The sequence below is a fragment of the Melospiza georgiana genome, chromosome 17 (assembly GCF_028018845.1).
Source record: "Melospiza georgiana isolate bMelGeo1 chromosome 17, bMelGeo1.pri, whole genome shotgun sequence".
Classification (NCBI taxonomy): Eukaryota; Metazoa; Chordata; class Aves; order Passeriformes; family Passerellidae; genus Melospiza; species Melospiza georgiana.
In genome coordinates this window covers 14668094-14795376 of record NC_080446.1, presented here as the reverse complement: position 1 = coordinate 14795376, position 127283 = coordinate 14668094, and the positions used below count along the sequence as shown (strand labels likewise).

The following is a 127283-nucleotide window of genomic DNA, read 5'->3' as shown; positions in this document are numbered from 1 at the left end:
AGTGTTCTCCAGTCACTCCATGTGCTGCTTCCCATCTCAGTGTGGGCACCCACCCAGACAGGGAGGAGCTGCAGGTGCAGAGTCCTGTGAGGGTGCTGCTGCCTGGGCAGAGAGGGGAGAAGGGAGAGAACTCCCCAGCTTTGGGTTTGGGGAGGAGCTGTGCAGCCCTGGTGTGGGATCTCAGCACCTCAGAATGAGGGTGCAGAGCGACCAAGACCACCCTTGGGGGGCTCGGGAGTCCTGGAATGTTGCCAGAAGTGTCTGGTGGCTGGACTTTGATCCTACACAGGAGATGACACCTGTATGAGGACTGGGAGGATTTCACTGGGGTGAATGGTGAAGGGATAAGTTAGTTAGAGTATAATACACAGGGTTTAGGATTTCTGTACAGGGGGGTCTAGAGAAGTAAGATGGAGGAATTGGGGCGTGTCCTGTCCTTCTTCTTCTTCTTCTTGGCCTCCATCTTCTGTGGTGATGGTGGCACTTTGGGATTGGTCTTTACTAGAAGTGCACCGGTTAATAAGAATAGAAGGTATTGGGGAAAAATCATAAATATTGTACACGTAACTTCGGGTATAAAGATAAGTGACCGCCCCGGAGGCTCTCAGTGTGCTCATGGCTGGCTTGCTGTGCAGACCTCTGTTGGGCTGAAAGAAAATCTTTTAGATAAACAATTAATAAACACCTAGACCAAGAAAAGATCAGAAGTCTCTCCTCGTCCTTTGAAGCGCCGGGCTGTCCAAGGCCACCCTGGGCCTTTCCAGGCCACCTAAACAGCCGAGAAACCCGCACCCTGGGGCTGTGTCCCACCAGGGTGATGCACCCAGCGAGCCCCGGGGACCCGGGTGGCTTAGAGAGAGGGTGGTGCCATCCAGCCAGATCCCCGTGGGCCATCTCTGAGCTCCTGAAAGGGGGGATGAATTCCCAGGGTGGGTCAGGGCTGCAGGACCCTGTTGTGTGTGTTGTTCTTTGTGTGTGTTGGTCTTTGCTGCTGCAGTGCAGGGGCCCTGTGCTGTCCCTGGCATTTCACCTCTGCAGCAGCTCTGGTGCTTTGCCCAAGGCGCCCAACCTGAAGACTAGAACAAAAACACTGAAGTGATGGTTCATAAACCTCAAGGTGGGATATATGAACGTTTGTTTTCCTGTTGGCTTCATCTTCAGTAACTTCAGCTGGTGCCACCCACCCAAGCTCCTCACCACCATACTTCAGGGAAGGTGTGATGGGTTCAGAGAGAACCCTTCAGAGGTTCTCTCCCAAATTTACCCTAAACCAGGATAGAAGGTTAAGGCAGGTCCCACGGTGATCTCTGAAGAATCACAAACGTGAGTGATAAGCAGTTGAGTATCTGCCTCTGCAGTCCCAAATTGCAGGGCCCGGCACAGGAAGGGCGTTCTGGGCTGGTGTGGAGCCTGATGCTTTCTTTCCTACTGGGGAGGGATTCATACTCCCAACTGTTTTGGGAGGTTGGAAATCTCACCTAAGGGTTTGGATTGGAGGTGGGTCTCCATCAGCCAGGTTTTGGAGCAGGTGGTGTTTGGCAGATGGGGCCTGTGCAGGTGCACGGGGGGGAACAACCTTCCTCTCTGAGCCCAGGAACTCAGAGGCAGCTCCAGTGGCCTCCAGGTCCTCAGGGCAGGAGGGCCCAGCCAGAAGCAGCTCCTTGGTTTCTGTGAAAGGTTCCCCATGCCCCTCAGGTGCTCCATTCCATGGGAGTGGAGTGACCTGGCACCACCAGGTGATTGCTGCAAGAACAGGAATAATAAATCCTGGGATGAGGCAGGAGTGGCCGCAGTGTGAAGCAGCCCTGGCTGTACCCTCTGCCCCAGCCAGAAAAGAGATTTAACTTCTAATTTGTTAATGAAGGGGAGCTGCTCTGCGGGGCACACATCAGCTGGCAGCACCCCATGTCAAGCAGAGGAGCTGGGGGCAGGTTTGCCTTGGGAGTGTAGAGGAGATGTCTCCTCCCTAGTACCCTCTGTTTTCATCAGCTGTTCCTATAAACTTCCTGAGGAAGCACAAGTATGGCACACCAACACCCAAGATGCCTGTTCTCACTGTAGCACAGCTGGTTTTCACCATAAATGAAGCCAAGTTGCAGTACAGATAATTTTCCGGGGTGAAATGTAATTTAGTTACTGCTTTAAACTGAGAAAACGTTTGGCTGCTTGCAGTGAACAAATGTCTGTCAGGTGAGTGGCTGAAGGTGGAACTGGGGTGAGCTGTGGCTGCAGTGATGAGTGCAGGGTGTGCCCAGTGCTGCTGCCCTGCACATGTTGGTGTCCCCAGTGTCCCTGGCCCAGCCTGTGCTGCTGGCACGTCCCTGGTGTCACTGGGACGTGCCATGGGCTGCCAGCTGCCCCACACTGACCGTGCACCCCCGGGCAGAGGTGTGGGCCAGGCCATCCCCATGGCGACACCCCAGCATCAGGGAGGAAGGCAGCGTGTTGCTGTGGCAACCAGGAGCATCCCAGGGGCTCAGCCCTGGCTTCAGCCTTTTCATGCTGCTCTGGGGATCCCCCTTATGCCCTCTGGGCAGCACCCAGGGCACAGCAGCAGCCATGGGAGTTGGGTGGAGACTCACCTGGGTGTAGTGAGGTTTAGATCTGTTCTCTCCGTCCTCCAAGAGCCATGAGATTTTCTTCTTTATTATATGTAATTCTGTAGATTATAATTAACATTAATAAACAATAGATTGATTCTATTTCTGCTCTACCAACAGCACCCACCCTACACACAGGGCCCAGCTGGGCCTGGCACCCCAGCAGAGTGTGACACTCGTGGTGACACTGCAGCTCTGGGCTCACACCAGGGATCCTTACAAAGGTGTCGCTGGAAAGGCAGAGATGGGCCAGTCTACCCATTGCTGGCTGTCTCCAGAGCTGGTCCTGCTGGGACAGGAAGATCCATGGCCATTGACATCCTCACCTTTGCCACCCTGGGATGGAAAAGGGTGGAAAAGACTTCTCTGGCAGAGCCCAGGCACAGCAGGGATGTCCCAGGAGGGATGGAGGTGTGGGGCCAGCATGGGGGGCTGGTGGTCAGTGCCCCAGTGCTCCTGGGCTCCCTCCCGTTGTGCCTCAGCCCTGTCCCCAGCTGGGTTTGAATTCCCCCGCACAGGCCACCCTTGCCATGTGCCCACAGCCCACATCCCTGGGGAAGGGGAATTCTCACCAGGAGCCTGTGTCTGCCAGAATGTGCCCTTCTGCCATGCCAGGGTCCCACAGCCTCCCCCAACCACCCTGCAGACTCCGGTGAGCCCTGGGGGGTCCCTGCCCAGCCCTCCCATCCAGTCCACAGGGAGGGGGCTCTGCTGGGACCCTCCTGCCCAGGCCCTGGGGTGCTGCTGGCACAAGCTGAGGGCAGAGAGAGCCAGGGGGGACAGGGCAGACCCTCCATGGTGCCCCATCCTGACAGAGGCATCCCCAAGCCAGCACTGGGCTCTGTGTTCCTCCAGGCAGGGCTGAGGGCCCAGTTCCCTCATGCTCCCGCAGCAGCCCCTAACAAAGCCCATTTGATGACATTATTAAATGATTCAGTGCATTTTCTGTCTCTTAAAGTACTTAATATACGTGCCTGTGTGATTCATTATTATTATTATTATTATCTAATAAAAGATTATCTGACTCACTTTAATGTTTCTTCCAATTACAAATTGAAATTGTTCCCACTCTGACCTTGCAGCTGCTGGATTTTCTAAAATTAGCCATAATGATGCATTTTACTAAGATAATTAATTAGCTAAACTGAGAAAATTGAGTAATAGAACTGTTTCACATGCTGCTAATTATCTTTTATTATGTCATCTTTACATGCAAATAAAGAAATATTGTGATTATTTTAAATACTGTTTTCATTAGCTAATTCACTCATTAGTGCAGTGACGGCTCTGTCTTCTCCAGCAGAAGGAGCCTGTAGGGACTTGCTGCTGATCGACTGCAGGACTCTGCCTTTCAGGTTGAGAAAACAGAGTTATGGTCCAAATTAGGTTTATTTTGTCCATTTATTTTAATAGCAGCTATCAGAGGCAAGTGGGAGGGGGTTGGGGATGGCCAGGAGCACCAAGGACTCCTGCTGAAGGCTGTGGGGCTCTGGTGGGGGATAGTGTGATGTAGGGCTGCTGCTCCCCAGACTCCTCTTCCCCGGGGCTCTTCTTGTTGGGGATGTGTCCTGTGATCCCAAGCTCTGCTCCAGCCTTCCAGGGCATGTGGATGCTCCTGGCACCTTGTGGGAGTCCGGGAGCGGTTGCGTGGGCCCCGTTTGTGGTGCTGTGCAGAAACTCTTCCTGTCAGACTCTGGCCACAGGGGCTCTGGGACAGCAGCTCTGGTGCAGAGGGAGCCCTGGAACCTCCCCCTGTTCCACCAGAGCTGTCCTGCTCCGAGAGCCAGGGCAGCAGGGAGGGCGTTGAGTGTCCCCATTGCTCCCCGAGGGCTGCAGGCTGGGCTGCTCTGTGTGCTGGCCACAGGCAGGAGCTGCTGCGTTTGGGGAGCCCAGGCCACATTCATGTGCCTGTCAAGAGTTCCTGGAGCTTCTTCCCAACTTCCCACTGGCTCCTGGGCAGTGGATGTTGGGAATTTGGTGTTCAGAGCTTGGCTCTGGCACTCAGGTCACTTCCCTGGTAGTGGCACAGTGGGCAGGGGATGGATTTTTCTCCCTCCAGCCTTTTGCTCATAGATACCACCTGTATTTATTCCAGTGGGGAATTTGGGGTGTAAGAAGGGACCACTCTCCAGGCAGCTGGCTTTTCATGGCCCTGTAATACCCCAGAGGTGCAAACAGGGATGACGACCGGCCATAGGGACTCTTCTGGCACACTGGTGTGGATGAGATTCCTACTGGAGATGGAGTGAAGGCGGCGTTGTGTCACAGTTGCAGCTAGCCTGGAGCTGCCAAAGAAATTTGGTCATATCAGACCTCCAAACTCAACCAGCCTAGAAGTAAAACAAATCCTCAGCTGAGACAGGGACAGGTTGGATTCAAACCCAAGCAGGGACCTCAGCCGATCACATTCAATCGTGAACGTGGAGCTATCAAAGGAGCTGGGTGGAGACAAGATTCCAACCCGTCACTTGTCTTAGCCAGGGAAATCCAAATCCCCTATATAAAGAGGGTCTGAGCGATAAAACACTGTTTTTACATGGATCAGCAAACGTGGATCTCCGAGTCTGTGTCGTCCCTGTCTCCGAGCTCCGTGTAGCAGCCCCGGCAGTCACCGGGCAGAGGGGCCCCAGCAGAGCGGGCCCCGCTCCTCCCCGGCCGAGCAGCGGCGGAGCCCCGGCCCCGGCCCTGCCCGCGGGCACCGAGGGACGGACGGCGAGCGCGGAGCCCGCGCAGCGGGACAGCCCGGGGCAGGGGCTCGGCACATTCGGGGTCCCGGGGCCGGGGCTCGGCACATTCGGGGCTCGGCACATTCGGGGCCCGGGGGCAGCGGGACGGAGCGGGGCTGGGGTGCGGCGGGATCCGCTCAGCGGGCACGGCTGCCGGGCCCAGCGCGGGCACCGCCTGGAGCCTCCGGGGCCGGAGCAGCGGCGTGAGCCCGGGCAGAGGGGCAGCCCAGCCCGACACGGCTGCCTGCCCGGAGCACAGGAACCACGGAGCCCAGCGAGCCCCCTCCTCGCAGCAGAGCTACTCCAAAACCTCGAGGCCCAAGATTTGTCTCCTTGAGGGCGCTCCTGCAGTGGCACAGGCTCCATCCTGGGAGATGTGCAGCCCACTCCAAACTGCATCGGTGACCTTGCTTTGGGCAAGATCTGGAGTTAGGCACCTCCTGAGCCTCAAAGGACCTCATCACCCCATAATCCTGAGGCCCTGAGGCCCCCTGAAGCGCCATTGAAGCCTGGCACCTGCCCTGGAGGCCCAGCAGCTGTTGGAGACAGCGCCGGTCTGTGATCAGTTTGACAGCGGGAGAAGCCGCTGGTGACAACATTGCCCCTGACAGCTGCTCAGTCCCTTGTCCAGCATTTCTGGGGACAGATGTACCCAAGGAAGAGGGAGATGTTGGCAGACCCAGCACCAGCCGTGTCCTGGGAAGCCCCACAGTGTGTATCCAGCAAGTGCCAAGCCCAATGGGCACGAGGCACTGCAGCCCCTACTGCCCCCACCACAGCTCCAGCCTTGGCTCCCACCCACCGCTCCCTTTGTTTCCATGCACAGCCTGAAAACTGTCCTGTTGGAACCTCCCCTGGGCTTTGGGAACCTCTTTCTGGGCAGAGCTCCCAGAGTTCCACCCTCTGCCTCCTGCAGCTGGCAGAGACCCACGCTGGCTGTCTGCATCCTGCGGCACTGCCTGGGGCAGCCAAAACAGCATCTCTAGAGCCTGTTCACCATGGACATGTTTAAGAAACCCCTGACAATTCCATACCAAGGAAAGCTCCTCATTTTTGATGGCAGCAGCTGGGAATGGAGTAGGATGGTGCTGGGATGAGCACTGGGCACTCCTCCAGCTTTGTAGAAGCTTGTACAGTGGAGTCCATGCATTGTTATGCCTCAGACCACTGATGACCAGCAATTGGAACAGGACATGCCTGGAAAGGAGGGCCCTGCAGAGGCTGGGAAGAAGCTTGGAGCCAATTTTCCTGTTCAGGTCCATGGTGACCACACAGCATAGCACAAGTGCAGAAGTGCAGTCAAGGAGTGGCCAGGATGAACAGAGGGGCAGCGATACCACCAAAGATCCCCAAGAAGCCCTGGACTCTTTTCAGAAACTCTCCCACAGAAAGCTGCGTGTGCCTCATCCTATTGCATCAGGCATAAAGAATCCCCTCCCTGGAGAAGGATATAGGCATTCCCATGCCAGCCTGGATGTATATAACCTGACTTTTTGTTTCACAGTCTCCACTCCCAATGGATCTGTGATCATTACTCTGACCACAGACATTGGAATTGCAGTGATCCAGTCTCCTCACTGGATCCACAGGTGGTGATATTTGTCCTCTCCACCATCTGTCTACTCTTGTCCTTTTCTTTCTTTTGCTCATGTATTTTCTTCATGTTATATTTTATACTTTTATAGGAAAACCAGAACCAGCCATCTACTGCCTTTCTTCTACAATTAATTTTTTTTTAAAAAATCTGCCTCTTATATACACTGGTCATCCGGTGTTATTTCACTCAAATTCACTCCAAGGCATTTATTAACAAGAATTTACCCTGCCTTAAAGATGGGTCATAACAAGCTCCTGGCCTGTCCTAGACCCAGCATTTCCTCACAGGGGCTGAGCGTGTCCAAACAGGGTCAGCCCAGTCCCACAGACCCTCACACCCCTCCAGCTTAACCAGGACCCCCTGATGGCTGCATTGCCCTTATGGAAATGGACCCTGCCTGGTCCCCTGCAAGGGGAACCTCCCTGGGTCAAAAAGAAAGAGGAATAAGGAGGAATAATGACAAGGGAAGTTAAAAAAAAAAAACAAAAAAACCAAAAAAAACAAACCGAAACAAAACAAAAAACCCAGAAAACCCAACCAAACAAAAAACAACAACAAAACAAAAATCCAAAACAAACAAACAAAAACCCACAAAAAAACCCCAAAAACAAACCAAAAAACCAAACAAACAAACAAAAACACGCACAAAACCACAGGGGAAAGCTGGGAGGGGGAAATCAAGGATGTGGAGCAGTTTTCTTTTCAAATCACAGTTTGAAAGTGGCTGTCAGGAACACAGGGCTGCAGGTCCCAGACAGCACAGGATGGGTTTCAGCCTTTGGCTTCATGCTTCAAAAGGGACAGGGAGGACACAGCCCAGCCCTTCACAGCCCTGTTCAGCCCTACCCATGGACATAAAGATGGAAACACAGAATCACAGACTCATTTTGGTAGGAAGGGACATTTCAAGGTTATTTGGTACAGGCCCCGTGCCCTGGGCAGGGACACCTTCCACTGTCCCAGGCTGCTCCAAGCCCCATCCATCCTGGTCTTGGACACTTCCAGAGATCCAGGGACAGACACAGCTTCTCTGGGCACCATGTGCCAGGGCCTCACCACCCCACAAGGAAGTTCTTCTCAGTATCCCATCTAACCCTGCCCTCTGGCAGTGGGAAGCCATTCCTCCTTGTCCTGGCATTCCAGGCCCTTGTCCCAAGTTCTTCTCCAGCTCTTTTGGACACCTTTAGGCACTGGAAGGGGCTCTGAGGTCTCCCCAGAGCCTCCTCTTCTGCAGATGGACATCCCCAGCACTCCCAGTCTGGCTCCAGAGCAGAGGGACTTCAGCCCTTGGAGCAACTTTGTGTTCTTATCTGGACTGTCCTGATCTGAAGGACAGGTGTCTGTCAAGGAAGGCGGGAACCTCCCTTGCAATGGAGAATATGACCCCCTTCCGTCTGAATTCTTATAACTTTGAAATGACAGGGCTTTCAGGCAGAGATACCAGAAGAGGAATAGCAGTTCCTTGCTAGCGTGTGTGTGTATAACGTGGCAAACCAACCCCAAGGCGGCAGCACCGACGAGCAGACGCAGAGCCCCAGGGCCGGCCTTGTCCCGGCTGCAGGCCCCTTCCCCTGCGGTGCAGTTCCGGGCACAGCCAGCAGGGGCGCTGCTGGCTCCCGGCCGGGCAGGGCGGGGCGATGATTCCCCCGGGGCTGCAGGGGGCGCTGTGGCGCGAGCTCGGCCGCCTCTGCGCACGGCAATGGCGGCCAGGCTGGCGGAAGGGATGCACAAGGGGCTGCCTTGGGAACCCTCAGGGACGGCCGGGCCCGCTGCACCTCCGGCTGGAGAAATGGACTGCAGCAGGAACCTTGGCAGCAGCTGGAACGGCAGAGATGGGCACACCCAGGGTGACAAATAAAATGTAGGAGAAAATTCCGCAGCCTTACAGGAGCCACGGGGGTTGGGCAGACACACTGTTAGACTGTGGTGAAAAAGCCCAAGGCAGTGGCAGGAGGCAGCAGCAAAAAGCAGCAGAGCTGGGCAGTGGCAGCCGAGTTTCTGCAAGCACCTGGCACACACAGTCGGGGAGACACTCCTTCCAGGAAGGGGGAAGGATTTGGAGTACAGGTTTTTCCCCTGAGGCACTCGAGTAGATGGTGAGAGTCCTTTCCAGTCAGATTGGGAGTTAATGAGGTCCCAGTTCACCAGCTGCTCTTACAAGCGAAGGTTCGCCCACGGTACGGAAGAAGCAGTGACGGGCTGGACTCTGCGATGGCAGCGAATTCTCCCCGTGGTAGCAGCTGCCCAACTGTTCCCTTTGGATCCCAAGAACGAGAGAGAGCGAGTGAGGAGCTAAGCCCAGCCCCTCACCCCCAGCCAAAAATGTCGCAGTATCTCTGCCCTTCCCAAGAGAAAAGTCCCCGGCAAAGCCCCCTTCCCCCATCTTGGCCACTTCTTTAGTCTCTCTTTAGTAACTGGTTATTATCATCTCTTAGGCAACACATGGGAGAAAATTCCCTGCGAGAAAGGAAAACTCCTAACTTCCAACAGGACTCACTCCAGCAGCTCCGTGTGCTCCCTGTGTTGGGGGCTCCAAAGCTGGAGGCAGCTCTGCACGTGGGGTCCCTTGAGTGGGGCAGAGAGGGAGAACCCCCCCCAGCCCCAACCTGCTGCCTATGCTGCTGGGAAAGAAGCCCAGAACATGGCTGGTTTTCTGTGAGGTCAGCATATTCTGCCAGGACCTGTTTTCCCTTAAAAATACCAGAGTTCTTCCGCCTTAAATCTCACATCCACCACAAGTGTGACTGGTGCTGCTGTTCCTGATAATTCTAAAATAATTCCACGCTGGGTTACCCTAGGGATGAGTTTAGTTATTTGGTCCAGAGCCATCATGCACATCCATCGTATGCAGGTTTCTTGCGAGGCTGGGGACACTGGGGACATGGGGACCACCCAGGATGGCTGTTTGCCACCCACAGACCTGTCTTCATTCTGCAGGAATTTGTTGCAGCAAAACTCTGCCGAGCTGTTTCTTGGTGCCAGCATAAACCCAGTACTGAAGCAGCTCCCTTTTCCTGGGAGAATAATACCCCAGTGAGGAGAAATTCACATCAGGCCAGATGTGCTATCACTCTGAAAATAAATTTCTTTATAATTTTGTCTAATTAAGTATTAATTCCCCCCCTAAGCAGTTGTTGGCCATTGGGATACAAAGCAACATTTATGGCTGATGACTGACTGCCATGAAAGGGGAGCAAGAGCAGAGCCAGCAGGTGGGGATGGGGAGGGGGCTGTTGGGGGGTGGCTGATGCCAGGCTGCCCTGGCCACTGTGGGTGTCCCAAGGGGCTGCTCTTTGCTTGCTGAGGTGCCCCAGGGCACCGACTGCCATGGCCATGAGAGCCCCAGAGGGTCACCTGGGATTAGGGGGACAGGGGATGTGGGCGCCTTTGGCAAGTGGTGGGGCAGGGTGACAGCTGGGGACAATGCCAAGAGTCACCTCCCTCACAGTGCTGCATGGTGTTCTCCTGCATGGGCCACAACCCTGGGCTCAGGCTGGGGTCATCCTTCACATCTCTCAGCCTGAAAGGGTCCTGGAGGCTTCCCAAAGCACACTCACACTTCAAGACCTCCCTCCCATTCCACTGAAGTTTGTTCTTGCTGCAACTTGCTGGAAATGGCTGCTCCTCATGCCCCTATTCCTTCCCACCTGCCTGACCGGTCCTGTGGGAAACTCACATTTTTGCCCAAAAAATATGTGCCTGAAGTTTTTCTTATTGGCTTCTGTCTCTCTTTTTTCTTCCTCCCCCACAACTTAACCTGCTTTGGGCCTAAATGAATCTTGTCCTCCTCCTGGCACAAGGGACAGAGCAGGATCAGCAAGGGACAAATGAGGAGGAACAGGGCCCTTCCTCCATGCCAGCACTGGGCTCAGTAATGAACTGACACCCTGGTGGTTCTTGGCTTTGGGCTGTTCTATTGTCAGTGTTTCAGGAACAGCAGCAGCAGCCCTTGATGTGGTGGATACAAAATTTAGTGACACCTGGATGCTTCCTGACTCAGTTTCCCCATCAGTGACACACAGCTGATGCCCCAGGGTCACATCACACCTGCCAGGGCTGCACAGTGCCAGGAAGCCCTGGGGTGCTGCTCCAGGGACTGTCTGTTGTGGGACTCACCCCTCTGCCCACACAGGGGACTGGAAATAGTTCAGTAACATTAATTCCCGTGAAATAATTGTGCTGGTTCAGCAGGGTTTGTAACAAAATTGTAAGGAATGGATTTTTTTTAGTTCCCTAAGTATTGCTGTAATATATCCAAAGGTAGGAAATTATTTCTTTGCGTCAAGGAAAATAAAACAGGGTTTTGCTTTCAGAAAGGAAACTTCCCTATCCCACAGTATTCAGGTCCAGCACAGACCTTAAAAAATTCCTTTGTTTCCTTCTCTGTTCATCTTCAGTGGAGACCCTTGCTTGGAGCATGGCAGGATGACTCACGGGATGCTGGAATCTGCCAGCCCCAGCCTGGGCTTTGCTTGTCCCAGTGTCTGCCACTTGTCCCTTATCCGCTCACTGCAGAGCAGAGAACCTTGTTCTGCCTCTGCTCCTGCAGCCCTGGGTGCTCCTGGTCCTCTGTGGTCAAGCCACCCACTCCTCCCATCTCCCTCCTCCCACCCCTACTAGCTCACATCCCCTGGGAAAAAAAGAACTCCCTGGAAAGCTGTGGAAACAGCCTGGCTGGGGTGATGCTCAGGGGAACTGTGTTCTTCTCCTGGAGGGCCAGTGTGTCCCAAAAGCTTTGTGCTTCTCCTCAAGGTGCTGGTCAAAGAGGGGGCATTGGCAGCCAGGGGCCCCTGTGGTGGGAAGATGCTGCTTTTGCCTGGGGGTCTGGCAGGGCCAGTGGCAAATTTTGTGCCCAGCCCTGACCCTTGCCCTGGGCTGCTGCAGATGAGCAGCTCCCGAAACCTGCCCCACTCACCCCTGCCAGGCCAGGGAAGTCCAGTGCCCACAGGAAAGCTGGGAATACTGGGCAGCCCAACAAGCATATCTCTTCCTGCTGCCAGCCTGGCAGCTGGGCTTGGCTCTGGCCAGATCCAGGCAGCAGCTGTATGGATGCAGCAGGAAGACAGGAGGATCCTCACATTGGGCTGATGGCTGTTTAATGAGCTCATTTTCCCTAGCACTATTGATTTCCCTGGGCTCTGCTGTGAGTTGGTTTGCCTCCAGGAAACAAGGACTTGGCACCTCTGAGCAAGGCTGTGCCTTAAATCCACGGCATGCACTGGAGTGGTGTGGGCTGGGAGCATCCTGCTGGTTGAGGCTGCTCCAGGCAGTGCTGAGTGGGCTTGTTTTTCCATCCAGTATTGATGACAAAGCACAAAGCTCCAGGAGAGGGTTCACACCCTTGGGAAGTATGCCTAGAACTTGGATTTACACCAGATACTGACAATGTCCAAGCAGAGCCTTGTAGCTGGAATATCTCAAACATGGCTTTTCCTGCCTCAGGTGCTCTGCTGCTGAACTTACATCCCCATGGACACATGGACCCCTTTCTTCAGAGACCATGATGGACTCTGCAGCTGGCACAGAGGGGTCTGGGAGTCCCGTCCCTCCCACCAGCCCCTTGCCTTGATGCCTGCAGTGCAGACCATTCCCAGCCAGTGGCACCCCTGCCCAAAGCTGCCTCCAGCAGCTCTGGGGCTGCTGCAGGGAGATGGATGCTGTTCAGAGCCCAGCTTGGCTACTCACTGCTCCCCCTTGCCCTGTTTCTTCCCTGGCCATCCTCACTTATCTCCTGGCACCTGGGTGGAAGGGGAAGGGGTGCCAGCCTGGCCAGCCTCATCACCACTGGCTGCCCTAGCACACGGAGAAGTGTGAAGATGCACACCTGCAGATGCATCCCACCTGTGAGGGACGTGACATGCCCAGCACAGCCCTTGGGCACAGAGGAGAACAAGGGTCAGCCTTCTGCATGCCCACCCTGTCGGGGCCCTGCAGAGGGATAAACAAAAGGAGCTGGAAGTCTAAATGTGCAATCATGATTATTATTTAATTGGCATAACAAAGGCTTGGTGGGCTCAGGCTCATGACTGGAATATTAATATAGAAGAATGAAGCTTGCTCTGGAAAGACAGGCAGGGGATTAAGGGGAAATGTATTGTTTTGTATAGGAAGGCTTGATACATGTGGCTTGCAATCCAATGGGAACGTGGATGCCATCCTGCCAAGCTGAGGGGCTTTCCATGAGCAATTGCCAGGCTCACCCAAAACCCACGACATCAGGATGGTGGAGAATGTCCCTACCAAAGCAGCTGGTGCAGTACCAGGACAGCAGGGACAGATTGCCCAGAGAACAAGGCTTTAAAACTGATTTTTTTCTTTGAGAAAAGGTCAGTAGAAGAGAAAGGCTATAGCTTTGCTGATAACCTTAGGCTGTGGATTGTGGGGGAAAAACAGCGGGATGGATGCCACCCAGACATGAAAGAACTCCTTGCCTTGCAGAGGGGAAAGGGCTAGAGCTTGGGACTGGGAACAGGAACCTCTGGGGTATGGGAGCAGGATACTCGGGACTTGTTCAGGTATGGTTCAAATAGTTCCACATATGGACAGCTCAGAGCTGTGAGTCCAGGGCCAGGGTCTAGCCACCCTCATGGGGAAAACCTTGTCCTTAGAGCAATTTCCCTGATCCTGCCCGTCCCTGCACCTCAGGCATCTCCACCCCCACCCTCCCCCCATACTGGCCATGTGTGCTGTTCACAGCTCACCAGCCCAGCTGAAGAGAAGCTGTGGGACACCACAGCAACAGCCACAGCAAAGGCCACGGCAGGATGGGGAACATCCTGTGCTCTTTCCAAACTCCAGAGCAACTGGGAAGCAGGCAGGCAGCTTTGGGAGTAAATGCATCCACTCAGATTGCAAGATCAAGAAGGCCAAAAGGAAAAGAGAAAGGATTCAGCAGGCAAGGCAGTGAGAGCACATGGAGAGGAAGGGGACAGGCAAAGCCAGGGCTGATGCCCTGGGGTGGAAAGGAGAATGATGTATACTGTGATGCCAAGAGCATTCACAGTCTCAGTGCTTCAGCCTGAACCAGCCAGGGTATGCAGTCAGCACCAGTGAGAGGCAACAATCCTGCCAGGAACAGGGCTGGGGAGCCTGGAGAGACAGAGCAGAGCAGGCAGGCCAGGTCTGGCAGCCCTATGTGGATAGAGGCACAGCAGACAGCAGGAAAGCTGGGTGCAGGAGGGCAAAATTGGGCAGCTGGGACAGCAGAAGCATGTGTGACTTTTTAAAAAGAGAAGAAACCTGAGTGCTCAGAGCTGCTTTGGACCTCTGGGAAACACAAGGATAAGCAGCAAAGCAGCCTGGAACCGTGCAGGCCGGCACACTGGGGAGCAATTGCTAACTCCAGCTTCTCAGGGGAAATTGTGGCAAACCTGGTCTGGTTCTCTCCTCTGACAGAAAACACAAAACGCAGTGTACATGCTTGATGTTCAAAAGACTTTGACACAGGTCCATACAAACATCTCAGCAGCAAGCAGCAGATCATAACCAGCCTAACCCTGGTGTGAAATGAGTGCTGGTCCCAGCTCAGACTCCAGGCTGTGGCTGTCTGCAAGTGAGATCATGAGATACACAACTGCGGGCACAGTAGGAAGATAGGAAGTGTGGAGATTATGTTGGAAGGCAGATTCCTAATCCCAAATTCTCCCTACACACCATCTCACTGAGAAATTAGATAAACAGGCTTAGGGAGCAGGACATGATGGAGCACAGCCCCATACCAGCAGCATCCCAGCACAGCCAGCACATTCTATAAAAAAAGAAATTATCCACTTGCAAGAAGCAGTTTCTGGGGGAGGGACTGACATGCTAATTAATTACTGCAGAGCAGGGGGCTAACAGCAAAAAAAGGGACAAGCACAATACTGGGATGTGTGACTGTGAAAGGGCTGCAGGGCTGCTGGAAGCAGTGGCTGGAGAAGACAGCTATGTGTGGACATTGCCCTTTGGGCTGCTTGGAGAGGATCCAGATAAGGATGTCAGAGACCTGGAAAACATGACTGCAAGAAAACATGGCAAATGTGGGCTTGTTTAATTGGTAGGAGGGAGTGAAGGGGCCTGCAGCAGCAGTCTGCTGGAATGTAAATTATTCCTGCAACAAGGAATCTGCCCATGCCAGATAACACAAATAGAATCAGGCTTAGATTATGACAGGGAAAATCAAGATAGGCAGTGGGAATAATCTTCCCAGTCATAAGAAGGAGGGGCTGGAGACTCCATTGCTGAGGTTTCTGAGAAAGCCAGGTCCCCAACAGCATGGTATTACCTGGTATTAGCATTAGCTGGTCCCAAAGGCTCCCTTGTTTCCAGGATTTAACCATTTCTGGGTACAAGCATATGGAAAACGCTTACAGCAGGGGCCTGGCTGTCTTTATGGCCTGCGAAGAAGCAAAGGTAGAACTGGACAAGAGACCTAAATGGTTAAAATCAGTTTGTATGGGCCATGGGAGCAGCATTGTCACCATACCACAGAGCCACAGAGGTTGGTGCTGGGGATATCAAACCAGCTTCCCCTGGGAACGGACAGATAGAAAAGTCATAGGAATGAAATGCTGGGGTAAAACAAAGCAGATGAAGCTCACGTGGGCAGCAAACCTCCTGCCATACTGGGTGCTCAATGGGAACCTGGGGAAAGAGGAGCCTGGTGAGGAAACCTGTCTGGAAACAAAATCCATTGGGGACAGTAAGAGGAAAATGTGCCAGGTGAGAAACAGTGTTTATAGAGACAAGGGCTGTGTAATTTGAATTTGTGAAATAATTTCTGTTGTCTCAGTCCAGGGGGAGTGATGGCTGATGGCTCTGCTTTAGTTGCACACACTGGATGAGCAGAGCTCACGCAGATGGATGATGGTGATGGATGCTCAGGGACCTGGCTAATGAAAAGCAGCATGTTAAGCACCCTTCACTCTCACTAACTGGAGGAGTGCTCAGAAGCACCTCTGAGCTGGCAGCTCCAAAATAATAATGGCCACAAAACTCAAACAAAAAGTTAAGTCCGGGGGATGTCACTGAGAAACTGCTGGTGGTGGATCTTCTTCCACCCAGGTAAAGCTGCTGTGCACAAGATGCCCCTGGGATTAGGTCAGACCAGATGAAGATGATAGCTTTTGCCACCACAGCTGACCTTGGTATCTCCATGTGGGGTCCACAGGGCTGGTACAGCACAGGGCAGGAGGATGCAAAACACCACAGCTGCCTGCCCAGCCCTCTTCCTCAGTCCAGGACTGCAGCTGCGGAAGAGAAGCAGTAGCACATTAGGTATAAATTCTTCATAGATTTAAAGTTTTATGTGTAATTTTTGCTCCATACTTGCCTGCAGGATAAGGTGGGCTGTGATACTGTGTTCTGGGGACAGCCCTGTGGGGAAGGAGGCTCACAAGTCCTCTCTGTGTGAGCCATCACAATCTTAAACCCATGCTGTGAGCAGAACGCAGTGGTTGACAGAGCCCAGGTTTACAGCACCGACAAAGCACAGAGCTCACACAGGGACAGGGTGAGTGACAGCTCTGTGCACAGCACCCCACCTTCCCTGACATCAATTATCTGCAGCAGCAAAGCCCAGGAGACCACTTCATAATCCCAAATAATCCCACAGGAAAATTTACAACCACCATCAGATAATTTATCTGATAGAAGCTCTTGAGGACAAGGAAATTTCCTCAAATAACCACATCCACAGGAACCTCTGTCCTTGAATGAGGAGTTTCCAGCCTACCTTGCCAACTCCCTAGACCAAGGCCAAGGGAACACCGGGGTCTCCTGGAGGTTGACTGCTTCTGCCACAGCTGGGCAGAGGGAACACAGGCAGGATAACCCCTCAGGCAACAAGCAAAACCAGGGCCAAGAGGCATCTAGGCTGGAGCACCTCCAGTCCTCTGCACAGTTTGGTCACCCCTTCAGCTGCCCATTGAGCAGTTCCTTGCTGTTGGCTCCACTGAAGGGCACCTGACACACAAAGTTTTCACAAGGATTGGGCCATGACAGCTCTGGAGCTGGGAAGTCCTGTGGTGCCCCAAATGTGTCCAAGCATCTCACCTGGGTTTGGAGTACTCTTCAGATCTCACACTGGACCTCAGTTTTCCATAATTCCACACCAGTCTGGAACATGTTGAATTCTGTCTTGATGACATGGTTAATTACTCATGGCTGCTCACGGGCTTCACAGCAGCTTTAAAATCTGATCCCTCCCCTCCAGCTGCCTGCAGGCTCTGTGTTTCACTGGGGCATAGGTGTGCTCCAACAGCAGAGAAGGGAAGAAGTGCTGCAGCATCAGAGGAACTCCCTCTCCTTCCTGCTGTGTTGGATCTGGCTGGAACCGTGGCTGAAGCTGATGGAAAAGGGCTGCAAGGGCAGCTCCATCCTCTAGTTTGCATCACCACAGGCATTTGGCTGTTGAGCTTTGCTTCTTACCTGCTGTGCAGTGTGGCAGGGGCTGAGCTGGCACCCAGCCGGACCTGGTGGCTGCACCTACGTGTCCCCCTTGACCAGGCAGCTTGGGGGTCACTGCCCACTATCAAGTGCTCCCAAGCAAATCCTCCCAAAAGCCCTTTGCAAATATAACTGATGCTTTCGCTGCTGGTGTGACTACAGCCTCCATCTCCATTTCCTGGCTCCCATCTCTGAAATGGCCCTGCATCCTCCACTGTGACAACAGCCAAGGGGCTTGTGCACAGGGAGGGCAACCAGCACAAGCAGCAGGGGTGCATCTGCTCTTGGGATGCAGCAGTATGAGCAACAAGGGCTGGTAAATCTTTGTGAAGCCTGTCTGCAGAGCCATGGCCAAGCCTTGCTGGGTGCTGGGTCACAAGTTGTTCTCCCTGTGTCTGGCACTGGGCCATGGGCCCATGGATGCCCAGCTTTAGAAAATATCCCCTTCAAGGATGTGAAATGGTTGATACAGGGAGGGATGGGTTTAGCATTTTCCAAAGGAATTGACCTTCGCTTCAAGCAGAGCAAATCTTTCCCAAATCAAATGATTTTTGTGATATTCTTGAATCACCTTAATGGGGGTTTGAACAGAGAGCCAGATACATTAGGTTTTGCTCTAAAGGACATGATTTTATGTGACTGATAATTACTCCTCATCCCTCCCTTTGAACCCCAGGCCAGAGACCATGAGTATCTCCAGACCCTGAAGTGGTTCTGCACTATGTCTGTTCCCAGACACAGGACTCCTGTACTGGGCTGTGTGCACAAACCCCCTGGCCCACATGGAGGCAGTTGATGAACAGAGGCCAACAGCCCAACAGCCCTGTCACACACAAACTCCAGTCTGAAGTGACAGATTGGAACTTTCTGATTGTGCCTGGGCTGTGTATGGGGAGAGTGTGCTTGAGGGTGCTTGAGCTGACCTGACTGCCAGGTGCAGCGTGCTGGGGCTGGCTGTGATGTTGTGCTATGGCCAGGACATGGTCTGTTCATGCTGATGACTCCAGCACAGTAACTCCAGTGGTTTTGCCATGTTTTTATCAGCATAAACAATCTCTATTGAAATCTGCATCTAGAGAAGAAGCATACAGTAAAAGCAGCACTGTGTGATGTGCTGGTGTACATCTTAACATATCTCATTTATGGTCCATTCAGAAACTATCTTGTGTGTCCACTGTAAATTCTGCAGGCAGCTTCTAGAAAAATATACCCTTCTGCCTTGCTTTACAAATGGATCATCAAAGATGGATGGGAGAAGTAGAGCTCCTGGTCCTTAGTTACTTCTGACCTTCATTGGAAAACCAGGACGGATGTCAGAGAGAGCACCTTGGTGGCAATGAGAGTCAAGATTCCCTTCCAGCCTGGACCTGGTGCTGTGTGGCCATTCATTGGCATGGGAAGATGCCCAGTAGAAAGGGGCTGAGGGATCCTTATGCTGGGACAAATGGCCAGCCTGGCAAACTATTCTTCATGTAAAAGCTCCAGAGCTCCAACAAAGCTACTGGCTTGTAGGAGACCACGGGTAATCATTGGATACTCACCAGCCTCCCCAGAACTGGGTAAGTGAAGGATGCTCTGAAATGTGCTAACATATGGAAGGCCCCAACAAGCCAGGGGTTGCTACATCAGCAGCTGAGACTAATTTACTGAGCTGGAAAAACCCTGCACCCCTCTACCACAAGGTGCCTATGGCTAGCAGCAGTTAGCTGCTTCTTTCATTGTCTCTTCAGCCAGCTTCCAAAACCTGTCCTGATCCCAAGTGAGAGGTGCTGCCACTACAGAGAAACCTTTATCTCCCTGGGTTTGTGTCACAGGGTGGGAGATCAGTCAGAGGGGGACACCACCCATTCTGCCTGCCCTTGTAGAAACTCAGTCTGCCCTGGCAGAGATGCAGGCATCTCCGGAGCATCCCTCTCTGTAAGGGAATGAGACTAGCCTGGAAACGCTTGGCATTTCTTCAGCCTCGAGGGACTCTGTCCTTTCTGCTGCCAAAGCTGTCCCTGCAGCTGCCAGGGCCTGTCCCTGTGATGGCACACCCAGCACTGTGCTTGTGGATGCCTGAGGGCTGCCCAGGCCTGTGAGTGCCAGCTGGGCACATGCACCTGCCTGGCCAGAATGCTGCAGCGCCGAGGTTTCCTGGGCAATGCACACTGCTGCTGCATCTCAGGCAGGGATTGGGTCTCTGGGGCTCGTGGCCAGGACCTGCAGCGCCTTTGGCACTGTCTGCAGGCACAGAGCTGTGCTGCCCCTCAGCCCAGCGCTCCTGGGGGGAGAATGCGCCTTCTACTGCAAAATCTGAGCTTGAAAACATCAGTGACATTGGTGAGTGGCACGTGACATTTGAGGTCCCCTGCCCCTGGTGGCAGCTCATCTCTTGCTGCTCCTCACAGAGCTGCACACAGGGGCTGCAAGAGCAGAGTCACTGCACCAGTGACACAGAGAATGTGACACAGGCCACAACCACCCACCCGGGATGGCTGAGGCTGGCAGTAACCACCTCGGTTTGCAGTTTGCTTTTCCTGACTCCAGGTAACATTGGTTTCAAGAGAAGTACATAACAATAATGAGTTTCTCTTTCAGGCTGGGGGACACCTGTAAATCAGGGCCACAGTGGATGCTTTGTGCATATAGTGGGCAGTGGTGTCCACACAGCACACTGCATGTAGGGATGCAGGTAAGGATGCAGGTAAGAATGCAGGTAAGGATGCAGGTAAGGATGCAGGTAGGGATGCAGGTAGGGATGCAGGTAGGGATGCAGGTAGTGATGCAGGTAAGGATGCATGCTGGTGCAGAACTGGCTGAGCTCCCTGGAAGGAGGCAGGTTCCATCTGAGCAGTGAGGTATGGAAGTATCCTGAGCCCAGAGGAGTTTTCCCAGGGAAGACTACCACAGTCCCTATTTGTAAATTATAAACTGTATTACTACTACTACAACTACTATTATTATTATTATTATTATTATTACTTCAAATCAGAAGAGAGTTATCCCAAAGACTGTCTGCAATGATGGGTGCTGGCAGCAATGCTGTGTTCCAGGTAATGCCTGGCCCCAGCTCTGCTCAGCTGCACTCACAGAGGCTACAACCTGAGCCCAGGGGGATTTGGAAACAGTGAAACTCAGGATTTAATCTTGTTTTCCAGAAAGGCTGAGGGACGGTCTAGTGCTGGCATCAAAGGATGCTGAAGTCACTCAAAACCAAAGCTCTGCTGGCCTTGTGAGGGGATTAGGTGGGAAAGGCCACAGATTGGGCACATTCCGTAGTCCTGTGTGGGGGTTGCAAGCACAATGAATTACTGACTCTGGAAGAGTTCTCTAAATCACCTTGTGTAAAACACAGCCATCCCACTCTGTAAATAATAAACAGACATGGCCTGGATTAAGACTGAACTGGCAGATGAGTTTCTGTTATAAAATCATACATATTTTTCTTTTTTTGGTCCAGTATTGGAACCCACAAAATTGAGAAGCCAAGAGAGACATCAGTGGTGGACAACCAAGGTGGGGACAGGGGGCCCTTGAATACAGCTGGAGGAGCTGGGCTGCTTTTTCCTGGTGAAGAGGTAGCAGGACCTGAGCCAACAGCAGTCTACAAGTACTACAAAGCAATTTCAAAGATGATGGACTCAAAACCTTCTTGGCGGTGCCTGGTGACACATCAAGGAGCAGTAACAACGAAGTCCTGAAAGGTGAAGGTGGAATATTGGGATGGTGTAGCCTTGACAGAGACCACTGGATGGGTGGGGGGATGTCTGGCCATGAAGGTGCTGTGGCTCAGGCAGGCAGAGCCATGGCTGATCTCATCTTGCGCTGACCATCAATGCAGTGCTTGGAAGGGATCTCTGGAACCCCTTGCATAACCTCCTGTGGTCCCATTCCATCAAAACTTTTGCAATTCTGTAACAGTGTCTTTCCAAATTACATTTATCATATGAATCTGGCAAGGGAATTTGTTTGTGCCTTGCTTTATTGGTCCCTGACCTCCACCCAGCCCATTTTACCTGTACAGCAATGAGCCAAACCTTTTGAGAGAAACTGAGCAAAAAGTGATTGATCAGCAAATAAGGTGTTTTGGTTCCCTGGTCATGAAGTACTAATTCATTCCACGTTAACATGCATTCTTCTCTCTGAGGCTGAAGTGCTGCTCTGGAGGTAGAGCAAAGATACAGCACAGGATGATGTTGATTTGCCAAAGGTTGCCTGGTGCAGGATGAACACATCAAGGATAGGCAAGGCTGGTGGCTAGAGAAGGAGCAGGCAGCACTAGGGAAAGGGGAAGGCACTGGAGAGGAATATTTCACATGTGCTGGCCCTCTATAAGCAGAAAGAATTTGAACATGTGAGATCTCAGGAGTGTCCACCAGTGCCATCCATGGGCAAGGAGCCAGACTGAGGGAGGAGAAAGGATGGAGGGTGGAGATGTGGGTTGAAGCAAGCAACGATGAAGGGGAATGCTATGGAGAAGGAAGACCTGCTTCACCAGGAAGAGCACAGTATACTGGCCTGTGTGGGGGACTTGGAGGAGCCCAGGAATGGGGTGGGTGTAGCTTTGTGATGGAGCCACGTCCTTTGGCTGTGTTTAATCTGCAAGTGTGCAGTGACAGGTGCATGCAGAGGACACCAGCACTGCCCAGTGGTGTTACCCAGTGGATCTCCACGACCAGTGGAAGAGCTCTACAGCTCTGGGGAGAGCATCTGGGGAAAGCCAGGAAGCATAAAGAGCACATGCCAGCTAGACAGCACCAGACATCAGTGCCAGCTGGGGCTGAACAGTCCAGGGCTTCAGCACAGGGCTGTGCGAGCTTCCCAAGGGGCCTGGCGAGAAGTATGGCTGCATGAGGACTCCCCCGTACTGCGCTCATCAGAGTCTCAGCAGAGCTAATTATCTTCAGCAGTGTTTCTTTGGTGCCACAGCACCTCTGCATCAGCAGGGAGGATGGAGCCAGCCCTGCTCCTCTTCCCCAGCTGTCCCACCTTCCCATACAGAACGGCAGGCACGGCAGCGCGGGCGCCACAACGAGAGTGCTGCCGGTCCAGCTGCAGGTGCTGAGGTGAAGGAGGGGCTGTGCCTACTGCACACAACAATGTGTGACCAGGAACGGGCATCCCAAGGAGTCTGGTTGTGAGGAATTCCAATGGGAAACCCACCTCGGCGGCCTTGGCTCACCATTAACTGGTGCAGGACCCAAACCTTGCCAGTTGCTCCATGCCAAGCTTCTCCCTGGACAAGTGGGTCACCCGGCCCAAGTCCTGAGCCTGCTCCCAGCCCATGTCTCGGAGCCCCCTCTGGGGAGCGCCATTCCCTCCTTCGGGCCCTGCGGCCTCCGAGGCCGCTCCCGCGCTATTCTTCCACGCGGGGCCGCCCGCGGGCGCCTTCGCACCTCGAGGATTTGGGCGGGCCGGGGCGGCAGCGCCGGGAGGGAGCGCGTTGCGGGGACGGGGCAGCGGCAGCGGCACAGCAGGGCCGGGCCGGGCGGGGCGGGGCGGGGCGGGGCGGGGCGGTCGCCGTGGGGCACGGGCGGGTCCCGGGGCGGGGCGCGGGTCCCGTTCACATCCGGGCAACGCTCGGCGGACGTGGAGCACGCGGGCGGGGCGGCGGCGCGTGGGGGCGGCGGCGCGGCCAATCAGCGCCGCGCTCTCATCGGTGCAAACAGGAGCACAATGGAGCGAGCGGCGGGCGCGCTGCAGCCAAGCTTGGCGCGAGCGCCGCGCGGCTGACGGGCCGGCCGGCCAATAGGCGGCGGCGCGCAGCTCTGGGCAGCCAATGGGCTCGCTGCGGGGGCGGGCCCGAGCGAGGTTAGGGTGTCCTTGCTGGGCGCTGGGCTAAACTTCACCAAATAAAAGCTGTTTGTGTTGGGGCGGCTGCGGAGCCATTTTGGGTAAGTTCTGTCCCGAACTTTGGGTTCGCCCGCCTGGCGGGGCCGGCGCGGCGGTGGGGCTGCGCCAGGGCGGCGCTATGAATGAACGCGGCGGCGGTGGCGCGGGCCGCGGAGCGGGCGGGGGCCGGGGCGGCCGCCGGCCCTGTCATGGCTCCGGCCGCGGGGAGGGGCGGCGGTGCCCCCGGGTCCCTCCGCGCCGCCCTCCCCCGCCCCCCGGGCCGCGGCAGCGCGGGGGGGCCGCGGCCCGTCTCGCCGGCCTTGCCGTTCGCCCCCGACCGGGCCTCGCCGGCTCTGGGCCGGCAGCGCTGGGCCGGGCGCCCCCGGCAGCGGCGGCGGGTCCCGGGGAGTGCGGGGCCGGGGGCGGAGGCGGGGCGGGCTCCCCATGGTGCTGAGCCGAGGCTCCTCCCGGCCAGGGAGGGGGAAGCGGCCCCCCCCGGGTGCGGGGTATTGGAGCCCGCCCGCAGGGCGCAGTTCCCCTTTGGCATCTCGGCTGCGGTGCTCGGGAATATCAATAATTAAGTCTTTAAACTTGGCGGTCGGAGGGAAGCGGGTCCCTTTGCGCGCTGGAGGCCCCGGGGTGCGGGCTGCCCGCTGCCGGGTCCCGCCGGGCCGGGGCGCGGGGGGGATGCGGTGGAAGGGCCGCTCCCGCCGCGCCTGGCCACGGACTCGTCCCTGTCAGCGCGGTTCCGTCCCGCTGCGCGCGGAGCAGACGCGGATCGGTTGTGACATCGCAGCCATGTCACAACAGAGGCATCGCAGTCACAGGAGAGCCGCGTCTCGCCGCAGTCATCGCACCCGCTGCGGGTCGGTGGCCGCGCCGTGGGGCTCCCCTGTGCTCACCAGTGGCGTTCACTGGTGGTGGAGGTGGATTTTAGCCTTGGTCGATGAGGTTTGTAGGATGAAGGCTGTGAGAGACACGCACGCAAATACGGGAGGAGGAAGCAAAATCGTCAGCTCGGGTTACTGCTGCGAGCGCGCACCCGCCCGAGAGTGAGTCTCTCCCTGATTGTCAGCTTGCCTGCTGACAACTGCACTGAACTCGCAGTGAAGTCGGGGACCGCGGGTCCAGGCCGGCTGCCTCAGCACATGCAGAGCTGGTTCTGCCGGGTCTGCTGCTGATATGGTAGAGTATTTTGGTAATTTTGCTATGAAAAATGCTTGCTTTGTTTCCTCAGGGAGTCTAGATGCTTCTAGCCAAAAGCCCAGTCTTTTTTCTTGTTTACGTCTTGCTCAGGAAATGCAGCAAATATTGATGGTGCTGGAGAATGAGGGGAGACGGATGGAGATGGTTGGCTGTGCTTGTGTAGTGTCCGATGGGACTGGGGAGAAGCCTCCCGCACCCCTCTGCTGGCACTGGCCTCCCTGGCGTGGGGCTCCTGGGGGGCAGAAAGATGCTGTTAGCTTGTTAGATGTTTATCCCTGACCCCTTCATTTGCAGAGTATCTTTTTAAGTGCTGTGGGGTCAGTTGGATTAGAGTGTTGCCAGAGGAGAGGAAGCACTGAGTTCTCAGAGGGTGTTTTCTGTGTTGTGAAGTGTTGCTGGTGGGCCCTGTTCAGGTGATGGCATGGGAAGAGGTACTGTCTTGCCTCTCCTTGTCTCTTGTTTACCTCCTTCATGCAGGAACTCTGCTGTGCTCCTTTGCAGAGAAATTGTAGTTTTGGTCAAACTGTTGAAGGATGAAGCAATAAGAGCAATCTTCCTGGAGTAAGTAGGTTGTTTCTCTCCCAAGGCTTTTGGCCTTGAGCTGGGTTGGTTTTGGTTTAGGGCTGTTCCTGGGCTCCTTTCCTGAAATTTGCTTCCTCTTCTACTACAAAGTAGAAATTTGTTTTGGGGAATGCTAATTCAGCCTGTGTCTCTGAATTGGTACAGCTGCCTGCTCTTGCAGGTCCTTCAGGGGTGCTGGACGTGCTGCTGCACTGCCTTCACTGCAGAGATGTGACAGCATTGGGTGAAGCTCATTGAATGTTGCCCCTCAAGCGCTTCAGGCTGAAAAACACAGTAACTAGGAGAGCTGGATCCTGTCAAAATGTATGTGTGTGCCTTGTGCAGCAGAGTTAAAGTACATGTTTTTATTCTTCAAACAAAAGCTGAAGTCAAGGAGAGGACTTTGAGAATGAGTGATCTTGGTTTGTTTGCACTTTGATGAAGTCAGAAGCCCACCCCGCAGGCATGGCTGTTTGTTCCTGCCTGTTCCTTTATTCTCATTCTTCCCAGCAGAAGCACAGGCTGCCCTGTCCCTGAGGAGGCAGTTGCAGCCCCTTGCAGTATGGGTACCCCGTGTGAATCTGACACTAAGGCAGCTCTGGCAGTCTTTATCCATGCTGCAGCTGTGAATAATGCACATCTCTAGGGGAAGGTGCTATCAGGGGCCTTGTTACTTTGTTCTGAATGCTGCTGTCTAGTTTAGTAGTATATGCCTTTTTAATGGATTGAGTTTACCTCTTCCTCTGTTGTCCTCCATGGTGGCCTTAGGGTACCATGCTGCTTGTCTTTGAGCAGCTGGCCCTAGATGTTCCAATGTTAGTCCCAGGGGTCAGTGCTGTGGGTCTTTTTGGGGTCTGTTGATTTCTAGTGGCTTGGTGGATGAGGCTCTCAGAAGAGTGTCTAGTTTTCCTGTCTGCTTTTTATTGCATTTCTTCATCTGGAAGTAAATCTCTGCTCCCTCTCTCCACCCCAAAAGTGTAATCACAATAATTTTTAAGATCTGGTCTTCCTTGAGTGATCTTTAATATTTTATCAAGAGTTTCTCCAAACACAAACTTCTACATGTGGATAATGTAAAGAGTTTCACTGTAGTGGTTTGTGTTGTTTCAAGAGGGCTTTGTACAAGCACGTGAACTTGTTTTTGTGAGCTGGGCGACTTTGTGAGACTTGTTTTTTGAGAGGCTGCCAGAGCAGGCCTTTGTGTTTTGCTGTGGTGTCCTGCCCTGTCTGGGCTTTGCACAGATAAGAGCTGATATCATTCTCATCAGTGTGCAGGAGAAGCTTACCCTCACTAAGGGGGAAGAGCTGATCAGCCTTGTGCTGAGAGCAGTGCTTGGTGCAGGAATGCAGACTCCTGTGTTGGGTCTGGAAAGCAGGCATGCGTGGGGAGCCTGCTCTGAGGCTGTCTTAAAGAGACAATATCAAGCTCAGTGGTTGGATGTCTCACTGGGCCTTGGGGCACTTAAAAAGGATTTTTTCATTTCTCCTGCAAGTAGCAGTGAATGCATTTCTCCTTGCTCATCCCCACTTTCCTGCTTGGGACAGTGGAGTCAGCCTCTGGTGTTGGTGGTCCTCCCTGGTGTGTGAAAGCAGAGGCAGAGTGGTTTTTGGAGGCCAACAAGCGCTGTCAAGGGGAGAGAAGATGGTCAGGATGAAGGGGCCTGTATGCAGTGGGGCAGCAATGTTTACTGTGGCAGAGTGTTAGTGACATGCAAGGTTTGTGTGGTGGGTTCTCAGCACCCTAAAACCCATGAAAACAGAATTACCCTTGACTGTGGGAGAGATGTCAGTGCCTGTGTTGCCAAGCGTGGTGGTGGGACCAAAATCCTCTAAGGAAGCGATGTGCCCTGTGCAGCACCTGCTGTGAGTGCCACACTGTGCAGTGCCTGCCCCAGCCTCCAGTGATCATCTGGCACCAGCCCCTGGGGAAATAACAGAGCTGGGCAAAGCTGACCAATCTGGCAGCAAAAAGGGAAAAATGTGGTTCTCTGTGTGTCAGCTTGTGGCACAAGGAGACTCTGATTTTGTTCGTAATATCTCGAGCTGGTGTAATATGTTTTCCATGTGATAGGACAATGCCTTCAACTTTCCCTTATATGGGAAAATCTGGGATGCAGCCTAGCAATCCACCAATATGTGGCTAATAATTTTTAGCATTGTTATGTTGGATGTGTCCAGTCAGCCTAAGAATTAGAGTATACCTGAGACCCTCTGGCTGGGCTTTAATATTTAAGACCAGTCCCTGGCAGATATCTGGGGAAGGGTTATGACTATGCTCTAGGGAACGCCTGAGTACAACTGGCTGTTTTGGAAGTCAGCTAAAAGCTGGGAGAGTTTATGCCTGAGTGTAGAACTCCTGCTCTGTGCTGCCCTTGGGCCCAGTGCTTAGAGAAGTGCTGGGTTGTGTTAGCATCAGGTGGGGCTCACACATGGAGCTTTTGGCACATCCTTTGTGTGAGGACCTTCTCTCTGTGGAGGAAATGCTGCCTTGAGGTGAAGGGGTGCATGCTGTTTCTGTACTGCAGCCTGTTGTCTCCAAGGCGTTCTCAGCCTGTAGTGAGTGTAAATCCTTCTTTAACAGGAGCAAAACACTCTTTCAGGCAAGAAAAGAAAATGAGAAGCATGGGAACCAAGTCCCAGTCCCTCTTAGCTTTTCATGTGGGCGCTGGAAATGTGCAGAGGCGTGTTGGGTATGGCTCAGGGAGTGCGGGTGTTACTGTGAGGGTGAGATGTGGCTTGGCCGTGGGGTGCCCATCATATTTTCCAGCCCTGGTTTCCCCTTGAGGGATGCTGCTTCATGATTATGAATGTCTGCCCTCTGAGGTACAGCATGCCTTCTGCAGGGTCACCTTTTCCAAAATTCTATGTTGGTTGTTTTGGGATAGTTTGTTTTACTGTGGTGTTTGGGAATTTTTTGGTTTGTGTTTTTCCTGGTAAGATTAAGTTTAGATCTCTTCTGAAGCTTCAGGCTTTGTCTGGTTCTCTCTGCCATTTGGCTCAATTCTGAAGAGAATTCTGGGTTGAAATGCAGGTAATTCATTGTTTCCTTTTGGGGTGACTGTGCTGAAAGCAGGGAAGAGTTATGCTTGGCAGTGTCAATTTTCAGAGTATTTTCTAAATGTTTGTATAAAAGTGTGGGATCTGTGGAGCCCTGCTTTACATTAGAGTAGGAGACTCTATCAGGGGTCAGTCTGGTGTTACTCTAGGCCTCTGAGCTGGCTGCATGTCCTGTTATAATGTGCCTGCTGTTGCAGGGGAGGGACAGGTAGGCCGTGGATGGGCAAGGCTATTTCATTCACTATCTGGTGTTGTCCTAAATTACTTGTTTGAATTACAGCCTGAGAGTTCTGGCGCAGGAAAATACGTGGGGAGGGCAATAGGCATGTGTGGGAGACCCCAGCCAAAAGCCTGGTGAGGAAGGCTGGGGGAAAGCTGTGTCCCTGTGGCTGTCAGTGGACCTGTGTGAGGAACCTATTGCCTTTAGTGTGAAAACTCCCTGGGATGTAAGATCCTCACCTCTTCCCCCAGGAGATACCTCATTGGCATTTCTTTGAAGGCAGAAGCAGGACTTTACCTAATTGAGGAGCTGCTACAGAGTGGTTGCAACTAACAACTCCAATAGAAAGGGAGTTGTGCTCCCTCTCTATTGCACTGGAAATAGGTATTTGTTTTGTGGACATAGTTTCATTTTGCACTTCAACTTACAATGTATGGCTGCCTTGGAAAGTGAATTCCAGCACTTAGAATTAGCTACAGGCAGGAACGAGGGTGCTGCAAAGTTGCAGGGGGTTCCACTTCTTTGATATATAGGTAAGTGAAATATTGGTTCTTTAAGAAACATTAATGCCTTGTTATATATGTGCATTGAGGCAGAATTAAAATTAGTCCTAGATACAAGAATAAACATTAGTGCTTTGCTATAGATGTGCTGTGAAAGCTGCTATTTTTATGTGAGCCACTGCCTTGAGTTCTCTAGGTCTTATGCACAGAGCACTTTTAACCCTCAGTCTTTCATCTGCTTTGGTTGAACTTAGAATATACTTTAGATAAAGTGAAGTTTAAGTGTTCGATGTCTGTTAATTGAGGATCCAACAAGAGCCATTTTTGATGACTTAATCAAATGCCTGGTGCATCCTTGCTGTGCACTGTGCTTGCTTAGCCTCGGAAAGAGTGCAGTGGGGTGTGCGAATGGTTCTGTGCTTGTTGCCTTGGGGCAGGCGCAGCCCGGTTGCAGTGATGTTTCTCAGTCCCTGCAGGGTGCCCCTCGCGGAGCCCCGAGCCGTTCCCGGCATGCACTCTGGCGCATGCATGGAGCGGGTTTCTCTCCGCAGCAGCAGCAGCCGAGGCTGTGTGTGCTCTGTTTGTCTGCAGCCATGGTGGGGGCAGGCCGGCTGAAGCAAGGCTTGTGCTTTCTGTCGAGGTGCTGAGGTTTGTGATTGCACATTTGTGGGCCGGTCACAGTGACTTCTCCACCTCCTTGCGCTGGAGGGTGAGAGTTTCTATCAGAGAATAAAATTGTTGGTTTGGAGTTAGGCCGGTCCCACACTGTGCTTTGAGAGAGAACCAGAGTCCTGAATCCCAAAGGCAAAGGAAGGAGTGTATCACTGTGGGCACAGGCTTCTTGAGGCTTTGGTAGTTGTAATTTCAATTCAGGTGAATTGAGGTGCGACTCTGCAGGCTGTAGCACCTATGTGTTTGAATAGGTACAGCTTTGCCCACATCTGACAGGGCATGCTGTGTGTGGAAATGTGGTTATCTGCAGATACTGCTTTCCAGTTTCTAGACAGCTCTCCATTGGCTGCTCTGCTGAGTGGAGCAGGGCATTAGGGCTGAGGACAATATTCTTAAACCCTTTCCTGGATCCAACTCTATTTCCTGCTCTTTCTGTTCCCCTTAGCTGGAAGGAGGAACAGACATAGAGCAGAAATGGGTTTCTGGACCCTGTTGCATGATTGTTCCTCCAGAGATGCCTGCTGAAGAAAGGGTTCAGAATATGAGTGGTTTTTCCAAGTACAGAGGGAGAGAAGATGTGGAAACCATTTTGGTTTGGACTTGGGACCAGTATGTGCAGTAAGAGTAGGCTAGGACATGGCCTGTGGGAACGGTGTTCTCCTGCTCTGTCCAGCGTTTGCTAACCTGGCTTCTGTGTTGCTGCATGTCAGAGGAGACTGATGTCTACAGACCTGCCAGGCAAACAGGGACAAGAGTTTCCTGGTAGCTTGATGCAGCTGATGCCATGTGCTTGCCTGCTTTCTGGCTGACCCTGTGACAGTGGTGCTGGTTGGCCAGGAGTGTCCAGGGCATCTTCTGTATCTGTGCCCTGAATGAATGCAGCTTGAGTCCAGGAGAGATCCACAGCAGCTCTGCCTATGTGCTGTTGGAAGAAGCTCGGTGTGCCCTGGGTTCCAGTTCTGTTTGGAAAAAGGGAGTCTGCAAAGATGGGACTTTGCACTCAGTGTTGGTGACAGTGGCGAGGCATCCTCTGGCAGGAAACTCTCCTGCCCATGTGTTCCCTACTCGTGCAGCTGTGGCTCTCCAGCCTGGCAAGGTTGATGGTCTTTTCACTGTTCCCTGAGCTGGTCTCTGACTGAAGGGCTTTATGAGCTGAGGCAAGAAGGGGCTACCTCTCCACATGTGCTTTTAGTAGTGTTTCACTTGCAGTGTGTCTGGGCAGGCCTCTGTGTGCTCACCATTTAAAAGGGCTAGTCAAGTGTATTAAAGCATTGTCTATAGCTGAGGAGCTGGCATCACTGAATCCCAAGCATTTGCACAAGAGGAATTGAAGAATTTCTCTTTGGCACTACTCTCAGCCTCCCATACTTCAGTCTTTCTTGGGATGGTGTAAAAGACAAATGCAAGGAAACAGATGATTGAGATGAATGTCTCATTACAGATGGCATCAGAACTCTGGAGACTATTCTCTCAAAGTACCTTCTTAGGCCTGGACAACAGCAGATTTTGTCTTTTGCTATTTTGGAATGAGGTTTGCTAGATTTTGTTAGGATGTGCAGGCAGAACAGATGCCATGAGCTGTGGGACCTCCCTACAGCATACAAAAACTCTGACTGTGGTTATTTAGGATGCTGTCTTTCTGGGTGCTGAGGAACAGCTTGGCTCCCCCAGTACCTGGCCTCGCTGCAGGCAGGGGTCTGCCAGCCAGCCTTTCTGCCCTGCCCTGGCGTGGGTGGCCTGGGTTTGCAACGCTGGCAGGACAGGTGCAGCCTGTGTGGGTGCAGGAGCTCTTCTCCAACAGGGCAGCATCAGTCAAGCAGCCTCTGTAAGTGGTGATGGAGCTGTCCTGTGCTTGGGGAATGAGCAGTGTAGCAAAACGTTCTTCTGCTCCAGGGGATCCCTTCTATGTCCCCAGCCTTCGCTGTGTGTGAGAGCACAGACCAAGCTGAGCTTCCTTTATCACCTGTTTTTTGAGATCCCTAGGACCAGGATAAAGTGCTGCCTGGTCCAAAGAAGAGCTGCTCACTTTTCACACACTAAGATGTACCTTGGGGTCGGCCTTCAAGGCCTGTGCTCATAAGCTGTGGTCTGAGATGTGGCCATGGTAGGCAAAGCAAGGCTGGCCTTGAGCTCCCTTCAGGCACTGCACACCCCTTGCCACTCTGCCACCTGTCCACAGACGAGGCATTTGGCAAAGCAGAGGTGTCCATCCTGTTGTGAGGGCCTGGAAATGTTTGAAATGCTAACTCTTTTCCTGTGGCCCAGCTGCTGGTACTTGGCCATGCTTCATTCAGTTCCTTGGATGTTTTTCCTTGGGCACATTCCTGTGGGCTACTCATTAGATGCAGCAGGAGGTTGGCAGGAGGGCACCAACTTTTTCTTTCACCTTTTTTCTCTACCATGGTTATAGCAGAAGAACAATGGGGAATAACTTAGTCAGCAGATAACAGGAACGAGCAGGGATGTGGGGTAAGAGTTATCCACTGTGGAGGTCTGTGGCAGGGAGCTTCAATTGGAGCAGACTTTCCTGAAGTCTGACAGAAATTCCTCAAGAAATTATTTTCAGCATTGACTGGACTCTGCAGTGGGATCTCCATCACTATGGAGCTGTGGCCAGTGTTGCTGTGCCTTCTCAGCACAAAATCTGATCAGGGTGTCAGATGTGTCCACAGCCAAGTCTTGAGGTGCATTGTGTGTGTTCACTTTTCTCTCCCCGATGTCAATTTTGTTTTTCTGTCTTTATTCTAGCATTAGAAAATAGAGGCATTTAGGGTTAGGATTGCCTCTGAGGAGCTGTTGGCAGTGTGGCAAAGCTGTTTTCTGACAGCTGGAGTTTGCTGTGCAGGATGTTAACAGCAAGAGAAGATCTGTACTTTCAAGAATGCCATCTCATTTTTTGGCCATCTACCTTGGGATAGTATGAGTTTGGTGTAAAGCTCTCAAACCTTATAAAATGTTCTTTGCATTGGCTAGCTGTCAAGGCTGGCTTTTGTAAACCTTTTTTACTAATAAAGGTTAAATTATGTGCCTAGTGGCTTCTTTGTAAGGACAGTGACCTTGGAGATGGACTTGGACAGCTAAGTGAAGCTTTGGACACTTGTGTGTAAGACATAAAAGGCAGCAGGAAAATGTGCAGAGTGCACAGGCTGCTGGTTTTTGCTGAAACATCTATATCCCTCCTGGTAGCTGGAGAGCAGCTGGATGTTGTGCCCTGATGCAAGAGGCCTTTGAAGCAGCTGACAGTAACCCCTGTGCTCCCTTGAGCCCAGTAGTTCATCAGAGGCTTTTTCCTTACACTGCTGGGAAGTCTGGCTCCTCATGACTGCTGGTCCAGGAAGCCAGCAGGAGCCAAGCCTACAATTCTCTCTCTACCCAGGGGTAGCAGCCAGGCACTTCGGGGAAGAGAGCCTGCTTCCAGCACAGACTGTGTCCTCAGAGCTTCTTTGCCCATATCCATCTAAAATGTAGTTAGGGTTGTGTTGTCACTCTGACCAGAGGCTTTCCACAGCCTCCTTGGTAGCTGAAGCACACAAGCATGCTGCCTTGGCATGCAAGGCCCTCTGCCTTGTGAAGGAGCAGATTGGGTGGACCATCCCAGGCTAAGAGGAGTTGCCCACCAGACATCTTTTTGGTTGCCAGCAGGCTGGTCATGCTACTGTGTTGAGCTGCAGTGAGCAGTGAGCTTCTGACTCGCAGGGGCCAGGAGAGGGTTGTGAGCTGGCTGCTTGTGGCCTGCACCAGGGTCAGTGGGGTGGGACAGTTGTGCAGGATGCTGTGGAAGTGACACTTGGCCATAGGCTTTATTGGCTTCTGGAGCTTGGCACTCCTGTAGCATGTGGATACAGATACTGTGCTTTGTTCATTTTAAAGTAGGAAAATAGGTGCTGGGAATGTGATGGATGAGGTGGGAAGGCTTTATGGCCACTGTCACTGTCTGTTCCGTGGACACACCACTCGTGTCCTTTCCTGTTGGCTTGCTGGTCGGCATGCTGGGGCTGGTGAATAAAGTGGAAGGAAAATTTGGCACTGGTGATGGAAGAATGACTTGTTAGGATTTGGCAGACTGGGCAGTTAATTTGAGCTGTGTGGTGGCCTGGATTGGATGCCACACTGGACCATATTTGTGTGTAGTGGGTAGCAGAGGTCTGGAAAATGCTACATCAGTGACATGCAGTGGGCTTTGCTGATGTGTCAGGAGCTTGAGCTGGGGATGCTCTTTACAAGGCACATGAATTGTGCTGGTGGGATACTGCTGTGCAGGGAGCCACTGGGACGCCTGTGTGTGCAGGAGTGCTGCACATGTTCTTGCACACCAGTGAACCCTTGCACATGAAATCATGCCTCTTGGCACTGAGGGTGGTCAGATCCCCGTCCCTGTGGAAGTCCAGCCTGCTGGGTGCCAGCTACGAGTCTGGGCAAGCTTGGCCTGTCTCCTTTCTCTCTTGGCTATGTAGGTACTGCATTGTAGCGATTTGGTTTGGTTTTCCTCTGGGTTTTTTTGCCTTGCTGATGTCGAGGATTAAAATACACTGCCTGAGGCTTATGAACAACTGTTTGGAGTCAGACTCTTGGCCAGCAGATCAGAAGGCAACAGACACAGTAGGTTTGAGAAACCTGTCTCGCTCCTGCATACCAGGGTAGCAGGATGATGACATGGGAAAGAGCACACAGCTGATGCTGGGTGCATCCCCATGATGGGGAAGGGGGTACAGCTGACACTGGGTGCATCCCTGCTCTGCAGACAGCCACCCTGCAAGGCCTGTGCCGCATGGGAGTAATGTGTCCCCTCATTTTGGACTGTTCATGAAGATGATGAGGGACATACATTTTATGGTGAGCTCAGATGTGGTTTCCCTCTCTCTAGCAGCAAGCCAGAGTGCTTCCCTTTGTGTGCATGTCGAATGGCCAGGCATGGCTTTGTGTTTATGACGTGCCTTCACTGAACAAATTGAAGGGGTTTCAGCTGTTCTGCTGCTTTCTCTTCCCTTGTGCTGTTTGTCCCTACTCACTACTGTGTTCACTGGACACTGAGTGAGCCCTCAGTGCTCAGTCCCCCAGCACTGTGCAGCTGCTGAAGGTCACTCTGGTTATGGTCTTGGATTAGAAGCTGCATTTGAAAACCCTCCAAAAAGGAGCTATTGCTGGTGCTGCCACGTGAGCTTGTCATGAGAGTCATGAAATGCAGCTGACTGAAGCTGCATTACCGGGGGCTGTATCCAGCCTGCATGTGCACTCTTGCTTGTTGGGTGCCAGCAGAGCATCCTGTGTGGACAGGCAATGGCACGAGCCCAGGTGTCTCCCTGGGTCTCTGATGTAGTTCTTGCTGTAGGGCTGAGGGCTTGGAGCAGTGTGTTGGTGTTGAACAGGCTTTCTGGAGGGGAAGGCTGTGCGGCATCACCATATTCCTTTTCCAAGGGAGCAAGTGGCAAGGAGGTTGTGGTGATTTATTGCCTGTCTATCAAAGTCTTGTTGCCTCTTCACCTGTGGGGTGGCAGAGCTGGGTGTCTTGAGAAGGTACTGCAGGTTCACCATGTACTTTTGGTGTCCTTATCAGCAGATCTCTGGGCTCCCCTCGCCCCACAGAGAACATAGTTCATTCCTCCCCCACCTTCTCTTTTTAAAGATGAGAATATTTTGAATCCAGAAAATTGCTTGCAGCATGGCTGTGTCCCTTGGGGCTGGCTGTTGGTGTGATGCTCTGCCCGTCCTGGACATGTGTACCTGCCTGATGCATGTTTGCTCCCTTACTTTGGGTTATTTGGACCTCTGTGTTCTCTTCTTTCCCCCTTTGTTTCCTTCATCGTGCTGTGTGTCCCGCTTAGGAGTGTGGGGCCTGTGCCCTCTTCCCCCGTGGTGCCGTGGAGCAGTATGGCGGCTCTGACATGAAGACCACTTGGCTGCTTGGCAAAGCCTCTCCTGATGGGTTGCTGAGGGAGTCTTGTTTGCTGTAGCTGTGTGAGCAGAGCTGGGAAGCTGATTCTCCGCAGCCTCTGTTTGGGAAGGAGAATGTGTGCTGTGCTGCCTCGCAGTGAGCTTGCAGACTCCACAGCCCCCTGCATCGCTGCTGCTGCTTTTCTCTTGCTAAACTACTGGGTTATTTTTAACTTGGAAAAATTACAACCCGAGATTGGCATTCTGTACCCCCAGCGGAGGGCTGGAGGCAGGATGTGGGGGCGGCACTGCGGAGGCCGGGAATGCGGCGTGCCGCTCCAGCGGGCCCGCTGCCAGCGGCTCTGCCCCCCGCAGCCCTGTGCCTGCCGGGCTGCGCAATGTGCGGCGGGGCTGCTGCTGCCTCGGCACGGATGGAGCTTCAGCCTGGATTCCCATGGCGAAGGCACAGAGCAGCTGCAGACACATAAACAAATCCTGCTGCAGCAGGCGGTGGGGAGAAAGCTGTGCTCTGCCTGCCAGGCTGCTTGCGTGACAGCCTGCAGACAGATAGCTGCTGAGGGGGACTGGGTACCTCCTTCCGAGTGTCCTACAGAGATGCTCTGGGCTGATGGAGTGTGCTGTGGAGGAGCAGCTAGCCGGGTTGCTGTTTTGCCTCCTGGAGGAGGCTTTGCTGAACCAGGCAGCCCTCCCTAATTCCACTGGCAGAGAGCTGTTGGGGAGGAGCCGGGAGAGGAGTCACTCTTGTGCCCCTCCCCTGGCTCTGCCTCCGATGTTTTGCAGGCAGCTGCATTGTCAGTGGTGTCTCCCTTGCCTGGAACTCCCCGAGTGATGGGAGCCCCTCTCTAAATCCGCTGGCAGGGCGGTGTTTCTGCAGAGCCTCTTTTCTATGCAGCCCTCAGCAATGTAGTTCCCTGAGTCCCTCTGGGTTGCAGCAGACCCCAAGTTTCAAGCTCCGGTGGCTCTGCTGGCTGAGATGTGTCTGTGCAGCCCTGCTTAGGAGCAGGGATTGATGAGGTAGCAAGGCTCAAACAGCACCAGAGGACTGCAAATGTGTGTCTCTTTGCTCTTTGATCTCAGAGAACACTGTTGGTCAAGACAAGCAGAAGAAGAACAGTGCAGGATTCAGGTTCTGCTCTTGGTCTGTCCCTGCCAGACCTGTGAGTCCTTTACTGCTGCTCCCCTGCAATGTGGATGCATCAGGTGAGGAGGGTGGCTGGTGCTTGGGTCCTGCTTGGTTGTCCTTGGGCTGTCTGCCTGACCAACTGCAAAGCTATTGAGGAGGTTCCTCTGATGGGGTCGTGCTGCCAGGGCCTGGGGCCTTCTGTTCCAGCTCTCCTGGGAAAGCCTGCCAGTTCCTGTCAGTTCTGATCTGTTGTCTGCTACTCCGTAGCTCTCAGGGATTGGTTATGAGCAGCAGAGGAGCACAGCAAACCTCTTGGCAGGCAATGGCCAGTCCTTATGTCCCTTAGCTGACTTCAGGCAGTTGCAGACACCCTTTCTGGCTCTTTTGGGAATGATTCTCATTTGCTTGTTGAGGCTGGTCCCATACACCCAGCACTCTGATGCCATTTGGCATGACATGCTTTGGGCAGTAAGCTGGTGTGAGGCTCTCCAGGCTGTGGGATGGGGTACACCATGAGATACTGAGGCTGGTCCTCTGCCTCTGAGCTCCGGTCAGGACTCTGAGAGTTCCTGCCAGAGCAGCAGTGCTGGTGTCTCAGCTCTACAAAGGCCCAATGTGATGCCTGACCCTGACAGAGAAATTACACAGCTCATGTCATCCCTGTATGGTGGGGAATGGCTATTGGCTACTTCCTTTCCTCAAGGCTGTAGGGTTTGTTATCAGGCATGAGACACTGCTCTGTGTTTGAGCCAAGGGCTCTTCCCATGATGGCAGCAGGTGGTGGAGAGCAGAACAACTCTAGGGCAGCCAGGGCTGGAGTAGCATCTCTTCCCCAAGAGAGCTACTCTGCAGCTTATGTGAGGCAGTGGAGTGTCCCTGCCACTCCAGAGTGGTGTGAACACACAAGGACAGCTGCCGACACTGGCACAGGGATTGATGTGTGGAGCAGAAGACAGACCAGGACTCTTTACTTGGAGGACAGGCTTCTAAAAGTTCTCAGCTGCCCCGTTGCCTGGTGCCCTTGGTTGCTGCCTTATGTCTGGCAGGGCTGAGCAGGGCCCTTGTGCTGTGTCTGTGGGAGCTGCCTGCAGTTCTTATTTCTAAGACTTCTCATCAGTCTGTACTGTGACCTCTGCCAGTGTCTGTCAGGGCAGGTTAGTACATCCTCAGGTAACAGTACAGCAAGGCAGTGCTGAGGCACCCAGCTGGCCCATGGCCAGCTGCCATCCATGAGACTGGCCTGCAGGCTGGGCAGCAGGCTGGGACCTGGCACCCCTGACTCATCTCTTTTCCTTCAAGCTGTGCCTGGCCACTGGGGACATGGAGCACTTCTGGAGGCACATTCACAGACCAGACCTGCTTGTCTGAAAATCAGTAATTTCACAGCATGGCTATGCAATTCTTTATCTTCCTGCTTGTCCTTCAGGGCTGCATACAAAGTTCTGTGCCTGTTTGAGGTCTTTTCAAGGAACCCTTCTTCTCATCAGAATTACAGGAGGAAGGAGAGAGAAGGGCTACATGATGTTGAGGAGGTGAGCAAGGCTTGCATCCCTCACCTTGAAGGAAGTGTTCCTAGAAGCCTGCTGATAGATTGAGCTTGGACACTTTTTGATGCATCTGTCTCAAAGGAGCTGCTTGCAGTGAGACCTTGTCCTTGGCACCTCCCTGAGCCACCTTTCTTTGTGCCAGATGCTGCTCCTGCACCTGGGAATGGGAGCCTTTGGCTGCAGGGAGCTGGAAGATAAGGTCCTCCTGGAAAGTGTGTATCTTCAGTGGACTAGTGCTAGGTAGTTTGGGGCATGAGTGAGGATGTGTGGAGCTAGGTGTACTGTATTAGAGCACTTCTCTGGTTTGTAGTAAGCACAGGGGTCTCCAGACTGAAGTGTGGGGTTCCTGTTCCTCTTGAATGTCACTGATGAACCACCCAGGGGTGCTTCCATTCTGCCATATAGGAAAAGGAGCTGGAAAAGCTGCCAGTGTCTAAATCAACGAATCATAGAATAGAATAAGTTGGAAGTAATCTTAGGTTATCTAGTTCCAACCCCTCTGCCATAGACAGGGACACCTTCCACTAAGTGCACTTTTAGCTGAGAGTGAACAGCTGAGGCATGGACCCCAATCTGTGTGTGTCTGTAGTGCCATTATGTGGTCCTAGCTCGCAGTGTGCCCTTGCTTTCCAGGAAAAGTGTCTGCTGCAGGACCTTGTCACTTCAGCAGAGGTGCCATCCCACTGGACCCCACTTGTGCTTCAGGGGATCAGGGGCTCTCACTTCTGGCCGGGGACCTGAGTGTTCAGGACACCTGCTGAGAAGCAGATGTGATCCTTTTGCTGGATTTCTGTCACTTCATTGAGGTGTGGAGTGTGTATGTGCAGCATGCTGAGTGACCTGGTTGTGTCATTGAATGTCTGCCACAGGTATGGGCTGAAAAGCAGAACTGAAGTGTACTGAGTGGAGTCTCCTCTGGAGATACTTAAAACCTCCCTGGACACAATCCTGTGAGACCTGTTCAGGGTGAAACCTGCTTTATCAGGGGACTTGGATGAAGTGATCTCAAGAGATCCCTTTGAATTCCAACCATTCTGGGATTCTGTGTCTGCTGTAGTTGGCAGTGTCCAAGGCTGTTTCCTGGTTCTGCTCTTTGCTGCAGCAGCTTTGGAGGGGCTTGAATGCAAAATTCCTATTTAGCAAGGGCAAAGAAAGAGTGCACGTTTTCCAAATGGGTTATCACCAGTGTCTTTGGCACATAGGTGGACATGCCCCACAGGCCTGTTGGGTGCCCCTTGTCCTTCCAAAGGTGGCTTGTGAGCTTTGCTTCTTTTTGAGTCCCAGGTCCTGTTGTGCTTGGAGAAAGCCACATGGCCCTTTTTATTTGCCCTTCTGAAGGGGATCATTAAGGGTGTTGATTTTTGTTTTAACTCCACTTGTTTCCTAGCTGCAGCCTAGGAAACATAGATATTCCATAGATAAAATCAGTGCTTTTTCCCCTTTGAAGAAGGCTGTCCACCTGCCTCTTGCAAGCAGCTGAACGTGGCACTGTGCTGCAGGAATGTGCTCTAATAAAGTAAAAAAAAAATGCTGCTGTTCTGAATAAGATGTGTTCTCGGGTAAATGCCATTAGTTTCTGCAGATGCTGAGGCCTCTGCTTTCTCTGGGTTTGTGGCCCTTTTGCTTGTGGGTGACAATGACCTGGTGGCACAGACAGGGCTGTGCTCATGTTGCCCCAGGGCACCTCCAGTGCTGAGCTGGCCTGGGGGAGCTTCTGAGCTACAGCCAAGGCATGTGGACATGTGCTGTGGGTTGGGGGGACCTGTCACCTGAACTGTCAGAGAAGAGAAGGGAGGACAGGGCTTGAAGATAATATAGACCCTGGAAGTAAAGACAAAACAAAATTAGTATTGCATTCAGAGCTGCTGACCCCCATCTTCATCACCATGCTGCAGATGTGATTTCCCTTCAGGAAAGGAAAGTTGCTCTTTGGGTAAAAGCTATGAATAAAACTTCCTTTCTGAAGTGCCTTGATGGGTTTGTGACTGAGGGCCTGTTAGGACATCTTGAGACAAAGAATGCTTGAAGGGCTATTGGTGGAAGTGTGCCATGGGACAATGCCAGAGATTGCTCTCAGAGATTGAGCTCTGTGTGTCTGAAGTCATCTGTGGGCACAGTCCTTGGCAGTGGTTGTGTGGGGATCTTGGGAGCACATGCAGGTTTTGGAGAGAGGGAAAGTTTGAGGCAAGCCTGAGTGTGTCCCCAGAGGAAAGATGGGGCAGCCCTGGACTGTGCCATGTGCCTTACAGGTTTTGAGGGCTGTTTCACAGTTTCCTGTGAACTGAATCAAAGAAGTTTGGAATAGAATGAAAGTAGTTTGGAAAGGATCATGGAGCCCAACTATAAACATAACATGGCCAAGGCCACCACTCAACCATGTCCCCATGTGCTAAAGCCACATGTCTTTTAAATCCCTCCAGGGATGCTAACTCCAGCACTGCCCTGAGTAGCCTGTGCTAGTGCTTGACAACCCTGTTGGTGAAGAAATTTTCCGTAATCTGTAACCTAAACTTCCCCTGGTGCAATTTGGGGCCATTTGTTCATATCCTGCTACTCAGTAGAAGAGTCCACCTCAATCCATGCTCATGTCAGGGAGCTGTAGAGTGTGAGCAGGTCCTCCCTGAGCCTCCATTTCTCCAGGCTGCTCTCCCCCAGCTTACTCAGCCACTCCTCATCAGACTCCTCTCCAGATCCTTCCCCTGCTCTGCTGCCCTTCTCTGGATTTGTTTCCTGAACAAAGGTCCCTGACTCACAGGTTTGAAGGTCTTTCTTGTTACAAGGGGCCCAACCACTGAATCCAAGCTCCATCCCTCTGCATCATTCCCCCCAAAGTGGTCATCCTTTTGGGACCTTGAGAACTGGTCCTGTTTGACTGACCCTTACCTGTGTTATATTACAAGGAGGAACACCTTTTTGGCAGGTATTTTGGTAATTAATGGAATTACATTGGGGATTTAGCCTTTTTTTGGGGATGCACTGCAAAAACCAGATGGAGTTTGAGATGTGAGAGCCCACCAGCAGAGTCTCCTTAAAGGCAAGGAGAATGTAAACTGAGAGCAGCTTGAATGGTGCAGATGCATCCCCCCTCCTGCTCTTGGAATACATAACCTGTGGGCACAGTCCCCTTTGCTTGTTAACACATGCTGTGTTTTCAGCTTGCTGGCTGTGGAGACTGTTGGATTTGTGGGCCAGTCTAATTTACAGCTCCTTTCCACAAGATCTGTTTTAATGTAATTCAGTCTTAGGTGGTGGTGTTGCTCTTTGTGATGAAGCTGCTCTGTGCAGCTGGAATAATCCTTGTCTAGCTCTCACTGTTCTGCAGTGCAAATCTGTGCAGCACCTCAGGCAGGCTCTTTTAAAGGTTTCAACAAGAATGGTGTTGTTTTTGAGAAAGAGGTTACAGATTTTTGATCTTTTACCCATCCTTGTAAAAATTCAGCCAGCCTCAGCACACCATCAGCCACTGAAAACAAACATTTGATTTTTAAAAGTTGTTTTTGTTGCTCTACTCTATTCCCTTTGCACCTGAATGAAGAAGGGCAGGTGGTAGAGGTTCAGATTTTTCAGGTGTGGATTTTTTTTTTAATTGGTTTGGTTTGGTTTTTATCCTCTTAGGGAATTCTTAGGGAATTTTAGGGAATTTTCTTCCATTTGTGGCCTAAGAGATGATAACGAGGATACATACGAGAGACAAAAGAAGGGGCCAGGATGGCGGGGGAGGGGTGCAGCTGGCTGTAGGGCTTTCTTTTGGGAAGGGCAGGGATACAGGTGAGGGGCTGGGCTGGGCTCAGCTCTCACCCTTGGGCTCAGAGGTGACACGGGCAGGCTGCTGCCCTGGGGAGGATTTGCTGCCCCTGCAGAGTTCTGCCCTGCGCTGCTCTCTGCTCACTGGGGCTGAGCTTCAGCTGCTGAACTGGGACCTGTCCAACAGCCACCTCACGGGGAAGGGACCCCGGCCCCGGCCCCATTCCCGGAGGGAGCGTCTGTGGCTGCGTGCGGCAGCTGCCTGTGGGAGCCGCCTGTGTCTGCCCAGCCCCGCTGCTCGCTGCCGCTGTTCCGGCTGCCTTTGCTGTGCTTTAACCCGACAGCCCGAGCCTGCCGGGGCCCTGCAGCTTCTGCCCCTGCCTGGGGCTTAGTGCTTCCCTTCGATTTGACACCTCCGGGGGTCTGCTCGCCTCTGCCGTTCCAGCTGCTGCCAAGGTTCCTGCTGCAGTCCATTTCTCCAGCCGGAGGTGCAGCGGGCCCGGCCGTCCCTGAGGGTTCCCAAGGCAGCCCCGTGCGCATCCCTTCCGCCAGCCCGGCCGCCATTGCCGTGCGCAGAGAGGCGGCCGAGCTCGCGCCACAGCGCCCCCTGCAGCCCCGGGGGAATCATCGCCCCGCCCTGCCCGGCCGGGAGCCAGCAGCGCCCCTGCTGGCTGTGCCCGGAACTGCACCGCAGGGGAAGGGGCCTGCAGCCGCGACAAGGCCGGCCCTGGGGCTCTGCGTCTGCTCGTCGGTGCTGCTGGCTTGGGGTTGGTTTGCCACGTTATACACACACACGCTAGCAAGGAACTGCTATTCCTCTTCTGGTATCTTTGCCTGAAAGCCCTGTCATTTCAAAGTTATAAGAATTCAGACGGAAGAGGGTCATATTCTCCTTTCCATGGGAGGTTCCCGCCTTCTTTGACAGACACCTGTCTTTCAAACCACAGGCTTTATGTTGCTTTAAATGGAGAAATGTCTTTCTCTGTCTCTAGCCTTCCTTTTCTTGGGAATGGGTAGACATGGCCCTGAAGCCATGCAGGCAGACCTGAAACTTTTTCTAGCATTAGCATGGGTCTCCTACCATTTCCTTCTGGTAGCCCCTTCCTGGTTCTGCCTGCAGCTCCAGGCTTTCTCTCAAACCTAGCTCTTTCTTTCTCGAGAAGCTCTAGAGAAACCTGCTGAGCCATTTTTCAGACCAAAGGTTTCTCTAAGCCCCAGTCTTTTCGCAGGTCCCCACTTTGCTTTGGCAGCCCATTGCCATCCCTGTTTCAGTTGTATGTTAAGGCTTCTTCTGCCCATAAATGTTACTCTGAACCTAATTTTATACCTGAACCTTTTGACAAGAACTGCTGTACAAAAGGTGATTCCCAGACAAGGGCTTCTGACAAACTAAAATAATCTTTGTCATACCATTTCTAACCCTGTTCCAAATGCAACCCTGCCATTTCACTTTCTGTCAGTCTCAGCTGTAGTTCTTGCTTTCCATCTGAGCCTTAGAGCTGGAAATCCAGATAGAGTTCTTCCAGCCCATGGATCTTGGCAGCCCCCACTTGGTTTTGGCAGCCCTTTTCCTGCCACAGTCCAAGTACAGCTTTAGGCTTTGTCCCTCTCACAGCCCTAACCCTAATCCCGGCACTGGCTCTCATATTCCACAGAGCAATTGAAAAGGCCCCACAACCATTACCTGGATGAAAACTGACCCAGCCCAGCTGGCCTGCCAGCTCCTGCTTGGCTTTTGAAGCCTGGCTCAGCTGTAAGCTTTGGCTTTTGCTCAAGCTTCTTATTTTTTGTGAAGAACTGCAGGGAAGACTCCCAGCCCATGGCTCACACCAAAGCTTTCACTCATCCTGGGACTCTGAGCTGCTCTCACTTGGGTTTGGCAGCCCCTTTCAGCTTTGCTGCAGCAGTAACAGTGTGCATTCTGCTTTTGAGCCTGACCCTGTGCCTGCTTGTGGGCTGTGAGGAAGGGATATGAGGAAGGGTCCACAGCCATTTCCTGGCAGAAGGGGATCCACATGGGTCTCTTGGCAGCCCCTCTCCCCAGGTATCATATAACCTTTCCTTTCAGTCCAAACCCTGACCTGAGCTGTTTTCCAGCTGAACTGTAGGGAACCTTCTAAAACATTTCCCAGGCTGGCCTCTTTATATTTTGCCATCCCTTTCCAGCCCCACATGAGTGCTAGACTCTGGACCCTTGTGCTGGTTTTCCAGCAGAGCCTTAGCTAAGCTCCCCAGCCTTTTCCTAATGAAGGCTTTTTCCCAGGTAAGGCCTTGTGCAAGTCCTTCTTTGCTCAGGTGAGCTCTGCTGCCTCTGCATTTCTGGGTTTTCTTTTTCTTAGCCATAGCCCTGATTTTCCTGAGAAGCTGTAGAGAAGTTTTCCACCAATTGCCTGGACCAGTGTTTCCTCCCAGCACAGCGTTCTTGGAAGCTGCCATGTTCTTTTGCAGCCCCACTCCAGCTCCAGCTCTGGACTTTGTTTGTGTCAGCATTATCCCAACCCTAATCTTATTGCCAAGGTCATTTTTCAGGAAGGTGTCTGCAAACTCAGGTCTTTAACAGCCCTGCTTTCTTCTGGTGGGCCCTTTCTGGCCCCTCTCAAGCTATGAATTTTGGCTTTCCTTCAGCCCTAATCTTAATTTCACATGTGAAGCCCAGCCAAGGGCTACCAGGGGAGCTTTCTCTCCGGCCAGGTGTTCTGTGCCATCACAGTGCTGTTGCAGCCCCACTCCCACAGCTGCCCTGTTGTGCCCATGGAGTAGCTGTTCCCCAGGCTTGCCAGATGCACAACAGGGTTGAGCTGGGGTTTCTTAAAATTTTTTTTCTGCATATTTCTGGATTTTTTTTCAAGTCAGAAAACTACTGTTTCAAAGTCAGTCAGACAGGGATGGGGCAACATTAACTCACTTTTCCCCTTCCTTCTTGTTTGCTTCATGGGGATGCCAGGCAGCCGTGCCTTTTGTCAGCAGGACTGTTGAAGGATGTTAGCACACACTGGCTGCTCTGTCCCTATTCTGCATCCAAGCTTCAGATTTGATTCTGGCATTGCTACTTGCATGCAGCATTGGTGGGCAGGATTATTCCTGTGGAAGAGCTGCCTACAGAAGTTCGGTTAACAGTGCTTGTTAGACCTTCACTGGGGTATTTTAATTTTGAGTGTTTCCATCAGTGTCCTTTAAATATCCTCCTGAGATGTGAGATGGTGTGGTTGAAACACTGCAGAACCCATGGGCACCCCAGACATCAGGCTTCTGGAGAGAGGGACAGGGGCTGCTTTGGGAGGTGGGCACCAGATGCTTCTGCTGCTTCCCTGGCTGGAGGCACTCGAGTCTGGAGCTGACATCTTGTGCTGCCATAAGGAACTTCCTTATGGACACAAATAGTTTTTCAGCCTGTAAAACAGTTTTAGGGATCTCATGTGGCTTTTAGAGGCACCCTGTGAAGATTTGATGGGAAAGGAGCCAGGTGCACATTGCTGAGTGCCTGTGGTGAGGGTATGAGCTCCGATGCAGGCTGCCCCTTGGCCAGCAGTGCTGTGTGCCCCCTGCACCAGGGCTGCACCTGCTCCCTGCTGCTCTGCAAGGAGGGCTGGCACAGGTCAGGACTGAGCCTTGGGTGGAGAATTTGTGTATTTTATATTTTCCTGTAAAAACTGCAATCTGGAAAATGGTTTCAAAAAAGCAAGTCTGAGGTTTAAACTTCTTGGAAACATTTTCCTTTCCTTGGGATAAGCAACAAAGAGAGTGTAGAACAAGCTGTCAGGCCATCCTCCCCCCAGGCTGGGCGGCCAGCACGCTGCCCCCCCTGGCCCAACAGCGCTCCCAGAAAACTGAAAATAATTGGTATTTCCTATCCTCAGGGCAATTATTTGATCCTCTGCAGCTGATCTGAGCTATTTTCAGAGCTAGCAGCTGGCCTGGGCAGGGTCCTGGGTGGGTTCAGGAAGGAGCTCTGTCAGCAGCCCTCAGTGCAGGGCTCCTGGGGCGCATTCTCTCCTGCGGGTCATGTCCCACCTGTGCAGGCTCACTTGTTCTGCCATTCCCCAAATGATCTGCGTCTGGGCAACCTTCACACAGAGCTCACTGTTATTGTCACATAAGGTGATAAATATTAGAAATTATTCATTCTTCTGTGGCAACTTAAACACTGACAGTTTTGGAGCAGGGTTGTTGGGCTGACACGTTAATGTTTGTCTCGGAGCTTTGTGCAGCTGGACCTGTTCCATCAGGATTTCCTTCTGGTTGCTCGCAGCCTGCAGGCAAGGAGGTGTGTGTTGCAGCATCTTCCCAGCCAGATTGAAGTAGCAACACAATGAATGCTACTTGCTGTGGTTACAGATTGCTAACTATGTTGTATGTAAATTTAATCAATATTAGAGAGTATTGTTTGAGATTCTGTTGTCTTTAACATTTCAAAACCTGGCCAAGAATATGCATATCACATTAAATCAGGGGATTTCTTTGAGCTGTGGATTTGAGACTGCTGTGGGATGTGTCTGAGGTTCTCTGAGATCTGTTTGTGGGCCAAGGGGGACCCTGAAGAGCTGTTGTTTCCATGCTGTGACAAGTTGCAGGCACGCTAGCATTGTAACTATTTTTGCAAACCACATGCTAGGATTTCTTGGTGTCCTGTGGCAGTTTGTCTTGGATTTCCTGCTTCCAGCACTGTGACTTTACAATGCTTTATTACAGGCTCAGCCCTGGGGGTTTCTCTGTGGAGCTCACATGCCATGGCAGTGACTGTGTGGGGCACACTGCAGTGGGTGCACATGGAGACACTGGGACCTGCTCAGAGGGTGCTGCCTCAGATGCCTCTCACCCAGCCTGCTGTGGCCCAAGGACTTCTCAGATCAGATGTTTCAGACATGTTCAGCTCTTGAGGCAAATGTGGGCCTGAGAACAAAGTGTGCTGGGTTAGCCTGGTGCTGTGCTAACACTGCTGGATAGTCAGACTCACAGAGGGATGGTGAAATGTTATTCTGAGCTGGTCCTTGCTCTGGGCTGGCAGTGTGGATAGGGATGTGCTTCCAGAGCCTTGTTAAAAAGCCAGGGATACTTTCTCATTGGAAGAGCACAGTTGGAGCTCAGCACAATTGGAGAAAAGAGGCTGAAAGTTGTTTTTGGTAGGGCTGGGTACCTCCTCTTGGCAATGTGCTCTGAAGTGAGGTGCAGTGGGTCCCAGGATCCCTCCTGCTGGACAAGCTGATCTGGTGAGGAGCTCTTCCCTGGGGTACTGATCACTCTGAGCCTGCCCCAGCCTCCTGAATTCGCCCCGTTTGCTCAGTCATGCCAGCCCTTGCAATCGCTGGATGTGCTGGTCACTCCAAGCAGTTTTGGTTTGGATTTTCCTGAGAATTGAATGCAGAAAAGGGTGAGGGCTGTGCTTTTTCTACCTTCAGCCCTCTCTGACCTCAGGCTGGCCTTCCTGAAAGCACAGCCCTTGGTATGCAGAGCAGCAGGAGAGCCAGGATCCATCACATGCAGCATTCCTCCTGCTTTTACACCATGGGGCTGCCTGTCTGCTCGTTTTAGCCCCCTGTACAGGATAGAAATAAACATTCAATGTAAAATAGTATAAAGACAGGAGCAAGGTAGATGCAAAAAGCTAGGCTTCCCATGCCAGCACTGTCCTTCAAGGGAGCTCGGGACAGAGCTGGCAGAGGAGGCTCTCTGAAGCACAGAGGAGCAGACCATGCTGTGTGACATATGGACAGCCCCAGTAGGAGCTTTGGTGTTGAATGGTGCCATAGCTTGGCTGTTGGAAGATGTCTGAGTAGAATAATCATGAACTGAGGCTGGGGTGTCGCCTGGGCAGCGAATTTCAAGAGAACATAATGGTTGAGAACAATGGAGGAAGGTGTGAGGAGAACTGCAGCTCATGTGAGCTGGCCTCTTTGAGGAGGTTTGATGCTGTCAAGGTATTGTCTAAGCACCTCTTGCTTCATTTCTATGCTTCAGAGCTTTATAGGAGCCAGGAAGGATGTGTTGCCTGTGCACTGTCAAATCCTTGCCTGGCGTGTGTGAGGCTGTGCTTGCAGAAGTGTACGCTGCTGTGGGTTGCTGAAGGAACCCATGGGACACCCAAGACAGTGATAGCAAGGGGCAGGTGTCAGGGCAGAGCAGGAGCCTCTAGGAGCAAGTGAGTCCTACCAATCATGAGTCCTGCTTGCCAGGATCCTGCACTTGGGGTGTGCATTGGTACCTGTTCAGTGTGCTCTGAACTGAATTATTCAGCTATTCCTGGAGTGCCATACACTTGATACCTGCTCCCACCATGTGCAGAAGGGTGCTCAGAACATCTCCTGCCTTGGCTTCATCTGAGTGCTCTCATTCTGCTGGGTGACTGTTGGAGCACAAGTTTCCTGGTCTAGTAGTGATGTTGCCCGATTGATAAATGACACACAACTCGGATAAGTTTTGTGGGTGCTTTATTAAGGGCCCGGGGAGCTGGGGGACTCACGTCCCAAAGTCCGAGCCCCCGAATTCACGTATGGATGCTTCCCTCTTATACATGGGATTCACAACAAAGTCTCCAAGAAACAGTTCCCCATTCCCCTTGCCTGGTCACAGACCCCTTGTGATACATTCCTTGGTTCACAAACAAGATCATTAATCCTCTGCTTATCTTATTCTAAGAGCATTGTATGCTGCCTCCAGACAGGTTAGCATTCTTACTTTCTTGCACTAGTTTAATTATTTATTAAATCTCTAAGACTACCTGCTAAGTAACACACAAAACCCAACACACACTTTCAACAGCTACAAAACTACTTTTTAACAAACCAGTTCACACACAACTCACTATAATTAAATATTTTGCTAAATTTCATTTCTTTTCCAACAGTGATGTAGCAGCTACACATGCAGATGGAGTCCTTGGTGCTATGCTTGTGTTGCCCAGCACATGCTGGGCACAGTTGGGTTGCACTTGAGAGTAAGTGCACAAGTTTTGTTTTCTCAGAGCTAGATTTTCAGCAGGTGGTGTTGAGCAAGCAGGAAATTGGATACTTTGGTGTAGAGACGTGTTGTATGGTGGAAAGTCTGGAAATAGCATCCACCTCTCCTTCTGAATTGCAGCAGGATGTAGGCAATGGCAGTCTGTCTTTCCATCAGGTGTGATCTTGAAAAGCATCCTCAGCAGTGACCCATCTGTGATGCTTTGTCTTGGACAGTCCTTGGGGCTGCTCACAGCTGTCTGTGACAGTTCCAGAAGGCTGTGCTACCTCCCAAGTGCTGTGGCTTCCAAATGTTGTGTTCCTTCATCTCTGCTTTATGTGGATGAGCTAATATCACGCAGGGGTGCTGGGCAGCACCCCTGGCTGAGGCTCTGCACTCCCCAGGCTCCAGCTCGGATGCCCTGGAAGCACTGTAGCTAAGCCAGGCTGAGAGGAGTAGTTTGCACATGCCTTGGGGTACCCTGTTACCATGTTATCCCTGTTACCACTCTAGAGCTTTATTCCTTTTTCTTCATATGTTGACCTCATCTCCCAGACTTGGCAAGTGTGTTTCTGCAATGCCTGTTGAAAGTTCTTCTCAAGCCCTGGAGATCTTGTCCCTTTACAGGCTGACTAGTCAGAGCCACTGTGGCTTCTCTGTGCCTTTGCTCTCAGCTGATTTTCAGTGCCCGTTTTTCTCTGAAGATCATATTGAGAAGATTTCTGAGGGAAAACAGAGGTGAACCACTCTGCTGGAGGTGTGCTGGGTGGAGTTGTGTGTACAGATGAGACAGATGGCTCCTCCTGGGGAGCTGTGGTTGCTTTCACGGAGTGCTCGTGGTATTTACTGGTGTTGGGGCTGCATGGCTGGAGTACTGTGCATGTCCAGGGGATACTGGGAGCACATGTTAGTGAGCCTCAGCCTTTGAACTGGGAAAATCAGTCCTCCAGCTGCAGAGGAGACTTTGGCCACTCATATGGGAAGGCTGGTAGAAGAGGGAGAACAAATGGTCAATGCTTAGTCTTGGATTGGTGTTGGCTCAGTTGTGGAATTTCTAATGGTGTTCTTGGCTTCTGCACAGATGCTGCGACTCCTGGAGGAGCCCAGGCAAGAGCAAAAGGAAGTAATGGCATGATGTGGACTCAGCCTGGTGTCAGGATGGCTTGTGCTTTCAGAACAATAAAAATAAATTCAAGAGAGAAGGATAGTAACCTAATGTGCCTCAAATTGTATAACTGAAAATGTCATTGCTAGCAGCAGATGCTGTGTAGAGGCTGTGCCACAGCAACTTGGGCTGGTCACAGAGAAGGACAAAGCACAGCTTTCAGGGCTGCTCTGCTTGTCTCTTGAAATGCAACAAGACAGTTCCTAGTGTGTGGTCAGTGTGCAGTGTTGGTGTGCTCACTGCCTGTGCGTGGTGCCTGGCCCTAGGGGCTTGCTGAGGAGCTTGTGCCATGACCTCATGGAGGACTTGTCCTTGGCTGCTGAAAGTGCTTGATGCCTGCCTGGTGCAGGGGTGTTGCAGGCTGGCAGCATGGGGATGGGGTACACATCAGTTAAAAGGTGTAAAAAAACATAAAAACTTGAGCATGGAGAATGAAAACTCCCCACTTGTAACTGTGGCCATAAACCTGCAGCGCTTGCATGATGTGCTGGTGAGAACATGTTGATCTCTGTGTGAAAACCATAAGCTTATTTAGAAAATTGGGCTGTCTCATTTGAGATTAGAGTTCCTCTTTAATCTGCAAATTCTTAATTAGTATGGAATTAGCTTGTTATGTGGGGTTCTTTTTGCATATATATCCGCATAGCAGTGGTGGTGGTGCTTCTTAGCAGGTGGTATGCTTCCCTTTAGGATGATGGACAAGTTCCTGGCTCAGAGGCCAGACAGGATGCTCTGGATGCAGCAGGCAAAAGCAAACCAGCACGAGACAGACATGATTGTGTTCCTTTTCTCCTGTCCAGCTTGTCTCTTAGGAGATGATGGGAAGAGATGTTTGCTCCACAGGGTTATCACAGAATTACAGAATATTCTGAATTGGAAGGAACCCACAAGGAGCATTGAGTCTGAAGCAAAGTGAAAATTTTCCAAGATAGAAATCCATTTTAATTTAGGTGAAATGTACATTTTTGATTTGAGTCTGTGGTTAGAAACCATAGTTATTTAGCCAGATTGCAAGGCCTAAGCTAGCGAAGGACAGAGATAAAGGGGGGGAGACAGAAGATGATAGAGAGAGACAGGGACTGCTGTAAGGGCAAGTCAGCCTGACCTCGGAATTTTTTCTGATAACAAGGAACTAGTGGTAAAAGTCACACGAAACCCATAAAAATGAATATGTATGAACCTATTGTGAAACTGGATGCATATGTATTTGAGAGAGAGATAAAAAGAGACCTGAAGTTCTCAGAGGTACGCATGCCTTTTTTGAGGAGAGCAATCTTCGCGTGCGTCCGGTGCTGTAATAAACATACCAACTTTACAACTTTTACAAAGTTGTGAGGTTTTCTTCTTTTCTCCGCAAAACAAGTCCAGCCCTTAAATGAGTGGCCTGTACGGGGACTCAAACCTTGGCATTATTAATGCCATGCTTAAGCCAATGAGCATTGTTCATGGCAGGGTGTGTTAGATGCCACAGGCTCCCTGGTGGCTGCGGTCACAGCTGGCCACAGTGCCTCTGGCCCGTGGCAGCACAGTTCAAAGGAGCCTTCCACACACTGGGATGGCATGTCACCCTGGGAGCTGGAGCAGGGCCCCCGAGGAGCTGGGGTGCTGCCATCCTCTTGGGGTGCCCTCTCTGCCGCCAGCTCTATGTGCAGACGGGAGGCCAAGGGCTTTCTCCTGACACCTGTGGGGCTTTGGAGAGCCTCTTCTTGCACTTGGAAGACTTTGCACATGGTCGGAGTGGATATCCTGGTTAGAATCATTGAATCATCAAAGTTGGAAGAGACCTTTAAGATCATCAAGTCCAATGGTCCACCCAGCACTACCACTGCAACCCCTAAAGGATATCACCCAGTGCCCAATCTAGCCCCTTCCTAAATAATTTGGGATGGTGACTACACCTCCCTGGCAACTTATTCTCTTTCCTGACCACTCTTAACAGTGAAAAATTTTCTTCTGATATCTAACCTGAATTTCCCCTGTCTCAACTTAAGGTCATTTTTTACTCTTGTTCTCTCACTGCAGGCACAGCAAAAGAGACCAGCCCTCAGCCCACTACAACCTCCTGTCAGAGACTTGGAGGGAACTATGAGTTCCCCCTATGAGCCTTTTCTTTTCAAGACTGAACAAACCCAGCTCCCTTAGCTGTTCCTGCTAAAACATTTTTTGCAGACCCCTCACAAGCCATGTTGCCCTTTGCTGGACATAGACCAGGACCTTTTTTTCCCTTTGAAGTGAGGGACCCAAAATTGAACATAGTAGTCAAGATGCCTCACCAGTGCCAAGTGCAGGGGATTGGTCACTGCCCTAGTCCTGCTGGCAATACTGGTCTTGCCATTGGCCTCCTTGGTTACCTGGGCACACTGCTGGCACCCCCAAGTCCCTTTCTGCCAAGTGGTTTTCAAGCCACTCCTCCCCCAGCCTGGAGCTGCAGGGAATTGCTGTGACCTGAGTGTAGGACCTGACACTTCACCTTCCTGAACCTCACTGTCCTCACCTTCCTGAACCTCACCTCATTGTCCTCAGCCTGTTGATTGAGTCTGTCCAGGTATCTCTGTAGAGCCTTCCTACCCTTGAGCAGACTAAACAGATCTTGAGGTTAAACTGTCTCCCCTGGATCTGATATCCCAGCCTTATTTTCTCTAGAGAGATGGCTCTAGTTCTGTGGAAGTACAGGGGTATAAGGTGGGTGTGATGCTGGCACAGCACCAGGCACCCACAGAAGCCGCTTGTTCACCCTCTCCTGCTTCAGCTGGGCAGAAGAGAGAAAAAAAAATAATGAGGAGTTCATGAGTTAAGGACCAGTAGAAATACTTCAAGGGCAAAACAGGCTCAACCTAAAGTTGCAAAGTGAATTTATTACTAAGAGAGTCAGAGTTGGATAATGAGAAGTAAAATAAGCCCTTAAAACACCTTTTCTTCCCCCAGCCCCTCCCTCCTTCCCACCAACAGTGCAGGGAAACAGCATGTGGGGGTTTGGTCAGTTCATCACTCAAGGTTTTCTTCTACTGCTCCGGGAGAGAAGTTGCTCCCGTGTGACACCGTGGGGTCCCTCCCACAGGAGAGAGTTCTCTGTGAACTTCTCCAGCGTGGCTTGCCAATCTCAGGAGCAGCAGTGTGCCCAAAACTGCTGCAACGTGAGCCCCTCCCACGGGCACACAGTCCTCCCAAAACTGCTGCAGCCTGGGTCACTCGTCCACAGGCTGCAGTCCTCCAAGGACAGGCTGCTCCAGCCTGGAAGCAGGGGCCCTCTCTCTCTACCAGGTCTCCCACTGGATCACAGCCTCCTCCAGGCATCCACCCGCTCGAGTGTGAGCATCTCCCCCGCGGGCTGCGGCTGCATCTCTGCATCCCCTGGGAATCCCCGTGGGCTGCAGGGGCACAGCTGCTTCACCGTGGTCCTCAGCACAGCCTGCAGAGGAGCCTTGGCTCTGGCACCTGGAGCACCTCCTCCCCCTCCTTCTCCACTGACCTTGGCGTCACCGTGTTATGTCCCTCACATGTTCTCACCTCTTCCTCTTCTGGGACTGAAAGAAAAAACTGCAAACTGCGCCTTGGTTTTGATTTTCTTCTTGAATCTGTTATCACAGAGGCATTACCAACCTCTCAAATTAGGCCAGCTTTGGCCAGCAGCATGTCCATCTTCAGAGCCACCAAGGATTGGCTCTGCCAGACATGGTGGATGCTTCCAGCAGTTTCTGGCACCCCTGCTACCTAAAACCAGGCCATGCAAAATCAATACACCTGGGAAAAAGAATGTCAGGCTACAGGCAGAGGCTGCTTTGGCAGCGGGGGCCTGGCTCTCCTTTCTGCTGGAGAGCCCAGGAACATCCCTGTCCCTCACAGCCACTCTTAGGAGCACTGGATGTGGGGCAGGGCCCAGCTGCCTGCTCCCTGTCCTGGTGAAGAAGCTGTGCTGGTCTCCTGCCGCTGCTGCTGAGCCTCATGAGGCAAAGCTAAAGGTCATTCCTCTGGCCAGCTGGCTCCTGGCACTGGCTGCTCCTCCCTGCCCACTGCCAGCCCAATGCCACCTCCCTGAGATCCTGCCCTACCCGAGTGCTGGGTGCTTGGGAAGGAACAGGTGGGGTGGTGCTAGAGCAGCAGCCCACGGGAGCAGGGGCCAGGGCTGTGTGACAGCACCAGGGCTGGTGGCAGCAGGGCCCTGCAGCCCTTTGCTGGGCTCTGGAGGCAGCAGAGCTGAGCAGCAGAGCTGAGCCACTCACTGCAGCACCAAATGTCTGGGCATCCTCCAGCCCTCGTTCAACTGCTGCAGCTGCTTGAGTTAACACTGTTCAAAAGGCAATGAGCATGCTGGGCCGTAGGCCCCTCAATGTGTGTGGTGCACAATATATGGTTTTTCATTTGATTCTTTATTAAAAAAAAAAATAAAAAGCACCCTGAAAACCTAGAGTTGAGTGATAGGCCTGTTGTGGGCCATGCAACGAGAGACTTCCAGCCTGGGCTATCCCCATGATGAGGAACTTGTAGCAAGGCATTTATCTTGACCTTATCTTGCCAGAAGTTTTTCTGCTGTGCAGACAATGTGTGAGCCTTTCTCCTTCCCTGGCATCTCTTGGGTCTCATTGAAAGCTCCTGTGTGCTCCCTGTGGGACCTTGGGTCTGCTGAATAGGAGCAGAGGGCTACAGGTGCCCCCAGTGTCTCTGGGCTGGTGGTGGCCCTTCTCCAGGCCCTGAAGGTGGGCAGAGCTGCACTGGTGAGATGCAGTGGTTTCCAGGGGAGTGCAGATGGATGCTACCAGTGTTCTGCTTTCCTGCTATAGGAGAGTCCTGTGCTGCTGGATTCTGTCCTGGTGCTGTCCCCACAGCTGGAGACATGCACAGGCACCTTAGAGTTGTAATGCTAGGTGCCAGGGCTCAGCCCACAGCCTGGAAGTTGTTGAGTGGTGTAAGTTCTGCTCTGGGTCTGGGAGCAGCAGGTTGGCTGGCCTGCAAAAACCCTTGGGGGTGTGCCAGGTACTTAAAGTTAAGTGTCACGGAGTGATTCTTTGGGGCAAGGCAGTAGTGGGGAGACCTCATTGAGCACAGGAGGCATCCCATGCCTTGCCACGTTTCTGAGGGACTTGTCAGCCTTTTGATGATGGAATGAAAACAGAGAGCAGGAAGAGAGTGCTTGTTCTCACAAGAGCTGGGGTGCCCCAGATCCATCTTCTGGGTTACTCCAGCAGAAAATTGATTGAGCAGTCAAACAGGCTCCTCAGGGAAGTGGTCACAGCACCAAGCCCATTCGATTTCAAGAAGTGTTTGAACAATGCTTTCAGGCACATGGCAGGATTCTTAGGGCGACATGTGCAGGGCCACAAGTTGGACTTGATGATCCTGATGGGTCTGATCCAACTCAGCATATTCTGTGATTTGGTGTTGGTAAAACCTGTGAGGAGAGGGCTGGGAAGTGGGAGCTGGGGTAGGAGCATCTCAGTTTGGTGGGTGATGGCAGGGCCTGCTGGGGGCCAAGCTGAGGCATGTGGGGGAAGACCAGTGTGCTCATGTGCTCCTGGCAAGGAGGGGTAAGCTGAGCACCTTGGAGCCTGCTGCAGCACAGAGACCACTGTGAAAAACGAACCAAACCCAGGTCTCCTACACATCTGGCTATTTGGGATGAGAGTGGTCCCTGTTGGACCCCAGCATGATTGTTCTGAGCTGTTGCACCCACTTGGTCTGAAATCTCTATGTGGTCCTTCCTGGAAAGCAGCTCTATTGCAGCTGCATGTGTCTTCTAGCTTGACCTAGTGCTGTATTTTCTGGGCACTCCTTGAACACATTTGCAGCAGTACAGAAGGGACTGTACAGGACAGGCTTAGTGTCTTGGTTTTGAGACAAATTTCAGGAGAAAACACCCTGGAATGAGCATTTCCTCTGAAGAGAAATGCTCACTAACGCCCTTTTCTTCGGCCAGTGAGAGAAGTAAATACTAGGTGGTGAAACTGAAAAAAAAGGGTTATTAACAAAAAAAATAAAGGTGCCTGCAAGGCACAGAAAAAGAAAGAAAAACAACGTTGATTAAATGCTAGATATTGAAATTGTGGAACCCTACCCTGCCCTGCTCCCCCACCACAAACCCCAGGGCTGGCCTTGTCCTGGCTGTAGGCCCCTTCCCCTGCGGTGCAGTTCCGGGCACAGCCAGCAGGGGCGCTGCTGGCTCCCGGCCGGGCAGGGCGGGGCGATGATTCCCCCGGGGCTGCAGGGGGCGCTGTGGCGCGAGCTCGGCCGCCTCTCTGCGCACGGCAATGGCGGCCGGGCTGGCGGAAGGGATGCGCAAGGGGCTGCCTTTGGAACCCTCAGGGACGGCCGGGCCCGCTGCACCTCCGGCTGGTGATGAAAGGAACTGTATCAGGAACTTCTGAGCAGCAGCTGGAACAGCAGGGTGGGCACACCCAGAGGTAGCAAGCAAGAGGTAGCAGAAGCTCTGCAGCTGTGGGACAGCAGCAGCCCGGCTCCTGAGCAGGCCAAGAGAGAGGCTCTGTGGGATTTTTCACCAGCACAGGCTGGTCTCTAGGTCTGGACTGTGCAGGGGGGCAGCCCTCAGTGGGGAAACAAGGGTATTCCCATGTCCTTGTGCCGCATGTATTGGCTCTGGGCTTCCCACAGCAGAACTGCAGAAAAAGCAAGCTGGCAAGTCATGTCACAGAGCCAAAGCAAAAAAAAAAAAAAAAAAAAAAAAAAAAAAAAAAAAAAAAAAAAAAAAAAAAAAAAGGATAAAACCAAACCCAACAGAAATAGCAGGATTTTTTTGATTTTTGGTCAGAGACACCAGCTGCGTGGTCAGTCCAACAGCTTGTGTGGAAAAGGGAAGAACTGCCCCTCGCCTCGGCCTTTGCTATCTCTGGGAACCCTGGTCTGGCTCCCATTCATGCTGATAGTCCCGGAGCCAGGGGGAATGGGGATGGGGCCAGGAGAGCAGCCTCCCCTGGGCACAAAACAAATCAAAACCCTCCAAAATTATATAGGTTAACAAACCATCTCCCTGACACTTTGTAATGAGAAAGATTGTAATCTATGTCATCCTGTTCACAGATGCCATGAAACTCCTCCCTGCTCATTTCGTGGCACTGGGTGCCTTTCCTTGTTCCCACCTAGCTTGACTTAGATGTGGGCCAGGATGGCCTGGCCTGTGCCATGTAGCCAGGATCAGAGTTAGCAGCCTTTGCCTCTTCTTTTCAGTACGGTGACATGAGCTATGGACCAGTGTCAGCATGCAGAACTGGTCACCCTGAGCGCTGCCAACCTGTAGGATGTGTTGAGTTTTGGTGTTCCTGCTGGGGAGGGAGAGACAGTGGGGTATGGGGGGGTCACTGGAGCTGGCCTGTGGGCTGGCAGCAGTGCCAGCTGTGCCCTTGTGCCAGCAAGTCTGACAGCTCATGCCTCATGGAGTGGGTTTGCATGGTACCGGTGGGAAAGGAGAGGCAGGTGTTTGTGAGATTTCTGTCTTAAAACACTTGTCTAATACTTTTGAGGTCTTTGGCACTTGTTGCTGGTATTGTGGAGCAGACAACTGCTGACGATTGGCTGCCCAAAAAGCACCTACTGCTGACAGCTCTGTTGAGCGTGCCATGGCTAGAGCAGCAGTGGGGAGGGCACAGGCTTCAGCCTCACCCTGTCCCCTTGACTGGCACAGCATGCTTATCCTGAGGAGCTACACCAGTGCCCCATCCAGCCAAGACTGACGCTCTTTCTGAGGCTGACCCTGCATGTGGCAGGGCTGCTCCTGGCCTTCCTGCCACCACAGCACTGGAGGGAAGGAGGCAGCGAGGCCAGCTTTCTCCTGCATCTGGCAGTGTCCTACCTATGCCCAGTCCCCAGGGAAATCAGCCCTGGGCAGGTGTGTGTCAGCTCACCATCTCGCCAGGGCCTAAGAGTGCATGAAGCCCAGGAGGGGGTGCTGGGGGCTGTTCCTCTGTGTTTGGGTTTAGCTGCTCTGGCATTGCCTGGGAGCTGTGGCCATTGCAGACACAGGCTAAAAAGTTCTGCTGGCCAAGCTGGACCACAGCCACTGTTGCAGAGAGCCTGAGGGAACACTCTGTTTGCCCCAGAGAGGTGTCGAGGTGTTGCAGTTTTGGAGACAGGCACGCAACAGAACACACCAAAGTTCACAACACAGCAGCCAAAGTTTATTGTTGGGCACCCCCTTTTAAAGAGGCTTCAAATTTCCTGTGCTCACATGTTGTATTCATATTGTTGTTTGTTGTATTCATAATGTTATCATATTTCTAGAGTCCCATACCTTCTGGGTGGTTTTCTCACAAGCAGCTCCTCACAGCAGTGCTGTTCCTGCTTCTTCATCAGGGCTCCTCCAAGGCTCTCCCCAACTGGCCAACCCACCCCCTTTTATCCCAGTTATCCTCGTTAGCCACAGCTGCTGCCCAATTAAGGACATCACAGCTGCAGCCCATTTAGAACAACTAGGATTGGGGCAAGGCTACTTATACAATACATAAATTTTATTAGGACTCCTACTATACTTACACACATGATTGGTTGGGATCTTAACACCAGCCAGCTCACTGGCCGATGATGTGTCTGCATTTGTAATTAAATTGGATTGGCTGGGGTCCCCTGTTTGAATTTGAATCCGACCTGTCATTATCATACCTGAGGACTTGTTTACCTCTATTTTCTAACAAACTTAGGCTGGTTGAGTTGGTGTGTGTTATGGCAAATTTATCTGTGCAGCTTCAGACGAGCTGTGGCTGTCGCAGTTCCCCCTTTCTGTTTGAAAATGCAAAGTATTCTTTGTCATCCTTCTGCAAGGGCCCTTTGCAGACAGGATGATTAGACAGCCTGATGACACAGATGATTCCACCCAACTGGAGAAGCCCAGCTCCTCCCAGCCAGGGGTCGCATTCATATCCAGGAGCTATCAAAGGGGATCACCAGCAAAACAAGTTTTCAAAATGGCCACAAGGTTGTTACTTGGAAGTTACAATTTTACAACCTAACTCTACAAACAGGAAACATTTCAACTTTAGAACCCTGAGAAAACCAACTACCAGGAGAAACAATTTGTCTTAGTTCAGGTTTGCAATTCATTCCTTCAATAGTTAATATTCTTAAGTCCTCATATCTTTAAATATATTTACAAATTACAACTTTACACTACAAGCAAGAAACTATTCAACTCAAAACCATCTCAATTAAAAGCACACATCCTTCTGCCACTGATGCCTCCCAGATGTTTGTCTTGGTGTTCAAGTGAGGTGATGGGTAGGTTTTCTTACCATTGTTGATAATCTTCTGCCTCCAACAAGCTGTTGGCTTGCTAGGTTGTGTTATAGCTTGATTGAAAAACATGAGAACACACAAGACTTTTAAGGGGGAGGTGTACATCCACCCCGCACTCCCCCTTTCTTTATTTTTACAACTTAACAGGAATATAATTCTGTTGTTACCATATTTCTAGAGTCCCAGCTCTCAGGCTGCCACAGCTGTTGGCTGTTCTATCTTCTATCATGTCGGGGTCACCACTTGTTATCATATTTCTAGAGTCCCATACCTTCTGGATGGCTTTCTCACACGCAGCTCTTCACAGCAGTGCTGTTCCTGCTTCTTCATCAGGGCTCCTCCAAGGCTCTCCCTGACCAGCCAACCCACCCCCTTTTATCCCCGTTATCTTCATTAGCCACAGCTGCAGCCCATTTAGAACAACTAGGATTGGGGCAAGGCCATTTATACAATACATATATTTTAATAGGATTCCTACTACATAATTCAACTAGCAAAACATGCACTTTTGAATTAAATTAACAAGGTAAAATTTACAGCTGCCTATACGCTTTGTCATCATCCAGGAGCCCCCTTTTCACAATGGGGACTTGGAGAGCCTTTTCTGGATTAGGCCTCCATGTCTACCTCAAAGGAAAGGGGTCCAACTTCTGCAAAGCCAAAGCAGCTAGTCAGTGACCTGCTTTCACTTTTAGCACAGAAACACCTGGGTTTGGTGGCATACTTTCCCTGCCAGCCTTGGCCACAGCCAAGACCCAGAATGGGAGGGCTTCCCTAACATATTCTAAAAAGAAATTTTTCAGTAATAACTGATAGAACAGCTAGCTTTGTCATATATCCTTATCTAAATAACCAATTATATTATAAATAGCCTGTAAATAACTATAACAATGCATATATATATCCCCTTTTGAAAGTGCCATTTACTTTTTTGGCATGAACAAGCCAACTCAAAACCATCAAAGAAACCATCCCCACGTCTTGGTTAGGTTTTTCAGGTCACATCCTGGTTTATGATTAAAAGTGACACATCCTTGTGTTAGTAATGTCCTTAAAATATTTGATTCTCAAGGTCCTTGAGTAAAGTCACGAGTGAATTGTCACTGCAGGGTTCCCACAGATGGTCTGTGTGGAGCCCTTGGACTTCCCCTGCGAGGGCCTCTTCACTTGGGTGTGATCTTAGGTCATTATTTGATGATATGTACAATGGTAACAACATTATTTAGCTGTATTTGTAGAATCCCTTTGCATAGTCACAATACCAAAAACAGTGCAAAATCAGTTGGGTTTTCTGTCTCCTTAAATACAGGTAGTTTGCAGCATTACAGAACAGAGAGACACCTATGAAGTTGTTTCTTGATGTCAGAGGGAATTGATGTCAGAAGTTACTCACACAGCTATTGTACTGAGTTATTCACTGTGACAGATGACACACTGCAGGCTCCCCAGAAGTCAGAGGAATTGGTATTAATTTTACCATAATCGTTGTCATTTGCAGAGGTGGTGAATACAATGCTGGTTTAATTAAATATGGACAATAATATCTGGTAGAAAAGGTTTCAGGTCCTGGCTTCAGTCTACCCTGATTAATGGGACCTCATTAGATAAGTGAATATAAAGTGTCCATTTTGGTTTGGGTCTCTGTTTACTTCTAATGCTGCAGTACTTAAAATTGTCAAATCAGCACTTCCATGAGCATTCATTTTGCAAAACTAAACATTGGGTAATAGTTGTAGACTACAACAATAACATTCCTCTGTATAAATTAAATCATACTTTGAAGAAATGAGTAACCTAGGAGTTATGTACAAAGAAAATCAACAGTCATTGTTGAAATGAAATGCAAAATGTTACTGCTACTCCTACTGTCTCAGATACCTTTCAAATAAATTTATCAAGACCCTTAGAATGTATTTATAGGTTTACAAGTCAAGTTTCAGAAAAATCCAATCATGTCAAAGATTCTATAAAGCAATGAAAAGCATATGTACATTTTCCTTATAACCTTGGGATTTTACTCATTAAAGTTGTTGAGTTTCTGTATCAGTCTATTTGCAAGGTAACTGTAATAAATTCCCCTTTGATTACAAATAAAGCATTGCACCTTCAAGGCATATAATCTTAAACCATGGTGCCAGGTATGCACAGGTCACATTGCGCTCGTTGTCTCAAACAAGGTGAGCACAAACATAATAAATCCACTCAGACATGTAAACATGCAACCTGTTATCCAATTGCACAAACACCTTCTCTCCTAAATTAGTACCTCTGTGTTTGCTTTCATGAACTTTGAGTGTTCTTTTGGGGATGTTTAAAACAAGCAGTGTCTTTGAATTCTAAAATGTCATAAATATTAAGAAAGTCTATGTCTCAGTGAAGTTGCCTTATGTCTGATGGAGGAAAGTAGCAGGAGGCTGTCACAAAGGGACTGGCAATACTAGATATGCCACCTCTCTTCACTGACAGAGTAAACTGAATTTATAATAAAGGGCAGTACTTCTGAAACACAGGATAACTGTTTATAGAAGGTCCATCACTGGAAAATATTAGATACATGGTTGAAATTAAAGTATTAAAATACTAGTAATATGGTTGGAATAAAGGCATCACCTTTATTCTTAGCAAGAAAACCTCCTTTAAAGCAACACACTAGTGTCTTCCCTACTAAAACCTCAAACACTGCAATCCACAGATGATAAGACTGGAATAAATTCTATTTGATCTAATTTTAAACCTCTAATGAATTTTAATCCCCTATGCTGAATATTTGTGTTGTGCAGATAGAAAGAAAAATTCAACAATTTTTGTCTTCTGTGTAATCATCTTATGTTTTGATTCATGATTTTGGAATACTAAGAATTTTACAAGACCTTTAAGGATAATAACTATAGGAATTGCATACATATAATAGAAAAGGTTGAATTCAAGAACAAAGCAGTCTTTTCTATTCTGGACTTATTTCAGACTTTCATTCTATGAAAAGTTTTTATACTTCCACAATTTATAGTTTTGGAACTCCATACTAGGCTATCTTTGCAGGCTGACATTAGTTGCAGGGGACATAGGGCACAGTACAGGGATTTAGAAATCTGTGCCTTGGCATTTACTTTGCATGGTATATTTTTTTTTCTTGAAGGATTATTTATCAAATTGAGGGTGACAAAACTAAGTGTTATGTTGCCATTATCCAGAGTTATTACAAAGTATGTCCAGTCAGATATCAGATTTTATCATCTGTATCTTACCTCAGTACTGCAAGGTGATGAAGTCTACATAAATATTACCCTGAATATTGTATGAATATAGTGTATATATCAGTATGACTCCTTTTTGGAAACAGTTTACTATGAAGAGACACAGAAAAACATCCCAAACTTCTAAGCTTTATAATAAAGCTTTCCACTTACATGTATATTCAGTAGGTTTCCTTTTGGTGTTGTCTCAATAGCCTTCTAAGCTTTAGAGCTTTATATTGTCAGGCTGGCTGATTTACTATAGGTTTGATAATTGTCATATAAACTAAAAATAGCCAACAGCCCCCATCCTTGAATAAAATATTTGCACAGTTTTAAATGAACAAAACTTAATTTAGATTTGGAAATCCCATAACTGAAACTAAGATTTTTGGAAGATAAAAGTAAATATTTAATGCTTCTTTTTCTTTGGAGGGTAAAAACAACCTGGAAAATTACTGTGAGTCCTATATGGAAGAGAATTATTAAGTTGAACTACAATCCTTAAATATTACAGAGTTTTCTGCTGAAATTCTAATACACATTTGAAAAGGAAAGGATCCAGTGCTGCCAGTCATAACATGAGGACTAAATCTGTTGTAGGTATATACAAAAACCATTATTAGGATGGACACATCTCCATGGCAACCATTTGTCCTGCCTGATTCCTGGAAACCTTACCAAAGGAGCTTTTTAATGTTTCTCAATTCCATGGGTAGACTTTCTGGGTTTGCCGTGCGCGTTGGCCATCTGCCCAGCCATGGCTACAGCGGGCTGCGGCGGCTGGACGGCCCTGCCTGCTGCCCCCCTCAGTCTCGGGGTCTCCCCACACGGCTGCGACCCCTCGGCTGTGCTGCTGCAGGCAGCGCGAATGGGATTGCGGCCGCGGCTGGAGCGGCCCCGGTGCCGGCCGGGATGGAGAGCACGGTCCCAGCTCTGCTGTGAGCTGCACAGAGGGCAGGAGAAGGTCGCTGTCTCCCACCAGGGCTCCCCTGGTCCCGGTGCAGTGGCGGCTGTTCAGGGCTCCCCAAGATGGCGTCACTCGGTGAGGCTGGACCCGTCAGGGTCAAATGGAAAATTGCAGCACAGCGCTGACTTGGTAGCGGCAAAGGCGCCATCTCTTGTGTGTGTGTCGAGTCCCTCACCAGTGTGTGTACAAGGGGTGGTTCCAGCTCTGGTAGTGGCGACGGCAACGCTCGCGGCACTGGGACTTTGGGATCCTCTGTCCTGCCACTGCTTCTGGGAAGGACGTTGGAATGGCGTCCATGGGCCGTGGGTATCCGTGGTGATGTATCTGCAGTGTTCTCCCACGGGTCACAGCGGTTAGCGGGTAAGCCCAATGGAAGCTGGGTCATAGGCGCAGTTTCAGAGCCAAGCCAATCAGCCCTGGGAGGAGGCGCTCCAAGCACATCTGTGTGGGGAAGGAGTTTCGGTGTGCTGCTGTGTTTGGGTGGCTGCAGGGTGCTTCGCGGCCGTGAGGGCCGCACGCCACTGCAGTGCGGCTGCAGAGCCGGTGCGTCGGGCATGGCTGCAGAGTGCTCGCCTGGCACGGGGCACAGCAGGGCTCAGCGGCAGACGAGGCTCCATGGCTTGGCGTGGCTTTGCAGCAGCTCGGTGCAACATGGCAGCGCTCGGCTGGTGAGGTGTCCCGGCACGGGGCGGCCTCGCGGTGTGCCGTGGTTTCACAGCCCGACGCAGCCGCCTTGCCCTCCCTCCTGTCCCACGCATGTGCTGCGACACCCCTGCCTCCCGCTGCCTCGCCCAGTGCCCTGTCTTTGTGCACACCTGAGCGGCCGGAGCCTGCCGCATCCCCACCGCCATCCTGGCGTCCCACTCAACTTTTAACTGTCCCAGCAAATCCAGTACAAGTCTCTAGGGTCTTATAACGTCCATAGTGTCTGTAGCAGTTTCCAGAGCCTGTTCCACAGGTCTCCCAGAGCTTTATAACATCCATAACAGCTTCCAGAGCCTGTTCCACAAAATTTACCCCTCATTCAGATAAAAAGAGGGTGGTCCATACCTTTAGCACAAGGTCTTCTTCCACTGAAGCCCATGCTCCCATGTTTCCTGCAGCTTCTTCTATTTACAAAGGGTCCGGACCAACGAGGCTTTCCCCGTCGCTCTTCGCAGCTTTCCGTGCTGCTCGAAGCTTTACCTGCTGCTCCACTGGGACTGCAGTGGCTCTGCCCACCGCTCTCTGCAGCTCCACAGGCTGCAGGCAGCTTTCCCCACTGCCCTCTCTTCCTGCTCTACCCGTGGCAGCTGTGGTATCACGTCAGAGGTCACCACTTGTTGCAGTTTTGGAGACAGGCACACAACAGAACACACCAAAGTTCACAGGACAGCAGCCAAAGTTCATTGTTGGGCGCCCCCTTTTATACGGGCTTCAAATTTCCTGTGCTTACACACCTGATTGGCTGGGATCTTAACACCACCCAGCTCACTGGCCGATGATATGTCTGCATTTGTAATTAAATGGGATTGGCTGGGGTCCCCTGTTTGAATTTGAATCCGACCTGTCATTATCATACCCGAGGGCTTGTTTACTTCTGTTTTCTAACAAACTTAGTCTGGTCGAGACATTATGGCCAATTTATCTGTGCAGCTTCAGACCAGCTATAGTTGTCACATCATGGTGCTTCATTGCCACAGACCCCTCATTGATCCAATGGGGAGAAAAGTATGGGGACCTGGTTGCCCCTGGCACTAAGGTGCTGCCAAGAGCTGGGCTTGCCGCTGCAGCCCCTCTGATCAGGCCTGCTGTGGGGGACTTGCTTGGAAATGACCCCTCCCTCAGCCCATCCCCCCTGTGGGCTGCAAGGTGGGTGCTGTTCATGCAGGGTCCTCCCCGCTGCGGGGGCACAGGCCTGGGGACACAGCCAGCCCAGCCCCAGCACTGCCCCTGGGGCTGCTTGTTGGGGACATAGCTCTTCTCCTCCTTGCTTGCCCATCTTTGTCCCCATAGCAGCTGTTCCCTGGTCACGGTCATAGGGCTCACAGCCCACGGCAAGTTCCTGCATTCTCTCCAGTCTATTGCTGCTGTCATTGCTGCTTGGCAGAGGCTGGTTTGTTTACTTTCTTCTGCTGCTGCAGGGCTGGCAGCGTCCAACAAATCTCTCAGCAGGCCCTGGGCTGTTCCTGGGGCTCTGAGGAGTTTGGGGTGTGGTCTGTGCAAGCCCCAGACGTGCCGCTTCTTGCCGAGACTGTGGCTGCCACGTTGGTCTTGGCTGGTGGGTTTCAGCAGCTGAGCTGTGGTGATAACTGTGGCTGGGCTCTTGCCGTGGCTCAGCAGAGCAGACATCCCCAAGCTTGTCCCTGGGAGTTTCATTCTGGCAGCTTTGTTGCTCTGAGCAGCCCCAGGGTAGGCTCAGCCTTCTGGAGGGGTGAATAGAAGGATGGAGTGCCTCAGATTCAGCAGTCTCATCATTGTGATTTTTTTTGTGTTGTGTCTTGCAGAAATAACATTCATCCCAGATTTGATGATAATGAAAATACAGAAAAAAGAAAAGCAGGTTTGTGACCCTCTCTCCTTCTCCCAGTTCAGCTGTCAAGGCCTGAGGACCATGTCCCATGTGGAAATTGTTGCAACTGATGTGTGGTGGGCAAGTGTTGTCTTGAATTTCCAGGTGCAGCTCAGGTCAAATTTCAAGGAGCTGAGCTGCACCCCAGAGTGGGTGAGCCTGATGGGACCATTGAACAAGATGGGCTTTATCTTCAGCAGTGGAAATGCTCTAGATGCTGCCCCAGTGGAGGAACAGCCCTTCTTTTTGTCTCAAAGTCCACAATATTGGTTCTTGCTGTAATCTCCTTACAAAACCACGTTTGCTGTGGTTGCTGCTGCTAACGTGATACACCAAGACTAATACCACCTGGGAGGTTCAGGAAGGTCATGTCTGGGAGCTGTGAGAGCTTGGACAGGGGGGAATTTTCTTCCCTTACTCAGAAAAAATCCCATCTCACAAAGCTGTCATTTCTGAGTTGCTGCATTGGATCATAACAGCCTGCTGCTCCCAGAGGAGATTTATGAGCCAGTGGTCTCTGTATTAAGTGTATGCAGGGGAAGAGCCTGATTGGTGGCACTCTGCTGAGGGGAAAGGACCTGTTACATGCATGGAGAGCCACTCTGCCTGTGGGGCTGAAGTGTGGCTGGAGGTGTAAAACAAACTGGTCTGCCTGGAGCTAATTGTGTCCATGCTGCTTTTAATGGGAAACCATTCAAGTGAGCACTGAGCGCAGGGATAAATCTGCTCGAGAGCACAAGCCTGTGCCATTTCTAACCAGTGCAGATCAGCATGTGGCACTCAGGGCACCCCAGATCACACTGCCATGGCAGGTTAGTGGGAGGAGGAGGGGAAGGAGGTGTTTTGAAGAGGTCAGTGTGCTGTTCTGGGCTTCCAGCAAGGCAAATGCTGCAGATATTGAAAGGTGTGTGTTGGGAGCACCAGTACTGTAGGAAGTAATGAGATTAGCAGTGTGTCCTGAAGATACTGTGAAGAAGCAGAGCCAGCCTCAGGGTGAGGAAGAGGAGCAAGGGGTTGTGGAAGGTCTTGTGTACCAGCATGGCTGGGTTGCTCCAGATAGGGCAGAGCAAAGGCCTCTGGAGGAGAGCAGGATGCTTTGGGGTGTGGGTCGGTGATCTCCCTCCTCTGACAGCAAAGCCCAGGTGAGAGATTGATGCCACTCATTGGGCTAATACAGCATGTTTGGGTCTGGAGTGGGATTACTGAAATGACATGGGGTTTAAGCACGGCAAAACCATCCTATCCCACCATTTGGAGATTTTAGAGGACTCAGCTGAAAATTGTTTTCTATAGCTGTTGCTGCAGATAAAATCTGGGAGGGAGATAAAGGCCTGTGGTGTGAGGAAGAAGGGATAGAGTTCCAGCTGCTCATCTCCTGATATCTCTATGCCAGCAGCAGTCTAGGACAATCCTTGCAGCATGTCATGGGGTGGGGTGCAGCATTCCCAGACTGAGCGTTTGGGAGAAAGCCTGGCCAAGCAGGGCTCCTGCAGGGATTCTGGGTGCTCGGTTGAGGTGGTGAAGGGGTAGGTGTCTCCCTGCAATGCTCAGATAAGCAGCACTGGGGGCAAAACTCGCAAGGGGTTGCCTTCCACATCACTCTGGACACCTGAGCTGGCAAGTGCCCACACCTTGTAAACAGACTTCTCATGGCACCAAGAGGGGCTGTTGCCTTCCATTGAACAGTCTCTCTGGAGAAGATGAGATGCTTATGTGGTTCCAAGGCTCTCAAAAGTCAGGTTTCCCTGGTTCCTCTCATCTGCAGAAGTTCCACGTTGGTCATCATAAGGGTGTAGGATCAGGCCCATGGATGAAAAGATTGGCAAAATGCTGGTACCTTCATATTGGTGGGGAGTGGTAGGGTGTTGTGGTGTTGATGTGAGGGTCCCCAGGACAAGGTGAGGGATGAGAATTGACTCCAAGTTCTCAGAAGGCTGATTTATTATATTATGATATTATATTAAAAGAAAATTATATACTAAAACTGTACTAAAGAAAGAGAAAGGAGACATCAGAAGGCTAGAACAAGAATGACGACAAAAACTCTTGACTGACCAGAGTCCCAATGGACTAAGGTTGGTGGTTAAGTTAAAACAATTTGTGTGCTGGGTAAACAATTCTCCAAATCACATTCCAGAGGAGCAAAACGTGGACAAGCTGAGGCTCCTCATCTTGCCAGGAGAAGAAATCCTGGCAAAGGGATTTTTCAGAAAATATCATGGTGACAGCAGGGGAACTGTCAACTGCCTCAGGGAAAAAATATTGGATGTGCTCTCTCCTTTCCCTAGTCTTTGCCTGTCCTAGGCCAGTGCTTTGTCTTCCCTGTGTCCACTGCCAGTGGATTAGGAATGTGGGCTGGAGAGATGGGGTCTCAAAGTGGGCTGTCTGGGGAGGAGCTCCTCTCTGTGCTCCCTTGGTGCTCCCTGTAGCAGTGCTGCTGTTCCTGTGCCAATTATGATGGGCTGGGTTACAGGGCACTGCCACCTGGTTCACTCGTGTGAGGGGCTGTTGTTAGCAAAGGCAGGGGCTGTGTTTCCACAACTCTTTTTCCTCAGTGATGCACAAAAATCTGGTACATTTGTCATCAAGCTGTGACTAACTCGTGAAACCTGTCACTTGTCTCATGACACTTACAAGTTCTCATGCCAGGGTGCCTTGTCTGCTGATGGAGGTGGGACAGGACTGCCTGGTTACCCCTGAAAACAATGACAAGTGATGGATTTCCTTTGAGGGCTCAGCACCATCATTCCCTGGACTGTCTCTCCTGTCTGTGTCCTGCTTGTCCCTGGACATTGAAGGGTCTTTTCTATTCTTTATTTCTGCCAAACTGACTTGTTAAATAGCTAGATAAATAATGAGCTAAAATAAATGCAGTTATCCCACAGTGCCTCTAAATCTACCTATTCTACAGCCATGAAAATGCTCCCATCCTGCATGGACTGTGAGAGCAGAGCAGAATTGCATTGAGACAGAGAGGTAGAAAGTCCTGTGACCCTTTAGCCTTCTCCTGGAGGGGTCTTTGACTTTCCAGCGTGGGCTTGGAAGTGGCAGGAATGGCTGGATCCCATGCAGTGTGCAGACAGCAGTGGGAGGCATTGGGAACAGCCCAGGGCTGCAGGGATCTTGTGGCTGCTGGGCAGCCCTTGCAAGGGGGAGACCCTGGGAGCATCTGGGGAGCTCTGCTTGCCTTTGCTTCAAGCCCTCACTGCATAAAATGAAGGACTTTAGGACTTTCCTGAATTTTATGGGTCTGTTTGCATGAAAGAGAGCTTTGCTGTCTCCTATCCTGCAACTGCGGCTGGGGGTTTTTACCAGAGTTCCCCGAGGCTGGGGCAGGCTCCTGAGCATTGGGAGCAGCACCAGGGCAGGGCTGTCCAGGCGCTTGTAGCTCTGTCCCAGGCTGTCTGTGGCCTTTTCTGTCGTGTAACACTGTCAGGTCTGATGACCCCCTGATGCTGGGGTGGAGTTTTGGGCACTCACTCTGTAAGGGTGAAGGGCAGGGGAGCAGTGAGCTGCCAGGGTGCCCTTCTCCTGCACACACAGCCACAAGTGCTGGGTCTCCCCCAAGCTCCAAGGGCTACACAGGTTTTCATTCTGAGTGGGGAGGACAGCCTGGACAGCCCAGGGCAGCAGCGTTGCCCTCTGCCCCACCCACTCCCTCTGCTAGGGTGGTGGGGACACGTGTGCCCCCTGCCAGGGCTGGCCCTGTCACCAGACACAGCTTTGGAGCTGTAGTTGTTGAGAGCTGCATTGTGGTGGAGCATCTTGGGAACAGAGCCAGGCCCCACCTGCACTGCACACATGCCATGATGACTGCAGAGCCTGCTCAGAGACATGATGGAAGGTGGCACTTGTTTATTTTTAGCTTCTTGTTGCATTGGATTAAGAGCTGGAAACAAGGGGTGCAGACACTGTGAACCTGAGCACAAGAGCCCATGCTGTACACAGTGCTGGTGGGGATGGGGCTGCTGGAGTTTGGCTCACCAGCCTGCCAAAACCTCTGTGTGAAAGAAGCTGCCTGTTCTGCTCCTGTTGGGCTCTGCAACCAGCTGTGTGGATAGGCTGGGCTGGAGGGGCCAGCCTGACCATCTCAGGGAGGCAGAGCTGTGTCGTGCTGCCCATGCTGGAGGGGCAGGCTGGCTGGTGGCCTTGGTCAGTGCTGAGGGGGAAATGAGCAATGGGGGGGTGGGCAGCCCCCAGGCATCAGTCTGTGCCTAAAGAGCATGGAAACCTTTGTGACCCCTGCAGTCAGGGTCCCTGTGGACACTCCTTGTACAGAACCGATCTCTCAGGGTTTGAGACATGCCCTAGACCCAAATGCAGGCTTCTGCAGAGCTCTCCTGCTACGCTGCAGGAAAGCTGGGCCAAGCATGCACCAAACGGGGCTTGAATGGTCCTGGCAGCTGGGAGCAAGGTGGCATGTGCTGCTGGCTGTGGTCACACTGCCTGGTGAGGCTGTGTTGTGTGGGTGTCATCTGAGCCTGGGCTGCCAGAGGAGGTGGATCTGCTCTTGTTGTTGTGACCATTGGAAGAGCTCATCTGTGGCCTCTTACTAGACAGAGCTGCCGTTCAGATCCTGAGGCTGTGGCAGAGCTTTGCCCTGCTGGGAGCACTGCTCTTGGAGAGGAGAGCCTGCAGGAGGGATTATGGGCTGGGCATGAAGCTTTTGGTCTTTTCTCCTTCCCGCACCCAAACTCATGGGATAGTGCAGGGTTTGGATATGGATCAGGCTCCAGCACCCAGCAGTGTGGATGCAACATCGCCTTCATCCCCATCACATCTCCTGGCAGTGCTGGCATGTGACTTCTACCATGTGGGTCCAGAGGAGCTTCTCTGCTCCTGCCTCTCACAGATATAATAATAATAATAATAATAATAATAATAATAATAATAATAATAATAATAATAATAATAATAATAATAATAATAATAATAATAATAATAATAATTATTATTATTATTATTATTATTATTATTATTATTATTATTATTATTATTATTATTATTATTATTATTATTGCTGCTGCTGCTGCAAGTGCATAAGCTGTGTATATCAGCACTTCCTTTGTGGGGCAGCAGTTCCCTCTTTGTGCTGTTATTCCCCTTGCAGGTTCCTGTTGCAGGCTGCAGGTTTTGTCCCAGGCTCACCATGGGCAGTCCCACTGGCCTTGCCCTAAGCAGGTGTGGGCAAACCCTGCTGAATTTCGCTGCTCCTCAGCTGCCATGCATGTGCCCAGGGGAGTTGGTTATCTGTCCCTTCACATGGCTGTGCACCAGCTTTGCTGGGCCTTGCAGAGGATTGGTGCTGTGTGAGCCTGGAGCAGCCAGGGCATCCCGCAGGCTCAGCAGCCTGGGGAGAGGAGGGAGCTCTTTGGGTAACAGGAGCCGGAGCTGCTCTGCCTCCCACCTCCTGGTGGTGTTTTCCACCAAATCCTGAATAAAAACTTGGCATTCAAATTGAGACTATAAATGAAACAAAACAATTTTAAGTTAAGGAAACACACCACGCCATTCATGTGGGAACTCAGCACATCACTCCTGATGTCCAGAGTTGCTGAGATAACCCTTGGGGGGGCTCGGAAATCCTGGAATGTTGCCAGAAGTGCTTGGTGGTTGGATTTTGACCCTGCACGGGATGTGCCACCTGTATGAGGACAAGAGGATCACTTGGGGATAAGTGGTGAAGGAATTGATTATTCACAGGGTGAAAACACAGGTTCTGGGATCTTGGTACAGGGGGGTTCTTAGGAGACAAGATGGAGGAATTAGGGCGTGTCTTGTCCTTCTCTTCTTCTTCTTGTCATCCATCTTTGATGGTGATGCTGGCACTTTGGGATTGGTTCACATTAAATCTGCACTTGTTAATAAGGGTAAAAGGTTTTGGGAGGTAAAGGTAAATATCTTATACGTAGTTTTTAGTATAAAAATAGACGACCACGCAGTGGGAGGTCAGTGTGCCCGTGGCTGTCTTGCTGTGTGGACCTCTGTCAGGCTGGGAGACGACTTTGTAGATAAGAATTAAAAAACAATATTGAAGACCGAAAAATCTGAAGAGTTCTTTCGTCCTTTGGAGCGCGGGCTGTCCCAAGGCCGTTCTACGCCTAACCAGGCAGAGACAGCAGGCTGAGAACGGAGACATTAAGGCCCACCCTGATCTTGGCTTTGCCCTAGAATGGGGTCTTACAATTATAGTGCACTCTGTTAGCCTCCACTGCTCTCTGGGGAGTTTTTAAACACTTTTTTCTCCTGACTTTCTATTTGATAGTAGTTAGACACATGGAACAAGACTTCCTGCTCCAGCTGATGCTGAAGGACTGTATGAAATGTAATTTATAGAAGATTCTTCTGTGAATAAAAAAAAAAAATCACAAAGTGTGTTCTGGAAATGTGAAATTATTACAATCATCACCAAAAAAATCCAGTTGAGAGACAGTGCAAAAGCATAGTTCTAGGGATAAAAAGTGTTCTGGGGAAGCAGAGCATGCTTGGATTGTTTTACCAGAGGTTCAGAGATGAGCATCCTCTACCAAAATGTGGAAGTCATCGTCTTTACTTCTTCTCCACTCCAAAATACCCAGAAACAACAAAGCTGCTTGCTTAGGTGTACATGTAAAATGGGTATGTAGAATGGGCAATTGAATGGAAAATTATGTTTCTATTTAGTTTAAGAAAGTGATAGTAAGAAAAAGGACGCATACTCTGTGAATTTAGAAGTAACCCTGTAGCAAGGCAGGGCATCACATTAGGAACCACTGAAGACATGGAGTCTAATAACAGATCTTTTTCCAACTCTCTTGGGATTTAAAAAGTGTTTAAGAGGAGTCACAGAGTAAACAGGGTGAGGTCAAGTGAGGGCTCATCTAAAGTGAGTGTTGGCAGAGCAGCTCAGTTAAATAGGCTCTCTACCCAGAGCCATCTCTGATGCCAGAGGCATCAGAAGGTTGCCCTTAAAGGGTGTGGCAAAGACATTTTTGAATAAAGTCACATAAGCCGCCTGTTTTGAGGGTCTTAACTCTGGAATTGTAAAGGAACACTGTGAGATTTGGGAATTGCTAATAAATAGTGTTGGGACCATCACCCATTAGGGCCATGGAAGGGGAAAGGGGAGTAAATGTGAAACTAAAGGTCAATAGATTCACTTAGGTATTGAGTAAATAGTTAGGAACTATAATAATTAAGCACTTTGTTTCTGAAAATACTACACTAGTGAATAGTCAACATGACTTTTGCAAAGCAGAGTTAGTCCTTGCAATCTCTTGGGGATTTTAAAGGTAACTGGCTCACAGAGCTGAAGTTGGGCTGGGCTGGTGCAAGACTCAGGGGCTCCCAACCAGCAGCCGAGGAGGTTTCTCACCGAATGCTTGTAAACACATGAAGTGTTGTCCTGATGAAAGGTGTTTCTGTAAATTAGTGACTGGTTAAAGGCAAGGAAACCAAATTCAGGGAAGATGCTGCTGCTTTCACAGCACAAATAGGGGAAGAAAGGTGCTGGTTGATTCCTGCAGTCATCTGAGATGCTGAAATGGAGAGGGAGGCTGAAAAGTTGAGGAAAGTCTCAAGATGCTCCTGGTAAAGTATAGGAGAACCAGTCACGCATGTCTTCAGTGGGGGCTGTCCCTGCTCCTGGAGGAGGCTGTAAAGCACTGGCAGAATTTGGCATCTGCCTACAGGTTGTTCCAGGGTGCATTCCATGTTTTGTAAAGGGAAAAGGAGCAGAGCAGAAGCCCTGCTACTATTCTATGGTACCTCTGATGCTCTGTGCTTCCTACTGCCACCCCATAGCCAGTGGGGTTGGAAGAAGCGCTGGGCAGGATAAGGCAGGTGGCCTGAGAGCTGGCACAGCCTACCTGTGAGGAGAGGGTGACTTGTCACCTATGCCTTAGCTGGGCCAAGAGAGCTCTGCAGGGGGAGGGTGGAAAACTGAATTGTACAGAGCGTGTGACAAGGAGACCCCCTCACACCTTGAGAAGGAGAAGCCACTTAGGAGGGCGGCAGGATTTAACCACAATTAGTGGTTTTCCCCAATACCTTAGGAGTATTACCTTATGAGTACTACAAAGTACTGAGTGCCCCCAGGTGTGGGTGCAGCCTGTGCTGGACCAGCCTGGGCAGATGGGGTGCAGAGATCCTGCCTGCCCTGCCCCACCCCTGCCCCCTCAGGGTCAGCATTGCCCAGAGCAGCTCCCAGCTGGTCAGAGCAACCCAGAGCAGCCTGCTTTACCCTGCTGCAGCATTTTCCAGAGCTGTGATTTGCCAGGTTTAGGCTCCTGCAGCTACATGTGTTCCTCTCCTGTGAAGGGTGTTGGTTTTTGTCCTCAGTCGGGGTCACCCGATGTTACAGGCCTTGCAAGGGTTGCAGGGGGAAGAGAGAGGCGAGAATCTTGACCTCATGTTCACAAGGCTGGATTTATTATTTTATGATATATATGTTACATTATGACTATGCTAATAGGAATAGAGAGAAAAGTTCAGAAGTTTGCTAAGCCAAGAATAGAATAGGAAGAATCCATAAACAAAGGAGTTCTCTCTGATTCTCTCCCAGAGAGAGCTCGGCCTTTGATTGGCCCTTAGTTGTAAACATCCAACATGGGCCAATCACAGGTGCTCCCGTTGCATTCCACAGCAGCAGATAACCATTGTTTACATTCTTTTTCTGGGGCCTCAGCCTTCCAGAAGGAAAATCCTAAAGAAAGGATTTTTCATAAAAGATGTCTGTGACATTGAGGATCTCAGTATGGTGGTATGTCAGTGCTGGCCATTGCTGCAGACACAGGAAAGTAGCCCAGTCACAGCAGTGGGCAGCCTGTTGGCTCATGGACACCTCTTTCTCAGGCCACTCAGGTCAAGGTTGCTGCTGCAGCAGAGTTCCCTGCAGTGAGTGCTGTGTCCCCATCAGTGTGGTCCTGGCCCTTCAGGCTGTCACCCTTTGGAAGCAGAGGTGATTTCCTTGGGGCACGGGGACAGCAGCCGATGTCCAGCAGCCGCTGCACAGGGACACTGAGCTCCTGCCTGCCGAGAGGAGCCAGCCAGGCTGCTGCAGGCACAGCACTGAGGGTGCTTTGGAGCCATGCAGGAGCACAAGCTGGCTCGGCTTCCTTAGGCTTTTCCTGTTGACGAGAAGCCAGGATAAACTGAACCTCATCGAGGGGTAGTAGAAAAATCCCATTCCCTGGCTCGTGGCAGTGCGCCAGGCTCTCACTGCAGACTGTACTTGGCAGCAGTCCTACATGCATGGCCGGAGCTTGCTGTGGGCTTCAGGAGCATAGCATGAAGCATTCTCCCCTCAAAATAGACCAGCTTTGGGAGTATGGTTTCTGGGCTGGCAGCACTTGGTGGAAGCAGCCTGGTCTCCCTGCCTCTCTGTCCATGTGCTCGCTGTGTGAGCCCTGGCTGTGTGCCTGGGTCCCACAGGCTGGCATTTGATGGCCTGTTCATGGCAGAGCCTGCACCAGAGGCTTGTGGTTGCTCCAGATGGAGGCAGTCGCTGCTGGCTGGGACCAGCACTGCTCCTGGGACACGGCAGGCTGGGACACCTGATGCCCACAGGGATCCCAGCCAAGGTGCTGACACTGAGTGCTGGGGAAACAGACTTCCAGCTCTTCAGGGAGATCGTCAGTGGGATTGCCTGGGAGGCTGCCCTCTGGAACAAGGGAGTGGAACAGAGCTGGCAGATCTTTAAGGACGCCTAGATTGGGTATCAGTCCCAGTATTGATCCAGACCGGGGCAGGAACAGATCGAGAGCAGCCCTGATGAGAAGGGTTTGGAGGTGCTGCTGGATGAGAGGCTGCACACGCCTGGCCGTGTGTGCTGGCACCCAGAAACCAACCATGTCCTGGCTGCATCAAAAGAAGTGTGGGCAGCAGGTCAAGGGAGGGGATTCTGCCCCTCCAGACCCCTCAGCTGAGGCCCCACCTGCAGTGCTGCACCCAGCTCTGGAGTCCTCAGTGCCAGACAGACATGAACCTGGTGGAACCAGTCCAGAGGAGGCCACCAGGTTAATCAGGGGGATGGAGCACCTCTCTTAGGAGGAAAGGCTGAGAGAATTGGGTTTGTTCAGCCTGGAAAACAGGAGGCTTAGGGGTGACATAATTGCAGCCTTCCAGTTCCTAAGGGGGTTTAGGAGTGGAATGATACCAAAAAGAGTGATATCAAAATTGTCTGGATAGAAACTTTGTAACGCACTTTTGAGTATTAGATGCAGACATTATTTATTGCAGCATGGTGGTCACTCAGGGGGAATCCTTCCTCCATTCCAGTGGGATGAGTGTTGGGTGAACAGGGATTTTATCATGCACACTGATTACATATTCCCACATATACATATACATATTACATATATCCCCACTTCCTTGGCTTTATTTTACGTAGTTGCGCATCTTACCAGAAGTCCTTACATGGTTCTTTGGGGTCCATTTGGACAACTTCATTTGGGATCCAGATGGACAATTTCTGGTGTCCATTTTAGGTGGCTGTTCCTCCATCCTGTTTTTGAGTGAGTGCAATATTGCTGTTTTGCCTACTTCTGCTCTGTCAGCCTCGTAGAGCTGAGCTGGCATCCTGCTTGCACTTCTGTTTGCCTAAGTTACATTCTTTATCTATTTCTACAAGGCTGTGCTGTTGTGTTCTACTTTCCTTGACAAAAGTAAATGTTGTTCTGTTCTACTGCTCTTAGCGAGTGAGTAAAATGCTGTTCTGTTCTACTGTCCTATCAGGGGTACTACCTAAAGGGGACTTACAAGAGAGATGGAGGGGGACTTTTTACAAGAGCATATGGTGACAGGACAAAGAGGAATTGATTCAAACTGAAAGAGAGTAGGTTTAGATTAGATATTAGGAGGAAATACACACACACACACACACACACACACACACACACACACACAATATATATATATATAATATTAAGAGAAAATTCTTTGCTGTAAGGGTGGTGAGGCACTGGAAGAGGTTGCTCAGACAAGCTGAATTACCCCATCCCTGGGGGTGTTAAAGTCAAGGCTGGATGGGGTTCTGAGCAACCTCGTCTAGTGAAAGTTGTCCCTGTACACAGCAGGGTGTTGGAAGTAGATAATCTGTAAGGTCACTTCCAACCCAGGGCATTCTGTGATTCTAAATTGTTACAGCTGGTCCCCATCTTGTGAGAGCTGAGGAATGCAAAGGCTGGGACTGATCCTGTTGGGCAGCCAGTGGTCTCAGAAGCAGCATCGGTTGTGCTGATTTTCTCCTGGTCCTGGAGAGGTTCCCTTTGATTCCTGAGGTGCCTGTGATGGCTGCTCCATGTGGTGGGATGGCTGCTCTCCCTTCACAGGCTGCTGGGGCAGACAGCAGCAGCAGCCTGGGCTGGAGGTGGCTGCATGTGGGGAGGAATGCTGGTGCAGCCTGCTTGACCAACGCCAGCCAAGCCTGCAGCCCCACTCGTGGGGGGCTCCAGGGGCATCAGGGACCTTTCCACTTGCAGTCTGTTTCATTTAATGCTGCCGTCTAATCCAAATCAGAAGTTCCAGTGTTACAGAGCACCCTGTGCCTAGACAGCCCTGGATGGGCTCTAGCCATCAGCCTGTAAGTTGTAAAGATTTGCATTCTCTCCCACAGCTCTGGGGTGTCTTGAGGAACTGGATGGTGCTGAGGTTCTGCAGAGGCAGGGCATTGCTGCCAGAGGCATTGGCACCTCCATCTCAGCACCAGGGAAGGGGCTTGTGAAGGAAGCAGTGTCCCTGGCCTGGGGCAGCTGTGTGTGTGAGGTGGCAGGGCAAACAGTGCCCCTGTCCCCATAGGCAGAGGAGATGCTGCCTGGCGCTTCTGGGCCGCTCACCAGCTGCCCCACAGGCTCCCTGCGAGGAGCTGACACCTCCAGGCTGTGGGAAGGGCCCATGTCTGGACTCATGGCACAGCTACCAGCCCCCAGTGTCAGGATCAGCTTTGCAGCCCCGGCCGTGCCGCTGGGCCTGCTCTGGTGGTGCCCTACCAGCCCCCCAGTGATGGCCAAGCCCAGCAGTGGCCACTGCTTCCCTCTGGGCATGGCTGAGCTGTGTGGTAGGAGGAGCTGGGGCTCTGGGGATGGAACCTGACCGGCAGAGCAGCTGAAATGGAGCCTGACATGTTCCTCTCCCCATCTGTGCACCACACCACTGCGCTTCTGCCCGCTCCTTTGTGCATCCCTTGCTGTCTCTTGCTCTGGCAGCTGCTGGAAGGGATGTTTCCAGTTCCCATTGACAGTTGTCACTCACAGCTCCCTTCCTTGGGCTGTCCCCTGCCTGCTCTGCCAGCCTGGGCTGCTCTTCTGGAGCGAGGGCTGCTGCACACTGAGCCTGGGTCCTCACAACAGGCACTCCTACTGCTGCTTGAGGAGAGTGGGGCCCTCGAGTGCTGCTGTGGCCGAGCATGCCCAGGAGGCTGCTCAATTCCTTTCAGTGTTCAGTGCTGGAAAGACCCCAGGAAATGAAGGAAGTGCTGAAGGAGGAAGAGCAGCTCTTCTCTCCTGGCCTGGAGGGAGCCCTGGCACACAGCAGCTCCTGTGAACAGTGCTGGTCTAACCCTTCTCTTCTGCCTCAAGTTCTGCCCCAGGTGGACCTGGGAACCCTGTTTTTGTTTCTGTAGGCTGCTAGGCATCCCTAATTCCCTGTCCTTGCCCTACTGTGACAATCTCTGGCTCAGGGCAGCAGACAGGAAGTGCTGTGGATGCACAGGTTGCTCTTGCCTTAGGCAAGTGAAGTCTGGAGTGTTTGATCAAAGGCAGAACCAATGGTTTGATGCACACACTGGGGCCAGCCATCTCTGCTGGGACCTGCATTGGCTGAGGGGAGCCAAAAGGCCTCTGTCTGTCAGCCTCTGTTGGGCAGAGACGGGGGGTCCACCTGTTGAGCTGTGTCTGCTCATGGTGGCTGTTAGCCATGGTCCCTGAATGCTGAGGGATGCTGCACTGGGGCTGCAGTTCCCCCGGGGCACTGCTGGTTGTGGCTGTGCCATTTGCTTCACCTGGCGCTTTGCGTTCTCTCCGCAGCCGCCGAGCTTCAAAGCGCTGAGCCTCTCCCCAATGTCGTCTGCCTGGGAGTGCAGGACGCAGGACACCTGTGCCAGCAGTGAGGAGCAGGACGAGGTGCCACACCAGGTGACAGTGACAGCCACGAACACAGGTGGCCAGTGCCAGTGCCTGAAGGAGGAGCCCAATGGGGCTGCCCAGAAGCGGACGAGCAACCAGAACGGGATGCAGGACAGCGGGGGCACGGGGGTGAAGAAGAAACGGAAGAAAAAGGACCTGGGAGAGCAGGAAGGGGTAGATAAAGCAGCTGTGGAGGTGAAACCAAAGAGGAGGAGAGAGCCTAAAGAACCAAAAGAGCCTAAAAAAGTGAAGGAGTCTAAGAAGCCGAAGGAGCCCAAGCAGAGGGAGGTGGCTAAGAAACCCCGGAAACCTCGGGAACCCAAAGCCCCAAAGGAGCCTAAAGACAAGAAGAGTGGCTCTGAGCCAGCCCCCAGATCAAGATCCAAGAAGAGCAGGTGGGTGGTGGTGTGGCCCTTTCCCTGTGCCTGCTGTGCACAGGGCTGTGGGCTTGCATGAGCTGCATCTGGGAGAGAGCAGCACTGGGTGTGCAGGAACTTGGTCTGAAGGCTGGATGTGCTGGTTGGGGTGCCAGGATGAGCTCTCTGGCCATGCACAGATGGGACAGGCAGGTGCTGTTTGGGGGCCCCATGAAACTCGAAATCCATAAGAGGACCAGAGAGTCTTGGCCTCTCCTTGGTCTGGCCTTTGTGCCGAGCATCCTGGGGAAAAAGGGACTTTAGGGAGATGTCCTACCAGGACAGTGAGGTGCTGTGTGGCAGAGGGCCTGTCATATATGATTTGGGGCCAGGGCAGAGGGTATGTGACTGAGAAAAACCTGGCCCTGGACTGTGTGCAAATGAGGGACTCTGCACACCCAGGGCCAGCAGCCTGCCTCCCCTTGGCTTGGGTTTGGGAGGATGGTGGAGCAGATGCCATCCCCTCTCCCTCTCCTTCTCCTGGAAGACTTGTCCCTTCTGGCAGCTGTGGAGCTGTGCTGACAGTCAGAGCCAGCAGTGGAGGGAGGCCTGAGGACTCCCTTGTCCTGCACAGGCCAGCGCCACTGCCTCTGGTAATTCCTCAGCCTTTTAATTAACAGGCTGGTTGGCCAGAAGCTCTGGTTTCTCTTTAATGGAGAGTGTGTGCAGGGAGCAGAGCAAGTCTCAAGAGCACTGATTTAGTTTGCTCTTCCAGAGCCCTCCTCCTTCAGAGCTCACTGAGCCAGATCCTGGAGAGGCCGTGGCTGTGGAGCTGCCCTTGGGTGGCCTTTGGTGCCATTGGAATGGGCTGGTTGTGGACAAGAGGAGGTGTGGATTGCTCAGCAGGATGAGAGCGGGGTGCCATGACCCCAGCAGATCCCTGAGCTGTGCAGTGCTGCCACTTGTGCTCTTCCTTGAGCCCAGGGCTCTGCAGATGTTCCTCATGAGTTGGTGAGCCAGAGCAGAGGGGATGGGCGGATCAAGCGGTCACTGCTGGGAGGTGAGGGAAGGGCTCCTGCAGGCCCCGGGAAGGCTGCAGGAGAGGGAAGGAGATGGGCTGCAGGCAGGGAAGGGAAGGATGAAGCCCATGTGCCTGCAGCATTGCAGCCCAAGAAGGGTCCTGGGATGAGGTATGCAGCTTTCTGATTTTCCTAATGACACTTCTGCTCCACCAGTAAGGAGCTGCCATGCAGCAAGTTCACAGGGATCTGCCCCTGCAGCAGGACCTGTGGGACCATACCAAAGCAGGGGAACCCAGGGGAAGAGCAGGCCCTGGAGGTTTGTGAAGGCATTCATGGCTCTTGTGGGTCCTTTGGCTGCCAGCAGTGCTTTGCAGGGTGCTGACCATTACAGACAGGGCAGCCCTGACTGGGCAGCCTCTTGTGAGGAGCTGCTGGACACATCACCCTGCCAGAGATGGGGCTTGTGGCAGGGTAACCCCAGGTGCAGATTTGGAAGCCCTGGCTCTCCTGCTTGGGCACAGCAGGTTCTGGGCACACAGGGAGCTGAAGGGGAGCCAGCTTGCTGTGCTGGGTACCAGCAGAGCCCCAGAGGAGAGGCCACTTAATGAAAAGCACACAATGTAATGTAACTGTAACGCATCATGCAACCAGAAGAAACTGTGTGTGGGAGTCTGGGAGTTCCACAAAGCTCTGTGCATTCCTTATGCTCTATCCCAGTATAGCCTGAGCCTGTGGTGCTTCCTCCCAGTCATCTGTGCTTCCAGGAGGACCTACTTCCAACTCTGCTGCTTGGAAAGTCCAGCCCATGGGATTTGGGAGTGCAGTCCTCTTTACAACTTCCCTGCCTCTGTAGCCCCTCTTTGAGCCGTTTTTCAGACTTGCTTTGGGCTCTGGGTCAGCCACCAGCAAACCCCCTGTGTGAGGGGTGGCCGTGGGTGTCAGGGGGAAGCTCTGCAGGGAGCAGGGCTGGGAACCCCCCTGTGGGCCCTGGCCATGTGGAGCTGGGGAGGTGCCTGGGGGGCCCTGACAGCTCAGGAAGGGGAGAGGTGAGCAGCAGGCTTTGCTTAGTTTGTACTCTGTGCAGATGGAATGATTGCTGTGAGTCCTCTTAAGTGGCAGATAATGGTGGCATAATTTCTTCTAAATTATTTCTAATTATAGTCAATGACTGACTCATGAATGAAGCAGTTGTTAGTTGTGACTTACAAATCAATATCTTGGGAGTTATTGCTGGGTGGAAGCACTGCTCACAGAGCATTTTCAGGGCCTCTAATTTCGGCATATATGCATGGCCAGGGCATTTTTGGCCTGAACAATAAATTTTTACCTTTATTTTTCACTAGTCACAGGCAAGCAGAGATTTTTCTTATCAAATGGAGTTAAAATCTTGATATTGCTTTGAAACTAATGGTTCCTCTGCCACTGTGCAGATCTGGGATGTGGAGGGGATGAGTGGTGGGGCTGGAAGAGAGGAAGGAGGCATTGCTCAGCCCTGGGCCATGCACCAGCTCTTTGGAGCCATTCCTTTAACAGTGTTTCTTGCAGAGGTAAAGGATGGACAGGCATGCTGGGAGCAGCTGGTTTTTTGCTCTGGTGCTCCCTGGTCCTGTTTCCTTGTGCAGGTGCCCTTACCCTGAGGACATGCTCTGGGTCTGGGCTTGTCTTTCCGTGTTTTTCAGGGAGGTGGTGGGATTCCTGGGCACAGAGCCCAAATCCCCTCTGTGACCTGAGCATGGAGAGCAGTTGCCTGGTGGGACAGAGCTTCCCAGCAGGCCCTTGGAGTGGGCAGTGACTGCTGTGATGGGCCATTGCATCTGTGGGAGTTGGGTCTGCATCCCTCTGTGTCTGTGACCATCACAGGGCTTACCCCCTCCAGCTGGAGGCTCTCACCAGTCTGCTCAGCTCAGTGCTGTGACCCAGGAACACAAACTGTGAGCTGGAGCAGCTTGGTGTAAAGATTTGGCTTGGTGTAAAGATTTACTGGGGTCTGGCAGAGCTCTGTGGCACAGGCAGCAGTTGGCCAACAGTGTGGCCAGTGCTCCTAAGACTGGACTTGAAGGTTCTGTTCCAGGGTGCCAGGACATGGGTTGCCTCTGAAGATGCTGAACTTTATTTCTGACTTTGGTCAGCACAGGATGTGTTTGGGAGCACTGTGGTCAGAGCAGGCACCTTGCTGCCTTGGCATACTGAGTTTGGTAGTGGAGAGATCCTCTTTGTGCCTGTGCTAGACCCTGTGAGCTGAACCCCAGCTCCTACAGCCCCTGTGGGGTTGTTCCCTTGGCTAGTGAGAGCACCCAGCCTCCACACCAGGCAGGACAGGTGGACCCTTTCATCCCAGCGTTCTGGAGCTGGATGGAGAAACACTTGGTGTGCTTAATGAGCATCAATGACTGGGGATCCCCAGTGCTGGGGGAGGTCCCAGGAGCCTGGAGCTGCCTCTGGGTGATCCTGTGACAGCAGTGCTCTGTGTGGAGCCTGCTGCCTCTCCTGAGATCCCCAGGACATGATCTAACTGTCAGTCTGCCTCAGCAGCAAAGACACCCCTGTGGAGAAGAAGAAGAAAGGGAAGAGGAAAAATGAGATACCAGTGAACAGTTTGGATTTGGATCAGGATCTCCTGAGCCCATCTGTACAGAGCCCAGAGGAGTCTGTGGAGTCAGCTGACAGCCAGGTATGTCCAAAGCCCTCAGCTGGCTGCAGGTGGGTGAGATCCTGGCTGCCCCTCCGTGGGACCACAGCAAGGGCCCCTGGGCACAGGAATCAGAGAGCACGCTCAGCACTGTGGTCAGCTTCTGTCAGCCTGACATCAGCTGTTGGCCCAGGGCTGCATGCACACTGCTGTCCTGGGCCCTGCGTGTGTCAGCCTTGAGTGTCCCTCTGCAGGGACCCCAGCTCTGGGCAGGTCCCTTTCCTGGCACAGCACAGGGGGACACGCTGCCCTGCAGCCTGGGGTCTGCATGCCCTGCCTCTCTGCAGGGCTCCTCTCCCTCACGTCCTGGGGCTGGTGGGGCTCTGTGGGTCAGGGTGGGGATCTCAGCGCTGCAAGGAGTGCCTGTTCTTCTACCACTCCATCCTGCTGGGGCCTGGAAGGAATTCTGGCAGCCCTGGGGCTTTCTCGCTGCCCCTCAAGCAGGGAGGAGGTGCTTGGTCTGTCCGTGCCTCCCAGCACTGCCCTTTCTCCTCCGTGCACAGAAGCGGCGCTCGGGGCGGCAGGTGAAGAGGAGGAAGTACAACGAGGACCTGGATTTCAAGGTGGTGGATGATGATGGCGAGACCATTGCCGTGCTGGGAGCCGGGCGAACCTCGGCGCTCTCCGCCTCTACCCTGGCCTGGCAGGCAGAGGTAGGGCTGGGCTGGGCTGGGCTGGGCTGGGCTGGGCTGGGCTGGGCTGGGGGTGTGGGACTGGGGATCTGCCTCATGCACAGCATTCCAAAATGGCACTGCTGAGGCTTGAGCAAGTGCTGGGTCCCAGCTTGAGGATGGGCTGGGAGAGTGACTGTCTGGGAGGGTTCAGGCTGGCTTTTCAGGAGCTGTGAGATGGACAAGAGGCATGGTGGTCCAGCTGTCCCCCTCCTGCTTGGAGACCAAGGCCTCTGGAATGTGTGATGCAGCTGGACATGTTCTACCCACTGCCCACGCCCACCTTTGGCTTTGGTCTCTGTAGCTCCTGTCCATGATTGCTCTATTATTTTGTTCCTGCTGGCTGAGGGCTTTGAAGTTGCCATGTCATCATTTTCTGCCTGCATTGCTGCTCTCCATCAGTGCCTCAGAGTATAGTGATGCCAGCCTGACCCTTGCCAGCTGAGCTGATCTGCTGGGCAGCGTGGCAGGGATGTGGGCAGCATGGCAGGGACCACCCAGTGCCACTGTGGTTTGGGCCTTGCTGTCCTTCTGCCTCTGCCCACTGGTTCAGTGCTGGCTGCTCCTTCCTGCCTTGTCTGTGACTGTGTCTTGGATCCTGCAGCTCTTTCCATCTTTCTGGTCACTGACAAAGCTGTCAGATATTAATAATGGTCACTGGTTGTTCTCATGGTGTTTCTGTTACCCTCTCTAGTCCCCTCTTCCCAAGATTTTGGTGGGTATGAGCTCTGTTGATAAGCCCTGACCTAAAGATCCACACACCCACAGGACATGCTCCAGTGCTGCTTCAGCTCTGCCTGAAGCTGTGTCCCAGCTGGGCTCCTGGCAGCCGTCTCTCCGAGTGAGATTTTCAAAGCAGCAGGTGTGAGCTGCCTTTGACATGTGTCCATGCTCCCACCCTGTTCTCCTCTCAGTCCTAAAGTTCCACCTCAGTTTTTCCTGCTCCAGATGGGTCATTAAAGCTGATGTCCAAAGCAGCCAGGCTGGATGGTTGCTCTGAGGCCTGGCCAGCCTGCCCAGCTGAGCCTGCCTGTGCCTGCTCCAGGATCAGAACTGACAGCAGGGCAGGATGTGAGTGCTGCAACCTCAGGGCTGCCTTCTGCATGGCCTGGTCGTGCAGCTTTCCCCCTGCACCCTGGCCACAGTCCTGAACAGCTCTTTGGGCAGTGCAGGGCTCCTCCAGCAGCCTTCAGCCAGCCAGCAGTGAGCCACAGACCAGGGGAAGCCTGAGTAAGGGCTGTGGATCAGCGTGGGAGCTCCCATGACACTGCTGGATGGCCATGTCCACACAAACCCTCTGTGGCAGAGTCAAGCAGAGCCCAGCAGTGCCAGGGCAGGTGCCTGGGCACAGGGGAACAGGCACTGCACAGTGACTGTGGCAGGAGCGCTTCTGCATGCTCCCTTCAGCTGTCTTAACCCAGTTTGGGCAGAGTTCCCCAGACAGGGCAGAAATCCTGCTCTGGGCCTCGAGATGGCAGCCCAGGAGCCCAGGCAGAGCTGCTGTTCCCTGCCCATTGCACTGTGGTGCTGGGTTCAACATCCTGCCCTGCACTCAAGGACAGTGCCAAGGCAGCAGTCACCTCTGGGCTGGGGATGGAAGGGTTGCTGTGGCCCTGGGCGTGGTCTTGGCTTTCCCAGATACTTTCAGATTAGTGGTGTGGGGTGCCCTGTCTGTCGTTCCCTAGCCTGCCCCATGCCATTCTTTGAGAGACTTTCTAGTCTGCAAAGTGACACCTCAGGGCTGCTTTGCCTTGGTCCATACTCTACCTCTGTCAGAAGGGAATGAACAGAGTCCTTCTGCTTTCTGCTCTGCACTTTGCTCCTCCTTCTGCTGTACTGTTCTAGCCAAAGCAGAACTGATATTTCTAATGCTCAAGCAGGCTCCGTGTTTTTGGTGTCCCTCATCTCCCCTGCATCTTCCTCTGTGGGTCTCCTCTGTAGCACAGATGGGCACAAGCCTGGCTCTCCTGTCCCTTGGCATTTGGTGGGGCTGATCCTGGCACAGCTGCAGCCCGGAGAGCCTCCACGTCCCCAGAGCTGGAAGCAGGACAGCATCAGGGCCACCTGCAGCGAGCCTGTGCTGAGTGAGAGGAGCTGTGCTGGAGCCCCTGGGTGCCAGCAAAGGAGATCTGTGGGTAGAAGCCTGCAAAGAGAAGGAGGCAGCACTTCAAGCCTGTCAGGAGGAGCTGCATGGAGAGTGGTGGGGCGAAGTGCTGTTGCCCATGTCCTGTGGCCATGGGCAGATGACAGTGTGTGGGTGACATGTGGCAGGGCCTGACAGACATGCTGCCTGCTCTCCTGGGGCCCTGGGGCCATACAGCACTGTGGGGCTGTATAACTGCCAAGGCATGACCAGAATGTGGCATGGAGAGTGCCTTGGAGCAGGAATGTGCATAATTTTGGTATAATTCCTTCCTTGAGTCCATGGGCAAGTGCCCAAGCTCCCTCCTCTTTTCTGGGAGGCTTTCCACTCTATCTGGCTGCCCTGGTGTAGCTGGAATGACCCACACAGCAAACCTGACACTGCTGTGGCCTGGCTGACCTGGAGAGGACAGGCAGAGGGTGAGTGTAGCTGGGCTGGCAGCACCTACACCCTCACACCCAGCAGGGGCTCCCCAAGCACAGCTCTCCCTGTTCCCAGTGCCAGCTCTGCCTGCCTGGGGACTGGGAGAGGAGCAAGCAGCCGTTCAGTGCTGGCAGAGTGCCAGGGGTGTGTGATGAGCCAGAAAAACAGAGCTCTCCTTTCCTGTCCCCAGGAGCCTCCCGAGGATGATGCCAATATCATTGAGAAGATCCTTGCCTCCAGGATGGTGCAGAAGGAGGTGAGTGGCAAAGATGTCAGTGGGGCTGAAGTCCCTGAGCAGAGGAGGGGTGGGACCTGGCTGCCCTGTGCAGCAGGGACACGAGGCAGCAGCAGTTGGTGCTCTTGCTTCTCTGGTGGGGTGCTGGGGTATGCCCAGACTGGCACCTTCCTGAGCTGTGGGTCAGTGTGGTGCCTCTCCTGTCCTGGGCACCAGAAAGGCTCTGAAGAGGAGTCAGGCCTGGGCTGATGCCCAGGAAGTGTTGGGAGTTCCCCGTGCCCAAGGGCGGTCTCACGTCGTGTTCCCCAGGGCTGCTGCCCCTCTGGAGCAGCAGCACAGTGAGTGCCTGCCTGTCCTCACCACCCTGGGGCTCAGTCCCTGGAGCCTGTGGCCAGGCAGGAGGTGGCTGAGAATGCCCCCTCAGCTTCTGCACAGCCTCCGACTGTCACTGACTCTCCTTCCCTTGGTTTCAGGCTCATCCTGGAGGCCTGGCATTTGAGACAGAGGAGTTCTACGTCAAGTACAGGAACTTGTACGTGCACTGTTGTACTTGTGGTGCTTTTTTCTGTGAGCCCTGTGCATGCAGGAGCAGGGACTGTGCGCTTCCACCTCTGTCCCATCCCAAGCTGCAGCCCCAGCATCCCTTTTTCCTATGCCTGTTGATGCCTTGAGAGGCTACCTGGAACAAAGGCTGGACAGTGTTAAAGGAATAAAGCAGGGATTTATTAAAAAGGCCTTCAAAGGATACACCTTGGGCAGCACAAGAGCCTGGCTGAGGCTACACCTAAGATGGACAATGGGTCATGAGTTTCACACTTCTATAAATTTTGGTCCATTTATATATTTTGGTTAATTGTCCAATTACAGCTTCAGGTTCTGAAGTCACATCCTCCCAGATTGCTCTCCTCAGTTTGCTGTTTACACTTTTTGGGCCTGAAGCTGCAATGGGGTCATTGGTTCTCGGGCTGGAAAAGGATTGTTTTGTCTAACTAAACTGTGAAGAGAACTTGCTAACACTTTCTATGAAGTTCAGAGTTACATACTAATGCAGTACAGAATCTGCAATAAAAAAAAAGAAATAAAATACTGGAAAATGTTAAAGCTAAAACTTAAGGCATCACTGTCCTGAGCCAGCTGTGGTGGGAAGCAGGGAAGCTGCTGCAGCTTCAGTGCTTGGTCTTGGCTGGTCCTGGGGCATGGCTTTCCCCAGTTTGGGTTGGCATAGGCATAGGCACGGACTGGGCATTCTCTGGATCGCTGGGAGATCCATGCTGCAGGCTGTGGTGGATGCTTTGGGACCAAAGGCCTCTTGGTCACATGTTGATTTTTTCCCCTTGCAGCTCTTACCTCCACTGTAAATGGGCAACTCTGGAGGAGCTGGAGAAGGACCCCAGGATCTCACAGAAGATAAAGCGCTTCCGGAACAAGCAGGCTCAGATGAAACATATTTTTACAGAGGTGAGAGCAGAGCACAGTGAGCAGTGGTGCCTGACTCTGAGCCCAGTGCCATGGCTGAGCAGGCCAGGAGCTGCCTCTGGCACCTTGCAGCCCAGAGCAGTCTGTCTCCAGGGCTGGAGCTGGGGGTCCATGACTGTGCCCTGGACACCTCCAGTGTCACTGGTGGCATTATGAGCAGGGTGACAAGTGTCCCTTGCAGGGCAATGCCAGCTCTGGAAGAGTTGCTTGGTGGGAGAGAGGGCAGCATATAGAGCTGGAGGTGCTTCTGTGGTGGAGCAGAGATGCTGTGGGAAAGAGGGAGCTATAAATATCTGGGCTTAGGCAGCTCTTGCCTGCTCTGCTCTATAAGCAGATTAATCTTGCTTAGCATGAAAGGTGTTCTATAATTTATCTTGTTGCTCCAGAGATAGTTGTTGGATCTCCTAGAACTGCCCCTTACAAGTATAAATCAGGCCAGTAGGATATGAAAGTTTCTTCTTTGTAGCTGGAAAGCTGGGGGTGTGTGTCAAATTTCTCACTCACGAGTCTGTTGGGGGTCTTTCTCAGGATGCAAAAAAAAAAGCATGTGTTGGAACACTCTGTACCACCACCAGTTCAGCAAGGAGCACATGCTCTTTCCCTGTAACAAACTGGGGCTTGGGGAGTTGTGAGTGTAGAAGCCTGATTTTTCTCTTTCCCAAGCCCTAGGCCATGTCTCTCCAAGGACTATGCCAGGTGGGGCAAGAGGAGAGGGAAGCAGAGACAGAGACCAAGGTGTCAGCCCTTGCAGCCCTGGGGTTCTTTGGGTGCTGTGCACAGCTCTGGATGCTGCACATCAGCTGAAGCAGACAGCTTAGGACTTGTACCTTTGGGCCAGATAGGCTGGAGAGGACATTGCTGCCTCCCAGCAAGGGCAGCACAAAGCATGTGACTGCTCTAAAGAAAGAGCTTTGCCTTCTGCCAGGTTCCTGCATCCTCCCTGCCCAGAGACAGATGTCTGTACCTGTGTCCAGGGCACTTGGTGTGTTGCACACAGCTAGCAGCATCCTGGGGACAGATGCCCTGCAGCTGTTTACTTGTGCCCATCTGTTTAACCCTGGAATCACCTTGAACTTACCTCCTGTTTTACTGTTTGCCATCACAGCCTGATGAAGATTTGTTCAACCCTGACTATGTGGAGGTAGATCGAATTCTGGAGGTGGCTCACACAAAGGACCCTGACACTGGGGAGGTGAGAGGCTGCATCTCTTGCTGGCCCCGTGGAGGGAAGGAGGGAGACATGGCAGGAGGCCCAGCCCTATGGTGTACATTGTGGGTCATCTCTGAGCAGCCTGAGCCTTCCCAGCCTTCCCTTGCACAGGTTTCCCTGTCTGCAAGGGCCCTTGGCCCAGGGTGGGTGGAGGGATGCTGACTGTCCCTGTCTCTGAGCCTGTTTCTCCCTGTGCTACAGGAGGTGACTCACTACTTGGTGAAGTGGTGCTCACTGCCCTATGAGGAGAGCACCTGGGAGCTGGAGGAGGATGTTGACCCAGGGAAGATTAAAGAGTTTGAAGCCCTCCAAATCCCTCCAGAAATCAAGCACATGGTAACGTACCCTGAGGTAACGTACCCGGCTGGCAGCTCTGCCCTGGGCACAGGGACTGCCTGTGTCCTGCCACAGTCCAGCAGTGCTGGCCTTGTCCCTGGTGCTGCAGTTCAAGCCCTGTACCTCCCCTCTGGAGGTCGGAGGGTGGGTTCCAGAGGCCAAGCCCTTGCTGTGACTCAGCTGTCAGTGACTGTTTTGAGGTGTTGTCCCTGATGTGCAGCCCCAGCAGTGGGATTTGGCCTCACTGGGCATTAGCATCTCCCATGGACCTTGCTCCTGCTGTCCCCTCCTAGGAGCGCCCCGCGTCCGAGTCCTGGCAGAAGCTGGAGAAGTCCCGGGAGTACAAGAACAGCAACCAGCTGCGGGAGTATCAGCTGGAGGGGATGAACTGGCTGCTCTTTAACTGGTACAACAGGTGAGGAGAGGCAGGAGCCCAGTCCTGCCATGAGCAGCAGGCCCTGTGTGTGCTGTCATGGGAGCAGTGAAGCTGGGGAGCAGAGTGGACAAACGGGCCTGACAGAGCAGCCACTGAGTCCTTCAAGTGCTGGAGCTGGCTGGCAGCTGCCAGAAACAGTGTGTTTGCTTTAGCTTTGCAACTGAATTTTTAGGAATGGTTCTCCCTGGTATATATGCTGATGAGTCTTAGAGATAGTGGGGCTTAGCTGTGATTCTGAGATACACCTGGCTTTTTGGTACTGGCCAGGCTATTGGTGACTGATTGTGTGGCAGACACGTGGGAATGTGCATGTTCTTGGCTGCAGCAGGCCATCAGATGCACCTTTCCCTGGCTCATGTGTACCTGAAAAACAGCATCTTTCATGCTGGTTTTGAATCCATGATGTTAGAAGAAGTTGGCTGGCTTACCCAGACGTGTTTGGGCCGCTGTACCAAAGTCCCCCCGTGCTCCATGCTGCAGGATCAGAGAAGGGTGGGCAGAGGTGGTGTGCCTGACATCCCATCAAAGAGTTGGTGACAGAGTGGTTTCTGCCCCCAAGAGCCACCCTGACCTGACCCTGTCCGTCTCTGCAGGAAGAACTGCATCCTGGCTGATGAGATGGGGTTGGGGAAGACAATCCAGTCAATCACTTTCCTCTCAGAGATATTCCTGATGGGCATCCATGGCCCCTTCCTCATCATCGCACCTCTCTCCACCATCACAAACTGGGAGCGGGAGTTCCGCACGTGGACGGAGATGAACGCCATCGTGTACCACGGCAGCCAGATCAGCCGGCAGATGATCCAGCAGTACGAGATGGTGTACAGGGACACACAGGTACTGACCAAGGCACACAGCCCTCCTGGCACTGTCCCCCAGCCCTGCCTTCCTTTACTTGGGAAGCACTGAGCTGCCTGTGGAGCTTGTTCATTTGGAGAAGGAGAGATGATCTTTGCAGCCCCATTTGCTGGCATGGGCTCAGGTTGCACTGTGTGTGAGTGAACAGGCATAACTCATGCAGAGCAGGGAGGGTGCAGCTTCTTGTCCAGGCCTATGTGCCTGCCCTGGGGCAGTGTCTGGTTTAGAGATGCACAGCTTGTGGCCATCAAGGAGGCTTGCAGAAACCTGCCCAATGCTTGAGAGAGATTATTCTGGAGAAATTCCAGCTCAGAGTCAGATACTGACTCACGCTGATACTGTCAGACAGTGTGCTGCCACCCTGCAGGAGTCAAATTCTGGTTTCTGTTTCCCTAGGGTAACCCTCTCCCTGGGATCTTCAAGTTCCAGGTGGTTATCACCACCTTTGAGATGATCCTTGCTGATTGCCCGGAGCTGAAGAAGATCCAGTGGCGCTGTGTGGTCATTGACGAGGCACATCGCCTGAAGAACAGGAACTGCAAACTCCTGGAGGGGCTGAAGCTCATGGCCCTGGTGAGCATGTCCTGCCCAGGTTCACCTGGGAGCAGGGTGGGCTGGAGATGGCCATGCTGAGCAGTCAGATGCCACTGTCAGCAGCTTAGGCCTTGTGCCAGGCTGCAGAAAAACCATCCAGAGGGCCCCTTGATGGATGGGGCACTGGTGCCCTGCAGCCCTCACAAACTTCTTTTTGCCAGAGTGGAATATTACCTTCCCCTGCGCCTTCCCACGTGGGGGTGCTCCCTGCCAGAGCCCTGCCCATCCTTGCAGCCCAGTGTAAGCTGCTGCAGCACATGGGGGCAGTTGCTGGCCAGCCCTGCACAATACCCCTGGCCTTGCTGTGTCTTGTGCCCTACACTGGGCAGGGCTGTGGTGTTTGAGATAGTTTCTTACTACTGTGCAAACGTTCCTCCATGCTAGGGGTGGGTTAACAAAGGGATCAGTGAGCTGCTCTGAGAAATTATTTGGATGTCCAGCTCTTTTCCAGCCCTGGGAAAAGCAGTGTTGCTGTTAGCTGGACCAAGGGCCAGCAGGCCTTTTGGGTCTTCCAGCTGTATCCAGCTTCCATCATACTCACTTGTAGCTGGGCAGGCCTCTAAAAATAATTCGTCTTGTGACTCCCACAAGTTCCAAAAGACTCTGCTGTTTCCCCTGACTTTGTGTCTTGTGTAGGGCCCTGCTATGTTGTGAGCTTGGGTCAAAGCAGGGTTGCTTCTGGTCTCCCTTTTATGCCTTCACCTCCCTTTGTACAAGTCCTCTGGGAGTCTCCTACCTTATAATTACCCTTCTTTCCTAGCAGGCCACTCCTGTGGACATTTCCTGCACTAGACTGGGCAGGAGGATTAGCCTGAGTTGTGAGTCTGAGGCTCTGACAGTGCTGGGACAGAGGAACTGGTGCACCCAGGACCAGCACCTGGTGGTGCCTAAAGCCCAAGCCCATGTTGTCAGTCATGGGAGGGAGAGCATTCTCCTTGAGGGATCATCTGATCCTCACACTCCCAGGTCTTGGGGGTTGTTTAGACCTCATCTCCTTTTACTGCACATGTACCTACATGGTGAACCTCTAAGAAAAGCTCCCCTTTGTTCCAAGTGTGCAGTCATGCCTGTCCCTGCTAATTTTGGAGCACCCTGCTGAGACTGTCCCTAGCAGCAGGCCACTGCTGCCCCTCGGTGTCCCATGGCTCTGCGTGGTGTTCCCTCTTGCTCTGTCTGAGCCCTGAAGACAAACATCCTGCCCCCAGCTGCACAGGAGCTTGGACTCTGTCAGCGTCCCTGTCCAGCACCAGCACAGGCCTGCCCGACACTCTTGTGCCAGGGCAGGGCTGAAGCCTGGGAGCCGTGTGAGATGTTGAGTCTGGCTGTTGTTGCACAGAGCTGGACTGGAACGTGTGCATGGCAGTGTCCTGGGAGCCCCAGGACAGTGTTGTGTGGCAGTGGCTTGGTCAGGGCTGTCACCATGGCCAGTGAAGCCTCTCAGTGTGTATGTGGTCCCAGGCCATGCAGAGTGCTTCTTAGGCTGGAAGACAAGAAGCATTGTGCTCTTGGGACATCTTCAACCCCAGCTAATGGGGTTGAGCCCTCAACCTGTTTTCTCTGTGTTCCCAGGAGCACAAGGTGCTGCTGACAGGGACCCCCCTGCAGAACTCGGTAGAGGAGCTCTTCAGCCTCCTAAATTTTCTGGAGCCACAGCAGTTCCCCTCAGAGACAGCCTTCCTGGAAGAGTTTGGAGACCTGAAGACAGAGGAGCAGGTACCTGGAGGAATGATACCAGTGACTTAGCACAGGCCACTGGGACACCTGGTGACCAAACCAGACATGCTTTCAGACATGTGCTTCCTGGAAGTGGGTAGGGCTCCTCATACCAGGAGAAGCAAAGTTGTGACAGAGCCCCAGTGCTGTTCTGGGGAGAGGAGACCTGCCCCTGCCAAGGCAGTGGTCTGCTCCCAGCTGACTCCCTGCTGTCCTTGCATGCGTGGGTAGAACAGCTTACCTGCCTCTCCCACCTGGTCTGTCCCTAAGACCAACAGTAGTGCAAGGGGAATGGGGAGGTCAGTAAGTCCATGTGTCAATCACCCTTGTCAGGTTCTCTTCCTCCAAAGCTCTCCTTGAGTGTGGGTCATGGGAAGCTGCTTAGTTGCCTGGGCTGTCCCACTGCCTTTTGAATGTGGAAATTGCACAAAGATTGTCATTCTGTGGGAGCAGGCACGGGCACATGAAGCAACCGCCATCTCAGCTACCATCCAAAGTCTCAGCTCTCCTCCTGCATCAGACACTAAGGCTGCTGGCAGCCCAGGCATGTGGAGCTCATAGCCTGGGACTGCTCATGCCTGCCCCGAAGACCCCAGGCCCTGAAGTTGTCCTGGCTGGCTGCTGAGCAGCTGCTCTAGTCACCTGTAGTGGGTTTGCAGCACGGGGAGGCTCCAGGCTAGCAGACCCCTCTGCTGGCCCATGTGCTTCCGTGCAGGGAGGGCAGTGAGTGTCTGTGCTTGCTCTGCAGGTGAAGAAGCTGCAGTCCATCCTCAAGCCCATGATGCTGCGACGGCTGAAGGATGATGTAGAGAAGAATCTGGCACCCAAGCAGGAGACCATCATTGAAGTGGAGCTGACCAATATCCAGAAGAAATACTACCGGGCCATCCTGGAGAAGAATTTCTCCTTCCTCTCCAAGGGTGCCAACCAGCACAATATGCCCAACCTCATCAATACCATGATGGAGCTGCGCAAGTGCTGCAATCACCCGTACCTCATCAATGGTGAGGGCTGTGCACAGGAGTTGTGTGGGGGGACACACAGGTGTCACTGCAGCATTTACTGTTCACTCCCAACAGAACTTGCCTAGCTGGGGAGCCAGCTCGGGCCTTGTGCCATCTGCCCATGAGGTGGCAGTGCTCTGTCCTGTTGCCTTCCCAGGCAGCCCAGCTCCCTCCAAGGGCTGCTTGCTGATGGGTACCTTAGGGTCTCCTGAGGCTCACTGTGTTTGGGGGTGTTCCAACACAGGACCAGTGTCCCAGCCTGACTTAATCTGCCAAGAGCTGATGTGAGCCCTACAGAAGTTTAGTCCCAAGAGCGGAGGGTCTGCAGGAGGTCTCTAGCCAGCCTCCCTAGCTCTGACTGCATGGATTCTGTTGCTCATGCAATCCTTTGCCGCTGCCCTGGGCAGCTGCACTGCCAGGCTTGCCAAGAGCTCACATCCCTTTTCACCTGGCAGGGGCAGAGGAGAAGATCCTGGAAGACTTCCGCAAAACACACTGCCCAGAGGCACCAGACTTCCAGCTGCAGGCGATGATCCAGGCAGCTGGGAAGCTGGTGCTCATTGATAAGCTGCTTCCCAAGCTGATTGCTGGTGGGCACAAGGTGCTCATCTTCTCGCAGATGGTGCGCTGCCTTGACATCCTGGAGGATTATCTCATCCAGAGACGGTTAGTACAGGCTCCAGCATTCACCACGGCTCCTCCACAGTACCTCCATGCACTGCACATGGAGTGGCAACAGCACAGGGTGGGGATTTGGCCATTCCATGCCCAGATACTGATGGATCTGTTTTACCATGTACTACTGGTGGGTGTGGAGACCCCAGAGCTAAGCACTTCAGACCTTTCATTCTGTGTAGTTTAGGGCTAGTCCTCAGAGTGACCGGGTAAAAGTAGATCCTTCCCTTGGTCCTGGTTCCCATGAGCCCCATATCTGTGCACCGTGCATGGGGTTGTGATGATTTTGTTATCATAAGAGGCACAACTTCTGGGAACAGCCACAGTGCCCACAGGCTGATGGGGCCTGAGCCTCCACCTGAGCGCAGGTCCTGCCAGTAAGTCCTGGCTGGTGTGCCCACACAGCCTAGGGGAAGGAGCAGAAAGGGATTTGAAGGCCACAGACTCTTGGGGCCCTGCTCTAAGCTCTCCCTCTCCTGAGCAGGTACACCTACGAGCGCATCGACGGGCGGGTGCGCGGCAACCTGCGCCAGGCTGCCATCGACCGCTTCTGCAAGCCCGACTCGGATCGCTTTGTGTTCCTGCTGTGCACGCGGGCAGGCGGGCTGGGCATCAACCTGACCGCTGCTGACACCTGCATCATCTTCGACTCTGACTGGAACCCACAGAATGACCTGCAGGTAAAGGGCTGGGCAGGGCTGTCACGAGGTCCTGAGGCACAGCTTCTGTCACTTGTGCCAGGCAGGGACAGCAGGGCAGTAGCACCAGCTGTACTGGGCACGAGGTACCGTGTCAGGACGGCTGGCAGGAATGTGGGCAGGGGGAACAGGACTTGGGGGAGATCGCAGTGCAGCTCTGAAAACACAGATGTGCCACAGAGCAGGCTACACTGTGTCCATACCTGTTTTTGGAGTGGGTGCAGTGTTGTGTGCCACATCTGTAGAGAACCAAGGCTCCAGCCTTAACCCTGTGTCCTTGCCTGAGGGTGCTGGGATCTCTCATTCCTGCTCCACAGCTGTGCAGGCTGTGCCAGAGCCCTGCCATGTCAGCCACAGGCAGGGAATGAGCGTGCTGTGCTGGATGGGAGGTGACTGTGGGTTAGGTGGGTGGGTGTAGATGCTGATGCAGAGTACCACAAGGCACATGGTCCTCGTCCAGCTGGGCTCCCTGCGCTGACACTGTGCCCTCTGCCCTGACAGGCTCAGGCTCGCTGCCATCGCATCGGGCAGAGCAAGGCTGTGAAGGTCTATCGCCTCATCACCAGGAACTCCTACGAGCGCGAGATGTTCGACAAGGCCAGCCTGAAGCTGGGCCTGGACAAAGCTGTGCTGCAGGACATCAACCGCAAGGGCAGCACCAATGGGGTAGGTTGGCTGCTGGAGCGGGGCCAGGTGGGAGCCTCTGCAGGAGATCTCTCCTCCTCCCCCTGCAAGTCACTGCCAGGACAGAGCAGGGACTCAGCAGCCTTTGGGGAGGGAGAGCCCAGTCCCACACACTCACACTGCTGCTCTCTGGCCTGCCAGACTGTTCCTGCACTGCCATGGGGATAGGGGACATGTGGTGTGGTGGAGTGGTGTGGGCTGAATTTCCTGATAGTCCCTCAGGAAGAGTTTTGAAGTGACCTCTTTGCTTTAACAGCAGCTAGTCTGGGTTGGCTTAGGGCCCTTTGTTCTGAAGCAGAGGGAGGAGCCTTCTCCTGTTGTGCAGTGGTCATGGTTGCTGGCCGGGTTGGTGATGCCCCTGTGCTTTGGGCAGGTTCAGCAGCTCTCCAAGATGGAGGTGGAGGACCTGCTGCGGAAGGGAGCCTATGGCGCACTCATGGATGAGGAGGATGAGGGGTCGAAGTTCTGTGAGGAAGACATTGATCAGATCCTCCAGCGCAGGACACAGACCATCACGATCCAGTCTGAGGGAAAGGGCTCCACATTTGCAAAGGTATGCTGTGCTCCAGTGGGAGGGAAGCGGGATTTCCCTCGGGGGTGGAGGACGGGGAACATGCAGGGCAGTAGTGGTCAGCCAGCCTCCTACCTGTGTTTGGACACCTGTCCAGCCTCCTACCTGTGTGTGGAGACTGTCCAGCCTCCTACCTGTGTATGGAGACTGTTCAGCCTCCTACCTGTGTATGGAGACATGTCCACATGGAGGCCAAGCCCTGCTGTCTCAGTGTGCCAGTGAGACCTTGGCTGTGCTGGGGCTGGTGTGCTCTCCTGTCTCTCTGAGGGTCAGCAGAGCATTGAGGAGGGGCCACCAGCCTGGCAGGTGATAGAAGGCTGCCTAAGATGTTCAGCCATGAGGGCTGGATGGTGGCAGGACCCAGCTGCTGGGCTGCATGATGCCCAAAGCCAGGTGCTGCTGTGCCGTGGAAGCTGCGTGCTGTGGGGCCTGATAAAACCCCCAGACAGAGCTCTGTGCTATGCTCTGGCCTGCTGGGACCACTAAGGGCTCTCCTCCTCTTGCACAACCCAGCCTCCATTTACAATGGGTCAGGCATGACTGCAGAACAGAGGAGTTCAGCTCCCTCAGGCAAACAAAGAACCCTCTGGCATGCAGCAGCTTAGGGTGTAACATCCCATAGCAGCAAGGCTGTGCACTCAGACTGGCATTGGGGGGTCTCTGTATGGAAGAAAGCACACCTGGATGGTGGGTTGCACCTGCTTCATTCCTCTTCTTTCTCTCCTAGGCCAGCTTTGTAGCATCAGGAAACAGAACTGACATTTCCTTAGATGACCCCAACTTCTGGCAGAAGTGGGCCAAGATAGCAGAGCTCGATACAGATGCCAAGAATGAGAAGGTAGGATGCAGTTTGTGTCCTGTGTGCCCTACAACTGATCTGACACCATGTGGCCTGGTGTCCAAGTGTCCAGGGAGCTGCATGCTTCCTCCAGGCTCTCAAAGAGGTTTGTGTTGGGCATCAAGAATTAGTGCAAGGGAAGACGGACCCACAAACGCTGGCTAAAGCCCTGATTTATTTAGCCACATGTTGGTCTGTGTCTCCCTGATCTTTCACGGTACTCAGTCTGTTCTCCTAGCTACTCCCAACAGCCTCACCCTCTGCTTGAGAGCATTTTCCAAATGCTCCTTGAGCTCTGGTAGCCTTGGGCCTATGCCCATTCTCTGGGGAGCCTGTTCAATGCCCAGCCACCCTCTGGGGAAAGGACCTTTTCCTGGTGCAGCTCCAGTCATTCCCATGGGTCCTATCCCTGGTCACAGAGAGCAGAGATGGGAGCTGCCCCTCTGCTCTCTCTCCTGAGTGCAGACTGGTGCCTCTGCCTGTCAGGAGGTAGGAGGGGACAGAGGGGATCCCAGTGCTCTGCTGGCCCTGCTGAGGTGATGGGCTTGGCTGCAGCTCAGGTCTCTCTTGCCAGCTCCTCCAGGCACAGGGTGCTATCACTGGCTCCAGTGTGGCCCCAAGGCTGCCATGATTCCAACTGAGGCAGCAGTGCTGTAAGAGATGGTTTCAGGCAGCAGCAGGAGGGAGGTCCTGCAACTCTGCAGAGCTCACTGCTCAAGCTGGAGCAATGGGAGAGTGTGTGTGTATGTGTGTGTGTGTGTGTGTGTGTGTGTCCTATGTGCCTGAAATCCAGGCAGATTTACATTACGTGAATTCATTCAACAGGGTGGGCTAAGGAGAGGGGGCAGGTACATGCTATTTAATTTCATATTGCTCCCTGCTGCACCTTCTTGGAAGCTGCTTTTCCTGTTCCAGCCCACCTGTCCCCCTGACACAGAGACAGCACTGCCTTCAGCACAGTGCTTGGCACAGGCTCTGCAGAGAGGGCCAGGAGTGACTCAGAGCTGAGTCAGCTGCTGGCAGTCAGACGTTTGGACACAGAGGGGGCTGATTTTAGCCTGTCATCAGTCAGGCTGAATTTTATGCTGGTCAGGAGCTGTCACTTGTGCAGGCAGAACTGCACACAGGAAACTTGAAGCAGGTATCCTAGTGGGAAGGTGATGGTCAGCCGCAGGACTGGCGAGCCAAGAGCCAGAGGCGGAGCAGAGCCCGGGTGACAGGGGCCAGAAGAGCACATAAAAGTGTTTCTGCCTGTACCTGAGAGTGCTCTCTGCTCTGTCCATCACAGGAGAGCCTGGTCATCGACAGACCCCGGGTGCGGAAGCAAACCAAGCACTACAACTCCTTCGAGGAGGACGAGCTGATGGAGTTCTCTGAGCTGGACAGTGACTCGGACGAGCGACCCACGCGCTCGCGGCGCTTCAACGAGAAGACGCGGCGCTACCTGCGGGCCGAGTGCTTCCGTGTGGAGAAGAACCTGCTGATATTTGGGTGAGTCTCACCCCTGTGAGAGCACAGCCACAGCCTCCAGCTGCCCCAGTGCCCATGTGCACCCGCTGGCTGCACCAGCCACTTCGTGTCTGTCCTGCTTGCTGTGTTGCCTCCTTCCAGCAGTGACCCCGCTGGCGGGACCTGGGCTCTGAGTGAACGTTTGGGATGGAAGAAGAGTTAGCAGGACAAAGCTGGCAATTGGCACTTCCAGAGTCTGCTCCTGCCTCTTCCCTGTTCAGTGCTGCAAACCTCTCCCCCTCTCTGCTCCTGTAATGTGTGGGCAAAACATCCCCATCTAGGGGATCTGGCCGGGCTGTGCCCCCACAGGAGCTCCTTGAGAGAGGTGCCAGCAAGGTCTCCAATTGCACAGGAGCGCTCACTCTGTGTTCCTGCTGTTTCAGCTGGGGACGCTGGAAAGATATCCTGACCCATGGGCGGTTCAAGTGGCACCTGAATGAGAAGGACATGGAGATGATTTGTCGGGCCTTGCTGGTGTATTGCGTCAAACACTACAAGGGGGATGAGAAGATCAAGAGTTTTATCTGGGATCTCATCACGCCGACGAAGGATGGCCAGAATCAGGCTCTGCAGAATCACTCAGGTATTGCGTGTTCTCTCTGCCATTGCATCTGTACCCACTGCCCCGTGCCAGCCTGTGAGACTGAGGCTGCAGAATTCAAAGCAGAGCTGATGGAAACAGTCTGCAAGTGTTTGTGCTCCAGCACTGCAATTCTCTCTGCACAGAGAAAGAGGCTTCCATGGAGCTGACCTCCACACTGACCCTCAGAGCCAGCAGCAGGGGCTGGCTGAGTGAGGGAGGCTGTTTTCTGTCTTTCAGTGCAGAGAGAGACTTGAGGTGGGAACAGAGGTGCTGCTAAGTCTCCTCTGGCCTATGAATACTGTTGTGGTTCCCCTGCACAGGGAGGTGCTAGGCAGTGAGCTCATGAGCACCAGTGACTGCATGAACATGTTGGGTGTGATAGGGATGAGGTGCTGATTCCACTCAGGGCATGGGCATGCCTCAGGCTGCTCCTCAGGGCCTCAGAGGGCACAGCATGGACATGGTGCAGAACCCTGCCTCTGCCTCTGGGCAGCATGAGCAGCTGCACCAGGGAAAGCTGGGGGTGCAGCTGAGCATCCATCTCACAGCAAGGCTGTGGGTTTGATCCCCATATAGGCCATTCACTTAAGAGCTGGACTCAGTGATCCTTATGGGTTCCTTTTAACTCCAAATATTCTGTGATTTTGTGATTTCCCTTTATTTTCCCCCTTTTGTTTCCCCTTGTCATGGTGTTTGTCCCTGATCTACTGGTCTGCAGTGCCTGCCCTGATGGGTGGAGGTGCAGTGTTGGTTTGTTCTGAGAATTATGCAATGCATAAGTGCTCCCCAGGTGATGTTGTCTTCTCTCACTCTGTGTAGCAGGACCCTTGTCCTAGGCCTGGCTGTGCTCTCTCTGCTCAGAGGCAGTGTCTGAAGTTCACGTGTCACATGTCAGATCTGTAATTGCATCTGTTGGCTCCCCGTGTCTGTATTCTGTCATGTAGAAGTTCCCAGTGTACCCTCAGTTTCAGACAGGTCACCCAGAGACTTGTCAGCCCTGCTCCCCCTCTGGCTCTAGCTCTGCCTCAGTGATGGACACTGCAGATTGGCCTCCCTACCTGCAGCACAATGCCTGCTCTCTGTGGGCCTCCCTGGGACTGGGGCAGCCACAGGGCTCCTCATCTGTGAGCACAGAGTGGCTGCTGGCTCTCTGCACCTGGGCTTGTGGCCTGGGACATGTGGTCACTGCCTGCTGTGCCAGAGGCTCTGGCTGACCTTGCAGCACATTGCCTGCATCCTGTGGCTCTCAGGACAGGTGAGTGGGGCTGGGGAAGGCCACAGTGTCCCTCAGGGAGTCAGAGCCCAGCAGCCATGTGCTGCTTGTTCTGTACTTGTGATCTGTGGCACAAGGTGAGTAATGAGGGGGCTGGTACTCTCCAGACTGCTCTTGACATCAGGGAGCTGGGCTGAAACCTGGGACTTCTGTTCCCAGATGGTGGAGCACAGGGGAGGCTGTTTTGGAGTGGTGATGCTGCTGAGCACCAAATGCATCATAGTTGGTGCTTAAAACCCAACGTCATAATTTCCTTCTGCCTGGAAGTGTCCAACTGGCTTTTGCAGCCTGACATCCAAGGATGTGGCTTCTTTTGTTGTCTGCTCTAAGTTATTCCAGTCACCTCCTGCAATGGGAGTCACTTTGGCAGTGCTGCTTCCTACTCTCAGCCCTGCCCTGAGAGCAGCTGGGAGTGGGCCTGAGAGTCCTGTGGGGAGCAGAACAAGAGTCAGAAGCAAATAAACTGCTATGAATGGACTTGATTTAGATAATGCCAAGTGACAAACAAGCCATGGTTTCAGCAGATGGTCAGGATTGCTTTAGTGCAAGAGCATTGACTATTGACCAGCAAAGCCACCAGGAGCTTCTTCACCAACTCTTTAGAATGGCTCTTCCCACCTGTTTAACCTCTGTGTTGTCTGGGCCAGAGGAGCAGCAATGCCTCAGCCTGATGTCAGGAGCTGGAGAGGAGCAGAAGCAGCAGAACACTGAGGGCAGAGCAGAGCTCCTTCCTCTGGCAGGAACTGCTGTGGTTCCCCAGGCAGCCTCAGGTACCACTTGTGTCTGCAGAGAGCTGACTGGGCAAGTCCTGCCCCATCCCTGACGGGCAGAGAGGAACAACAACCTTAAACCCTTGCTGGGGCATCCTGGAGCTCTTCTCAGTCCCACATCCATGGGATCACAAGGGGTGGGCACAGCGCCCAGACAGCCCAACTCAGAGCTCTGCTCTGATCTAGCACCATCCTGCCTTTCATCCTGGAGCAGGCCAAGCTGCTGAGGAAGCAGCATCTGCCCAGAGTTCATCAGGCCAGTTTGGTGCTGGGGACAGGAGGCCTGGTGCCTGTGCAGGCCTCCAGCAGGCAGCTGGGCCACAGCCCTCGTCCTGTCATGGAGCTGCAGACTTTATGCAGGAGTTGATGATATAGTGATGCTTTCTCTTCTTCACTGGTGTTACAAGACCAGACAGATGGGATGGGACTGCCCAGGCATCCTTTCCCCTTCATGTTTGCAGCTCCTACCCAGGGAGGCAGCTTATCCCTCTCTGGAGACTCCAAACAACAGTGACCCCACCAGGAGTTGTTTCCATGTTCTGCTGTGAACTCACACCTTATTTCAAGGTTGAACTGTGTTTAATTTTCATCTCCAGCCACTGGGTCTCATTTTATCTTTGTCAGGCAGATGAGACTGCATTCCATTCCCAGTTGGTACCTCAGCACCCTTGCAGTTCCCCCCAGCCCTGCTCCAGATGCACGGTACAAGAAACAGCCCTTACAGATCAGATCAGCAGCTCTGCTGCTCTTTGATCATTTGGGAGCTTCTTGTTTGAACTCTTGTCCCAAATAACTGTCCTCATAGAGTGACCTTTAGAGGTGTCTGTGGTGTCTAAGTCTCCAAGGGCTATGGCCAGGACCAAGGTCCCTTCCCTGCTTCATTCCTTTCCGTGTGATTTTTTGCACATTGAGGGGCCGTGTTATCATTTGGGCTCAGCATTGCACTGAGAACACACAGTAGTTCTGTTTCTGTGGTGATCCCCAAGTTTTTCATAGAGATGGACTGTCCCATACTCTGTGTTTGCCCCATGCACTTGCTCTCCTTGGCTCTCCAGGCTGCAGCTGGGAGCTCTGCCCGGGCTCCTGCAGCTCGCAGCTCTGCTGCCCCCTCAGCCTGCAGTGCCAGAGGTGCCTGGCAGCCGTGCCCGCCGTGCCCGCGGTGCTCACTGGCTGCCACTCGCTCCCACAGGCCTGTCAGCACCGGTGCCCAGGGGCAGGAAGGGCAAGAAGACCAAGAACCAGATGCTGCTTCCTGAGATAAAGAACGCGGACTGGCTCGCCACCTGCAACCCCGAGGTGGTGCTCCACGATGACAGCTACAAGAAGCACCTCAAGCAGCACTGCAACAAGTGAGTCAGAGAATCATGGAGTGGTTTGGGTTGGAAGGAGCCTTAAGGAACATCTTATTACATTACCCTGGCCAAGGACAGGGATACCTTTCCTTATCCCAGGTTGCTCCAAGCACTGTCCAACCTGTCCTTGAACAGAGATGGGGCAGCCATGGCTTCTCTGGCAACCTGTGCCAGGGCCTCACCACCCTCAGAGTGAAGAATTTCTTCCTAACATCTAACCTAAACCTTTCCTCTTTTAATTTAAAACCATTCCCCCTTGTGGGAGCCCACATTGGCTCATGGAGACAGTGGGCTGAGGGCCTTTAGTGTTGGGAGGGTGGGAGGGAGCTGTGAAGGGCTCACAGCCCACAGAGGATGACCATACTCCCACTCCTGGACCGCCCTCGTTCCCCTCCAGCTCATGGAAGCCGTGTCCTGAGGAGCGACCCTCCGGCCACCAGGTCACAGGGCTGGGCAGGGTGGCATGACACTGCCTGGTCACTGCCCACCCTGCTTGGTGGAAGTGGGTGCTTCCATGTGGGAGAACACGGTGTGGAGCAGGTTTTGCTGGCTTTGCTGACCTCTCTGCCCCCCGGGACAGGGTTCTGCTGCGGGTGCGAATGCTCTACTACCTGAAGGCTGAAGTGCTGGGGGAGGCTGCGGATAAAGCCTTTGAGGGGACCCCTGCCAGGTAGGGACCTAATGCTGAACCCCTGCAAGGCTTCTTGGGCTTGAGAGCTGCTACAGGTGTCTGACCCAGCCACATCTGGGCTCTCTGCAGCTCCAGATGAATCAGACCCCATGTCTTCCTCATGCACAACTTCACTGTCAGGCAGCCACCCTGCCTGTGCAGAGACTGCAGCCACAGCAGCCCTGCTGAGGCAACTCTGAGACTGTAGCACCAGCCTGGGTGCAGTGGGGACTTAGAGGGGTACCCTGCAGGAAAATGCTTCTGTGTGCTGCTTGACGGATGGGCCCTTATCCAAAGTGGGAGTCCACAGAGACTGCTCCCAGTCTCAGGCCAGGCCTCAGAGCAGAGCACGCCCCATCGCTGTGGCCTGCAGTCCCTGCCAGCCCTGGGAACAGTGGGACCCACAAGCTCTGTAATGGCACTGAGCCTGCAGCCTGCCAGCTGCTGACCTTTCTGCAAAGACTCAGCTCTCAGTGCTTCTCAGAGAAGTGTGATATGCTGAACTTAAAAGCTTAATTTCCTCAAGTAGGGGCTGCTGCCTTCCCCAGCACAATTCCATCAGCACCAATGTGTGTGGGGAGACACTGTTCTTTTGGGGTTGGTAGGTGTGAAGTGTTTTACCTCTAGAGATGCTGTTCGGGTCAGACGGGATCTTCAGTCCTCTGGAGACGACTTGGGTGGGGAGGCTGGAGAGAGGCTGAGGGCATCCACTGCCCTGGAGAAGGAGGAGCAGGAGGGCAGCAGGTTGTGGTGGAGCCAAGGCTCCAGTTCTTTGACCCCAGGGAGATGTGTGCCCATGTCATGGTGGGGCCCCAGCCAGTGTTCATTAGCTGTGCCCAAGCCAGCAAGCTGTGGCACCTGCCCTCCCCGTGTCCCTTCTGAGGAGTGCCCAGTGCCCCTCAGTGTCTGCTGAGGCTGGGAGAGGGGTGTTCATACCATGTCTGCCACAGGGAGCTGGATGTGCTGCTGCCAGACATTGACTACGTGGAGATTCCCGTGGACTGGTGGAATGCCGAAGCCGATAAATCCCTGCTCATCGGCGTCTTCAAGCACGGTGTGTACCCAACTCTGGTGGGTGCTGCTGTGTGGGGGGATGAGCACCTCTGCTGCTGGAGGCAGTGTTGTGCTGTGCAAGGGACAGAGCTGTGGCCACGCTCCACAGCCACGCAGGGCCAGGACAGCCTCCCCAGGTGCCAGCAGCGTGTTTGGGTGGGGAACAGGCACCCCACAGTGCCCAGGGTGGGCATGCCAGATCTCGTGGTAGACTCTGGTTTGCCAGGAGCAGTGTGCAGTTGCTGTGTGAGGGCAAGGAGAAAGGCACAGATCTTTTCTTGGCCTCGTCAGGGAGGCCTGGTGCAGTTTCCAGGAGACACGGGGCTGTTTGCCCCAGCTGCATGCTGTGTGGTGGCTGTGCTGCTGCTGGCTGGGATGGGAAGGCTGACCCTTCCCTTTGCCTGCCTGCAGAGCCATTAGCCACTTTTGGGAAAGTGGTGTGAGTTCCTGGGTGTAAGAACTGCTGTCGTGGTAGAACAGAGGGAGTGGGAGCCGGGGGGGGAGCTGTGTGCCAGGAGTAGGAGGTTTTTGTGAACCAGGCTGTGTGCTGTCTGTCTGTCCCGGCTGTGGCAGGTTACGAGCGGTACAATGCCATGCGGGCGGACCCGGCGCTGTGTTTCCTGGAGAAGGTGGGCATGCCCGATGAGAAGCTGCTCTCTGCCGAGCAGGGCGTCAGCGATGGGGCACAGGATGCTGCCGAAAGGTGGGCAGGGGATGGAGCCGAGCTCCCACAGCAACCCGGCTCTCTCCTGGGGCACTGCAGTGGAGGGAGGGAGCAGGCTGTGCTTCTGAGCACAGAGGGAAGGGCAGAAGGGAGCTGGTTCCCAGTATGAGGTGGAGAGGTGGCATGAGCACCAGTTCTTTGCTTCTTGGTGCTGAGAACTGGTACAGCCACAGAGGCTGTGCTGCCACTACCAGGAACTGTTAACTCTCTCACCCAGGAGCAGTGTGGAAAAAGAAGAGAGCAGTGGAGAAAAGCTGGAGGGGCTGTCAAAACAGGAGGTGAGTGGGATTCATAGTGTCAAATGCACATCTGATGCTGCCCAGCCTGCCCTGCGGTGCAGACTTGGCTCCCTCAGCTCTGCTGCACGGCAGCAGGGAGCTACCATGGCTGGTCTGCCTGGTCTGTGTCCCATCTTGTGTGCATTGCTTCTGCTCCCTGGAGCACAGCTTCTGCTGTGCTTCTCTGTATTCCCTGTGGACGTGGGCAGCATCTTCTTCGTGGGGAACTGAAGGGTATTGAGGGCTGGGGATTCCCAGGAATGCTGGTTCTCAGTCTTGGTTGGCTTCAGGAACCACATGGGGCCCTGGCAGAGGTGTCAGGGATGTCCCAAAAGAAATGGCCTTGGGGGAGAGGAAGATCAGGGAACGAGGCAGCACAGGAGAGTGCAAGGGTTGTTTGAACAGTGGAGGCAGTCACGCTGCAACTGTCCTGGGCAGTGGCACTACAGCCTCTGTCACTGTGGTGATCTTTCCCTCCAGGCCCAAAATAGCCTCTCTGAGCTGTCACCTCTGCTCCTGTGTGCTGGGCACAAACAGCATCTCTGCAGCCCAAGCACACTGAACACACTACCCTGCCCATCCCACCACCCTGCACCCTGCCAAGGAGGGGTAGGCTGTGGCTGCTGGGCATTCTGTGTGGGGTTGAGCCCTCTCTGATTGTTTCCTTTTGCAGGACATCGTGGCTGCTGGGGTGGGTGAAGCCAGTGAGAAGCGGGACGAGCCAGCGGCAGGTGAGGCCATGTCTCCTGCAGTGTGGTCCATGGCTTCCCTGGGTTTGGGGTGGCACAGCCAAGCCTGAGTGCTACCCCAAGTAGCACACTGCTGGGCTGGAGGGACATTCTGATCTGTGTTAGTGGATGAGGCAGCTCAACCTGGGCAGGGGCTGTCATGCACAGACTCACAGGTGACCCATGGATAGGCCCTGTGGCAGGGCAGACAGGGTTCCGAGTGATTCCAGCCAAAGCTACCCAGGGTAGCTTCAGGTAGCTTCACCCAGGCTGCCAGGGTGACTGGAAGTCATTAGTCTGCTCTTCTCCATGCACTTCCCTGCATGAGATGAGCGTGTGAGGTCTCTCCAGTGGGCAGTGTTGGCACATGCTGTGGGCTGACTGGCCCCATTGCTGAGCAGGGAGCAGTCTTCTCCCATGCATGGCCCAGCCTGGAGCCATCATTCTTACCCTGATCTCAGCCTCTGGACTCTCTGAAGGAAGCTAAGACATGATGAGGCTGTGAGCCAGCAGGCCCAGGAGGTCCCATGGCCCCCTATTCATGACTGTGATCGCTCGTGCTCCCCATGGAAGGCAGACGGTGGGAGGAAGCTCTTGGAGCTTGCCAGAGGACGTGGGAACCTGTGGCTGTGCATGTGTGCTAAATACTAATGTCCTGGCTGATGTTTGAAGCCCAGGATGGCTCCGACTCAGACAGATCCTGCTGGCCTGTCTCCTCTGCTCTCACGGCCAGACTGCGGCGACTCGTCACCGTCTACCAGCGCTGCAACCGCAAGGAGCTGCCTCCCCGTGCCGAGATGCTGGTGCCTGGTAACCATGGCTACTGGCTGCAGGACGAGATGTTCCGGAGAGCCTCTGAGATGGACTCGGTGAACAAAGAAATGCAGAAAAGGTAATGCAGCAGAGGAGCCTTTGCAAAGCTGGTTTAGCCCACTTGAATTCTCTGACCCCCAGAAGTGACCCAGGTAAATGCCACCAGAGCTGTCTGTGCTGCCAGCTGCATGGGGCATGGAGTCACAGGGGTCCTTGCTGGGCAGGGAACATGCTCTGAGCCATGGGAGCCTTGCTGCTCCAGCAGCCAGCCCAGCCAGGGAGCAGCCTCCACTGTGTTGTATTCATATGTGTTGTTATCATGTTTCTAGAGTCCCATACCTTCTGGGTGGTTTTCTCACAAGCAGCTCCTCACAGCAGTGCTGTTCCTGCTTCTTCATCAGGGCTCCTCCAAGGCCCTCCCTAACCAGCCAACCCACCCCCTTTTATCCCAGTTATCCTCATTAGCCACAGCTGCTGCCCAATTAAGGACATCACAGCTGCAGCCCATTTAGAACAACTAGGATTGGGGCAAGGCCACTTATACAATACATAGATTTTACTGAGACTCATAGGCTACTTATACAATACATATATTTTACTAGGACTCCTACTATACCGCTGCAAACTGGAGTTTGTGGGTAGCAGGTGGTGACACTGAAAGGACATGAGGGGACAGGTTTCCAGGGTCAAGTCAGCCTCAGCAGGGAGGAGTTGTGTCCCTGGAACACACTGTGATGAGGGTGACAGGTGAGCACTGTCACAGCCGTGAGTGGTGCCCTTCCAGCCCTTGTGGCTCTCACACCACTGCCTTTGCCTCCTGCTCACAGCCACTGGAGCCCAGTGGTGACACACCCTGGATGCGCTGTGCTCCCATTTCATTTGTGTCCCAGTGAATGGGAGGGGGTTGGGACTGTCCCAGCACCCTGAGTGGCTCTCTGCAGCCATGGGGAGGGTGTGCACAGGGTGATGCTGTTGCTGCTGCTGCCAGTATCCCACGGCACCCCAGGACTGGGACTCTGTGGTCACCAGCCCTCAGTGGTTTTGCCTTCAGTGAACCTGTCCCTGCAGCAGGACCCCACATAACCACATGGCACATGTGCTGCTGTGTGCTCTGTTCTTGGCCTCCTTGTGTAGAAGCTGCTCCAGCCACCTTCCCTTTCCTCTTTTTCTGGACTTCTTCTAGTTGTACCGTCCCCTCTTCGAGGTGGGGGCATCAATGGTTGTGCTGTAGGCATCACAGCAGCCTGGTATCTCCTGCTGCTTAATTCTCTGGGCTTTTCGTAGGGGAGACTGCCTTACAGGAGTTTTCCACTGGCCTTTAATTTGAGGCCTTTTGACAAATTCACCGTTAAGTTCCTTGATTTGGATCATTAATATATTTATTAATTAACCTTCTTGTTGTTCTCATTTTTGAAATGAAACATGAGTGCAGCCCCAATGCTGGCCCAGGTGTATTTTGGGCAGTTGGAGAGTGCTGTGGGTGTTGACACCCCGTCTACTTTCCTTTGATATGTCTCAGCTGCTTGCTGGTGCTGGCTCAGAGCTGCAATTCAGAGGCTGAGATTTGCTTTTTTCAGGCCTCAGTGCTCCCCTTTTTCTACCCTTGCCCTCTTGTGTGCACCCAGGTCTGTTCTCTGTGGGTTTCATCTGGGCTCTGCCTGGGCCAGTATTTGCCCAGGACACTTCACCATCTGTGTCCTTTGAGTGGTCCCCACTAGGTAAAAGCTCATAGGGTCCAAGCCAGCATGAAAGTTGTATTCTAAGAGTGCTGTAACTGAACTCCTCCCTCAGCACTGCTGCTCTCCTCTGCTGGGGAGGGGCTGACCCTCAGGAGTCCCCAGGAGTCAGTAGGGTGAGTGGTGTTTGTTACTGGGACCCTTAAGCAGTGAGCCCCAGTCTCAGTTTCCCTCTGGAAGAGGCTGGATGAGAACGGTGTCTGCACATCTTTCCTTTAATTCTACTACAGAGAACTGACCTTACTATGGAAGTCAAACAGCTTGATGTAGCAGGAAGGGAGTAGATGGGATAGGTTTGTGCCTCCCTGTTGGCAGCACAGTCCAGAGCTGCCCTCAGAGGTTTATTGAAGCAGCCAAGAGGGTTTTTCCAGCAATTGAGAGCCAGAGGGCCTGTGCTCCTCCTCCCTGTGCACCAGAGGGCAGAGCATCTAGTGCTGTGGTGGTCTCCCCAGTGTGTTCCTCCTGACACCTCCCTCAGAACTGTTGGTCAGTAACTAGACTGTGCTCTCTGAGCCTCTCTACCTGGTGCTTTGCCTGTTCTGGGCCCAGAATGTGTCTCAGTGGTGTTCCCATCTCCTCCCTGCTCTACAGGTGGACCAGAAGGGAGCAGGCAGATTTCTACCGCACTGTCTCCTCCTTTGGGGTTATCTATGATCAAGAGAAGAAAATCTTTGACTGGGCCCAGTTCCGAGCCATCTCTCGACTGGAGAAGAAGACAGATGAGAGCCTGGAGAAGTACTTCTACAGCTTTGTGGCCATGTGCAAGAATGTCTGTGGTCTCCCTTTGTGGAAGGAGGATGGTGAGTGGAAATTGCATGGCCTATGGAGGGGTACTGGTAGGTCATTTAGAAGGGACCCCACTGCTCTGGTGGAGCAGGAGAGCAAGGGAGGAGCTTCAGAGACAGCTGGAGGCAGTGAGATGCCAGGCAGGCCATGGGCTTGCAGCACTCATGCATTTCTGGCTGCCCTGTCCCCACCACATAGTGCCTCCCTGGCACAGTGGGAGGGTAGAACTGCCCTATGGACTCCTGCCCCTGCTCTCGCAAATCTCTTGGAGTTCTCACAGGAAACCACAACCAGTTTTATCCAAGACAGCAACCTCTGTAGGTGAGAGACAAGTTGAGAAGCAGCACACACAAAGCACAGCTCCATGCTGGAGCTGGAGGTTGTTTGGGTGAGCTGTATTGCTGCTCTCCAAGCATCCCTCTGCTCTGTTGGACAGAGTCCTTTCCATCTATGTCTGTGCTGACTGTGGAGCTCTGCTGCATGGTAAATGGAGCCTGGATCCACTGCAGGAAGCTCAGGAAGCCTGGCCAATACACAGGGCATTTGTTTCCTTTGAGTGCTCTGCAGAGGTCCTGCATTGGCACTGGACAGGACATAGATGAAAAGCTCCTTGGAGGCTATTTAGGCAAAAAGTGATTTGTTTCCAACAACAGCAGAAAATATTTTGCCTCACATCTGTCATGTAGTCTGGTCTTAGGCACAGTTCCTTGTGTGTGTGTGTGTGTGTGTGTGTGTGTGTTGTACCTCAGGTAGCTGTTCCTCATCAGAAGAGCTGCATGAGCTGCCCTTCCCTGACAATGGGCTGAAGGGCTACCAGAGGCCCAGAGTGCTGGGAGCCACTCTGCCTGCAGGTCCAGGCAGATCCAGCACTGCTGGTGATGATGGAGCAGAGCTCAGACCAGACTCTGAAATCTTCTGCAGCTGGTGCTGCTCTTGATCCAGCTGCTGAAGTCAGGGGGTTTTACTCCCTGTGTCCATTTGGTGGGATATGACTGGAAGGTACTGAGACTGGAAAAAGAGGCCTCAACAGTGGCTACAAACACTGGCCCCACCTCACCTGCAGTATGAGCAAGGTTAAAACTCAGCTTGCTCATCACTGCCTCTGAGGAACTCCTGCCAGCCCAAATAATGTGTCCTTGGCTTTGCTGTCCCCGCTGCAGGTCCTCCAGACCCTGACATCTACGTGGAGCCCATCACGGAGGAGCGCGCTGCCAGGACCCTGTACCGCATTGAGCTGCTGCGGAAGGTGCGCGAGCAGGTGCTCAAGTGCCCGCAGCTCCACGAGCGCCTCAAGCTGTGCCAGCCCAGCCTCTACCTGCCCGTGTGGTGGGAGTGTGGCAAACACGACCGGGACCTGCTCATCGGCACCGCCAAGCACGGCCTGAACCGCACGGACTACTACATCATGAATGACCCCCAGCTGTCTTTCCTAGACGCGTACAGAAACTATGCCCAGCACAAAAGAACAGGGCTCCCAGGCCCAGAAACCCTGTGCTGCCTTTACCAGTCTAACTCCAAACTCTACAGTTCCCCCATGTTCAGCCAGATGGATCAGTCCTGTGAAGCCCTGGAGAACGAAGCCGAGGGTCACATCAAGCTCGAAACCGTGGACAGCACCATGTCCCAGGCTGGGGGCAGCCCGCTGGACACAAACTGTGAAACGTTCATGTCCGAAGTCCGGGACATCATTTCCAGTAACTACGACGAGAGCTCGCTGCCGGACTCGCTGGTGTGCATGATGTACGATGAGAAGGCGTGTCCCAGCGAGCAGAGCTCCCTCGCCAGGGACAGCCCTGCCTGCACCGACGTCGCAAGCGGCGGCGCCAAACTCTCCGAGGGCAAGCTGGAGGGGGATGAGGATCCGTCCAGCTGCGATGCAGATGCCATGAGAGAGGCTCCCTTCCTGGAGGGTTTGCAGGTGGGCTCTGACCGAATGGACAATCAGAATGAGGAAGCTGAGCCTTCACCTTCTACCCCCGAGAGCAATCCTCCGCAGAGTGCCCCAGCCAAACTCAGCAAAGGCTTGGAACAGAAGGGAGCACTTGCCAGCCCGGCGGCAGGGCTGCCCGAGCGTGGCACCGTGGAAAGGGTCCTAAGTGTAGGGCTCTACAGTCCCAGTCTCCATAACTATGAACTAAAGGTTCCTCCTGAGCAGAGGTTCATCAGTCTGCTGCAGGAGAAAGGATTGGAGGCAAAGTCGGGGCCAAGTCAGAGCCACAGCGAGGAAGATGAGGAGGAGGAAGAGGATGATGATAACTCTGACGCAGCAGCAGATGCTGTGGAAGGCTTGAATGGTCCCAGGACCAGGGCTGATTTTGACCCTGAGGCTCATGAACTGGGGGGTGAGGAGCAGAACTCTGGTCTCCCCACACCAGAGGACACTTGCCCAGAAGATGTAAATGGCGAGAGGGAGTCCCTGGGTCTGGGGGAGCCCGGGGCAGAGGTCAGGGTGGACTGTGGCTTGAATGAGGAGAGCACCCAGCAGCACTCACCGGACCAGGCTCAAAGCCAGCCCTTCAGCCTGCCCACACCTCTGCCTCAGGGGGCAGAGGCCCCCTGTGTCAGGGAGGAGCCCTTGGGCCGAGATGCTGAGGGACAGACAGGCTGCACAGAGACCCTGCACCCTGAGCCTCAGGGCATAAAGCAAGAGGAGTGTGAGAACAGAGATGATGGGGAGAAAGCCAGCAGCAACCAGAGCCAAGGTAATGTCCTGAGAACTCCCTCAGGTTGACAGTCACCTCTGGCTATGGTGGGAGGCCTTGCTGTCCTCCCTGCAGAGCCAAACCTTGGGGCTGGGCAGCCTGTGGAGTGGCCTCCTGTCTGTAGGATCTGAGGCTGCTGCAACTGGGAGCAAAAGGTGTTGGGGGCTGCCTTTGCCAGTAGAGCTGACCAGAGCTCTCCACCCTGAGCCCCAGCAGCCCTTCTGCTAGGGTATACCATGGAATGCAGGATGCCTTTCCCTTTCTGGCACAGAGCACTGCCTGTTGAGCAGCTTCCTTTGGAAAAGCATATGCCCTCCCTCTCTCCCACCTGGGAATGGCCACACATGGGGGCTACTGCACTTCAAGCCCCCCAAACTCAGCTCAGGGGAATGATGGTCCTTCCTGAGCAGCTTGGGCTTCCTGCCCTGGTCTGAATCTGCTGCTTCTCTTGGAGACTAGGGGACTGTTTGGGACCTTTGTGAAGCTAGCTGGGCATTGGGGTGGGAATGTGTAAGGAGATACTCACCTCTAGATGGGAAGAAAGGCAGGGTGGTTGTGGGCTCTATTCTCCATTGCTTTTTTAGATGGTCCAGAGAAGTACTTGGAGGAGGAGAACAAGAATTCTGCTTCTGTCTTGCCCGGGGAGATTGATGATCTTCAGGATGCCCGGGCACCAACCATTGCCCAGCTGCTGCAGGAAAAGACACTTTACTCCTTCTCTGAGTGGCCTAAGGTGAGGTTAACATGAACACTGTATCAAAGTGTTTCTGGGTAGCCCTGGCCAGCAGTAGCTCACACAGCTCCAGCTCTGCCTCCTGCTCCTCTGCACACCCCATTGGATGCTCTGGCCGAGGTGCCGTGGAGATGCTTGCCCCCAAAGCAGTTCCCTGCTGAGCTGAGATCACCTGGGCTGGGCTTGACTTTAGTCCTGAGCTGTTGTTGTACATGGGTCACTCATTGCAGTTTTCGGTTGCCTCCATCCAATTCTGTTTGCAGGACCGTGTGATCATCAACCGCATTGACAACATCTGCCACGCCATCCTGAAGGGCAAGTGGCCTTCCTCCAGCCAGCAGTTTGAGGCACAGAGCCTGCTGACAGCCCCAGCCGTGGCCAGCAGCACCGGCAGCAGGAGCAGCTTTACCGAGTCAGAAGCCCCCAATCCCACCTTCAATAACGGGGTCTTAATGTCACGGGTACAAAAGGTGAGGGGGGCTCTCAGGCAGTGAAAGGCTCAGGACTCTGGGGTGAGACATTGCCCAGAAGTACTCAGAAGTTTCCCATGTGTGGCCCCTTGGTACCAGTTGGGGTGTATAACACATGGCTTAAGCCACCTGGTCGCCTGGCGGTAGCACCTGGTGGGTGCCCCATGCTCTCAGCCCTGTCCCCCTCCTTGGAAGGCAGCTGCTGTTGGCAGCTCCACAGCTCCTGTGGCTCTGAAGGCGCTTCCAGAGTCAGCACTGGAGCGGCTGACATGGTCAGAGGGGACATCCCACTGGTATCCCAAAGGAAGGGGTGCAGGGAGCACTGCCCTGTCGAGTCTCCAGCTCCCAAGTCCCAGTGTCCCCAACTCCCAGTCCCCAACAGTCACATTGGACAGACGGGAGCTGATGGCCTGGGGCCCCAGCAGCTGGCAGAGCATGGTTATAACACCTTGAGATATCTGAGTGTGTCCTGCACCACCCCTGCACTGGGAAAGAGATATGATATGCCCCCGGAAGGGACATCCCTCAGGCTCTCCTTGGAGAGGCAGGGATGGCTGTTAGCTCAGTGCTGGTGTGAGGAGCTGTGGTTGCTGGGCAGGGTGGGAGCAGCTGTAACCCTCTGTGCCTTTGGTACACACAGGAAGGTTTCCTGAGCCCTGCCTTTGCAAAAGATGAGCGGAAGCACAGGAGACCCTATGAATTTGAGATGGAGAGAGATGCCAAACAGAGGAGCCTGGAGCAGCTGGCAGCAGCCCACGTCCATCCTCCCATTGTGCTGAACGGCTGGCGCGAGGCAGCGGTGGACTTGTCCAGAGGCTCTGATGGGTCCCCAGGGAGCTCCTCTCCTTTCCCCCTGAACACAAACATGCCCAAACTGGGGACCGTGAATGCCCTCCAGAGCTCCCTGGGCATGGACTTGTCTGGCATCCTGCAGGCAGGGTTAATCCATCCTGTCACTGGACAGATTGTAAATGGCAGCCTCCGAAGAGATGATGCTGCCATGAGGAGGAGACGGGGCAGGAGGAAAAATGTTGAAGGGATGGACCTCATCTTCTTGAAGGAGAGGCCTCTTCCAAACAGGCTGCAGGTGGGTGATGCTCCCCACTTTCACATGAACCCAGCGGAGTCAGCAATTTGTTTCATGGCCCAGCTGCCCCCCTCCAAACTCTGCTGACCATACACTGCACTGCATCCTCCAGGACAGTTGCGTTTGTGCAGGACCAGGCAGGAGTAGATACTACAGGGAGGAAAGGAAGTTATCCCTCTGGTTTACAGCACTCTGGAGTGTTTGAATCCTTTTAAACATTATTAAAAGCAGCTGTTCCACCTCAGGGAGTGTTTAGGTTTAGAGAAGACGAGGAAGACAAGATCCTACTACACCCTTTCTCCTTCTATCCTGGGATCCACTCAAAGAATAGAGCAAGGCCAGCGTCCCTAGACCACTTTTAGGAGTGATCTGAGGGGAAGTTGGTCTTCCTGGTGATTGGAGTGTTTCCTTGTGAGTTCAGAAGCATATCTCAGCTCTCTGTGCCTTCCCTACCACCAGTGCTGGGGATGGAGTGGAAATGTAATGTGGTGGTGGGTGGTGATTTAAGGAACAGGCACTGGGAGTATCTGGATTAGTGTGTGTGGTGGGAGCAGATGACCTGCTTTGGGAGCTGGGCTTCTCGGGGTGCACATGCATCACTGCAGTTGCTGATGGGCTGTCCCTGCTCCTCCTTCCATGGCAGGACGTTCAGGAAGAGCAGCCACAGCCCCCTCAGAACAGTCCCCTCCCTGATGGGCCAGTTGCTGCTACCTCAACTCCACAGCCAGTCCCAGCTGCAGGCAGCCAAGAGAAGGCTGTCCCGAATAAGAGTCTCCTTGACTGGCTCCGGCAGCAGTCTGACTACACACTCGATGTCCCCAGCTTTGGCACAGTAAGGGTGGCCTTCAGTGGCACGTGTGTGTGTGGTGTGTGTGTGTGTGTGTGCCTGCCTTGTGCGTTGCCCTTTGTGTTATGTTCTTTCTTGTAACATGGTTGGTGCTGTTCATTGGGGCTGTTCAGGGATTCATGACATGTTCAAGAGGTGAGCATGTTCCCCTGTACAGCACTTGCTGCTGGAGAACTCCTCTCCTTTCCCCCAGAACGCAAACATGCCCAGACGGGGGACTGTCAGTACCCTCAGGGTTCCCTGGGCACGGACCTGTCTGGCATCCTCCAGGAGCTGAGCCCTGTTACCCAAGGTCGGTTCTCCAGCTGCAGTGCATCTCTCTGCCCAATGCATAACGTGTTCCAGAAGGGCCAGGGATGGATGGGGACAGAAATGAGAAAATGGATTTGAGGTGTTCAAGGTCTGTCCATGTTGTTCTTTTTCGCCTGTGGTCATTATAGGCAGTGCTGTTGTACCAAATAAGGCTCCCAGGCAAGAGAAAACCTGCTCTCTTTAAGAGCCACACTGAAGAGGCTGTGTTGGAGGCTGACAGGCTGTGGCCATGTGGCCATTGATGCTCTCAGAAAGCAGTGGCTCAGAGTGAGGTGCACAGTCTGTCTGATTCTTCCTGCTCTCTCATAAACCTCCAGCTCTTGGTTTCACAGGTTGCTTTGCTACAGGTTTCAGCTTATTTAGGCTGTTTGACCATGTGGTAGGCAGAGCACAGACCATGAAACAGAGCAGGAAGAAATGTGGTAAAACAGAAAAGACTCTGCATCTTGGTCCTGGAGGATCATGTGCCTGAGGCTGGAATTTCCTGGAGCTTGAAGTACAGGCAAGACATGAGTGTTTTAAAGCTTGTTAGAGGTGAGAGCTGAGGAGCCCAACATCTGCTCAGCAGGATGGTGTTTGCTTTTCAAACTTCAGAGACACGTCCAGCTGTGTGCCCAGGGCCAGGACCTCACTGGAGCAGGTGTGGAGGTGTCTTCCCACTCCTTCCCAACACCCTTGCCTTCCAGGGAGGTACTGGAGCCTGTCCAGTCTGACTGTGCCTCTGGTGAAGCTCTTGCTCCCAGAAAGCCGCAGTGCCTCAGGCCAGCCCTGCAGGATTTCTTCTGTCCATGTAGGATGAATTGAGAGAGGCTTTGGGGTACTGCAGTAGTTCAGTTCAAAGGATGAACTGCACTCAAGACTTTTTTCTGACTCTCAGGAATCTGTGTTTTCTGGGTTGTTGGTTATAATGCTCCATCCCTGCAGGCACATTGACAAGGGGTGTGCAGTGACTTGGCTGTAACTCAGTAGGTTGCAGTTCCAGAGGGCTCTGATCCCAAAGAAACATGGTGCAGCATCTCTGTGGTGAAAATAGGTGGTGAGAAGCAGGTGGCTGTATGAGAGTGACACAAGTGGCACACACAGACCTGTTCTCTCTTTACTGGGTGTATGCAGTGTCCTGTTTACAGGTGCATGTGTAAGAAGCTGCAGTGTCAGGAGTGGAGGAGAGTTAGAAAGGGCTAGGGTGCTCTAAGTGGGGTGCACTGGAGACTATATCTACAAAAATCAGTTTTGCTTATTTGAGAGCTGGTCCTGTGGCAGGGACCCGTTTGTGCTGCTGGTGCTACTCCTGCCCCAGCCTGCAGGGATTCTCTGTCCCTTGGGAGCCCATCCATGCTGCTCTCCTGCAGGGCTTGTAGCCAGCCAGGCTCATTAAGCCATCTAGTCTCATTAACATTGTCTTGTTTGCACTCCAGAATTTTTCAGACAAGCCCAAGCAGAGGAGGCAGCGCTGCAAGGACCCCAACAAACTGGACATTAGCTCTCTGACGGGAGAGGAGCGGGTGCCGGTGGTACATAAGGGTACCGGACGGCGGGTAAGCAAAGGCCTGTTCTGTGCTCTGCCCTCAGTGTCCCAAAAGGCTTAGCAGACTTTGAGCTCACCTCTAGGGGAGATTTAATACAGAGAAGCCTATGGATGAGACAAAAGTCTGGAAGAGGTCTCTAATCTACATTATCCTGTGACACATGTGTGCCCAGGGACATGCAGACCAGTGAAATAAGTGACTGTCTGCGTGAAGTAAGGGATGTAGGAGTGTCATCCCTTGCCAGGGGGCATAGACCTCTCAGTGGCAATGGGATACAGCCTTTGGCTTTAAAGCCACGCTCAGCACAGCTGTGTCATGTGCTTTCCAAACTAGATTTGATTGTTCCCCTTGAGTTCATTGCAGTATGCCACAATTTGTAACATTGCCACGCGAGTACCTTTGGTTTGTTCCTCCTTATGAGGTACAGGCTAGAGCACACCAATACCCATCCCGCTGCTGGCCTTGTAGAAAGTCGAGGGTTGGAAGGGCTTTTTCTTGCTTTCTGAGCACAGAGCTTGGATTTACTTGTCTGCAGTTTAATCTCCAGGGCACTGAGGTTCACTTCTCTGAATAAGAAGGGGTGTTCAAGATTACTTTGCACCAAAATTAGTTCTTAAACACACCCAGGACTGTACAAGGTCAGAAGGTGATGTGACATTAATCCCATCTAAAAGCAGAACTAAAGAGTGAAGCAGAAAGGTTGTTTCAGCCACATCTGTGTTCCCCTTTGTTGCCCCCATGCTTGGCCTTTTCTGGGTGAGCTGGAGACTTTTCCAGTTCTAAATACGGCTTTTACAGAAGCTCTGTCCCCATCATTGGTACCTGAGAGGGCAGTGAGGTGGGCCACAGAGGCTGAACCTGCCTTTCCTCCCTGAGCTGTGTGTCTGGAGGCAGCAGGCACACATCAAATCCTGCAGAAAGGCAAGTGTAGCAAGGCAAGAGTCTCCACCCCAGCCAAATTGCAGCCCGAAGCAAGAAGTTAGGGGAAGTGTAATCATATTTTTTGTATTATTTTACATAACTCTCTCTGCAATAGAGGTCATCCTTCTGCTGTGTTTTATAGTTAGGGGGAGCCACGGCACCAGCATTGAAGGAATTGCCAAGGTGGCTTGATGCAAACTTGGAGTATGCTGTTGCAGCTGACTGGGCTGACATTGTTAAGCTTTCAGTAAGTTAGAGCTTTTGGAGAAATCTGTATCATGTCATCTTTTTTTTTCCCCTCCCCATCCCCACAACCTTTCTCCAGTGAGGACCTGGGAGCTGCGAGGCAGGCGCTGGGCTGGGTGTGTGGGAGGGCATGGCTGCAGAGCGGGAGGTTGGGCCGTGCCAGCGCCAGCCCCGTGGCCACAGAGGGGCCAGGCCCCAGGAGCAGGCTCAGCCTGCCTGGCTGCAGAGCCCGGGCATGCTCAGGGTGCCGGGGGCAAGAGGAATGCCCGAGGAGCTGGACAGAAGGGTGCGGACAAAACATTCTCATGGGTCAAATTTTCAAAAACACCTCTATAGTTGATAGTTTTCATCAGTTCCTGTGAGCTCTGCCTGTGCAGCCATGGGCCACCGAAAGCCCTACAGGTCACCAGGCGTGAAGGGTCAGGCACAGGCAGGGAGAGGGGCAGGACGGAGTCTCCTGTGCCACATTCACACACCCTGTCCATCCACCAGTCCCTGCCCTGCTGTGGGGCAGAGCCTGTGAGGAGCCTCTCCCCTCCGGCCTGCCCGGCACTGCCAGATCGTCCTGCCCTGCCCCACGGGCTGGCCTGAGCCAGACTTCTCCCTGCAGTCCCTCTCACCTGCTGCCTGCTTTTGGCCTGCAGTGGTTTGTGTGACAACCTTGCAGAGGGCTGGAGGGTGAATCTGTTGGTGAATCTTAGAGGTTTGTACTGCTCTCAAATTGGTTTTTCCTTAGCTCTGGAGATTTGGCATGATCTGTCCCAGTGCCCAGAGAATGGCTCCACGTCCAGGCTGGCATCAGGGCCCCACCTCTGCAGCCAGCCCCCGGTGAGCTGACAGCTCTTCCTTCCCCTGACTTGAGGGGACAATCCCTTTGCCACAGAAACCACTGTGTGCCTGGCGCTGCCCGGGCACCTCTCCTGTGCCCTGTTCCAATGGCTGCATCCCATGATCATTCCCACCCCATGGACACTGAGCTTTTGGAGAATGCTTACCTATCCTGGCAGGGGAGGGATGCAGAAGGATGGCCAGTGGCTCTGGGCACTCAGGCCAGCAGGAGCTGGGGCTGGCTGGCCCACAGAGCCTGGGGACACTCATAGCCCTGTGTAGCTTCTCCCACATCCCAGTGGGAGATGCTCCCAGAAGGTTCTCCCTCCTTTGGCAGGTGCTGTGCTGAGGAGACTGCCAGGCACATCTAATTCACGTTTCTGCACTACAGGTGTCAACAGGAAATATTTTTCCTACCTAAATTTATTATTCAAAATGGTTCAAAGAGTGGTTGATATTGATACGCAAGGGAACCACAAATGGAAATGTTTAAATGTCTGTGTTGAGAATGCTGAAAAAGAGAATGTTAAGTTGTGCTGTGGATCCCCCTGCACTGCTCTGTGTAACCAGATGGTCTCACCCACTTCTGGCTGCTGGCTTTTGGTCCTATGTCTCTTCTGTCAGAAGACCTTTCTGAATGCTCCCTGGCATTTCTGCGAAGCTCTGACCAGGAACTCCTCAGTCAGCACGCCCACTCTCTGTGTCATTCCATGAGCTTTGCTGTCCTGCAGAGCATTGAAAATTTGGCCCTTCCCATCTCAAAGAGGATTTTTTCACCTGTTGCTGAAGGCACAATTAGAGCTGGGCAGGGAGCTGAATGGGCAGCTGACACCATGCTGCCCTGGTGCTTCTCATGCTGTGAGCAGCTGGTGCTGAGGGTTGGGGTGAAAAACAGGGTAAAAACATGTTTCCTCCTCCCCTCCCTGAGCATTAGAGTGCAGGATCCTGCCAGGGCAGAACAAGGGTGTTTTGCATTTGGCAGCATCTCTTGGGGAAAAGTTGTGTGTACCTCTCAAATTCCATATCATGTAGGCAAATATTTCTGTGCCATCACCATCTGGGACACAGATGTGGGCACGGACAAGCCAGATTCCCCTCGCTGCAGTAGTAACTGTTGGGTGTTCTCTGTTATGTCTCATTTTCAGGGCTACTTACCCGAAAACAAATTCAATCGCATCCTCACCGAGCCTGTGCTCCGGGACACTGGGCCGCGCCGGAGAGGGAGGAGGCCCCGGAATGAGCTCCTTAAAGGCCCTGGTGTTGTAGCAGATTCTTCTTCTGGAATGGGACCACTGTTCATGAACGGACTAATTGCAGGGATGGATCTAGTGGGACTTCAGAACATGAGAAATATGCAAGGGATCCCTCTGACCGGGCTGGTTGGGTTTCCTGCTGGCTTTGCAGCAGTGCCCTCCGGTGAGGATGTGAAGAGCACCCTGAGCATGTTGCCCATGATGCTCCCAGGCATGGCGACCGTACCCCAGATGTTCGGTGTGGGAGGGCTCCTCAACTCCCCGATGACCACAACTTGCACCGCCACTGCTCCGACTTCGTTAACAAGCACAACGAAAGGTGGCACGGCCAGCGCCGAGAAAGCCAATGAGGAGAAACAGGGCAGCCAGGATGGGAAAAAGGAACCTCTCGCTGAAGATAAGCCTGGTCCTAGTTCATTTTCTAATCAGACAGAATCCGCAATAACTACCAGTAGTCCTGTAGCTTTTAACCCATTTCTTATCCCTGGGATGTCTCCTGGACTGATCTATCCCTCCATGTTCCTTTCCCCTGGCATCGGCATGGCGCTGCCTGGCATCCAGCAAACCAGACACTCGGAGGCGGCCAACCTGGAGAGCCAGAAGCGGAAGAGGAAGAAAGCGAAAGGGGAATTGGCAAATCCAGAGCCAGAAACTGTCTCGCTGCCGGAAAAAGAAGCTGCAAACAGTCAAAACTGTGTGCAGCAGAGCCCGCCAGCGGCGGCAGAGAAGGAGCAGGACGGACCAACAGAGGAGGAGCGCCAAGCAGCTCATGATACCGATTAGACCTTTTGTTTCATTGAAAGAAAAACACAAAAAGATTGTGGCTTGTGAGTTTCTTATCCCATAAACTCTTTGTTACTTCCCCTCCCACCCTGCTCCACCTTCATAAACCTGTGTTTCCATGAGTAATACTATCTACCTAATTCCCTGTCAGAAAAAACTGGTGACATACTACATGTTAATAGTTGCAGGGTCTTGCCACTTTATTAGATAAACAGTGTTGTCTAGCTAGTATGGGAGGCACCGAATTCTCATTCTGTTTTTCCAGTCAATCATCCCAGCTGACAATAGCAAATCCAGTACTTGGTCACCCCCCGCAAATTGCTCACTCCTTTGAGAAGAAAAAGCAGCAAAAAAACAAAAGCAAAAGAAAAGTGTTTTATCTCTTGGTCTAACACACAGACAAGGTATTTCTGTCTACAGCGACACTGAACGAAAAAGCCTATATTTGGGCTAAAAGCACAGCTATAGTAAGTGCTAATGTGTATTTTTGATTTAAAGTATTTCCCTATTTTATCATGGTTACTAGAATAGTAGTATAGACAGAAGTATATAACTAATAATTGAAAATGCATATATTCATTTCTTTGAAAGGAAAAGCATAAACTGGTAGTGATATAATTTCTTGATCACCCCACCTCAAAGGTTTGGAGACAAACTGCAGAGAGTGAAAAAACGATGTAGACATTCTTTTGTGTTTTTTAAAACCAACGTTTGGTTTTATGTTATGTGGAATTTAGTTGCCCTTTCCTTGGTAGTTACAAGAACTTTCCAGCTTGAGCTGGAAAGGTTTTGCACACTTGCATGACTTTTCTGGGGTTACTGTATCTGTAGCAGCCAGTTCCTTCATCATTCTGCTTGTCTTCAGTTCTTCTCCCTGGCGTTAGTTCTCAGCTATGGCATTACAGGTGCTCTAAAGGTATTTTTTTCCAGCCATGAACAGACCACACCAATTTTAATGCTCTTATATGAACACTTAGGCTTTCTGAGTTTTTATATTTCCCACTCCTTACCCCAGAAGCGGTGTTCTTTCAGCAAACACGGAGAAGGCTGTAGGCCAGCTTCCCTCCTTGGGGAGTCCTCTGAGAAGGACCCTTGAGACTTTCAGAGCCTGAGTTTCTTACTTCTGGTGGTGGACTGTGAAGAGATGACTTTGGCTTCTTCCCATTCCGTTTGCTGTTGAACAGTATTTCCAGTCCTCCAAATGATTTCAGCATCTGCATTTCAAATGGACGGGTTTTAATGCTGCCAGCCCCCTGCTCCAGCTCTGGGTACTGAGACTCCTCCACAGGCAACTCTTCTGATTTCTCCTTCCCCTCACTCCTTTAATTCTTCTTTCTCTTGGGGTTCTTACTTGCAGCTCATGGTCTGAGAATTGAATAAAGCCACAGTGGTGCAGCAGTGAGTGAAGGGCAGGCGGGGAGGGAGTTGGAGTGTGCTACTCATCAGTTTCACACTTGGTTGTCACAATTTACTGTATTTTTTACTTTTTTTTTCTGTTGCAGTTTTGCTAATTTATCGGATGGTCCAAATGTTTTGACATAACTATTTCAGTTTGCATTATTTATTTATGATGCTTTTTGTCATTGTCTTTTATACATTTGGGATTATAAATTATGTACATGTTAAAATTAGCATCTCAAAGAAGTCTGTTACCCGTGGTCAAAAAAACAGCTGGTTTATATTTTCGCAGAATTTATTCCCAGTTTACTGGATTGGATGATTTTTTAAAGGATTTAGCTAATCATAATGCAATCCTCCTCCCCCCCAATAATTGTGTTCTATTTAATAACATTCTTGTAGCATAGATACTGTATCACTATCGACAGATTTCTTAGAAATGCTGCTATCTCTATTTAACTAACATTTTGTTCAGTTTTTGCCTCCAGTGGAAGCAGAAAGGGTTTTTTCAGCTGTTAAATCCAAAATCAATATAATTTATTTATGTAAAAAAAAAGTCACGATTGATATATTTTTGAACCTTTTAAGTACTAACTTTGTTTTTATTCAGTGGAAGAACATGTACTTGCCCTAAATCCTTAAAATACAAATGCTATAAAACTTCATATATCTTCAAAGCCTTACTGTGAATGGATACAGAAATCTCTTCCGAGTCCATTTCTTGTTATGGGATGATTTTTCCAGGGTTACACGCATAAGGAACAGGGTCTAAAGTGAAGTTTATTTAATTAGCCAGCATGCTCTATACCTTGTTCTTCCTTAGCAGACATGTATGCTACGTCTCTGGGTGTTTAGGCTTCTCTTTGCTACTTTGTGACCCTTTTGCAACCCGATATACTCTGTGGATTATTTAGACTGTAAGGCGTTAAGTGGCTGCTTCTTCTTTTCCATCATGTCCCTAACAAACGCCAAATTTTCACTGGTTTTCATGGCTATTCACACACATACATCCTTCACAAAATGTGCTAACAAAATAAACTGTCTGTGCTCTTGAAGATGGATAAAAAGAAAAATATTTAAAAGTCAGATTTTTATTTTTTTAATTTAGTGACTAGATGATGCTTATCTTTCAGACTTGGGAGAGCCTTGCTACAGATGTATATAATTTTTTTCAGCAAATATATGTGAATGTTTAATTCACCTGACTCAGTGATAAACGTGACTTGCCTTTTTCTCAGCATAATCCCATGAGAAGCTGTTGGAAACAGCAGCGTGGTTGCTGCTCTAGGCTGCTCCTGGTGCCCTGTGTGTTACTCTGCTGCTCGCTGCTCTGCAGGGCCGATCCTGCAGCTCCCACAGCACCCTGGCTGAACTCCAGCCTGAGGGAACTCCTGTTCCACATGGTTTGCAAGATGCCAGGAGCAGCCCGAGCTCCAGGGACAGTTTAAAGCACAGGATGCACAAGGGCTCTCTGCTGACCTGCTCTTTCCACAAGGGTGGGTGGAAGCCCAGAGACCGCCACAGCCATCACACACACCCCACCGTCCAAGCAGTTACACCCCTGGCACGTGCACTGGGGGTGCTGGGCTCCTCTCCCTGCACTTTCTGCACCTCCAAGTTTTGTGAAATGCTTGTCCTAAATCTCTGTATAAGGATCTCAGGCTTTAGCAAAGCAGGCATTCGTCATTGTTTCATCAGAATGATGTGCAGGACCAGCTCCATTCTTCCAAGATCCAGGAAAAAGGACACAGAGTAAAACCAGTGCTTTTACTGCTCCACCTGCCCTGTGTAAGCACCTTGTCCTGGTATTTTGTTGCTCCTTTGGGGAAGAAAAAGAGAAAAGTGTCCTGCAGAAAAGACTGGCAAAATGGTAGTGTGAACTGTGAATTTCCAGTTCCAGAGTCTCTCTTTAAAATCTGGCTCCACACACTGCATCATCCTTGCACCTCAGCATCCATGATGCAGGATATTTGCTGGCAGAAGTTGCAGCAGGAGGGCCATGGAGGAGCTTTGGGCTGTCACATCCGTGGTGGCTGCAGTGTCTCTGTCTCTTCAGCTGCCTGCTGGTGGCAGTGAGTGGGTGTGGTGCAGGATGGGCACTGTGGGCACAGCCTGCTCCCTGTTATGCTTTACAGGATACAGGTGCCCTTTCCTGGAGAGGGAGTAAAACAGGCACAGCTGCACATCCCTGCTGTCCTTGCCTGGTTTTTATCTGACAGACACACAGAAGTCTCATAATACATTTAGACAGGATCTCTAATTCCCTTTATGATCACAAAAAGGGGGGAAGAATTTTCCTCAGGACTGAGCCATGGTTGGGGGAGCTTTACTTACCCCAGGTGCAGATGTTCCCAACTCTGGGCTCTTGACAGTTACAAGAAAGGGTTTGCGGTTGGAAACCGTGCCCAGCAGTGAGCAGAAGGCAGTTTCTCGAATGACATCTGTTTTTTATTGAAACTTAAGCTTTTCAGTGCAGTTTTTCTCCTCTCCTCTTCAGGAGCCACTTCAGCCTCAGGGCTGAGTGACGAGATCAAATGTGAAGAATCTCCTCACATTTTACATCCTCAAAGCACTTTCTGGGCACTGCACTTCAGTTAGTCCCCACATGCTTCACGCCCATGGGCAGTGCCCAGCTGCCCATGGCACCTGTGCTCGACCATGAGCACCAGTCAGGCAGGCAGTGCTGCCAGGAAAGTGCTGCCAGTGCTGCAGAGCAGCAGCTCTGGAAAAGTGGAGGGGAGAGAAATCCAGCTTCCCTCTCAGTTCCGTTCCCATCAATCTGCACAGCATGCCCTGTACGTTTGGACAGCAGGCCTAGGAACATCATCCTCACCCTCCCATGTGGCTTTTTGGGATGCTGGTTGTTTCATGGTGCTCACAGGGGTGGCTGAAGACTATACGTGCAATGCCATAGGTGACACTAATTCCTGAAGAATCAAGGTTTCACCTCAAGAGGTATAAAACAATGCAAGATCTTCAGCCCAGCAGAAGATCAGTCCCACTCCCCATGTGGCCTTGTTCTTCCTCCAGTGGGATTTTAATTCATGAACAACTCCATACAGCACCACTACCTGGCTCCATTTGCCAGTGGTCTGGATGGGATGTGACGTTACTGGTTTAACTTGGAACTCTGTCCCAGCCTGCCTGAACACATCAGTTCAGGCAAGCCCAGCATGAGCCTTCAGAGGATTTCAAGAAATAGCAGTCCTGGACCTGCTGCAGGAGCAGCTGAGGGGAGTGAGAGCCATGGCAGATGCTCCAGCCTCTCTCTCTGGGCTCCTGCCAAGCCTTGGTTGTCAAGTTTCTCAGGTGGTGGTGCTATAGCACAGGGAGACATTGTACAGGAATTGCCTGTACTCTTTGGAAAAATGAAATTTTAAATGAAAACCTGCCAGTGACTTTTTTCCCCTCCAGAAAAGGACAGAGATTTCTGATAGAAGAAGAGATGCACGAAGAACAAAGCTTGGCTCACCTTGAGGAAGACATCTCTCCAAAAGGAATAAATAAGCCTGTGGGCCCCAAAGCCTCAATATGAAATCCTAAATGAAATACATTTCCTGTCTGCTTATGACAGGCAGTTTTCCATGCTCTTATGGCCAATCTTTTTCCACATAGATTTAGATGTTGGATTAAAGCTGGTTTTTATGGAGAGTAATGTTTTGGAAAGCACGGAGCTGATCTGATTCTCGGTAAGGGACTGGCCCTACCAGCCTGCGGATCCCACAAGCTGATCCCTGCGCTTTGCAGAAGGGCATTTTCAAGAAAACCAACCCCAGGATCTGCGAGTGGGGTCGGACGGAGGCCGGGGCAGGGCAGGGGCTGCCGAGAGAGCGGGTGCGGCGGGCCGGGACCGGAACGCGCCTCTGGGCATCCTCCGGTACCGGGGAGGGCGATCCGCCGCGCCGGGCGCTCCGCGCCTTCTCCGTCCCACGCTGTCCCGGCAGGAGGGAGGCGGTTCCGGTGTCCTCCGGTGCCAGGCGGGCGCAGAGCCCGTTCCCTCTCCCCGAACCAGCGCTGCGGACGGTGCGTGACTCGAGCCCCTTCCGGAGCTGCGGGAGCCGCTCCCCTGCCCACGGGGGCGGGCGGGCTCCTCACAGCCCCTGCTCCCGAAGGACGCGAGTGCTCCCAGGGGGCTCCGTCCATGGGCGCCGGTTCCGGTGAAACGGCACCTGGAAACGCTCTGAGCGCCCCCCGCGACCGGGACCGGGACCGAGGCGGGGCTGCGCCACGAGGGACAGGGAGCGCGGAGCGGCTCCCCGAGGCCGCCGGGAAGGTGCAGCCATGCGTGTCCCGGGGCGCTGCGGGCCGAGGAAAAGCCGCTCCTGCCGCGGCCCCGGAGCCGTGGGCGGGAATGGGCCGCGAGCACCCGCCTGCAGACGGGAGACGATGGCTGACCC

General features: G+C 52.7%; 1 protein-coding gene across 6 annotated transcripts; it reads left to right on the top strand.

The window, feature by feature from the left end:
• The first annotated feature begins 23097 nt into the window (after positions 1-23097).
• On the top strand, positions 23098-123941 carry CHD6 (chromodomain helicase DNA binding protein 6). 6 transcript variants are annotated; one of them, XM_058036583.1, is made up of 38 exons: positions 23098-23224; positions 65709-65764; positions 78775-79268; positions 82784-82922; positions 83444-83593; positions 86368-86433; positions 86886-86944; positions 87753-87870; positions 88994-89080; positions 89300-89434; positions 89728-89849; positions 90464-90707; positions 91125-91301; positions 92892-93035; positions 93784-94039; positions 94495-94705; positions 95199-95394; positions 95914-96078; positions 96470-96649; positions 97395-97505; positions 98794-98996; positions 99398-99597; positions 102830-102989; positions 103573-103662; positions 104613-104716; positions 105289-105418; positions 105657-105717; positions 106391-106448; positions 107118-107337; positions 109586-109794; positions 110941-112482; positions 113067-113215; positions 113479-113685; positions 114326-114772; positions 115416-115604; positions 117347-117466; positions 118521-118625; positions 120598-123941. In XM_058036583.1, the coding sequence occupies exons 2-38, from the start codon at positions 65732-65734 to the stop codon at positions 121486-121488; spliced, it is 8172 nt and encodes a 2723-aa protein (XP_057892566.1). In that variant the 5' UTR covers positions 23098-23224; positions 65709-65731; the 3' UTR covers positions 121489-123941. The 6 variants fall into 6 exon arrangements, with proteins under 6 accessions (XP_057892566.1, XP_057892565.1, XP_057892570.1 ...); XM_058036582.1 differs by having other exon boundaries at positions 89300-89449; XM_058036587.1 differs by lacking the exon at positions 118521-118625.
• The last annotated feature ends 3342 nt before the right edge of the window (positions 123942-127283 follow it).

What these genes read in the sequence shown, in the direction of transcription:
- CHD6 (XM_058036582.1), top strand. Translation starts at nt 65,732, where the DNA reads ATGATAATGAAAATACAGAAAAAAGAAAAGCAG. An exon ending in GCAAGGGCAGCACCAATGGG is followed by an intron (nt 96,079 to 96,469) that starts GTAGGTTGGCTG and finishes TGCTTTGGGCAG; the next exon opens with GTTCAGCAGCTCTCCAAGAT. An exon ending in GCGGGACGAGCCAGCGGCAG is followed by an intron (nt 106,449 to 107,117) that starts GTGAGGCCATGT and finishes TGATGTTTGAAG; the next exon opens with CCCAGGATGGCTCCGACTCA.